Below are 144,179 nucleotides of genomic sequence, written 5' to 3' on the forward strand. Positions count from 1 at the left end.
TAGCTTTTGTCCTCACTTTCTTGATTTGCTAATGGACTTAAGTTTGGTAATCCCTCTACCCTTTTTCTTATTTGCCTCAGCGGAGTGATGAGGGGGACTCCCGTCCATGTTATCTAAAGAAGTCATCTCTATAAGAAAAAAGGTAAAGGTTAACATTAAATAATTACATTCAAGGATAAAGTAAAATAATAAAAACAAAATTTAATCAATTCAAATTTAATAATAGATGCACCTTTTTCTTTTTTTAGGAGCCTTACTAAGTTTCCTATGACCTTTTATTGAATGAAATGACGAATTTAACCAAATGCCCTCTTCATGATCATGTCTTGCATAAATATCCTCGTCATCTGTTAATGTATCTGCAATTGACATGTGTTCAACACTCCTCAAAGGATCGTCCTTAATATTAACTTCTTCTTCTGTTAATTCTTCATCGATGAAAGCATTTATTTTATTAGATATTAAGACAATTGACCATGACTTGTTAACAGGATCTACGACGTAGAACACCTGTCGAGCTTGTGATGCAAGGATAAATGAATTATCTTGGTAACCGACCTTTTTAAAATCGACCCTTATAAAGCCTATATCGTCAATTCAAACACCACTGTTGTTGTCTACCCACTTGCATCCAAAGATTGCTACATGAAAGTTAGTGTAATCCAACTCCCATATATGTTCAATGAATCCAAAGTATGACATATTTGCATATATTGGATTTTTATCCTTTGCACTGGAGATATGCAATGATTCAGCAATCAGAGTGACCCCACTATTATGCATTGTGCTTTGGTCGTCATGCTGTTTTGTGTAAAATATGAACCTATTGACTAAGTACGAAGTGTATGAAAAGACATCAATACAAGGACCCTTTGACAACCATCGAATCAATTCTGAAACCGAATTGTTATTCTATTTCAACTGTTCACCAACATGTTCTTGTAGCCATCCAATGAATTGCACATTATGTTCTTTTGTTATCCAATTCTCACCTTTGGTAGGATTTCTACGCTTCAGTGTCTCTTTGTGGAAGCTTATGTATAGTTCAATTTCAGGGGTGTTTTATAATACATACAAGTGTGTTTGTTCCCATTGCAGTCTAGGGACCTCTATTTGTTGACAACCACTGCTACCTTCCCCTAAAGTCCTTCTTGTGTGACGTGATTTTGGAATGCCACATGATTCAACATTTGACAGATATTCAGAACAAAATTCCACTACTTCTTCCACTAAATATCGTTCAGCAATACAATCCTCTAGTCTGCTTCTATTCTTAACATACCCTTTTAAAATCTTCATATATCTTTCAACGGGATACATCCATCGCATATATACAGGGCCACACAATTTTGTCTCTTCCACCAAGTGAATAGTCAAATTAACCATGATATCAAAGAATAACGGTAAAAAATACATTTTCAGCTCACATAAAGTTTCAGCTATTTGGTTTTGCAAACATGGTAATCTCTCAGGATCAATCACTTTGCTACATATTGCCTTGAAAAAGAAACATAACTTCGTGATTGCTATGCGAACCTTTTTGGGTAGAATAGACCGTATAGCAACATGAATTAAATTCTCTATTAATATATGGCAATCATGAGACTTCAATCCTTTTAACTTTAGGTCCTTAAGTGATACAAGACTTTAATGTTTGATGAATATCCTTCTGGAACCTTAACTGAATATAGAGTCTCACATAAAGCACTTTTCTTATTTCTAGACAGGGTACATGTTGTTGACGGTAAAAAAGTTCACTTTCCCTTCTTCACTGGAGCCAAATCGAATCGTATTCCCAACTTCACTAAGTCAAGTCTTGCATTGATGCCATCTTTCTTCTTTCCCACGATGTTTAATAATGTACCAATCACGCTTTCACAAACATTTTTTTTAACATGCATAACATCAACAAAGTGTCTTACATATAAAGATTTCCAGTATGGTAACTGAAAGAAAATTGACATCTTCTTCCAATTTGCGGTTGGTATTTTTTTGGCAAAAGATTTTCTAAATGTTGTTCTTATATGTTTAACCTCATCAAATATTTCTTCTCCACTCTTCAAATAAGGACATTGTCGTTCTTCACAACTTCCATTAAAAGTTTTTTTCATTTTTCTAAAAGGATGTTTTTTTGACAACCACCTACGATGCCCCATGAAAACATTTTTGTGACAATGGTCTAGTCTGATATAATCTATTTTTTCTTGACATATTGGACATGCACATTGACCTTTGATGCTATAACCAGAAAGATTTCCATATGCAGGATAGTCATTAATTGTTCCATACAACATTGCCTTTACCGTGAAATTTTCATCTCTAAATCCGTCATATACTTCTATGCCATTATCCACAACAACTTCAAATCTTCAATTAAAGGAGACAAGTACACATCAATGTCATTTCCAGGTTGTTTAGGACCAGAGATTAACAAAGAAAGCATCATATATTTTCACTTCATGTAAAGCCACGGAGGTAGGTTATACATTATTAAGATCACGGGCCATGTACTATGGGTGCTACTTTGTATGTCATGTGGATTCATTCTATCGGTTGCTAATGCAAAACGTATATTCCTTGTTTCATTTGCAAACTCTTCATGGTCATCGTCAAATTTTTTCCACTACAGAGAATCTGCTGGATGCCTAAGCTTTTCATCTCTAATTCGGCCTTCAGCATACCAAGTCATCTGCTTTGCATTATCTGCACTGCGAAAAAGATGTCTTAACCTCGGTATTAGTGGAAAATACCACACGACCTTCGTAGGTGTTGTGTGTTTCTTTAGGTATCGTGATACATTACATTTTGGACATTTCCTTAGTGATGCATACTCATTTCGGAACAAAATGCAATCATTAGGACAAGCATGTATCTTTTCATGGGTCAATCCAATGGAAGCAAGTACTTGTTTAGCCTCATATGTTCTCTTCGGTAGCACATTATCCTCCGGCAGCATCTCATGTAATAAACTTAGCAGCTCTGTGAAGCTCTTATCAGTCCATCCATTCGACGTTTTTAAGTTATAAAGCTTTAAAACAGAACTCAATCTTGTGAACTTTGTACATCCATTATACAATGGTGTTTCTGCATCATCTTTCAGCCTCTCAAACATCTTCAAACAATCTCTAAGATCTTCTTCAACAACATTTGAAATTTCTTCAGCATGATCACTCTCATTTGTTCTAAATGTCTCTGAGTAATTGACACTTGATTCTATGTTAGTTGATGTACTTCCACCTTGTATCTCATCGTGTTTTGTCCAACAAGCATATTTTTCATCTATCCCTTTGCACATTAGATGTTCTTCCAATTCTTCTGCATTTACTTGTAACATATTCAAACAACACCAACAAGGACAGGGAATAAGGTTGACATCAGTTGCATTCTTAATCGCAAGTCTAATAAACTCTTTGACTCTGTCTTCGTATTCTTCACTTAAACGATCAGCTACCATCCAACTTTGATCCATATTTGCTCCAACTACGGTTACGATCATTATAAATGTGAATGTCTTATTAACTCTCACATGGTAGGGTCCTATCCCATTTGAGAACAAACTTTTTCCAACCTTAATTAACAAATGCTACTTAAATGTTGTATTTTTTACTTGACAAAATTTAGGCAGCATTTCGCATTAGTCTCTTAGTACACAACTTGAAATATATGAGAGGATTTACCTCAATCAAGCATGCACCAATAGACAATGAGAAATGTTTCAAACTCAAATTTTGTTAAGCATTAAATACAACATTATGAGAAGCAAATGCCAACAAATTAATGAATAAGTTTGTTCACAAACTGTCCAACTTGGACAATTTGAGATTCAAAATAATGATTTATTAAAATATTATTTTCAATCTCAAACGGGAAACTATGGTTTCACTCAATTTTACATTTCAAATCATAACCTACAAAGTTTTATCACTAATAATAATCATGCATTCATCACATTCTACAATACAACATCAAATTCATTCATACACAAAGGAAATTTACATTTTGGGGGCAAAACAAACAACAATATCAAAATTTTAAATTGCCTAATATCATAGGTTAACAAACACAACAACATGCTCTTGCATTATAACTAACCAGCTGAGTCCTAATATCATGTTCAACAAATCTTAAAAAACCATTCCAAACAACATTTCAGAGATTAACAAACTAAGATTCAACCTGCCCATATCAACTCTTACAAAATCAAAAGTAAATTCATGCTCTTTGTTCACGCGGCAGCAAGGTCAACATTTTAACAATATTCAGTTTTTCAAGCTTGTAATTTATTATTGGATAATCTATAATATTTTATTCTTATTAGATCTTCATTGAAAGGATTATTTGGTATTGGAATAAATTTAGATGGAGTTTAAAATTATTTTTAAAAAAATGAATAGTAATACTGCCATGCTACAGTAACTGACATGCTACAGTAAAACCGCCTTGCTACAGTAACTTCAAAAATTTTCTATAAATAGGGGGTTCCATATGAAATTTTCAGTTCTTTACTCCCACACAAGATTCTCAAAAGTTCTAAGGCCATATTCTATCATAACAAACCTCTTAAACTTAGATTTCTCTTCAGATTTGAGGTTCTACGTCCGTTTTGAAGAATTTGAAGTAAGTTTCTTTAAGTTTGGAGTTAGATTCATCGTTCGTTTCTCTTCTTCTTCTCTTTCTCATAGAAGTTCATGATATTCTTAAGAGAAACTTCGTTCTAAAGTTAAATCTTCGGTGAATCTTGCTTTAGATCAAATAATATTTGGTAGATCTGCTGTGAAATATCATTCTAAGGTAAGAGGAGTTTACTTTAGCCTATGAACTATGTTTTGAACGGTTTAATATGTTATTATAATAAGTTTTGATATGATCTTGTTAGATCTTTTGAATAAAAGCTATTTTCTAAGCTATAACTGCTGTTAATTGATCTAAAATGCTGAGATTTTGGCTAATCTATAAAGTTTGTCTTAGCTGAGCTGTTATAAAATTTCTATTGCTGAACACTGCTGAATTAGCTGAGCTGTTGTTAAATTCTATCCATGTAATTGCTGAAATTGTTAATGTGCTGATTGGTGCATCATACTAGAGTTCAATATGGCTGTCATGATAGGCGTTGTGTCACATGCTAGGTGGGTAGTCATGTGGCTTTAGAAAGTTGAGCTGTAATATCTGGATCTAGATACCGGAACGAGTCGCTACTGGACCAGCACAGTTCCTCTGGACCTGATGAATGTGCTGATAAAGGCTAGACGAATATTGTTTCTCATTTGCTGCATGAGCATGAGCTGGGCTGGGCTGTATGGGGTGCATTTGTTGTGTCTTGCTGATTCGCTGAGATTATTTACTTTGATATGTTGTTTCTTTTTGTAAGCTTACCCTTGCATTTCTGTCTATGTTGTTGTGTTGTTTGTGTTGCGATGATCGTACCTTGATACGTCAGCAGATGTAACAGGTGTTGCATCTACTTCACAGGCTGAGGAGCCAGTGAAGAAGTGTTAGAAGGCTGGAGTCGAGTCAATTTGCATTGAAGTCCTTTCTTTATGGTCTGAGACCTCATATAGAGGGAGTTATGTAATATAATTTTATGCATTTTAAGCATTATAGACTAAATGTAATATTAAGCTGTACTGTTGCATAATTGTTATAAAAACTTTGTGGTTTAGAAATAATGTTCTCGGTTCCTTATAAAAAGGGGTCGTGACACACTTCGTACAAATTCTAAACACAACAGCATGCACTAACCTGGAATTAAGAAACGAGTGCAAATTTGTCGCAGTTCAGCACTAGAGCAGAAATGGAGGAGACGTTGTCACTGTTCAACGACAAAAACAGAGGTATGTCTCAGTGAACAGAGAGAATGAGAGAGTGGGAATGTCCAAAAATAGCCATAAAACAAAGAAAAGATTATGAATATACCTTCAATGTGCAATTACGATATCAGGTGTGCTTGTTCCTCTGTAAAAATTTCTCAAAGAACACTGAAACACAGAGAATTTTGAAGTACAGACTTGGCAGAGCGACAGGAATAACCCAGTTAGGGTTTTAAAAAAATAACTTCTGAGAGCGGTTATTTGTGAACCGCTCTCAGAAGTCTATTTTTGAGAGCGATTTCATATGAACCGCTCTCAGAGGTCCATATAAGAGAGCGGTTCCATTTTAACCGCTCTTTTATAGTTTTATACAAAGCGGTTATTATTAACCACTTTTTAATTAGGCACTCGAAAAGCCAATCTCTGACGTAGTGAAGAAATTTTTTTTGCATGTTATTCTATATCATATGATGCAATCATATGAACTAGCAAGATTTTTTTCATAAAGAGGTCACAAGTTGCAAGATTCTCTTAACGTCGGTGAGATAGCGCAAAACTAGGGGTATGGGTACTGTAAAGTAGGTACCGACTAGAATTTTACCTTTAAGAGGTCAGGGCTAATAAATTCAAATTTAACATATATATAAACTTGTGAGTGAGTGTGTGTGTGTTAAAATGTTAAGCAAACAAACAACTTTTCTTTAGTTGAAGAATCATGGCAGGACCGCCCCCTTCATGTAATTGAAGTTCTGCATTAGTACAATTTTGTTAAAATTATGGAAGTGCGATAGTTTTTGTCTAAATAAAATTATGAAAGTGCATCAGTACGAATTGAGACAAGGAACCAACATACTCTTTAACACGTACTATTTACTAATCATACAGTGAATGCGGAGACGCACTTGGTAGAGGTTACCACTGGTATTGGCTAATGAGGTGCATCAGCATCCCAAACACTCCTAATTTAGACTTAACTCATTGTTGTTCAGTGGCATCAAATCATCTATTAAAACAATGCTAATTGATGCCATATTTATCTATACACAAATTATATAATATTATGTATTTGTGTTTTCTGTCAATGATCTATATATCTTCATTTTTATTTTTATTTATTATTTGACAAATTATATAAAGACACATGATATTTTCATTTTTTATGTCATGATTTCTCGTATCATTCAGTATTACTGTGAAAAATAATAACTGTATTTTTTTGTGCCGAAGACTTATGGTTCCGTCCCTTTTCAAGTCCTCTACAACGAAAATGTTTAATTTTAATGGTCATCCATTGCAGTTTAAATGCCCGAAGAAAAAGAACAAAAAATATATTGAGCAATAAAACGTGACATGTAGAAAAATATTGACAAAAATGAAAAATTTCAAATAAATGACCACACTGTTAAACTATCTATAGATCATAATTGCTTTCACAATTCTTGCATTTGAGTTCGGGCTAGAAGTTTAACGATTTATTACAACTTTACAACAAAATTATAATTTTTTGTCTTCGAAGTATTAGTTAAGTTCTGGGTTTTTCCCTTGATTTAAATTTAATTTTTAATCTAGTCTTTTAATTTTTTTAATTTAATTATCTAAGCTAATTCTTATTTTATAACTTTGTGTCCTCTTCCAAAGTTAGAAATGAAATTTAGTTAACAATGATAACTTTATAATAATTGTTACGTGCTTAAAATAGAAAACATAAACAAATGGCTGAGTAGAAACGGTTTGAGAGTAATTAAGGTAGTATTTATGGTGGTTTGAGAGTTTAGATGGTAATTTAATAAGTAAGGGATAGAAAAAAAATGTGAAATAAGAAAAAAAATTAACTTGAAGCATTATTATTTAGAAAATTTCTTTAAAATTGAGAAATGTAGGGAAAAAGACCTAAAAATATATAAGAAATAAGAAAATTTTTAAAACCTAAACCAAAATTTAAATTAAATTTAGAGAAACATATATACTTTTGCCTAACTTTATATATGCAAATTATGTAATTCATCTGTTCTTCCTCAACGTTAAAATGCGAAATTCACATACTTCATATTTAGTTTCTTTAACCTTAATACTTTGTTTGATTTAAGAAAAAATTGTTAATAAAGTAATGAGAAATAGGGTAAAATTTTAGGCTGTTTATGATAAAAATATATATAAATTGTAAAAGAAAGAAAATATTATCTTTCTTAAATAGATAATTAAATTTAATATAAATTAATAACACATAACTATTTATTATAAATACTTTTTTTTATACTATTTTATGTTGTCTCCCTTTCTTAGCTTGAATGGAGAGAAACTAAAATATGTGGCCCTGTTTTTTCTTTTTTTTATTTCTTTCCTAATTTAAAATTATCTCTTAAACCTACTTCTAATGATTATTGGCCGAAAATTTTAAAGTTTTAAAGGTACCACGTAATTTACTTATAAAATATCCTCTTAGGTTTAACGACGCCGTAGGAATCACTTAGATTAACGTACCCCTCTGGTTTCGTTTTTTCACGTAATCCCACGTTTCTCACTACACTGCAACCTACTTCCCTAGTTCCTATAGTGACTCGGGACCGTGTTGCCCTGACGATAACGTTAGTCGTATTGTTCCCAACATGTGTAATCTTTCTATTGAGAAAGATCACACATGAAATTGCTTATGCTATCTGCATTATTTGCCTGTGGTTACTGATGCTTCTGTTAATTTATTTGATTTGGAGGTCTAGCCATATCTCACCTGAGGCGCCTGTGTTAGTGCTCCAATTCTTTATTGGATGGGTTACAGTTACTGCGGTTGGAGCTTCGATTTTCTTATATGAGAAAAGTCCTTATAACGTTGATTATGTTATATGCATTGTGTACTCTTGGTCCATATTTCTTGTGTTCTTGTTTCTTGCATTTGCAGAATTTGAAAGGGCTGAGAATGAGAGGCAGTCATCACATAATCAAGCAAGGGCTGAGCATGAGAGGCAGTCATCACATAATCAAGCAAGGGCTGAGAATGAGAAGGAGTCATCACAATATCAAGCAAGGACTGAACATGAGAGGGAGTCATCACATAATCAAGGGCTGAGAATGAGAAGAAGTCATCACAATATCAAGCAACAGAGTTGGCGTTGGCACAAGTGTTGTGCTATTCTCCAAAGTCCCATATATGTGATGAAGAGAGGAAGAGAAGATGTGTTGTTGTGCCTTTGGAGAGATACTTCCCAATATATGAGACTTTGGATGAAGGGAGGATATGTTGTGCTATTCCCCAAAGTCCCACATTGTGTAGTTTGGAGAAGTGAGAAGGAGGAGACCACTATAAATATGTGGAGGTGGTGTGAGAATTCCTCACCTCAACAAACAGAGACCCTTCATTGATGTAAGGGGCATGAGTAAGTTGTGAGTCATGAGAGGATTTGCAATTGCACGTGAGAGTTTGTAGTTTTCATGTACTTAAAATTTCATGGAGTGTATGAAAGGTAAAATGTATGAGGAGAGGGTTTTCAATTTTCTTGTGAGGTGTTGAATCACGTTAAACTTTACTGGTGTGTGCTTCTGCTATTGAAGTTTTTGTGCAGATTATTGTACTTTTACCCAACAACAAGTAAGGTTGGCGTTGACATATGTAGAGCCTGAGAATAAGAGGGAAATATTACATGATCGAACAAGACGGTTAGCAAGTGTAAGGGCCGAGTATGAAAGGGAAATGCTCTTGGGAAGTGTAAGGGCTTTCCCAAGACCTCAGAATGAGAGGGAATTATCACATGATGAAAGAGCAACACTGTTAGCAAGAATAAGGGCTCATTATGAAAGGGAAATGCTGGGAAGTGTATGGCCACAGAATGAGAGGGAAATATCACATAATCAACGAGCAACACAGTTAACAAGTGTAAGGGCTCGATATGAGAGGGAAATATCACGTAACCAAAGAGCAATACAGTTAGAAAGTGTAAGGGCAACACAGTTAACAAGTGTAAGGGCTCGATATGAAAGGGAAGTATCACGTTATCAAAGAGCAACGCAGTTAGCAAGTGTAAGGGCAACACAGTTAACAAGTTTAAGGGCTCGATATGAAAGGGAAATATCACGTATTCAAAGAGCAATACAGTTAGCAAGTGTAAGAGGGGCTGGGGAATTACCCCGCGGTGAAACAACGACGCTGCAGTTTCAAAGTGTAAGGGATGAGAGGGTAACATACAGACCAACCTTGCCACCACCTACAATCTTCACAGGTGATTGCACCATTTGCATGGAACAACTTCAGAATGAAGAGTCCATTCAACCTTCTAGAGTGTGTGTTCATCAATTCCACTCCTCTTGCATCCGCACTTGGTTGGAGATGGGATACACTACTTGTCCTCTCTGCCGCAAAAATTTTATCTATTAACGTCATGTCATGACATATCAATAACACCACAAATGCAATTAATTTCATCATGTGTGCACCTCATTTCATGGAACTTGATCACATGATATATAATTTGTGATCTTACAGCTCTGTTATTTTAATCTAGTATTTTTTTTTTTAACTCTATAATTTGCTCCGATCATCTTAATCACTTTAATTATAAAACTAAATAACAAAATTCAATAACTTGTTTATATAAAAAAATTCATTTTTTTTCATGAGAATCATGTTTCCAATTTCTTTCTTTTAGACGTGTATTTTTCTTTTGTTCTAGTGTGAACCGCTCTTATATTCATATTATCTGGTGTTTTATAATAAATTGCCGAAGTAATTCTTAGGAATCGCTATTAACTTGATAATTTCATTGGAAATTTTTCATGTTCTTAGTTTAATGGGTAGACATGGTGCAACTTTGATGATAATTAATACGGTCTCAATTATGATTAATTATAGTTACGCTAACATGTATAAGGTGCAGCGTCTTCTTATTATGAAAACTATAATTATGATTAATTATAGTTTTATAATAAAATCTTGATACATGTTAACCTGGTTTTTTATCAACTATATTTATCAAAAACTAGTGTTTGTGGCATCATACTAGTTTTGACAGGAACATAGGTGTGTGAGGTTTGAGGTAACAGGTAGGTGGATCCAGAAAAGAAAGTTAAACTTGCATGCAAAATTGTTTGCATGAGAGTTTAGATTGAGAAAACACGTGGCATCTTTGTGAGCTACAAAGTTTCAACCGGGCAGGACTATTGGCGTTTGTAATTGCTGCTTCTTGAATTTGGCACAATTCCTGAAGAGTTCATTATATCTATCACCAAGCTTCGCAAAAGGTTACACCAATATTTTGTATTTTTCATATTCTCTTTTAAAAATTTCTCGTTCACTATCTGCTCCTGTTTTAGTTTCGTTCTTTTTTTCGTGCATGTTTTGACACAAAGGCTTTGTGTCAATTGGGAAAAAAAGTAATGCTGTAACAGAGCGCCAATGACGTATAAATAAGCAAACACCATTTGTTTCGTTTCCATAAGTAAATATTTATATTAGATATCTTCTCATGACATTTGCTTATAACATGAATTGAAAATAATAAAACTTCACGTATGGATTTTCTTATATTGTAAATTTGTTTGCAAAGTGATGTTATAACATAACATTCATGCTTTCTGTTTCTCTGTCACTCTCTGTGTCATTATCTATATCAATAATGGTTTTAAACAGAGTTTTACGTGTCGCAGATGGAACCAGGAATCGCCAATTCACACACCGTCGAGTCCTTGAATGTTGAAGCAGTTGAGGTCAGTTATTCTTAGTAGACGATGGCAAACATAATGAAAGGGGCTCTCTGTGTTACTGTTAAGTAGAAAAACAATTTGACAGTTTAATATTTTATCACTGATTTTTTGTTGTCGTGTCGTGCCATAAGATCAATTGAGTCACTCATACAAATACAAGCATCTTATTTGTGTGAGCTTGCACTTAAGCTTGTTAAGATTTAGTCAAATTCTACACTTGTAGCACTCAGCAAACGTAGACAACATACAATCGAAACTTGTTATTTTCTTTATCTACGACTATGATCAATAATGTGCTTGATATACCAAAAATAATAATAAGCAGGTGAGAGAAGGAAATGATAGCGACAGAAAAGAGGCAGCCATAAATGAGAAGAGTGGAGGGAGAGTGGAACACTGCAATGATCTTGCCAGGTACTAAACGAATGATCAACCATTTCCTCAACAATTATTTTTGAAATAATAATAAGTTAAAGTGTGGATTGGAACATAGATGCATGGAACAGGGTGAGATTGAATATTGTTGTGAAAAATGGATGCAGGAAATCAAGCACTAGCTACACTAGCATTCTTTGGAGTTGGAGTGAACTTGGTTCTGTTTCTGACCCGATTGTTGGATCAAGACAGTGCTGAGGCTACTAATAATGTGAGCAAGTGGACGGGAACCGTTTACATATTCTCACTCATTGGAGCCTTTCTCGGTGATTATTACTGGGTCGATATTTAACATGCTCTATATTTCAGCTCATTTTTTTTCTGGTATTCTATTCATACTGTTCTATTATTTTCTATTAAATTTGATGGCATTACACGATGCGTGTTGAAAGACATTTCAATTTCATTGAACAGGGTTTGGGGCTGTTGTCGCTGACATCTTGACGGTTTTTGCTCAAAACACATGGTTGTGGCAATGAGAAAACAAAATGCATGGAACCAATCCTCAGTGGGTGTTGGGATTTTCTACTTGTCCATATATCTAGTGGCTTTTGGATATGGAGGACACCAACCCACCTTAGCAACCTTCGGTGCGGATCAATTTGACGAGAAGAACGAAAAATATAGGAATTCAAGAGAAGCCTTTTTCAGCTATTTTAACTTTACACTCAGTGTAGGATCTCTGTTCTCCGACACAATATTAGTGTACTACGAGGATTCGGGGATGTGGACGATGGGGTTCTTGGTTTCTTTGGGATAAGCTATTATTGCCATAGTTTCATTCTCTTCAGGATGTAAGAAATATAGATACGTAAAGCCATGTGGGAATCCGGTTGTGAGGGTAGCCCGTGTTTGTGGCCACTGCTAGGAAGTGGAAGGTTCATCCTGCCAAGGAAGGCCTTCTTTTTGAGGTTGATGGTCCTGAATCTGCCATCGAAGGAAGCAGAATGATTCGGCACACCCAAGATTTTCACTAACACAAACAAATCTTTATGTCATGTCATGATTTGGATTAGAACTGAGTAAAACAGCTATATGATTTTGATTAAAACAATATCTGATATTCCTATTGTGTGTTAATTTTTGTTGATGTTGAACAGATTCATGGACAAGGCAGCAACAAAAACAGAGAAAAATTCAAATGATCTTGAGGATCATTGGCGGCTTTGCACTGTAACTCAAGTTGAGGAAGCAAAATGTGTGTTGAGAATGCTACCAGTTTGGCTATGCACTATTATTTATTCTGTTGGGTTTAGACAAATGGCTTCTCTTTTTGTTGAGCAAGGGGATGTGATGAACAAGAAGATTGGAAATTTTCACTTGCCAGCAGCCAGCATGTCAGTGTTTGATATCTGTAGTGTCCTTTTATTCACAGGAATTTATCGTCCTTTTATGCACAGGAATTTATCGCCAAATCCTTGTTCCAGTTTAGTGGCAATCCAAGGGGACTAACTGAGCTTCAAAGAATGGGAGTTGGCCTAGTTATTGGAATGTTAGCTATGCTTGCAGCTGGTGCTACCAGAGTTTGAAAGACTAAACCGGGTTAAACCTGGAGAGTTTGAAAGACAAAAACGGGTTAAACCTGGGGAGAAGGCTAGTTCTTTGACTATATTTTGGCAAGTCCCACAATATGTTCTAGTTGGTGCTTCAGAAGTTTTCATGTATGTGGGTCAATTAGAGTTCTTTAATGGGCAAGCCTCAGATGGCATAAAAAGCTTTGAGAGCTCCCTCTGCCTGGCTTCAATTTCTATTGGAAACTGAGTAGTGTGCTGGTGTACATGGTGACGGGGAATCACTGCAAGGGGAGGGAGAGCATGGTAGATTCCCAATAACTTGAATATGGGGTATATGGATAGGTTTTTCTTCCTCTTTTCAGCGCTAACTACTTTGTGATCTACTTGCTCGGTGGTACAAGAGCATCAACCTTGAAGATGGTGAGAAGGGAAGCCAAGAGGAAGATGAAATGATTGATAAAGTTTGATTGAGAGCTTTTGTTGTTTTTGAATTTTTCTTTTCTTTCTTTCTAAGCATTTGGCCTTTGGGGTGATTGCATGACCAGCACGAGACAATTGAAAAATATTGATGGGTGATTGCTTTCTTGATAACATGGCAGTTTTGGTTTGGTGTTATGCTAGTCTTTGTATCACTGAAAATGCTTTGGTGAATTTAAATGAATTTAGTAGGCATTCTTTGTTTTTATTTATTGATTCTGAATTTTGAAGCATGCCTCCTTGTGAGAAAGGATCAAATCAACACGTTTACTCGTTAGGCTTTTTGACATCCAATGTTCATGACTTGCTCTGACATTGGGACAGGAATCGTGTTAAAGGACGAGAAATGATAAACAAGCGTTTAGTACACCTCTAAACGCTTGTTTATCCTTCCTAATATGACATGTGGGATGTGGCTGTAGTTGTCAACATCTGAATTGATCTATTATGGAAGTCGATGAATATGACCGTGACACTAACTTTATTCGTCTTAATTAATTAAACTCTTTGAAACAGTCAACCGAAGATTTTGTGATACAATATCGTCACCAGTGAGTGAAGGATTCTCCTACAAAACAAAAACGTCACTCTTTTTCTGCTAAATATTGAAACTTCCAAGTTTCACAAAAATACAATATTATCATAAACCTCTTATCATCTATCGTGCCACCGCCCATTAGAGTCTTCGTCATGTCACTTTTAAATTAATCAAAACACAATTAAGTTACACAATTTCATCATCCATCCATTCGTGTTTTATTATAAATGTTGATAGAACCAATTATGTGTCCGGTTTCATCAACCTTTTTTAGTCTGCTTATTCATTTATTTTCCTTTCATAACATTTAACTTGCGTTTAAATTTAAAAACAAATTTTGTCAACTAATAAAAAATTATTAATCAACAGTCGAGTGATACATAAATCTCACTTGAATTCTTCATATGCATGCCATGACGACTAATACAGTTTATTAGTTTTATCATTTAAAATAAAAATTTACGAAAAGTCAAGAATAGAGAATCACAAAAACAATAACAATGATGTAACGAGTTAGGTCTAAATACACAGAGAGAGAGAGAGAGTTTTTAAATTAGTTATATGAACAATTTATCTAAATAATAACATTTATACAAAAAGGAGTTTTAGATAATATTTTCTACATTGAAAATAAAACTAATTGATCTAAAAAATTAATACTACACTGATTCTATTATTAACTAATATAGTAAAGTGTGCATTAACATTTTTAAATTTTCATTGCTTTTCTTTTTACATCGCTTAATATTTAAATGGCCCAAAAAGGTAGTTGTAAAATTCCTACCAGTGAAGCGTTTTTAATCCAAAGATAGAAGAAACATCGATCACTGTAGGTAGGTCGTTCAGCCCTGGCTATGGAGAAAGGATGATTTGAATGCAAAAAGAGAATTTTCAAAATTTTAAGTAAAATGGAAATCGAACGACAGACCAAAAATTTCGGGGCATTATAAGCTTCTAGTTAATATATATAACATGCAAAAACATGCTTTTCTACATAAAAAATTAAAGATTTGAGGGCAGAGTTGATTTACTTAAGCAAAACTATAGGTTATTCAATTAATTGCTGCTGAAGCAGTAAAGCTTATTCCTAACGTCATGACTCATGCATGACCATCATGCTATCCAACAGCTGGTTGATGTATCCATCAAACAACATTTTCAATCTACTTAATTTCTAATTCTAAGCTCTAGTCCAGCTCATCGTATTATAATTCAATTAGTATTTAACTGCGTCCCAATTAATATATTATTGGTTGATTAATTAAAGCCTCCACGGTAGCCCGTGACCTCATAGGCCACCCGATTCTAAAATTATTATGAATTTCTTAATTACGATGTATTAGCTATAACCTATCCTTATACGTACGCATCAAACCATATATCAAACCATGTGTGGCTTCTACTAATACACACAGTTATTCATAATTTTTTTATAAGGTCGTGCAACTGGGCAATTAATTAATAAATATTTATATTTATTAAAGATATAATTTAATAATCTATGATTATAATTCGTGGCTGATTAACACTTTGGCTTTGCATAAAACAAAATCAAGATATACTGCACTTGGAAAATAATTGGAGAAGATGTAATCCAATCCCATATGCATAGCATAGTCAGCGAAATCCGATACGCCACTAATTATTATGGTTGTGATAAGAAACAGTATGCATAAACAGAATAATATATCTATGATACATAAATTTTATTTGCAGAAAGGAAAGTATAAAGGGGGTGATTACATTATTGAGGAATATGATACGTAAGAATGAAGGAAAGTTCAAAAGGGGTTAATGGAAAGCATGGGGGGAGGGGTAAGAAGATGATAAGAAGAGGAAGAACGTTTGAGAAAAGCGCAGCCCTGAGGAGTTTGTTGGCAGTCCATTTCCATCAATACTTTGTAGAAGATGTGAACGTCACAAGGAAGGGCTAAAGGGCCTTGGCTGTTATAACCATATTCAGATTCTGCTTCTTCAAGCAACATCTTGAACAAAGGATGGTTTGCGTACTCAGTTTTGATGACGAACCTCTGCATTTGAGGTCCCACGTAGACGGAGAAGCAACCTTGGGGGGCCACACTTGCACTATCCTTTGCATTTGGCCATGATTTGCTCCTTATTGTTGTTGTTCTCAGTGTGAGCGAATCAGCAATTGCCTTGCGCCCTCGCCCTATGGACATGGACTTGCATCGCTCCCATGTTCTTGTTATGAGCCCTCCTTTTTTATTATTCTTGCTCCTCCTAGCGTCCTCCATTTTTGTTATCTCGATCTCTCTGCAACTGCAAGTATCTAATCAGAAGCCCAAACCACACACACGTACGTACACGCAACACTTGTGACTGTCTTGGATGGGAGTGTCAACCCCTGTCGTATACCAAATGGAACATCACTTTACTCCTTGGCCTCATTGTGTTGCTCATTTCTACGTTTGTAAGACCTCAGCAACAAAGGCAGAAGCAGAACAACGGAGATGGAAGAAAGATGGGCATTAGAAGACTATGCTCACACACCTAATATTTATGAAAGATGGAAGAAAGAAACTCCATCAGATGAGGGCCTCACAGGTTGTTTCTACGCCACACGTATCTAACATCCACTTGCCATCTACACCCGCTCCCACCTGTTGCCCTTTATATAACACTTTCTTTCGTCTTTCTTATATTTATTCATTATTTCCAGTGGACTAATCACAGTTTGTCAACGCTGTATTTTCTTTCCCTCAATTATTATCTTTTTCCCTACAATGACTTCAAGGGTCCAGTTTCTATGAATGAGAAAATATTTGGGTGACTTTTTCCCTTCATTTTGTCTTTTATTCAAAAAAACACAATTTTTTTTTCTCTTTCCCATATATCATACTTTCAATAACCTTTAAAGAGATCTCTCACTTCAACTATATCAACCAAACACTACTCCAATCAATCCACATACAAGAAAAGACAACTTGCTGTTCCGTCTCATGTATTCCTCTCTACTACTATCATTTTTTTATCCACACTTTAATTTTATATCTATTTCCAATAGCAACATGTTCGTAATTTTTTTACTTAATAATTTAACCACTATTGATACCCTTTTCTCAATTATTAATGTTCATATTGAATACATATCTAATTGTCATCTAAATTTATTTTATTAAATATTTTATGAGCACAATTTTAAGTCAATGACAACTGCCAATTGATTTATTATTTTTTTACGATATTACCTCCTTATATAAAGAAGAAGAAGTTTAGCTTCCTCTGCAATTATTATTAAGCCAAACTCCAATAAATTTTGCGTACACATTTTTTTTAATAATATATAGTTGGACAATAATATAAAACAACTGTAAAACATTTTTTTTCTTACAGGAAACCTAAAATGTTATTTGAGGAAAAGCAATTGTCAAAAGATTGGCCACGTGACTACCCCATATATAGTAAGTTTTTTTTTTTTTTTTTTTTTTGTTGGATTCTCCATGGCTTCCCACTATCAAGGGTTCCAAAGAGTCAAATTGAAAATTCCCTTAACTTTTAATTACATTAACAATTATCTCAACTAAAAAGAGAAGAGAAAATATGAAAACAAAATTATAAAAGAAAAGCAAGAGGGAATGATAGGGATAAAAGGCAGTGGAAGCTAATATGATATATAACCACATGCTCATTCCTAGGGAATATATATTTACTTATTTTTCTAATTGCAGTATTTCCAGTTAAAGAGGAGTTATATAAAATAAATAAAGGTGATAATAAAAAAATTGAATGCTTCGATGAGAGATTGTGACTTCTCTACTGTGGATGGGTTGGTGAGGTGGAGCAGGTGTAGCGATTAGGCAAGCACAAAATTGTGTTGAAAAATAAATCTTGATGAACGAACAAGTGTACCTATAAAAACTTAGATTTATAAAGTTAGCAGAAGTGCAAAATAAATAGTACATTTCCACAAATTTATAAACTCGCAAGAAACAAGGTGTTTCGCTTCTATTTTGGTCACTTTCGTTAAAGTAATTTTTTATGAGCTTAATGCTAAAAAGCATAATTAATTAATTAAAATTTTTAGATAAATATTAGAATAATTTTAACAAATTATTATTATTTTAATATAATGTTAACTTTTAATTTATTGTATTTAAAATATTTCTTTTATTTTTACATTTTGTTTGATGCAGTGGTTGTGGCTGATTGGTAGGGGAAAATATGTTTTGTTACTAGAGTTTAGTGGGAAATCGCATTTGAACACACAGAATGCAAAACTACTATTGCTGCATATGCAAGTCATGTTTCCATTTAATTAGTTTAACATATGGAAGTTATTGCTGCAATAATTTTTTGTATTTTGAAATATAAAACTACTAATAATTATCAAGTTTGTAATTTTGTTAAGTCATTAATAATAATTTAAATATTAATATCTAAAAAATATAAATTAAAATGAAATTATATATTTTGACATGGATAATTATAAAATAATTACGCCATGAGAAATTACACATAAAGAAATAATGTGAATATTATTTTATTATAATTTTTAAAAATATATTATCTATATGCATTTAAATTTCTATTAGTGAATTTTTGGTGCATTACACATGTATTATTAAATTAAATTAAAAACTAAAAATATATTACATGATATTTTAAATTTTATAAATATTAAAATGAGTAAATATTTTTATTATTAATAATAAATATTTATTATATTGGAAAACATACAATGGTACGTAATAGAACATGAAAACCATACTCTCATTTTATAGAGTTCTTTCAATATTTCAATATATATATATATATATTAAAAAAGGTCCTTGCAATTGCATGCATCAGGTCTGGAATCGAGTTTAGCCAATCAATCACCACATGCGTTTGCTTCCTTTGCACATGCACTCGTTTCCCTGTGAAAAAGGAATTATTGTTAATTTAGATTACAAATATACATTAAAAAAACATTTTTTCTGTATATTTACAAATGAAATGTTAATGTTCTTGAGAGTAATGTTTGTTTTGACTTACAACAAAGCCAAGATTATTATTGTTATTATTATTATTATCATTTACTTACGTGTATTTTTAAAAATATTTAATTATATTATGATAACTATTTAAAGTGTTATTTAATTAGTTGATGATATAAAAACTTTACATTAATAATTTATCATGACTAAACTTTTAGTTATTAAGACATAACTTTTTCTTATGTAACTATGGTAGTGGTTGCAATTTGATTTAACTCTTCTTACACTATATTTGGTATAGAAGAAAAAAAAGAATGAAATGAAAAGAACTACGTAAGATTATAAAATCTTGTACGATTTGCTTCAACAAAGAAAGCAAAATGAGAACACTTTGCGCAGAGAGAGACAGTTTTTGTGTTATTCCCTATTGCCTTCATGTTTCTAGACACCAAAGCAGTATTTTTATGACTAAAGAACAAAAATTATCTTTGAATTGTCATATCGCCTTCGAGGGTGGAAGAAGCAGCGTGAGGTGGAGATGCTGTTGCTGTAAAACTGGTGTTTACAACCTTAAAACAAAAAGTTATATACTGAAATATTACAAACTCTTACTCGTACTTTTAACTATTCAACTGTTGCATTTTTTTTAAAATAAAGTGAATGATGCATATACTCAATTTGGTACATCTATGACTTATTTTAATATATAATAATAGAAATGAACTCTATAATTGAATTTTTAATTCTTAAAAGATGGGCAAAAAATCATAATTAGGAGAAAAAATAAAGAAAAATGTGAAAGGAAATTAAAAATAGAAAGAATTGTAAAAAAAAGTAGAAAGAAAAACTTGCAACAAATAATGTGTGTGGAGTGTAGATGGTGATGAGGATGAGGATGAGGATGATTGGGTGTCGCTCCCACTAGTGGTGTTTGGTGAACTTGATTCTCTTAGAAGAATCTGTTTGTCGATGGCTATGCTTTTCCCTTTCCCTTTCCCTCTGTTTGTAAATAGGAATTGTAATAGTGATATATAAGCTCTCACTCTAACGCGGTCGTTTTTCTTGCAGTTGCAGTTGCAGTTGCAGGTTATATTAACTGTGAATTTCATTCACAAAACTTTTGCTTTTTTTTTTTTATTGGGGATACATAGATGGGTTGCTTTTCGTGTTTCTCGAGTTCGAGGGAGGATCACAACCTCAATCCAAGGCACCGCCAACCCAATCCACCTATACCTTCTCAAATTTCCAGATTGCCCTCTGGTTAGTATTTTCTATTCAACTCAAAGCTTATTAATCATTTTCTATCTAACTACTTTTAACATGTCAATCTGATTATCTGAATATCAATTCAAATGGATTTCTGGCTACTTACTTACATATGCTCATGCTTTATTCAAGTTATCAATCAATTAGAATACCTGTTAGCGTTAGATGAACAAGGTTCATAGTTGAATCAGAATCCAGTGAGGTTTTGGAATAGAATAGAATAGCAACTTATGGATCAACAATTCTTTCCTGTATTGAAGGAGCAGAAAAGTTACGGTCTAGAAGCAATGGAGGTTCCAAAAGGGAACTGCCTGCTCCCAAGGATGGACCTGCTGTCCAAATTGCTGCTCAAACTTTTACTTTCCGTGAACTTGCAGCTGCAACCAAAAACTTCAGGCCAGACTCCTTTGTAGGGGAAGGTGGTTTTGGAAGGGTCTACAAAGGGAGGCTCGAAAGCACTGGTCAGGTACAATCTTCTTTCCTGCATTCATGTGCTTGTGTTCTGTTTTACTTTCGAGAGGAAAGGTTTCAATCCTTTAGAGTACTCCGGAGAACAGATCCGGGGAAGAACCAAGATGCAAGAACATCGTGCTTTGTTGGAATGGTTCTTTTGCACCCTCAATAAATAAATAAATAAAAACCTTATCTCATACATTATCTTTGATTTACTTCCACAAGCCATCACTCTCCTCTTCCTAGAATCATTTGCTTTTGCCATGTTCCATAATTTTGCAATATTGTCAATGAATACAGATCCATGGTGACTGATCCGTATTGTCGTATACCCCCACGTAGTGGGATAAGGCCTGATTAGTATTGTGTTTATCATTACTTGATATAGCTGTGAAATAGGGAAACAAAGCTATGGCTTTTATGATTATTTTGACGAACTTATAATTCCCTAACTATCCTAAAAATGATGAATTGTCTGTGTTTAAATATCATATATCTATTATTGTGTGTGGCAAAGTACTTTATATTCCCAAGTTAGTATTTCACTGTTGTGGATGCCTAGGAGGATGATAAGGAAATAAAAGCTAATGTTCATACATTTAAATTCATGTTACTTCTTGATCAAATATCTTAAGACATTGACCCATCCCTAATGCTTCTGCCTCTCTCTCTCTCTCTCTCTTTCTCTCTCTCACTGTTATTTTGGGAGTTTTTTATTTTTATTGTGGCCATATTGCCATGCATATGGTTTCCTGAATAAAAGGGGTACCAGAATAAAAACTTCATATTTCAATGAGAGAAGGCAATCCTTAATCTTAAATGCTCAGATTTTGTGTGGTTGAGACCTCTAGTGACTAGTGAGTCTTAACATTTCTTCATTTACCTTTGCAGATAGTTGCTGTTAAACAGTTAGACAAAAATGGTCTTCAGGGGAATAGAGAATTCCTTGTGGAGGTTCTCATGCTCAGTCTTCTACATCACCCTAACCTTGTGAATCTCATCGGATACTGTGCAGATGGGGATCAGCGCCTCCTTGTTTATGAATTTATGCCATTGGGATCATTGGAAGATCACCTTCACTGTATGGTTGTGTTGCTCTTTATATCTAATCCTTTGATTATAATTTCTTTTAGGTTAATGTTTCTCAGATATAAAGAAACTGGGAATTCCTATTCTCTTCTATTAATATCCTGAACACCAAAACCAATATGGAAAATAAGAACAAGATGCTTTATTACTGAACTCTATTCCTCTGGATGTTAGCTTCCCAGAAAAGATAGAGGAAGAATCAAAGATACGATGATCCATGTTGTTTGAGACTCTGGTCTCTACAACTCCATAACTGACTTTTCCTCATAAATTCTTTTTACTTATAGCAGCTGTAAATCTGTAACAACCTTTCACAGTTCCATTTTTCCAAACATGCGCTTAGATTGCAGGTTGCAATTTAAGTTTCTTAACATAATTTTGAGTGTGTTGCATAGATGCTATAAAATTTTGTGCATAGGATGGCATGAACATAACATTAGATTGCAACTTCCTCAATAAAATCATCACCAGCTATAATCAGGATGTTTTCTCGTAGATTTCTTTGTGAAATATGTTCTTCTTAGTCTTTGCATGGTAGCACCAATTGATTGATAGCTGCAAACTCTCTCTTATGTGTGGGCAGTCTTTCCACCATGTATAATGCAATGAACTAGAGGTAACCATTGGGTTGAGTTTCAGGTTATGGATACAATACATATGGCCTGCCTAGAACTAAAATGGGAATGCCTAGAGCTCTGCCCAAAATTCCATAAACAGGAATTCAAATAAACAAAAATGAAGACTTCTTTTACACAACAATATATTTTAAAACACTATTTTGCAGTTTAGGTTGCCAAAAAGCGCGGTATAACAGTGAGATAAGAGATTTTGTTATTAAAAAGATTATATATATTGGATCAACTGACCTTGGTGTCAAACTTGGCAAATTTACACCTTCAATAACATTTTAGAAATATTAAATTTTATGAATTCAACAGTGAAATCTTGTGATATTATCCTGATGAATATATATTCTGAATTAAAAATGATTTAGAGATTCTTACGTACTTAATTTAATAGTAGAAATTATGTATATTTTAAACAGCATATTACACGTCAAAACTAATGCCTTCTTGAACAAAATGCAATTGTCATGATAACAACTGATGCTTTAACATTATTTATTGACTACTGTGCAGATCTTCCCCCTGATAAGGAACCACTAGATTGGAACACTAGGATGAAAATAGCTGCGGGTGCTGCAAAAGGATTAGAATACCTGCATGATAAGGCAAATCCTCCTGTCATTTATAGAGACTTCAAGTCATCTAACATATTACTTGATGAAGGATACCACCCAAAGCTTTCTGACTTTGGTCTTGCAAAACTTGGTCCTGTTGGTGACAAATCACATGTTTCTACCCGTGTCATGGGAACTTATGGTTACTGTGCTCCTGAGTATGCAATGACTGGTCAACTAACTGTGAAGTCAGATGTATATAGTTTTGGGGTGGTCTTCTTAGAGCTGATCACTGGCCGTAAAGCAATTGACAGCAGCCAGCCCCAAGGAGAACAAAACCTTGTCACATGGGTTGCCCTCTATTTTTCTTTTCATCTTAGTTTGGCATGTGTAGGCTCTTGTACATAAAAATGGAGAGGTAATAGTGATTTTATAATGTTTGTGCAGGCACGTCCATTGTTTAATGACCGCAAGAAGTTTTCAAAGTTGGCTGATCCAAATATGCAGGGACGGTTTCCCATGCGGGGTCTTTACCAGGCTCTGGCTGTGGCTTCAATGTGCATTCAAGAATCAGCTGCCACTCGTCCTTTGATTGGAGATGTGGTGACAGCCCTCTCATATCTGGCCAACCAAGCATATGACCCCAGCAATGCTGGGCATGGTCATAGAGGGTCTAGTGATGATAAAAGGAACAGAGATGATAAAGGTGGAAGAATATTGAAAAATGATGAAGCAGGAGGATCTGGACGCAGATGGGACTTGGAAGGATCCGAGAAAGATGACTCCCCACGAGAAACTGCGAGGATATTAAACAGAGATCTAGATAGAGAACGTGCTGTTGCTGAAGCCAAGATGTGGGGAGAGAACTTGAGACAAAAAAGGAAACAACAAAGTGTGCAGCAGGCCAATTTGGATGATTCTAGCACTTATTAGTTTCTTTCCCAAGCACCATATTTTACATCTTGGCTTCCTCAGTTTTCTTTCTTCTGGCTACGTTTGGTGGAAACTATTGGGAGTTCATCTTCCATTGAGCAGATGTTGAGTAATTCGTATAGCCATTTTGGCCAAAGACTGGGTTCTAACTTGTTTAGAATCTGGTTAGCTGCCATTTCTTGCAATGTCTGCAACTGGAATGAACCTAATTACAAAATCTATTCTAACAGAACCTTTTTGGGCACTGTTTTCCCTTATTTCTTTACTGTACTTTCTGCCTGAATCTCTGTAAATCGCTACACGGATAAAATGCTGCTTCCATATGTTTATGCCAATCTAAGTAGTCAGCGATTATTGTAATCAACTAACGTGTAATAATCGTAATTATAATGTAGCCTTCTACTTCGGCTAATGATGGAAATTTTTTGCGTCTTCATTCTTTAATGAAAGTTGACCAAAAAAAAATTTCTTTAGTGAAAGAGTGGGAACGATTGTCGTTTTGCTTTTGTGAATTAAGCCACTTTGACAATGTGATAGCCATGGATGTCGCTTATAATCGATCAATCATGTACTATGGTCTAAGGTATCCCATCTGTTTTGAGGTTCAATGACAGTAGCTTCTTTGGATGATCTTGCTCCTTGCCACATTACTTCCGTTTCAGATTTTATGTTCTTTTTCTTTTTTTGATTGATACTTATATCGTATTTGTTTGCTCAATAACCTAGCAATTTCTGACCTTAATACTTTACGACACTCTGGATTATTGCATATTTAAGTATGCTTTTATCTGTTTTGATTATCATTAGTATCTCAGTCTGTAAATTAATTAAAAGATTGAACTTGGTGCTCTACCTGTTTAAGGGAGTACTTGGGTAAGTACTTATTAAGTTATTGTTACATAAAAGTTTTTGTTTTAAATTTGACTGTGAAACTAATTAGAATAAGTTAAAAAAGTCGTTAAATAGTTTCAATTAAATATTATAATTATATTTGATTTAATATTTTTTTGTATAAATATTTAAAATATTTTCTCCATTAACTGAACTTCTATATGAGAATAACATACGTTAAAATTTCTTCATTGATTTTTTAAAAGGATGAATAAAATGAATTTATTTAAAAAATTATAAATATTTTGAGACATGGATCTTTGAAAGGAATTTGCATCGTTATCATTTCCATTTATATAGTATATTATGGTATTCTAGGTTTGGTAATATGTAATACCAGCTAATTTCTGTAATATATGCATATACATCTACACCATATCTTTGACCCTCCTATCTCTTATTCTTCTTTTTATTTTTTATTTCATTTAAATTTAAGGTTTATTTCATTTAAATTTAAGAATACTTGTTAAAATTATAATATAGTTAATTATTTATAATTTTTTCTAACAATTTAAGGTTATAATATAAATTGGTCATTGATACATAGGGAGATTTAATTTGAAGTGGTGATGTATTAGTTGTTGATTAGCTTAGTATACACAAGAAGCTCTCAAGCTTTTGAGAGAGTTAGTCAATTTAGTTATTTTTTTTATGACTGCTTTGTCAAGAGAATTAAAAAGCGTATTATAACAACTTTTATTTAATTTTGTTAACTCTAATTTTAAGTATTAAAAAATATTACAATTTTGTTAAGAAAAAAAGGATATTTATTATATTTTTATATTTATAATATAATGAATACTTATTTTTCTGATAAAATATTACAAATATTAAATGCTTAAAGTTAATCTAAATGTCGGTGCTAATATTTTTCAAGTTTTTGTGAAGAAAAAGAAGCATTATTTGTAGAGGGGGAGATTTATAATGCGAAATTCAATTGGTTAAAATTAAAAGATACAATCACTGGCACATGCAGGTAGCTACAACTTAATGGAAGAAATTAAAAGAAGATAGTCGTGGGTCAATGGCCATCGTAGTGCCACGAAACAGTAACATACATGCATGCATTTAATTAGACTGCGCAATCGTTAGGTTCCTCACTTTTCTCCTTCTCCTTCTCCTCTCTCTTTTCTTTGATCTTCTTTCCTTGTTGGTTTTCCTCCACAGGAAAAACCTCACCAGTTCCCAAGGGGTTCTCTACAACAACGTTTCTCAGTGGTTCCAGCGGTAGCTTCGTTTCCTTCGTTACCTTCATATCGCCTTTCCTGTAAATGCCATAGAGCAGCATCTGAAGCAACCCCAGTGCAAAACCAAGTACATTTGGGAGCTACATAGAAACGAAAATTTTGTCAATGTCTGGTTCATTGAGTAAGTTTGTCAATATTAAATTATTAAATTAATTGAGTTGCATATTTGTGCAACAATATATACTTACAGCAATGCAAATGTCCTTGAGAAAGAGACCATAACCAAACCACATTACGGCACTCAATGTGAGTGTAAATGACAAATTGAAAGGCATAAACTCAACACTCTTTGTCCGAACAACTTGTGCCTGCAAAGTGCATAACGCGCGAAATTGAAAATAATAATTAGTTCAAAGAAATACGCATCAACTTAATAATAATTAAGCGCATTGAATAGGGACTACGTACCACAATGCTTAGTGGTGCTGCGAAGACACTAACCGCAATGGAAACACATATCCATCCAAGGACTTGGACGCGAAGGGGACCGTGCACAGCGAATTGCGTGACTAAGACGATCAGAGCAAAGGAGCTCACATTCATTGCCATAAATAGCTTAAAAGTTATGTTCTGCATGCAGTTGATAAGTGAACAACTTAAGTGTCATAAAAATTGGAACGAAATATATGGATATATATGCCCAATTATTAAATTAGCAAAGTTTATATATGTTATAAATTTCACGAGGTTATTGGTGGTTAATTAGGCTAAGGTTGCATAAAGATATACCCTTGCATCCCTGGAAGCATAGATGATGAACAAGATAATGTAGATGATCTCTATGACACATCCAAATGAGTTAATAGTGAGGAGGAGAAAGGCGTCTTTTTTGAGTAAAGCATAGTACAACCAAAGCACGGAACTGAACAATGCCACCAGGTAAGGCAGTGACTGAAAGCCCTCGGTCGATTTCTTCTTGTATATTCGGTAAAATGTTGATCTGCAATATTCATCGTTGTAAATATATTCATTAATTAAGTGAAACTGACACGGGTTGATTCATATATATAATTAATCATACAGATACTTACATTGGAGCCAAGAATACTAAGAATGAAATGACGTTACCTGTGCGTCAAAATAGAAAATTAAAATCATTAATTCCTTTGCTTAATAGACAGCATGCAAGGACTTAAGAAATATTATATTAAGAGTAAATACGTGACATATATACATGAAAAGCTTAGAGATGCGTTAGATTTATAATGCAATTACACTACACGACTAAAAAGAAAAAGAGTGAGCATTTGCTGATCAACATCCTTTATTTGATTTTAAATTAAAGCTTGTTGCACGTTACATGTATCCCCGGCCATACGCAGCATATGAGAAAAGAAAATATGGACAAAATTTAAGTGAAGATTTTCACGTATATTTTTTTATAATAAATAAATTTTTATCTTAATAATCTGCAATAATTTAAATTTTGGCTAAAAAAAAGGTATTACAAGTTTGTAGCTAAGTTTTGTCTTGAAAATATAAATATTGTACAATTTTGGGGGTAACTTTTGTAAAAAAAAATTATATATACTCTTAAAGTATATATATATATATATATATATATATATATATATATATATATATATAGACTCTTGCTTTTTTTTTATGAATTTTTTGTCTAAGAAATTCTTGGTCTCTTAACAATTTTTTGAAACAGACATATATATATATATATATGAATGAGATAGTATATATAAATTACATGCATAGGAAACTATAAATAGAGGGGGTCTGTAAACTAAATACTTTAAAATAAATATAATAGACAAGCAGAACCAATATTTCTTAGGAATGGGAAGAGATAAAGCGAAATAGCTGTTCAATTAAACATTGAATTCTAAACACATGCGCTAAAACAATGGAAGAAGAACATATATACAACGGTAGAAAACTTGACCAAAGAAAAGACCGGCAGAAATCGAACAAGGACACATCAATTGGCTCTGGTAGGATATAACTGTGTGTGACGAGCATTATCATCGTGTAGATTGTGCATTACGAAAGTGAATATATGTAGACAGATATATAGATAACCGAAAGGGGTGCTGACCTAGGAATTGACTTTGAAGTAAAACATGCATATTTGTTTCAAGAAGTTGTATTCGACAAGAAAAAGAAAAGTAGAAAGAGATAAGAAAAGACTTGTAGCAGCTGAAAGAACGATGGTGATTATATCATTGTATTGTATTGTTATCCTACGTACCTAGCATGCCAAAGGTAAATGCCAATGTGTTGTGGCTGATTGCCATGCTCTCTCTCTTTTACTTTGGGCAACTACAACAACACAAGAATTAGGGGCAATGGGAGAAACTATAACTTTCTTCCGAACTCAACCCCTAAATCTCATGCAGGAATTGACGCTGCTGAGGATTTCTTTACTTGCCCTCTCTATATATACTCACCCTCGACGAGTGAGCAATTTAAAATATAGCAAAAGTATCTGCATATTAAAATATAGATAGCAAACGTACGGGAGGTTGGGATCAGCGTTATTCCGCAATAAGAAAATATATTTGTACATAAATTTTGTACATAAAACAATTATAGCTAAAAAAATAAACAGAGAAGAAAATTTTGTTGCATGATATTCTACACCATATGATGCAATCATATGAACTAGCAAGGTTTTTTTTATAAGGGGAAGGTCACAAGTTGCAAGATTCTCTTAACGTTGGTGAGATAGCGCAAAACTAGGGGTATGGGTACTGTAAAGTAGGTACCGACTAGAATTTTACCTTTAAGAGGTCAGGGCTAATAAATTCAAATTTAACATATATATAAACTTGTGAGTGAGTGTGTGTGTTAAAATGTTAAGCAAACAAACAACTTTTCTTTAGTTGAAGAATCATGGCAGGACCGCCCCCTTCATGTAATTGGCCCAAGTTCTGCATTAGTACAATTTTGTTAAAATTATGGAAGTGCGATAGTTTTTGTCTAAATAAAATTATGAAAGTGCATCAGTACGAATTGAGACAAGGAACCAACATACTCTTTAACACATACTATTGACTAATCATATAGTGAATGCGGAGACACACTTGGTAGAGGTTACAATTGGTATTGGCTAATGAGGTGCCATCAGCATCCCAAACACTCCTAATTTAGACTTAACTCATTGTTCAGGGGCATCAAATCATCTATTAAAACAATGCTAATTGATGCCATATTTATCTATACACAAATTATATAATATTATGCATTTGTGTTTTCTGTCAAAGATCTATATATCTTTATTTTTATTTTTATTTATTATTTGACAAATTATATAATGACAGATGATATTTTCATTTTTTATGGCATGATTTCTCGTATCATTCAGTATTACTGTAAAAAATAATAACTGTATTTTTTTTGCCCCGAAGACTTATGGTTCCGTCCCTTTTCAAGTCCTCTACAATGAAAATGTTTAATGATCATCCATTGCAGTTTAAATGCCCGAAGTAAAAGAAGAAAAAATATATTGAGCAATATAACGTGACGTGTAGAAAAATATTGACCAAAAAAATGAAAATTTTCAAATAAATGACCACACTGTTAAACTATCTATAGATCATAATTGCTTTCACAATTCTTGCATTTGAGTTCGAGCTAGAAGTTTAACGATTTAGTACAACTTTACAACAAAATTATAATTTTTTGTCTTCGAAGTATTAGTTAAGTTTTGCGTTTTTCCCTTGATTTAAATTTAAGTTTTAATCTAGTCTTTTAATTTTTAATTTTATTATCTAAGCTAATTCTTATTTTATAACTTTGTACCCTCTTCCAAAGTTAGAAATGAAATTTAGTTAACAATGATAACTTTATAATAATTGTTACGTGCTTAAAATAGAAAACATAAACAAATGGCTGAGTAGAAATGGTTTATGAGAGTAATTAAGGTAGTATTTATGGTGGTTTGAGAGTTTATATGGTAATTTAATAAGTAAGGGATAGAAAAAATGTGAAATAAGAAAAAAAATTAACTTAAAGCATTATTATTTAGAAAATTTCTTTTAAATTAAGAGATGTAGGGAAAAACACCTAAAAATATATAAGAAATAAGAAAATTTTTAAAACCTAAACCAAAATTTAAATTAAATTTAGAGAAACATATATACTTTTGCCTAACTTTATATATGCAAATTATGTAATTCATCTGTTCTTCCTCAACGTGAAAATGCGAAATTCACATACTTCATATTTAGTTTCTTTAACCTTAATACTTTGTTTGATTTAAGAAAAAAATGTTAATGAAGTAATGAGAAATAGGGTAAAATTTTAGGCTGTTTATGATAAAAATATATATAAATTGAAAAAGAAAGAAAATATTATCTTTCTTAAATAGATAATTAAATTTAATATAAATTAATAATATAGAACTATTTATTATAAATAATTTATGTTTTTATACTATTTTATGTTGTCTCCCTTTCTTAGCTTGAATGGAGAGAAACTAAAATATGTGGCCCTGTATTTTTTTTTTTTTTATCTCTTTCCTAATTTAAAACTATTATATAAACAACAAAAGAGATTTGGAAAAATACAATTTTTATTTCCCTTTTTTATTTCTTTATGGATTATTGCTTATTAATAAAAGTCTAAAGATTATACCAATAATTTATAAAACTAATTTATGATTCATTTATTTTATATAGCTTGCCTAAATTAGTTATTTCCATCTTATTTTTATAAGTTTTACAACTAAAATTATTTAAAAATATTAAATAAATACTTAATTAAACTGTGTATTTAAATATAGTCAAAATATGAAAAAAAAATTTATTAATGTTCTTATCCACTAGTTAAAGAAATAAAAAAAATAAAAGTGTTGATTATATTAAGAATCAAAATAATAGAATATTATTGTTTTAAATTATTAAAAGTATTTAATAATTTATATTAAATGTTTCGTAATTTTAGAATTCTTGTTAGCAAGACACAAATTTGCCATCATTCTTTTTTATATCTCAGCCACTCAAAATACTAAACTAGATGATCATTAAAGGCATGACTTTCCACGAGCTCTTAAATATAAAGTTTTAAGATATATAAAGTTATTTTGAGAAACAAGTGCATTTTTAACATAATGCTAAAGTTGCCTACCGTTATTAATTTAAGAGTTATATTTATGATTTCTTTTAAATACTTGATGATATAAAATAATAATAATTTTGAGTAATAATTGATGATAAAAAAAAAAGTTGAGTTAGTATAACATTTGAGGTAATAGACAGAGATATGAAGTTGAGGGGCTTGAGAGGAGCGGCATGGGAGATAATGTTAAAGATGGGGAGATGGGTCCATTGTTTTGTTTTTCTAAAGGGTGGGAAGGAAACAAGAGAAGACAGAGAGTATTGGTTGGAGAAATATAGACGGTTCATATTTTTAATTTATTTTCCTCACAAAATTTTAAGGTCGCCTTTTCCACCATCAATGGAGAGAGACTTGCTTGTTTAAAGTTTCTTAATCAGCATCATGACCACCATTTTGACGCAGAAAAGCTGAATAACTCAGGTTCACTAATCATGCTTTACTTTCACAACTTAAAAGGAACTCAGGATTAAGGAACAATATTATAAATTAATGACGAACATATTGAATTTTGCGATGTTAGCAGTAACACGCAGCCTTTCATTTAGTGGTAGGCACAGGTTAGTTAAACTAGTTGCGTCCAACATAAATCTAGATACCAGAATAAAATCAGGGGTTTAGAGTTAAACAAGCATGAATCATAATACTTTTTTCGCTGTAAATGAAGCATGATTCTTCAAAGAATAAAATCTGTGGTTACTAATTAATACCTGTATTTGGGGACTAGCTAAGAAAAAGGTGACCATTAAAAGTTAGAAAAGCTCAGCGAATCCTGCATCCGACAGTAAACAACAACATGAATGTTTATTTACATATAGCAATGTATGTTTACTTTCCCATAGCCGACCACTACCATTGATTTCATGCTTTCACCAGTGCCTATCTCATTCGTAATTAGTAGATTCGTAGGTGCTATATCGTGAGCTAGACTGCACTATACTATATCTTGTACAAATTTAATCGCAACCAAAAGCAAAATGGTTCCCACATGTCGAGCCAGTCAAGCAGCACACTGGTTTTCTTTACTACCAATTGGGTGTACATATACCACCTAGCAACTTCCCAGTCATTACTTGAGAGGGCTGTTCTCAAGTTTTATACTTTTTAATAATCTGCGGATGATTTTTTCATTTAGTTTGGATTTTCTTTAACTCTCACTGCATATTTGCAAATTACATTTTTGACAATTCCATGGTTTGGCTCGTGACAATGCTTTTAAAGAGGCTTCATTGGTTATATAATTTGCATGCTTATAATCAATTTGGATGGCTAAAAATAACTTCTTGTTTTATAATACTATCTTTGACGAGGAAAAGGCTATAGCTTACATTAAATTTTGGTCTTGACTTTGCATTAAAGCCAATTATAGTGGGGTATTCTTTTCTCTTTTACGATTGGAATACTAATAATCCTATTATATGTTTGGCTTAATGTTGCAAATGGACACGATGTATTCGGGTTAGGATATTCCCTCTTATTCCCTTAATATATAAAATTTAATTTTGTATTACAAATATATATAAAATAATTCAGAGCATTATTTATAAAATGAGAATTCTTACAATTTTAAAATAGAAGTAATAAAATATTTTAAAAATATGAACGCATCTAATTAACCCAATGACTGGAATCAAATCAACCAAAATATATTTATATTGGTTTGGATTTTTTATTTTATTTTTCATATATAAACGCACCCGGCCTCTTTTTAAGCAAAAAATAATTTACTAAAAGAGTACAATTAGTGCTCCAAAGTTCTAAAAAAAAAAAACACGTAATTAAATTGGTAACCCTTCAGACAATGGTACAACTAGAAATTGTCCATTTACCCATAAACTGAACTAATATAAAACATTTGAAGAAAAGAAAAATGTTTATAATCCGTCTGTGATATATTTTATTATTATTGATATTTTTTGTTTATATAGATAGTTATTTATACCTGTTCTTGATTATCACAATTTATAAACATAATAAAGACTATAAATTGGGCATCTAAACAATAAAAAATAATTTATAAAATATAAAATTTAAATGTCATTATAAAAGAAGACAAAACATCCAAATAAATAATGTTAAAAATAAAATACAGGTCTTTATCATGAATAATTTGTATGATCATCATCTGAAAGAGTATCATCATTAATAGACGAGGAGTTGAAAAAGGAATGATGCATAGAGTTGAAAACCGGTGATGCTAGAGCTGGTGGAAAAGGAGGAAGAGGTGTGGAGCTGTTTGCTCTCATGAGCTCAAAATAAGCATACATCTGCATACAACCTTTTTAGCCTAGAAATCAAAGGCAAATAATGCATTCTAGTTTGCGGTACATCTTTATATTTACCACTTCTACCACCTCTTCTTGGTTTAAACTTAGGCTCTCCACAGAATTTGCAATTGGTCAAAACAGCATCATCTTTGTAATACAGCATGCAACCTTTAAAATAACAATCAATTTTTACTTTTTTTAATCCAAGTTTGGAAACTAATTTTTTTGCTTAATAAAAGTCTTTTGGGATAGAGTCAGGTTGGGGACTAAGCTCACTAATTAATGTAGTCCATTGATCAAATGAACTCTGATTTTGATTGTCTTCTTACTTTATGCTTAACATTCTTACAGCTAAAGATAAGTCTGAATATACACACACATCCCATAAAGGCTTGTTTGCTGCTTCTAAAACATTATAAAATTTTGCAGTCTCTACATTAGGCTCTTGTTCAGCTTCAAAATTACGAAAAATTTTAAATTGAGGACCAACAGCATCATAAACCATTTCTTGATAACGACTATTGCTTTCTTCCCAACTTATATTACCTATATCCTCACCTGATTGTAATATTTGAATTGCCTACTTGATTTTCCACATTAACTACTTTTCCATGCTCAATCCATATCCAATAATCATGTTTAAATCCCAAACTTATACAAATCATATATAATTAAATCAATATCCAAAAACTTTCTACACTTGCACTTAGAACATGGACACCTAACTTTTTAGTTGGTGATGAATTGCTGCGAATTATAACAGACACGTATGAATTTCTCTACACCCTCAAAGAATTTAGGTTTTATTCCCTCCCGACTTGGGTGCAACCTATCATACATCCACTGATGATTTCTCAGAAACATTTGGATCAAGAACTATATTAACCTAATACAAATACACAATGTGGTATCAACCTTCTATTATACATTACACAAATTTTTAATATAAATTTTACAGAATCTTCCCTAATACATGTCAATTTCCTTACATTTGTTTACCACTTTTTTACAAAAATCAAAATTTCACCACACATAACTAATATATTATATAACAATATATTAATCGATACATAAAACACAAATACATCACAATCCTAAACCATTCTAGAGCACATCCCCTTGTAACTCCACAACATGCATATTCTACAAATTCCACAAATACAAACAATCCCACAACACACAATAATCAGGTTCAGAGAAGGACCTCTACACCCTTCCCCCAGTCATACAATCTCTAATCCTACAACTCTATCTTAGAAATTTTAAGTTTCTAAAATACATCAAAAATAAAAAAATTAAACCGATTAAAAGTTAAAGTATTGTATCAGGAACACAATGATGCAAATTATTTGACAAACGGATGTTCCAATTACTCACAAAGGCCAAAAAAATAAGCTCATAGAGAGAGAGACAAAGAGAGGCGAGAGAGAAAGAGAGATTTATGAAAAATGAGGAAGGGGAAGGGGGAGGCGAGGTTTTATGGGTTTCAGATATTACAGACAAAAAAATCTATTTGTAAATGATTTAATGAAATGGTGCGTTTTAAAAGTCTATTTACAGACAGATTTTTTCGTCTGTAAATTTGTCAAAGGAATTCTAATAGTTGACTTCCCAAACACACTCTTCCTTAGCTTAAGCTTAGAGGCATTCTTCTATGTTTATAGAGATTGGCTTCTATTGATCTCTTCAACTACTAACTAGATCAGAGCAGAGGGGTATACAAGTAGCTTAACTCCTTCGGAACCTATGGTCTAGCATTACGATATACGATAGAATAAGAATTTCATAATATAGAAAGAATCTACCTTCCGCGCTTAAGCCAACTCCTGCTTTTGCAGTAACCATTCCACATGGGAATAGGGGCTATGTTGAAAGGGCTTGACTACTAGTACCTCAAAAAAAAAGCCTATGACACCAGTAAAAGAAAGGCGGACATTCATGGATGTCAGTAGCTTGGACAGAATCCACTTACGACTAGAGGAGACCGAAACGGAAGCTATCCAAACACATGAGAGCCCTTGCTCTAAACTAAAAGGTAGGGTTCAAAGGAAAGGAGGCAGGATGACGAAAGACAAAGACACGGGGCCTAGGGGGAAATAGCTATTGGATTAGTAAACTTCCATCTAGAATAGAAGGCAAGGAAGTAAGCAAATCAATATAAAACAAGGAAAAGAAAGCTAATCACTGACTGAACCAAAGGCAAAGGAAAGAAGCTAAAAGTCTTATAACCTTCGGGAATCGAGGGGAACAGAACTGACTCTTTTTATATATTTATGAGAATATATAGTGATATCTTTAACCCCAAAACTAAAGATGCGATCGCATTTAGAGGGATTTGTTCTGCTACTATTCAATTCTAGTTAAAAAAGACTTGGAACGAGGAGAAAGTCAATGATTTAACAATAGCTACACTTAAAGATGAAATCGTTTCCCAGATAGTTCTAGTTTTCGATCTTAGGAGTTATCTATTACATGAGTTTACCCCATGTTCCGTTCTTTCATGTATGTGCTTTCTGGAATTCAAATTTGCCTTATACCATCGCTCGAAGGGCAGATTCTGCGGAGCGATTTTAAGATATAATGAAGGAGAAAAAGAAGTAGAAAAAAGCCTATTTTATTCATGAATTGGATCTTAAACTTAGCTTAGTCCATTTACAAACAGAAAAATCTGTTTGTAAATAGCCACATGAAAAGTAGCTTAAAAAGGATAACATTTACAGACTAAAAAATCTGTCTATAACTCTCACTCCCAATTTCCCTCCAATTTTTAAATTACAGACGGAAAAATCTGTCTGTAATTTTTGTCTGTATAATTTCGCGCAAAATAGCGAACAAACTACACACGAATTTTTATACGTCTATATTACAGACAGATTTACAGATAGATTTTTCAAAAATTAAAAAAAAATCACAAATCTATCTATAATACAAACAGATAAAAATTTATCTATAATATTTGTCTATAAATAGTGCTTTTTTAGTAGTGAAAATAATCTAGCCTATTAAATTTTCTGATGCCATGAACGTAGTCCCATAGCTTCTTTTTTTTTTTTTTTTCCCGATGCCATATAAACAAAATCAGTCTTATAACCTCCCGACTCCAACTGTTCAATTTTGGCCATGAGGATGCATGTTGAAACCGTACGTCTACTACTTCGTAACCAAAGTATAAATTGTAAAAATTAAAGCAATTCTTCTTCTTACAAATTAGTTTTTGCGAAAGTTAGACCTAATTTCTTAAGAAATTATTTTCTTAATTCTTGAGCAAAACTTTAAAAGTGAAAAAATAATATATTTTTCTTTCTAAGATATTACTTCCTATTTTATCTTTCAACTATTATATCAATTAATATTTCAATTATTTATTGTCTATAAAATAAACATAAATTATTAAGAGAAAAATATAAAAAAGAATTATTTATTAATTTTATAAAAAAAATAATTAGTAAGAAGATATATAACTTATGATTAAGAAGGGAAACAATACTATTCTCACCCAACAATTACATAATTTACCAAAACAACAAGGGTATTGCTCTCCAATCCTTAAAAAGTAGGATATTATAGCATCCTTGCTACGTGACACAATGAATTTGGGTAACTTTGTTGCTTATGCAAAGTTAATTTTAAAATTTCTTAATCAAATAGACCCCTTGCATTTTAGTATTGTTCTTATTAAGTTTTGTAATATAATCCTTATGTACGAGCAACATCATCTTCCTCTATCCTCTGCGAACCAACCCAAATCGACAACCACAGTCTAGCCCCTATTACAAATTATTTCTGCGACCAAAATCAAAAGCCATTGTAAGCCTTGCAATGCTCAAAAATGTCACCATCGTCTAGATCCAACCACCACACTATGAATTGTCACCATCGGCCCCTAAATCATGCCTCCGCAGGACAGTGTCATTGTTTTCAATCAAGGCATGCAGAAGCGATCACACCTCCCTGTCTGCCTGAAACCAACTACCACACTGCTAGTCAAACCACAATCTCTCAATTGCGACTTAGGTCAGTACAAACTCAACTCATGCACCGCATGCACATCAAATCTCCAATACTGCTAAGCCATACAATTGCACCATCATTGCTCGCAATGTTGACGTTGTTCTCCAACAAGTTGAGTCCCATCTGAAATCAAGACTCCTCACCATTGCAAACATTTGCCATGCCTTTAACCACCACTGATTCCCATGAACATGTTTTTTACCCTTATAATTTTTTAGGGAAAAAAAAAACACTTAATCACTTTCCCTTTATGTGTTTTTATCTTTTATTTTTATTTTTGAATGAACTCGAACTATCAGAAATTATGTTGAAGCCATTTTTGCAAGTTTTGATCGATGGAGCTATTTTATTTATTAAAAAAAGTTAAATTGGGTTAAAAAATATTTTGTAAGAACAAAATAATATATAATTTGTAGCAACTAAATTAAAAATATAAAAAATTAAGAAGTAAATATTTAACATTATGACAGAGCATCTTTAAGAAACACATCACAATTCTATTGGATGCTAATTGGAGTTTCCTAATCTCCCAATTTATAAAGGCACTGGAGAAATTTCCAAACAATAACGCGCCCACACGCATAATTTTGGAATCGCTGACACGTGCAGGGAACTACAACTTAATGGAATAAAAGTAGATGCTAGATAGTCATGCATGACCATCGTAAAGTTCACGAAACAATAGCACACAACATCAAATTTAGACTATGCAGTCGTCGGGCTCCATGCCTTTCTATTTCTTGTCTATATCTTCTTCACTCTTTTTTGTTTGTTCATCTTCCTGCACAGGAAACACTTCTCCACTTCCCAACGGGGTCGATACAACAATATTTTTTAGTGGCTCTGGCGGACTCTTTTCCATTGCATTAGTCTTCTTATTTCCTTTTCTGTAAATTATGTAGAGCAGCATTTGAAGTAACCCCAGTACAAAACCAAGCACATTTGGAAGCTTCACAACCCAAGAAAAAGAAAAACGTCAACGTCTGAATATATTAAACTATAATTCAGTTGTGTATTTCTGCAACACTACTTACAGCAATGCATATGTCCTTGAGAAAGAGACCGTAACCAAACCACATTATGGCACTCAATGTGAGGGTAAATGACAAATTGAAGGGCATAAACTCTACACTCTTCGTACGTACAACTTGTGCCTGCGAAGTGCAATATAAAATAAGATCAAGTAGGTGTATATATAAGAAGTGAAACAACGTAATTGAATAATTTATAATCGTATCAGATAGTGTTTTGTTGCGTACCACAATGCTCAATGGTGCTGCAAAGACACTGACTGAAATAGAAACACAAATCCATCCAAGGACTTGCACACGAAGGGGACCATGCACAGCAAAGTGTGTGACGAAGAGGATCAAAGCAAAGGAGCCCACGTTCATTGCCAAACATAGCTTAATAGTTAAGTTCTGCAGTAAAGAAATGAATAAATCTTAGTATTGACATTTTAATTAACTTACAAATGTAGATATGCGTTATTAAATTGGTAAAGTTTATGTATGCGTGGATTCTAGGCTAACTATAAGGTTGTACATATAGGCATACCCTAGCATCCCTGGTTGCATAGGTGATGTACAAGACAATGTAGATCATCTCTACAACACATCCGAATGAGTTAATGGTAATGAGGAGAAAAGCATCTCTTTTGAGTAAAGCATAGTATAACCAAAGCATGGAACTGAACAATGCCACCAAGTAAGGCAGTGACTGAAAACCCTCCGTTGATTTCTTCTTGTATATCCGGTAAAAAGTTGGCCTTCAATAATCAAAGATAAAATACCTTCAGTTTTCGTTAAAATTGACGGTAACTAACTAATATGGCTTAATACCCTTTTTTCTTTTCATAATACCATTAATCAAATGTAAGTAGAAATGATGAGTTCGTTGATAGATATATATACTTACATTGGAGCCAAGAATACCAAGAACGAAATGACATTACCTGTATGTGCATAAAAAACAGAAAGAAATTAATCCCTTCTTTAATGCAAACAAGAGGTAATAATATTGTATTAACTATTGCATGGCATAATGAAAAGTGTAAAGATATTTTAAAATCAAGATTATTGAGTATACAATAAAAAAATGAACAGGAATATTAATGTGGACGCATTTAATAACAAGCCGCTAAATGCATAAATCATCATTCAGCAGAGACTATTTTAAATTAATAAAAGATTTCCAATTAAAACTCCTAAAAATATAATAGTGTGTAAATTTTAGAGCTATTTTACTTGACTCGATTTAAATGAAATCAAAATATAATAGCATTAGATATATGCTCAACGTAATACTTAAATACTGATAGTCTTGCACCAAAAAATTAAAATAAGAAATCATAATTTGTTTGCCTAAATTTGTTTCATACTCCCTTTTACAGTCATTAAAAATGATGCTTAATTTCTCTTTTCTCTTAGTCAAAAATATTTAACACTTACTATATATAAAGCGGCCTAAGAGATATAAGACCAAACATTTTCCCAACATAACTACAAGTAGAAAAGATCCGTCCACTCAGTCATTCTAAAGACACGAGTAATAAACAAACCCCATAAATAAATATTAATTAGGTAAGGAAGAAATAAAAAGACATTCAGCTAAGTAAATACAAACTGGCATAAAACAAAGAGACGTCGCAATTGGTATTTGGCAACAATTGATGGTGGTGTCTAATGTATATTGCGTAATATAATATTTTCAAAAGTGGTGGAAATGTAAATATTCAATCTTGTTTTTAATCCCTTTAAACATATAAGTTGTTTATTTTAAAAAAAAAAAATGCAATTCGTTTATTGCAAATTTTTCACTTTTTCATATTCGTTTTGATTTTTTACTTATTTTATCTTTTAATGTCTTTTTTTAATAATAAAAATAATTTTAAAAAAGTAATATTTTAAAAAAATAGATAAGAAAATTGATAATAAATAAATCAATAAAAATATAAAAATTAAAAAATAAATTATATTTTTTAAAAATAAAAGATAAAATGTAAAAACTGAAATATTTAGAAAAGATAAAAGCATATTCAAAACAATAAGAATGAAAGGAAGATAAACCATAAAGCTGGTGGCAGCTTGTTAAGATAATAAAAGAGTCCAATAAGGGATCACTGTTTATGAGTTGATACCCTACCTAGCATGCCGAAGGTAAATGCCAAAGTATTGTGACTGATAACCATGCTCTCCTTTTGACTTTGGGCAACCCCAGGAAATAGGAGAGGAAGAGAGACCTTAACTCTCTTCTAAACCCAACCCTTAATAAATCTCAATCAGGCGGAGAAGCTGCTGAGGATGGCCTCACAAGCCAACTCTATATATATACACACTTAAAGAGAAAAGCAATTAAAAATAAAAGCATAATATTGATATATTTATAACAGGTGTATATGGCTAAGGGAAGATACGAGAAGATGAGAAAAAAATATATGATAAATAATATAACGTGACAGAAAAATAAACAAATAAATTATGTAGAAAACATATAAATATCATAATCTTATAAAAGTTACAAAAAGAACTGCAAAAATAAAATATAGTATAGATACTATAATACTACTGATATAATATTATGCTACTGCATAGTGAACTGATTCACGAGGGGTTTAACGCTTCAACTTTTTAATTGGTAGGGTACGTTCCATGATGGAAGCTCATTTTCATTGGTGTCATTCTGTCATGAGCATTAGTCAAAGACGCGCCTATAGAAAACGTACTTGATCCCGGAATCAGCATTATTCCATATTCGATCTGCATTCGCCAACAATCAACATAGGACGCAAACTTTCGAGATTCATTTAACGTTACTAAAACTAAGGTAGTTCAAAGCTAGGACTGACTTATAAATTAAAGAAAAACTCAAAGCTAGGAAAGGGGTCATGTAAAGCAGGTACAAAGTCGAGAGTAATTTTGACATAATAACTAGGAGGTCAGGGCTATCAAATTCAAATTTTTCGGTAATTGAAAAATCATTGCATGACCAACCTTTTCTTCTAGTGGGCACAGGTGGTCTGTGCCCTATTATTGATCCAAGTCCTTCTTCATACCTAAGCTGTTTTTCATTTGCATCTACAGCCTGTGATATCACGAAGTTACATTGCTTCACTTCATGTGCAATTACCGTTTGCTTGTCACATACTCTTAATTTTAAATTCTTTCATCCAAGCTATGTATGATATTACACTGTTCTAAATAAGCAATGCAAGACTCAGCCTCCCACCCTCCAGCTAACGGAAATTAACGGGTTCACTTACTTCAACCACATTACCTCCATAAATTTATTTGTTTAGCCAGAATTTGTGATTGAAAAATATAAAAATGTTTATGAAAATTATTATCAATACACTTTTTATTTATTGATTTTAATTGTTGTCTTTAAAATACTTTTAGTAGGATCTCTATTTATATATATGATTTCTAACTATTATACACAAATTTATAATTTTTCAATTAATCCTGGAATTCATTTTAAAAAATATAAATTTATGGAAAAAAAAAACAATTTTATTGATAAAAGTTACAATTTCATGAATAGAAGTTGTAAATTTATTGAAGTCTAGTGGACCCGTAATTTTTAATAGTAGTTATTGTCTTTATTTTTAATATTATTTTTTCTACCCCAAATTATTTTGATCAGTGCTCGTTAAATATCCACCATTTAACGGGAAAGAGACTTGTCTGTCTCAAAGATTCTTAGCATCATGACCATCATTTTGGCGCAGAAAAGTTTAAGTTAGTTCGGTTCACTAATCATGCTTTACTTTTACAACTTTTGATTAACAAATGCAAAGAAAAGGAAACTATGATTAAAAAAAACAATATTACAAATGAGGAACGTATTTAACTTTGTAATTTGAACACTAACACGCTGGCTTTCAACACGTGGTCGACATAGATCCGTCAAACTAGTCTCGTCAACCATAAATCTTGATACTGGAATAAAATCTGTGTTTACAGTCAAACTAGTACTCTCAACCATAAATCATGATACTCTTTTGCTGTGATGAATCACGATTCTCTGAAAAATTAAATCTGGGGTTACTATTGCCTGTGTTTTGGGAATAGCCTAGAAAGTGTCCAGTGTCCACAAAATGTTAGAAAGGCGAAGAGAATCTCGCATCAAGCACAATAAATAATACTTGGGTTTATATCTATATATTAAAGTAGTCATGTTTTCATGCCTACTTACCCATAGCGGACCACATGTACCTGTAGCGAGGATCATTCGTATAAGCAGACACGTAGAAAGCTATATAATAAAGTTGAGTCTCTACTAGACTACCCTGTATATATTTTTAGTATTCTATCTTATTGGTAGATACATATGCATGATTCTGTTACGTACGTGATGTGTGATCAAGTGTACTGAGTTGCAATAAGTATGATAAAGATAAATGAGTCTCATTTTTATAAGAACTGGAACTCAATTTATAAGTTGAATTGAAAAGGAAAAAAAAAAACTAGACGAATATGAATGTATAAGTATTAACTAAGTGAAAAACCAAAATTATGAAAAAAAAAAAAAAACTACAGAAAAAAAATGCACAATCAAGGGAAGTTTAGAAAAATAAAGTAATTTTACTATTTAATGGGAATTAATATTCAATTCATCTCAATTTTTTTATGCAATCAATCCTACTTTGAATTTATATTTTAATATCCAATTAATTATCACTATTGGCCGCGTTCCAGCCCCTTGGTAATCTAACTCAATTCCTCGCTCCATCAAAAGTCTTGATTCTTAATATGAACTCAATTGAGACATATGCATTTAAGTTGTGAAATTCAAAGGCAATCAACTTCTATCCTTAAGTAATTAATTATTGTATTAATTTTCTTATTTTGGATAGCTCGCTATTTTTTTAAGAGTTTTATTAAGTAATTAATAATAGTAAAATTTTATTTAAAAAAAGTATTTCTTATATTTTTATAATTTTAATACAATAATTATGTATTTTTTTTCATTAAATTTAGTCTTAAAAGATAAAGTTAACAAAACTTTTTTTTTAACTGTGAAAAATAGTCCTAAAATATACAAAGACATTAAGAAATTAAGGAAGTAAGTATGAATCAAAAGCTATAAATTGAAATTGTAAGAATTATATTGCATGAGTTCAAATCGAAAATCTTCTTTTCCTAATTAAGAATTAAGGAAAACATAAAAAAAATTAAGAGAAATTATCCAAATCATCGTGAATTTGGAGATTAAATATCTCTTGTTTTCGTAGATATAGTCCTGATATTAGAAAAAATGAATTTCTCTCTTAATTAGCTCGCTCAAAAATATGACAAAATTCAATTGGAACATCTATTTATTAATTAATAGCAAGAGTATGCACCATGGTATTTTAATCATGTACACAATAATACAAAAGAAACTAAACTTAATAAAGTGAGATTGGCATGTACACATACATTATTACTTCAATAATTAATTTCATCCCTTCGGGTTTTTTTTTACTCTCTCTTTCTTAAATTCTTCTTACATCAATTAAAAGTACAAGATTTTGATGATCATTAAAATGACAAATATAGAAATTTATACTAAGTTAATGATGATGGTGGATTATTGAAACTAGTATTTTTCTATCAATCTTAACAAATGAAAAAAAAAATGTATGGGATTAAGCTTTATTTATCTTCTAAATGTACTTTTAAAATAATTTAAAGGTTGGCAAATTAGTATAAAACTCATTTCACAAATATTTATTTATTTCTAAGTTAGCAATTGAGCTCCAACTTTCAAATGTGTCACACCACCATTAAACCATGCAATTATATACACTGTTAATCAATGGTCAGAGCATGTGTAAGTATTTTCTTATTTCTTTTTTAGATGTACACTGATTTGGTCTAATTTTGATAATAATAAAAAATTCATCAATCAAAAATATTTCTGGTCCAAACTATAAATATTTTCTATAAGAACAATCTTATTGAGTTAGGTAAAATTATGATAGGAAGCAAACTTATTTTTTCAAGTATTGAGCGCATCTATATTCAATAAAACCAAAATTTGATATCAATAAAAATTAATTAATTAATTTAGTTTAAATTAAATTTTAAAAAATAAAAAATTCAAAGAAAATAAATTCAACTATGAATAAATTGATTGAATTTAATTGGATCATCGGATCGAAAAATTATACATACTTTTAACATTCTAATTAAAAAAAATATAATTATCATAAAAAACTAATAACAGTCCTAAACTCAAAATATCAATTACAGTATACTTATTAAGGTCATAACTGCCTATAAATGCACGTAGCTTCAGAAATTAAACTATGGTATTGATTTGATACCTTTTAAAATATAAATTCTGAAAACTATATACAAATTTTTTTTAGAATTAAAATTTTTTAAATGAATTTATATATTTTAAATATTAAATTTCAAAATTAATTTATAAATAAGCTTCAGAAGAATTTAAATATTAAAATGAATTAAACACATAACTGAAAATTATATTCTAAAAATGACAATGATGATGCAAACAGTAATCCCTCTATTCTAAGAGTGGGCCTGCTGGTTATTAATTTTCAGCTGTTTTGTTTATACACTTTAAAATAATTGAAAATCGTTAAAAATGTTAATAACAAATAAGGCTTTTAACAAAATAAAAATTTTAAAAACTAATAAAAGTAAAATTTTGGGAAAATAACTTTTAAAAAAAAAAAACATCAAAACCAACGGTTAACGCATTTTAAAAAGGTTAAGATAACTCGTAGTGAATTTATTTAAAAAGGATAGAATAACTCCTAATCGGTTTTAGACCCATTGGTGAAATGGATTGGCCCCTAACATGATAAGCTTTATTAAAGTGTTGGTTTTTTATATAACACTTGAACTTCAAGCCCAAATTACCTATGTCCATAGCACTGCCTGAGTCCAGACTAAAACCCATGGGCCCAAACCCCTTCAACAATATAATGCATTGTATCAACTCTGTTACATACTTGTACCCAAAAACAACACATCAACTCTGATACTTCTCACTCTCTCTCTCTCTCTCTCTCTCTCTCTCTCTCTCGGTCAAGGATTTATCTTTTTAGTTCCATTATTCGAATATAAAAAGAAATTGGCACCATATAATATTATATATAATTTTTAAGATATACGCATTTAAAAAATATACTCTAAAATCAAAGGGACACCAATTTGTCATCTCAAATTTGTTTTAAAAAAATATTTTTCTTATCATTTTCTAATAAAATCAAATAGGTTAAAACTATGAAATCGCGACAGAATTACTTTTATTAAAAAAAATAAAGAAACTAAAGTGAACCTAGAATTATAATTTACATACATATAATGTGTTTGGATTAATTGTGAGAAGTATATTATTTCAATAATTGATTATAGATGTAACTAATTATTTTTGTGATTAATTATATAATAAATTTTATGTTTAGATACGTAAAATGAAAAAAATACTTCATTTGAAGTCTATAAAGGAATAGTTTTTAGAATAAAATTATAGATGAGAATGTATAGATATTTGTGGAATTCAAAATTTGATTTACGTATTTAAGCGAAGATGTGATGATTAAAAGGCTGACCAAAAAAGAAATATAGTGAAGCAATGTTATATTGGCGATTGTCTGATGTAAGTGCGGCGGGGGTAATGTTAATGATGTTATATTTGATTAAAGAAAAAGAAATAGCACGATGGGTACTAGTGATTAGTGAACAGCACAACATATGCAGAGGCCTCTTTCTCTTTAAGCCTTGGTGATACGTTGGACATAAGCATAGGTTCATTGTATTTGAAAATTGAGCAGCGACAAGATTTGCATAATAACTCCAATGCCCTGGCGTTAAATGTTGATGGTATTCAATTAATCATGTGTGTTAATTGATTGGGATGCAGCAGAGGAGAAGGAGAAGGTGAAGGTGAAGGTGAAGGTTAGAGTAGAGCACTAAGAGCAGGGCATTGGAGGATTGAGGTGTCGTCACTTTTGTTGTCTTCACGGTTACGCTACCTATTTATTTTGTGAGAATGAGGAATAAAGTTGGAGCATGTAATTTGCTTAGATATTGCTTAGATAGAGAAAGTGGAATCTGTACCTTGTAAGTTTGTTTCGTAGGGTTAATTGTAAGAGAGAAAGAGAATGAGGGACCAGCTCACATGCCCAAAAAAGACACACCCCAATCTCTTTCCTTGTTTCAGGAAGTTTCTTCGTAGTTCCTGCTGCTGCTAACTGTGGTTGGGAAAAAAGAGAAACTATTTTGTAATTCCGGTATCTGCCAAAGGTACTTTTATTTCTTCTCCCCCGCCCCCAGCACTTGCCTCTTCCTTTCTAGTCTCGACAACCTATTTTGTAATCATAACTATAATTTTATTTTAATTTATTCAATTCAATCAATACAAAACAAGTGCCATTAATCATCCACAAAATCCAACCCAGTTTTGTAGTCAAATACACGTATGAGAACAATTTGTGAGGCATAATAGACGGCTGAAACACCCCAACATCATAAATTGGCAATTGCAAAGCCACTTGGGATTCGTTTACTTTTGTTTGCATGATGAGAGAGAAAGAGACAGAGAGGTTCCAATTGGGTTTTCAGGAGATGGTAAAGATGAATGCTATGCAACCTTGCGGTCACGGGTGGGATACCCATACATGTGATAAATAATTAATAAATCAAGCTTCCGTGACGAAACAAGTAAAATAACTTGAGACAAGGACGCCTTCCTTCTTAGAACGACACAGCTACAACTACATGACACCCACTCTGTATGATGTCCCATAAACAATTATTAGTTAGTCACTAATTTGATGTTTAAATCATATATAAAAATGAGATTATACGCATAATGTGTCACTTTTCTTTAATTTTGTTTTGGTGGGCAGTGAAGAATGGCTGCTATCTTATTCCATCGCCATTTTGAAAAGTTTGGCTTTCCGGGTTGACAAATATTTGGCTTCAAAATCAAGGAACTTGCTTATTTCAAGTGGCCAATCACAAAAGCAAAGGACCACACTCTCAAGGCATCTCTATGCGTCCAACATTAGAATTGAAAATAAATAAAGAATACCGAGGTCAACTTTGAAATCAATGTACGCTTTTGAATTTCTATTCATCCTTTTTGTTCTAGAAACTGCATTCATTGGACATGGGTTACTTGTAGTCTTACTTATTTCAAAGAAAATTACGCGTACATATAGATCCTATTTTGTACTTGGTTACTCCACATCAACGTAAATATCCACGGGCTTATAAAAATATTGCCACTATGAGTTTAATTTCACTAATTTATATTATATATAAGCGACTGCCTCCACTCTTCAAACACACTCAAACAAATTTCATAACACAATCAATATTTTTATTTAGTATTAACTTTCTTCCACGCTTATTTTCAAATAATAATAATAATAATGGCATCATACAAAAGCGTAATGCTCGTCCTTAAAATAAAAAGTAACAGTGAACCCTACAACACACGCACGCATGCACACTAATGAAGGAATCTAATAAACAAAAGGCTCGTCTAATCTTTATGGCTTCTTAATTACACATGGTGCAAATTCTGTAATCCTATCCTAAGAAAGTGAAGAACTATAACCCACCAGTTCAATGAATTCATAATAATCCATATGATTTGCGTACACAAGATGATGATGGGTATGATTACACGGGACTTGCAAACATAGCAAATGATGCCTAAAGAAAATTTTCCTCTGAATCGTAAAACGGGGCATCATGGGTCAATGATTGACGTATACGGTGAGGTGTCACGCACCGTTTCTTGCTCAACATCAGTTTCACATTTATTTTGTTTGCACCTCTTTTAAGTTAAATAAGATACCACCACTAATTACAGTTTGCAAACCCAAAATTTTATGTAAACTAAGTGTTGTTCATTAAATTATATGTTGGGCAAAACGATTGATTTGTTTTTAAAAATAATTTATAATTTGGATAGAAATAAAAAATAAATTCGTTAGATCAAATCACGATTTACCAACAATAATCCAAATACAGCATTATTTGTTTCCTTAAAGGCAAAATCTTAGCAATGTTAGTTCCACGTGTGAGCCAATGAGTTGATCTATAATCGACAATATTTTGCTATAATGACAAAAGTATATTATTAAAAGAAGAAAAATTGAAAGGGAGAGAGAAGATATATTAGATGTTTTCATGTTATTCGGAAACATGCTAACATTACATTTTCTGTTTTTACAAGCATGAGATATGGAGCCTGAGTTTAGAAAAATAAATAAATGAAATAAGTAATATGATAAAATAAAAGAGAGGAATGTAAAATTATTTATCAGAAATATAAGATAAATATTAATAATATAGTGTGAATAAATAAAAAATTGAATTGAGAAAGTCATCTAAGCAGAGATGAAGAAGCTTGTAAAGACGGCAACATGAAAGGAAAAGGGGATGGAAAGAGTGGAGGTTGAGCATTCACGAACACCGAAATCCGAAAAGGTTTTTGATTTTTGGCATAAACGATTTGCACTTAATTACATATTTTACTGAAAACACAATAATTGCAAGCTTTGACGTTTGTGTTGTAGTATTTTAAAGGGCGGAATGAGAATGCCCACACGCAAACACCTTTGACCCTATAACGAGAGAGAGAGAGAGAGAGAGAGAGAGAGAGAGAGTAGCGAACTAGAAATAGGAAAAAAAATCAGAGCCGCAATGTGGCATACGAAACCCTTTTTCCCTACTCATTTGCAATGCAAGTGGGCTCGCAATATCTTGCTTGTGGGAATCTCATCTCATCCAAATAAATATAATCACTGCTTTGCTTTGCTTTGCTTGCTATGTTCATTAATTTTCTAATTCCCATTTTATTTGCTTATTTATTTATTAAGGGGAACAAGTTTCCCTTCTCCCCACGGAACTGGGTTCTTCAAATGTCAATGTTTGAGGCTCAGTTTAACAACAATCTCAACCGTCCCACGTTTCCACCACTCACCATCCCCTCCCAGTCCCTCCCCTTTCCATATTCCTCAACCACCCCTTTTCCCATTCTCTTTTATTTCTACTTCTATTTTAATTTACATTTTATCATCTCCTTTTATGCCCTTTGTTCTCCTCTTACCACAATACCATATTATCTTTTTATAAATAAATAACTAATTTTATTCGTATAAAATGAGAGATACAATTTAAAGAATAAATGTTTAATAATAAAAAAGTTAGAATGAAATGATCTAATTTATTTGTTTTGACGGGAAGTGGGTGGAGGCATCAAACTTGCGTTGACTAGGAAGGAGAAGAGATATATTGAAAACTGTGAATCCCTCTGGTCCGTTGATAACCTTTTCATGGGGCAGATGATAGGGTTATAATTGTGATTGAGATGAGAGGAGAACATAATTTGCATAATGAGATGGAAACAGTGAGACAAGAAGATCGAGGAAATCTTGAAATGGGGCATTACTTGAAGGTACCATATTTGTCACTTACCCTTACTCTCTCCTCCCTGCCCCTCGTTTTTGAGCCAACTGGGCCCCTCTCCTTTATTCTCTCACCAACCCTTTCTCCTATTGTCATAATCTTCTTACTAAAATTATATAATCATAAAACCTCTTCTTCTTTTTATTTATCTTCTAAAGCAAATTACATTTAATTATACCCATGCTTCCTTATCACCTTCAACATAACCTTCTTACTCCCTCCCTTTGCCTTTTCCACCCTTTCCTCCTCATTTATCCAAAATCATTGTTCAGTTCGTTAAACGCCCTTCCCCATGCGTGCACAATAATCAACCATTAATTAATTAATTAATATTCTTCAAAGATTCCTACCTCTCTATGTAAATCAATTTTATATTACTATTTTGACCTATCAATACTTTTACTTAAAATACATACGTTAAGTTCAAATTATTATTTAATCATTCTATATTTAACACTCCCTCCTTGGTTAATCCTTAGAAAATTTCTATATATAAAATTAACCTTACTTTTTTTGTTTCTATTGTCTGACTTGTCCATTGCAACAGCGTTAAAAATGTTAATGCGTGCGATAGAAATCCAATTTCGCATGTACATTTTCGAATGAAGCCAACGTTTTTAATCCTTATTTAAACTTAAACTTATATTTTCAATCACTATGGACGGAAAAAAATTATAAATTATTTATTAAAATATCGCATAATATTATTATACTATTTTAGAATATAAAAAATTTAAATCAATTCTTTAAATATGAAAATGTTATTAGGTAGATACTTTAAAATTTTGGATTACTAAACTAATTTTGCATCTTTGGAGGACTGAATTTGAAACTTTTATCTTTAGCTAGGATTATTAATATAAATAGAGTGATCACTTTAGATATTATAATTAGAAAGTTTTACAAATGAAATTATAATCTCTGTTTTTTCACTATTTTTCTTCTAAAGTTACACCTTATTATTTTTTAGGATATAGTTTATTATTTTAATATATTTATAAGTATAAGTTTTAATTATAAATGGTATAAAAGAGAAAATAAATTAATTGATTATTGTCATCTAACAAAATTAAAATTAATTTATCTAATTCAAATCATTTTTAATTGCATCATATTAAAATTTTATTCACATCAAATTATAGTGTATTTTTTTCTAGATTTATAGTGTATTTTTATTATTAGATTAAATAACATTTTATATAAAAAAATTTATTTAATCTAATCCATCAACACCTTTATTGTCTACTAAATCTTATTGTAATATATCATATTACAAAACTAAATTGTATTTAAAGTCTCTTTATTGTTTATGATCTCCATTAATACATGTATTCTTATCATTTTGATACTATTTTGTATTTCTTTAAAGTGTAAAACTCTTTTAATTTTATATATATTTTATTTTTTATATTCATAATTTCAGTGTGTTACCTTTTTTTACTATTGATTTAAATTTACTTTTTGATTTTTCATCATTCTATTTTTATTTCAGTTTGAATTGAGCTCTTCTATATTTTTAGATCAATTTGGTATAATTTTTCTTTCTCTTTGTCGTCATTATATCCATAATGTAGTAATTTACATAATGTTACACGTGAGTTAAAAATAGAAATTACACTAAGAGATTCACTAAATCTTTTTCACTGGAGTAATACATATTATCTTTATTTTCATCCTTTATTGTTGATAAGTCATAAGTGTTCTACATTTATCATAAGCCTATTTATTTATACTACTGGTCTCTATTAAATATGTGTGAATGTATAACCTTCATTGTTGGATATCTAACCGTTATATGGACACATGATTAGTCAAATGTGTGAAACCTAGTCCACTCAATATCTTATACATGTTTGTTAGAACTATATAAAGGATTTATTTGTAGCAAACTTAAAAGTTTGTATTTTTTGTACTACAAGTATTCTCTTTGGAGGCAATTTTGTTCAAATTGAAAAAGATTATCATGGGAAACAAAACTCACTTCAAATAGTTAACATAATTACATTCATTAAGATTCAAACTTGATCCTACATGTTAAGATGGAACTATCTCCTACTAATTAATGTATGTAGTTGATATAAACTTAAGGCTTAGTTGGCTTAAGCATGAGGGAGAATATTGAAATATCTCATAATATTAATATTATATCTTAAAATATTTGAGAGCTTCTTAAAAATTATCCCTTTAACTTTTCTATTTTCTTAGTTCATGTTTTCTACCATTTTATGATTTGTTTCCTTATATAGTTAGAGTTATTAGTATAAGGGACTTGCTAATCAAAGATAAAGGAATCGGTAATTAATGTCTTATTTAAAATAATTAAGATCCATTGAAAATTATAGGTATGAGTTATATTTTTAAAAACATACTTTTGATTCTTTGATTTGTGTCCTGAAGGTAAGGTTAGTATTTTTCTTAATGTAAATAAGGATGGTGCTTTAGTTTTATTATCATATTACAAATAAATATTATTTTATGTCTATTTACTCTTAATTATCCCTCTGAATACTTAAAACTTCATAATTTAAAAAAGATTCATAAAATTTTTGTGCTACTTTGCATAATGCCAAATCTAGTTGTACTTATTTGTAAGGATGTTTGATTTGATCATAAATGATTTAATGTTATGATAAAGTGAAATGTATTCCCCCTTCAAGTATGACTAGTTACTATTGCATTCTTTTAATAGATATTGTTAAAGGAAGGATAATTGAAATTCCAAAATTTTTTATGAATAACAAAATATTAAAACTTAGATAAATTCTAATTATTGTCCAAAAGTCTCTTGAAAATGTGTATAATGGCGATCTAGAATTAACAAAGAAAATACATGGAATCAACAGTATTATGAAGTATTTGTTATTCAAAGTGTATATATTTATAAAATTTATTATTTCTTTAAAGCATAAGTGTTTGATAGTGAGAGTTAACCGGAAAGAGTTAGATCTGCCTTAAAAAAAAATGTTAGTTTTCTAAACTAAGTAAAGATAAACATACCCTTATTTGCCATTGTTTGAGATGGAAAGAGATCTACATTTTGATACCATGGTCCAACATAGGCTTAAAGTATATTTATATCAAGCAAAATGGTTATTTCATCTATGGTAAATATCCAATCTAGTGTGTGTTGTCATTCAAGGTCTTGTACTAAGTCCATTTGCAGTGGTGTAAGGTTCATCTCAAATCAACAATCATCAGCTTGACCTGTGTCTATTTTGAACTTATCAATAAATATTTATAAGAATAAAAAATCTAATAGTAAATTGAATCAAACATTATTTAATAGTTAAAATTAATTTATACTTTTTTATAGAACTTCTTTCATTTTTAACTTCTTTAAAATATGAAATGTAAAAATTATTTTTTACTTACAAAATAATTTTTATTTATTTTTATATTAATTTTTATAAATATTTATCCAAAAGTTTATTAAAATTATGCCATTATTTTTGCAAATCTTCTTGCTTCATACAATCACTTTAAGATACGTTGACTCCATATGTTTATGCTATTTTAGATTTTACTACAATTATTAGTCACCTAGTCAAAAATAAAATTGAAGCGAACTGAATTTTGTAACAAACGTCACTAAAAATTATGAAACAATTATGTATTAATTTAGGTAATAATATAATTATTTGATGATATAAACAACTGTATGATAGCAACTAACATAAAATTGAAAGAGTTTGAACTTAGTCAAGGAAATAGAAGATCAGACCTTGTTACATACAAAATAATAAAAAAATCAGAAAAACGTAGTAAAAAAAAAAAAACACATGTATTTATTTTTAGGACACAAAAAGAAAATATGGTAAGAGGTAGCGTGAACAATGTATTAAGGGATTTGTGTCCCTCCGCCGAATCATATATATCTGTGTCCGTAGCTTCTAATTAAAGCATGGAGATGTTATTGTCTGATATGGAACTTTGACCAGTCATTAATTCAGGCCTCGCCAGATGCCTATGTCCAACTCAGAATGAAGTTATTTAGACTAGTTTTTTTAATATTTATTTTATGAATTTCTTATAATAAGTATTTTATTATTAACTGATATGATATTAATATGATAATGATAATTATGTATATTAAATTTGAAAAATAAATATTTTTAAAATATATAATTTATAAATAATATTACTTCTAATCTATTTTATAAAAAATAAAAGACTAAATTACTGGGATTAAGAAAAATAATTAAGTCAGTTATATTTTTTATAAATATAAATTTTATTTTAAGAATACCTATAATATTAAATGATGTAATTAGTAATTTATATATTTAATTATACTAATAAAAGAAAATTATAAAAAAAAATTAACAATTAATACATTTTAAATTTATCATTTGTTTCTTATAATAAAGAAAAAAAATGTTTTATTTTATTTTTTATAAAAAAGATCAAAGATAATATTTAAATATTTAAATAATATATTATATATTAAAATAAAATTATTAGATGAAATATTTATTAACTTTTGAATTGTATAAGTTTTTATAATTTTATTTATTTACTTTAAAATTTCAATGCACTGTTGAATGTAAGTTTTTTCAAACATGTCTTCAAGGTTATCTTTCTTTTTTATAAAGAACTTTAGTAATAATTACTCTGAGTAATATTTAATACGACTATGTTTATTAGAACTCAAATGTTAAAATTAGAATAAACTATTATAAATTTATCTACTCGTTCGATAATTATAAATATATGAATATCGTTACCCTTCTTTAAAATTCACTTATGTAACATTCAACTTGACTCACATTTTAATTTTAAAAGTCTTAATTTTATAACTTCAAATTTTATTAAAAATAAAAATAAAAACATCCTTAATGACACATCTTGTTCATGTTATATCTTAATCAAATTATATGAGTTAATTCAAATATTATATATAAAAAAATAACAAAACAAGATAAAGAGATCATATGAAAATAAAAATTAATTCTTAAGAGACTATATTAAAAATAAAAAAAAGACTTAATAAAAAAATGCAATTTTTTTTTAAGATCGAAACCTTATTTTTAGCCTTATATATAAAATAGCATCGTACACTAAAATAAAGTGAAACAATAAAATATAAATTAAATTTAAATATAATTTAATTCTTATAAATACCACTAAATTTAGTTTTAAATTTCAAATAATTTATTAATTATTTTGATTTTTGTAAATTTTTAAAATAATTTACGATAATATAGCATACACTTAATCATGACATCTCAATGACACTTTAAAATAAAATAAACCTTGTCAATAAGTGATAGCAAAAACTATTTTCATAAGTTTATAGTTTATGAGAATTAAAACTGGTAACAAATTTTTTTGTTGGAGAACTTAAATTAAATTTAATCATATTCAATGAGACAACATATCATATCCTATTAATTAATTTTATTTATTAAATTTGACATTTTATATTATTTAATTATGTCTATATGCAAGTATAAGAGAGAAATTTAATTTTTTTAAAACTGATGATTTTGTAACAACATAATATTATATATTGTAATAAAAAAAATAAATGATAAAATGGGTGATGCAATGGAAAGAGATAGAGAAAAATTTATTGTAAAATTTGCTATAAGAAAATAATAAAAGGTTGTTCACATCAACTGCATAGTATGACTGGTCTACTATGTTTAGTAATTAGTATTGACTGGCTGTGACCTCGTTGGTTTTAAGTGAGGTTTGTATTAATCATCAGTCATGGGCTTGTATATATCTCCTATGTATACCACTGCATTGAACTTATCTCAATTCAATTCATTCTTCGATTAGTTAATAAAGAGTTCTTTTCATTCAAATTACTACCATGCAAATTCTATTACAAACAGGTATCCATCTTCCATTCAAGAAATAGGGTACCATTTTCCTTTTAACAACGTTGAGCTTTAACCAGTACCAATTACTACCCATTAGTGGACTATGCACACAAAAGTCGCCTCTGTTTAAGTAAATTCCATCACCCAATGAACCCATAAAGTATCATTTTTTTAATTAGCCACTGACCAAAATTAATTCCATATGGCAGCAATGTTCCAATCCTTGAAAGATTTGGAACCAAACTATTTTCCCTTTCTAGAGTGATAGATATATTACTCCAACTCGCAAGAACAATAATGCTTCTCCCCCTTGCTGTTGTTCCACGTAGGAACTCCCTGTACTCTCTTTCAATTGCCTAGGTAATTTTCTGTGGGTAAGATAAAAATAAAGCTCTTATCTATATGGAGTTGGTTATCAATAATGTATTAATCTCACCGATTAGTATTTTAGTCAATGTGTAATATTTATTTTTGCTATTTTAATATCTCACATTTAATTTTTATGATACTTTTAACTAATAAATGTAAGTCTTTTATGTCACATTCGTATAAATAATATTGGGAATATATTGAAATGGTGACATAACTTTGATTTATATATTAAAGGTGGTCCAAATATTTGGTATCGGAAGTTTCTAAAGAAAGTTCAGAATAATCTTCCATTCACAGTCTTACTGTTTATATTAAAAATTGTAGATAGTAAACAAAAAAATTTAAGATTAATATGAAGATTAATTTTTTTGTTTTTTTTTAAATTTTTTAAGTGTGTTGTTAAATGTAATGACTAAATTGATGTTATAAAATAAATAATTAACATTGTAAAGCATCGACGCAAGTAGAAATAGTGGAACAGTGTAATAGAAACAACACTAAATTGAACGTGAAAAGACTACTGAAATTATAAGAATAAAACAAAAAGCAAATTAGAAGTAACAAGCTAAAATTAAGATGTAGAGATATAAACGTACAACTTCAGCAACAATGAATAACAATAGTTGTGTGACTTCTGGTAGCTAGTGTCTGGTTTGGTGTAGAATTTTAACGAGTAGAGAGTTTCGAGTGTGGTGTTTGGGTACAAAAAGTCGTTCTCGAAAATGTAAAATTTCTTAATATTTATAGGCAATGCTCCTCAACTACTTTCTTTCTTTCGTGAACACTTTCCGATAATTGCCTTTTGTACGTGTTTTTTTAATGCATGTTGTCCACAACCGTTTCTTCGTACTGTATCTATAACCTTTGACCTTCAACTAGTGTTAATTATTGATAATCGCTCCTTTGATAATGGCTTCAAACTTGATGGTATTCGTCATGTTTCCTCCCCTCTTGGTCTCCCTTTTGTGTCTTAGCCTTAGGATAAATTTTTTATGTTTTGACGATTCTGAGGAAGCCTGTCAAAAAACTTTCATAGACTCAAAATAATTTTCTTTATCATTTTATGTTTTTGACTAGTTTTGAGGGAAATCTGTGAGTTCATCTTCATCTTGTAGACTTAGAATAATTTCTCTGTTCGTTCATATTTTTTGACCATTTTTTGCTACTTTCAATCTAGGGTCTTGAAAATCTTCAAGAAACTCCTTGAAAAGCCACCCTTTTCTTGACAAAAAATGAGCATATTCATATCCTATCAAAACTGCTCGAAATATGACCTTCTTTATGAGGCTTTCTTTATGATCCTTCAAATCTTCTTGAAATGAACCCTTCTATTTGACAAAGAATGAGACTCTTATAATCCTTCAAAACATATCGAAAGGTAGCCTTCAGAATAAGGCTCTTCTATTAGTCTTTATAGAAATGAGTCAAAAAAGTAATTCTTTTGATACGTTTTGAACTTAGATTTTTATAGTCTCTTAGTTTATCATGTTAGATTATTTTAATAATCTTATTATAGTGGTCTATGTAACTTATAGCATAATTCTAATTAATGATTTAATGTGATGGTAGTTAAATATAAAATATAAAGTCATTAAGGGTATAATTGTAAATACAATTATAAGAAAATATTTCCCTCTCCCTTCATATAAATTAAAGAGCGGTTAACAAATGAAGGTTAGGACATTCCTTATTTTTCACTTTCACTGAGTGAGTGAGCTTACGATAAACGCAAGAAAGAAATATTCTCTCAACCATCCGAAAGGAGCTGAAAGAGGAAGGAAGAATTGGAAAAAATATCAAGGAATCAACGACATCAAAGAGAGAGGTAACATCAAGGAACAATGGATTCAGTGCTCTTTAAACCCTTAATTATATGAGAACCATATATTGTGTTGTGAGAGTAACGTAATTCAAGATCTTAATACAGAAGAGGTAATTTCATAATAATCATTGCATAATGGAAATTACATAATAGATTAAAGAAAATTTTATAATAATCAGTTATATTTGTGTCACTGAACTTCAAGGCGTATTTCTACTTGAGAAAGCATAATTTATTTCCTCCAATTAAAAGTTTGGTAGGAAATTTTGTAACTTAAAAAATTTTACTTTTCTCAAACACTTACAAAGTGGTGCTTTTACAAAAATAAAAAAAATACTACCACAATCTAGTCAATAAAAATTTGGTTAGAATATAGGTATGGATTGTGAGATAACATACCAGTGACAAGAAACTATTTAGTATAAAAATGTGCTCATGTGTGATGGTTGGAACTTTAGGATTATAGTCGAATATGAGACAATATAAGATATATGATCGTGATGGGTGATAAGTCCTGTTAAGAGGAACATTCTCCCGAGTGAGAGTAATGTAAAGATTTGATGAGGTCAAGTATTTGAACTCAAATTCATATAGATTAACAAAGAAAAATATGTATAAAATATTTAAATTAAAAAATTATAAAATGTAATTAAAAAGTTTTCTTATTTTTTTTCGGAACCAAAAATGGAGTTTTTGACTTTTATTAATTTTTTATAAGTTCTTATTTTTATGGTCAAGAATATACTCCGATAACTTTTTGTCACGACTATTTTTAGTGTTCTTCTGAAAACGAAATGATTTACTCGAAGATTAGATCATCATGGCTCTCTAATTCGAGTAGGATGTAAATATTCGAACCTAAACTCTTCTCTGCAAGTTTTTGGTTCCAAAATGTGTTACACTTATATATCTATTAAGAAAAAACGTATAGAAGTTTTTCAATATATTTTAGATGTACATAATCGACAGCCAGAGAATACTAAATAATAATGAGCTTAGTTATGTGGTGTTTGACTAATACTAAATTTAACTTAAAAACTCTTGTTCTACTCTCCCAAGCAACTTCGACGTTGGCATTATTTTGAGAATAAATAAAGTGGGAAAATGAACAATTAATTAGGCCCACGTAGAAATATAATATGACAATTAAGACTTCAATTCATACGATCATGTCTGAGATAGAATAGATTTTCTCATTGGTTTTATTTGGCCATAATTTTTATGCACGTAGCTTTAATAAGAATATATGCCAATTTGTATGGTTAGTCGATTTCAGCATGATTTAGACCCTTAAGTTATTGAAAAGCTAGCAGAATATTTTAATTGATTTGAAAATGATTTGGCGAGGGTATGTTTACGTTCACGGCTCCTTAAATCAATATGGTATCAAAATTCCTAAATGACAATCCAATAACTTTTCAGAAGAGTCTCACAGACATAATTAATTACTTGTCACCTAAAAAAATATTGAGCAAGGCTAAACCTTAATCATAGTTAAAGTGTGTTTACATAAATGGCTTAATTAAATATATAAATTTAAATAAATAGTACATGTAGTAGGTCTTTCTAATAATTTATAGATTTATAAAATTCTGGTAAAATAGTATCATTTAGAAAATAAAGTTGAGGAGGAGAAAGTGTAAAACCAATACCGACAGAAAGTTACGAGTAGGAAACGGCAGGGAGCGTTGGGTTTCCGTACAAATGAACTGTTGCTTCTTTGAAGAAAACAAGTGTGCTGTGCTCTAAAATCAATTCATTTTATTTGTTCCCCGTTAAGGGATAGAACTGAGAGGGTTACTTGTGTACTTTCACCAAAACAAAAACTGGCACTGATAAAGTTCCTTTGCCTTGGGTCAGGTCACCTCCAGCTGTAGCCAATGACATAAGCTGACTTCACATCAGCTTACAATTTAACAAGAAATGCCATATCTTCTACCATAGCCCTCCTTCTAAAGTATTTTTACGTTTCAAAAAACCATCTCTTTTTGACAACTTTATTCTTTCTTTGGGATAAAATTCAACTCAAATAAAATCAACTTTAATAAAAATATATTTTTGATTAATATGGTCTTAGAAAATTCATTTATTTTTTCTTTCGTTTAATGGAAGGAAAGGACAGAGCAGTGTTTTGTTTGGATAAAGCGATTCCTCCAATCTAATTGTAACCACAGGAGAGAGGGAGAGAGAGGTGGAGCAGAACTAGGCTTGTTATTAGCAGCAGTTTTGTCCATGAACTCAACAGTTTTCGCACAAACCAAAATACTAAATGACTTAAACCATAGTTAATATAACGTCAAAGTAAAAGAAAGGTTGAGTCTGGTTTACGCCAAATGTGTCGTCTTATTCTTCCCCTTCCTGTCAGACCCATTACTATAAAAGAAGCCACACTGCACCCTTCTCCATGCCCTTTTGCTTTCTTTATCCAATAATAATAATAACCCCCTTTTCCATCTTTCTTTCTTTCTTGTTGCCCTCTAATTTTCTTTTCTTTTTCCTTTTCCTTTTCCTTCTTGTTGAGCTCCTTTGTTTATACTTTATTCTTCCCCTCCGCTTTAATGGACTTATAAGAAGTTCCCACGAGTGGTTCGAATTGTCACCCAACTGGATACACACATATATAAATTTAAATTTAAATATAGAGAGAAAAGAAGAAGAGGGTGTGTTGTGGTGGGTATGGAGAAGGTGAATTTGGTGAAGAATGGGGAGCTGAGATTGCCCCCTGGGTTCCGCTTCCATCCGACTGATGAGGAATTGGTTGTGCAATACTTGAAGAGAAAGGTCTTCTCTTTCCCTTTGCCGGCCTCTATAATTCCTGAGGTTGATGTTTGCAAGTCTGATCCTTGGGATTTGCCAGGTTTGTTTCTATTTTATTAGCTCTTCGTTATGACAAGTAAGGTAACTAAATAGTTAATAACATAAGCAAATGGCAATATGGTTTGGGTTCAGGTGACTTGGAGCAAGAGAGATACTTCTTCAGCACCAAAGAGGCCAAATATCCTAATGGGAACCGATCCAACAGAGCCACAAATTCAGGGTATTGGAAGGCAACTGGGTTGGACAAACAAATTATAACTTCAAAAGGGAACCACGTTGTGGGGATGAAGAAGACTCTTGTTTTCTACAGAGGCAAACCTCCTCATGGATCAAGAACTGATTGGATCATGCACGAATATCGCCTCCTTAGTTCCTCTCAGTCTCAGGTCAGTAATTCAACTTCAATCAACACAAACAACATTTATTTATCTTCACACACGCATTCATTGAATCTTTCTTTGTCTTTATTATTGTTGATTTTCCAGAGCTCCATGGAAAATTGGGTTCTGTGTCGCATATTTTTGAAGAGGAGAAGTGGTGCTAAGAATGGCGAGGACAGTCTCGATAACATGAGTAGCCGCAAGGTGAGGAACTCTCGAGTGGTTTTCTATGATTTTTTGGCACAGAACAAGACTGATTCCTCATCCTCGGCCACCAGTGGAATCACGCATGAATCAGATGAACATGAAGAGAGCAGTAGCTCCAACAGCTTCCCTTATTTTAGAAGAAAACCTTAGCAATTATGCTTTCCCCTTTTGTAGTTGTTATTTTACTAGCACCTGCACTTCCTTTTCCTATGGGAATGGTCATCCATCTCTAAACAAATCAAGCTTTGGGTCTTTCTCTTATGTTCTGTCCTTCGCTGTAATTATCGTCACTTGTTCAAAGCAAGTATCCCAAATGAGATCGGCATTAAGGGTAGTCAGAAGAGTATGCTACTAATACTACTGTCTAATGTCATGTAATGCAATTCTTATTTTTCCTTCAATTTCCCTCACAATTCCACCTTTTTCTAGATACTAGTATTGCCCATCATCACCATGCAATCGTTCTTTTGCCTAAAAGCTACTGTTTTTCGGTTTCAAGGAGATGCTTTGACAGAGCAAAAGTGGGGGGAAAAGAGAAAGGATACATGGAAAAAAGCATGACAAAAGAGGATCAAAATATGGTTCTGTACAATCTAATAATATATTCTCCAAAAATAAAACAACATTTTTTAGGAGAACATACAGAGAAAATAAGAACCTAATCTTTGGAAGATCAGCATCACACTAGTTACTTGCTCTTTCAAAAAAAAATAAAAAAATGAAGAACCCAGCTCTTCAACGTTGAATTTTAACGTATCAAAATCTCCAGAACTTTTTTGGGGAGGGGGGATATGCAAGAATTGTTATTTATATATCTTAATCAATTACAACTTGGTAAGAAAAACACCTATGAGAAAAGCCTACAACTCCGAAAACATAATTTTGTTTTTCTTTTAAAGGTATGCAGACACTAAGGGCATATTTTCCTAACATCTTTTGGAATTTTCATACTATTTTTGACTAATTATCAGTAGACAGCAGTAGGCGGAGAAATAGATGGGGGTATGTTGGTCGAGGGAAACATGGTTAATGAAATTGAGACTAACCTGTTTACAAGTGCAATGATATATATAAAATGTTTTATCTATAAAAAAGGTACATATAATTTTAACAATTAATTTTATTTTCAAATTTATACAGATTACCATATTAATTTTTACAAACCTAAATTCAATTGCCACATCTTTTTCACAGGGAACCATATTTTGCTAAGGAACCCTTCAGCTTGTTCTAGAAATTGATTAATGACCCCATCTCAGACTTTCATGAAGTACTATGATGTTTTTCCACCTTCTCAAGTATGCGTATCTTATCCATATCTCCTTTCTTCTTCTAATTCTTAATAAATCCGCTAGTTGATTTTTTCAATTTTCCGAAACACCAATATTGACTTTATTAAACGTATGATAGTTGCTTGTCTAACATATCACACTTACTTCTACTCAATCATTCACAATTGCTTTTCTTTGTCAGGTCAGGTAACAAGAACATATATACGGAATCGAAATTGAGTTAATCAAACATTGAGCAATATTAAAATTTCAAAACAAGTGATCAAGCACTTTCGACACAATGACTTTTATTTATTTATTTTTTAATTGTCGAGGTTTATCTATATCCTTCTGTACACGATGTATTAAGACTTTTCTTCTCCACAAGTATTTTAACACAATTCTGAAGGAGAGAAAACATGAAAGCAACATTTCCTTCTATGTAAAATTGTCTGCCATAAGCATACAACAAATGTCGTACACTATAACTGGCCAGCTTAGAGTTGACCAGGCCTTGCACAGTACAACTCAAACCAACTGATCCAATTTACACTTTTTCGGAAAAAAAATTATTTAAAGGAAAAATTAAGCGATTTGCAGATTCAAATAGTTTAAAGTTATCATCATCTCTGATTAAAAAATGTATAGACCTCATAAAATAATAACGTTTGTCTCTCCATTATATGCATCGATAATAATTTAATAAAATTTAAACAGTAAAAGACATCAGTTTATGGGCCATTTACAGTATGTAAGACCGAAAATAAACTACAGCGAAGAGTACATACAAACCCTGCCTAGCGGATTCAGAGAAAATAAGGGCTGACATATATAAATAAAAAACTTAATTTAAATAGCGTAAAGGTTTTTTTATACTATTATTAAACTATAAATTGTTATATTAGCAAGAATTATTGATTTTTGTAATAATTAATATAAAAATAATATTCCCAGTATATTTTAATTGATTAATAGTTACACTTAAAGTACATATATAAGGTGATTTTTTTTACTAGATATTCTTATAAGCATAATTGTAAAATTAACTTTATAATAATATTACTTTTCTTCTTATTTATCTATCTAAAGAAAAAAATTACACACTAAAAAATTTAATTATTTTATTAAAATTAATTACTAATTTTCTTAATATACTCTTTAATAATAATGTTCTATATGACTATTGAACTACTTAAATAATATAAATATTTTATATGCACAATATTAATAAACCAATAACATATTGCCTTAAACTTTTTCACTAGTGAATAAAGACGAATAAAATTATTCTCTAAACATGTAAATAAAAACAAAAGTGATGGTAAAAATAATGTTACTACAGTAACTATTCTAAAATTTAAACTTCTCACATTATATATGTAAATTTTGTACAAAGTCACGTTTTACTTTCACATTAATCAAGTGTGTTTAGAGACACACTAGAAGATTTACATAAATTATAACTAATGGTATTCAAATAAACATAAATCTATCAACATTTAAATGTAAATTCAAACTTGCTCTAAGTAAGAAAAAGATTATATATTTATTCCTTTATTTTAAAATTTATACCATTTTATCTCAGTTCTAATAGCTAAAATTGTTAGCTCTATTTGAACATTAAAAATTGTAAAAATCTTAAGGATTGTTTATATATTCATCAAACCCTTATTTTCTTAGAATAAAAAAATCTCCTCTCAATAGACTTTTGTTGAAAATTAGTTTTGCATCTCTAAAAATGTGTAAATTTAGTTCTTAAATATAAATAAAAATAATCACTTAATCTATCATTCATTCAATTTTTAAAAGTATAGATATTGTTATTATTTTTACCATCATTATCATAACTATCATTACTATTAATGCTACTACTATAAATGTGATCACTAACACTTTCATTATTGTATTATGCTTTATATTTATTGTAATTATCATTGTTACTATTATTATTATTACTGTAATCACATCTATGATAATTCAATAATTATCACTATTGTTTACATTATGACAACACTTGACACTATTATCTTTATCATTGATATAATTAACATCAATTATTTAATCACTACAGTTATATCGAGTTACATAATTATTATATATTTTATTATTATTATTAACATTATCATTACCACTCCTATTACTATTATTACCATAATCATTATCACTAAAATTACAATTAATATTGTTTTCACTATCATCGTTGTTATTGTCTTCACTACACCATTATTATTATCACTGTTATTTATGCTACTATTATCACCGTAAACTTTATTACATTATTGTGATCCATTCTACTATTATAACTTTTTTGAAGAATAATTTATATTTTTCATAATATTCTTATACATAAAATAATTTTTTATATCAAATATAAGAGTGGATAAGAATTTATCATACTCACATGTTTTCTTTTGTCTCAATGGCTTGTCTTGTCCATTTTGGACCACGAACCAAGCCCTATATTCTTTATATTCAAAATTCATTATTATATTAAAAAAAATATTGTCGAATGAAATCTTTGCATTGGATGGTTAACCATATTTTAAAAAAAAACTAAACCCTTTGCTTATTAACCGATGATTCTTTAATAAAAAAAATACTTAAAAACATTTAAAAACCTTTCTTACTAACTCTACTGAAGAAAAAGGGTAATATTATAAACATACTATAAAAAAACTTACCAAGTCACGGACTTAAACTTTTAACATCCATAAAATTGAGTAAGGCTCACTAAATTTTAATCAATATAAAAAATAATATACTATTAACATTCTTGATATAAAAGAATATGACACACTTTAGATTGTTTGAAATGAGATTTTTAGAGTGTAAAGAAAGGGGTAATTTTTTTAATTTTAAATTAAAAAATTACTTATTATTTATTATAACTACATAATTAATACATTAAATTTATGCTAATATATCATTTCATATCTTTTATTTTAAAATATATAATTTTTCTCCCTCTTTCTTTCCTTCCAAAATCTGTGTTCCAAACAACTCCTTACATATCTCAAAATCACTTTGTCAAATAAACTTAATTACAATTGAGAAAAAGTTAAGCATAAGAATTTAATTAGATCAATTATAATATAATGGAAATTAAAATTAGAGATCAAAAGATGAATTACAAAAACAAGGAGAGACAAAATTGCAATAAATCAAAATTTTTAAAAGATTAATTGCCGACCAGAGTTTCTTGTGACAGTGGCTTAGAATCATCTAATAAGGCTGTTAGAGTTCTTCACGTCACCTTTTCTATTAAGTTTCACACTTTCACGATGGAAATAAAGGATGAGAGAGAAAGTTGTATGAATTGCTGACTTCGAGCAACACTTTTGTCAATCACGTGGGCAGCCTATCATGGTAGACCACACATGACCAACTCACTTTGAGCTAAACTAGGTAGGCTCACCTGATTAGGTCAATCAGATAAAGAAGGTAACAGGCCTTGCTCTTCCATCTTTTTATTATTTTTTTCTTCCTAAAAATTGCCTTGCGAAAAAGGAGTGTGTAATCATCCATCAATTTTGACTAGTTCCAAAACCAACAACCTTTTAATGTTGTTTGCTTGAACGAAGTTTAGTTTATATGGGTTGCTTAGTATCGCTGCAACAAAGACTTGTCATTTTTTCCCTTTCTTTCTCATTCATATGATACAAAACTAATGAAATGAATCTAATTACGTGGGCCCCAAAAGAAATCGAAAGGCTCGAGCCTTTGGCAGTCTTCTTCCATGATGTATGAAAGACAATTTGAATTTCATCACCTCTTCTAGTTGAGGGGCCACAACTAACGAGTCCCACAAGTCCACAACACAAAGCCCAATACAGGGCTTCACTCCTTTAGATACAAATATTGGGTTTTGATCAAAAAGAAAACTAAGATTGGAGGGAGGCCCTCGCCGCTTCTCATGTTTTCTTTCACAATCTTAAAAAAAAAATATTAATCTACATCCTGAATGTACAATACAACAACTAAAACTACAAAGGTCTTAGCTAGGTCAGTTTCATGGATCATAAGATGTCATTGGTCATAAAACTTCAACCAGTTTTAGGACAAAAAAAGTAAACCAAACGTAAAATAAAACGACTAGACTAAACCAGACATCCCAAATTTCCAAAATCTTCAATTACAGTGATAATATTCAAATTTTAGGATATGTTTGGCTAAACAGCTTATGCACTTAATAATCATTTTCATTCATGTTTGATTCTGGTGCTTAAGGAAATAAGCCCAATGAAACTTATTGAAACAGGTTTAAATTATATTTTAGAAAGGTCATAAACCATGTTGATATGCCCAAATAAGCTCTTTCAAACATTCCCTAAAGCATACTTAAAACCAAAAGAAACCACAGCAATTAATTCGTATGGATGCCCCAGAAATCATATTAACCTCAACTTGGAACAAGTATGTACCTAGATTCATGAAGTAGGCAAGAGACATGTACAGCAAGCAAGATAATAGCTGTCACGGGATATCTTCAAACATCATTGATATTACTCATGCTTTTCATGTAGCTCAACCTCTAAAAGTTGTCATGGAGTAACATTTTTGGTGGTCATGCACCAAAAAAGGTTATAAATCTATTTTTTTTTTCTTAATGGAAAAGAAAGTGTAAAAACAGTGGCTAATTAAAGAATCCTGCTAAAATTTGACAACGACTAAATCAGATGGGGCTAATGTGGTTGAAGATGCCCTTCAACTTAACAACTCTAGGCAACATCGTGACAAGCATTGTTGGCAGTTGCAGAAGAAGTTACTGAAGGAGATGGTTCAGAACATGCCTTTAGGACAGCTTCATTCTTCCAAGAGACATGCCATAACATAACATTAGTCATTGGAAAGGGAAGAAAGTCCCAATTAATTATCTTTGTTTAGGAACAAAGAAGATATGAACATCATAGATGAAATGAAACAAAATAGGGATGCAGCTGGTGAAACAGATCACGTGATGAAGGAACAAATTAACATCTCTAGACATTTTCTCCAGTTATGATAAGCCGATTTAATCAATTAAACCCGACATGACACACACATACTAGAGAATATGAATCTGAATGAGAAGTAAAATATTATAGCACATCTTTGGCAGTGGAAAGTGGATTTGGAATGTACCTGCCAAACGCGGAGGAGACGCTTCTTAGCATTGGCTTTGCGAGTAGAGGTGAGCTTGATTCTCTTCCAAACGAGTCCTCCAGAATCATGCTTCTTCACAATCTGCATCACCCGCGTTCCCCAAAATGCACCCACACCACCCATCTAATCTGATTTTGATTACAATTTGCAAACACAATCAATCAATAAGATTCAATAAACAAAACAAACATCACTCACCAATTTTCTTACTTCTTACTGCTCCGCTTGCCCTTCCCTACTTGCAACCCTCCTCTCCTCCTCTCGCTGGGGTTTTGATTCCAGCCTTCGCTTTCTCCTTTTAAATTTTTCCGCTTTGGGCTCAACCTACCCATTTGGGCTTTCAATTCTGTTGAAAAAAAAAAATCTTTTCAATCCTTATAATTTTAAAGATTTTAAACTTTAATTTTTTAGTTTTTGAATTATCTAAATTTAATATTTTTTGCCTCTATTAATAATATGATTAAATAAAAATTAGTACATGTCAAATTTTATGTCATGTATTAAGTTTTTATAGAACCGTGTCAATGACAAAAACTAAAACTACTAAATAAAAAAATAGTGACTAAAATAAAATAAATATTTTACAAAAACATAAAAATAAAAATATATTTAATTAAAAATATTAATATAAAATGTCATAATGTGAATATTTTTAAATTTAATTTATTTAAAAATATTTATTATCTATAATAAAAAAATTAAATTATCATATATATATATATATATATATAATTCAAACATTTTAAATTTTAATATTTTAAAAAGAAATAATGACATGTTTTAATTTAAATTTAAAATAGGAGATTTTCCTTTTTGTTATTCTATTATTTTTTTAGTCAAAATTTCAAAATGACTTTTATTGGGGTAAGATTTTCTCAAGGTTGATTAATGATATTATACTGTTGTAGTGTTATATAAATTAGACTTTTTTTTTTCCTGTTATTTTTTAGTCTGAAAATTAGTAAAGATTATGGTTTAAAATGTAATTGACAAGTTAAATTTTGATATTTGTTTTAGACTTGATTCTATAAATTTTTCTAGAAGCATGTGGTATTTTAGAGTTAATTCTATAGTATCCTCTATTTATGTTGTCCGTTTAAGAATTTTAATAGTTTTAATAATCCTTGGGACCTTTTTGTGCTATATTTTAATTTAGGAGAAGGTCTAAATATTTTCTTGAGATGAGTTTAAAAATATTATTTATGATATTAATTCTTCTTAGGATTTAAAGGAATACCTTATTCTTGGTATAGAGGAAATTTGAAGGAAATAAAAGATAAAGCTATCATAAATGAATTGTGGATAAACTTTTTTTTTTTTAAACTCTTTCTTAATATATGTTGACTTTATTAAATCTAATAATGTTACTCTTTGATTGAAAATTAAATCTTAACTATCTACAATAAATAAATGATTCTTGCAAATTGATGACCTTTGGATTAGTTATTATGTTTTTTTTTATCAGGTTAAGTCTTTATAGAATTTAAAAAATAAATGGTAAAATAACATGAACAAATTTAGAAAAATATTTTTTATTTGGAAAAACTATTTTTTTTAGTTTTTTTAGAAAAGAAAAATCTTTAATAGAATTGCTAGAATTCATAGAAAGCTTAATGATAAAGAAAATCAAATTTTTTGTCTTAATTGGTAAAATCTTTTTAGGAGAAACATGAAAACATTATAGATCAAGAAGAATCATTTTGATTTCATCAATACAGGGTTAGATGGATTAGCTTAGGTGGTAGAAATGTTTTTTTTTTTTTATTTCACAAAGCTACTTTAATTCATAAGAAAAAAATAAAATAGAAATTCTTAAGGATGGTAATAATATTTGAATTTATGATATTGGTGTTTTGAAAATTATGGTAAATGATTAATATTTTAATCTATGTTACGAATTTGAGTTTGTTAGGGAGAAATTAGATAATATAATTTTTTTTCTAACTTAAATATTAGTGTGGGCGAGGATTATCAAGAGAGGTGGATATTAAGGAGGTTAAGACTGTAATACCTTATTTTGTAGTTTTTGTTGTTATTATTATTGTTGTTGTTGTTGTTATATTTTATGTTATTTATTTGTGCATGTTGATTGAAATTAGAAGATTTTAAGTGGTGTAAACTATAAGATATCTTATTGTAACGAGAAATATAATCCAGAATTAGGCTTTCTAGAGCGCTCTCATTGTAGCGAAAGAGTCTCACTGTAGCGAGAAAGATAAAGATGACCTAACAATCCTCTTATTGTAGTCAGGATTCTTGCTGCAACGAAGATTCTTGTTGTAGCCAGACTGATAGATAACAGGAAAAAAATGTTGTCTAATTTTTTGCTGTAGCAAGAGACAGCTTGATGTAGTGTGAATGTCGCGAGTTGAGGAGTATTTAAGGTTTTTAACCTATAAAACTTATATCACAATCCTAGCAAGTTACAAACTTCTCTCCATTCTCTTTGATCTCTCACTTTCTTCTCTCATAAAATCTCCATTAAATGAGAGGAAGTATATTATGAATAAAGGTGGTGAAATGAACTAGTGTGAATAGTTGCAGAGATACATTAGAGGTATAAAGTTCGTAGACAATTTTAGAAATATGGTATAAATGTAGGATGATAAACGACATTCACGTATGTGTACATGATAAATGCTTTCTATACTTGATTCTACATTGTAATTCATGAATGATAATTGAGAGTTTTAAGCTATTCATTGAGAAAATTTACTATTATTAATTTTATTTTATTCATATTTTAGGAAAAAAGATCAAGAAGTGAAAGCCTTAAAGATGTCAAGAATTAAAGAAAAAGAAACCAGAGATATACACGGGCAAGTACATGCCCGTGTATATGAGCGTGTATCTTACTGGTCGCGTCAATTGAAGTGTATCATCAAGACCAGAGATGTACACGGCCAGATACATGGCCGTGTACTTTTATGGAAAGCTTTGAAAGACGTCTATTAGAAAACAGAGATGTACACGGCCAAGTACATGGCCGTGTACTTGGGCGTGTACTTTTACGCGCGTCAGAAATTTAACTTTTGCGAGAAAATTAACCTTAGGATAATTTCTATAAAAGGAGAACTGAACTCAGAGACGGAAGAGGAAGAGGTTTTTGGAGACGAAAGACTCAAAGACGGCAAGAGGATGGGATTAAGCATTTTATTTCATCTCTTTTGTAATTTTAATTTGAAGATGTTTAGGTTCTAATTTTCCTTTGAGTATCTAGACGTAATGAATCCTAATTGACTAAATTTTCTGGAATTCTTCTAATGCTATTTCATGTTCTTTACTCTTGGGTTTAATTGAGTAGTATCAATTTTCTCTATCTTGTTTTCTTGTTTGAATTTGAGTAAAATTCCTGCATGAAATTAACATTGCTCAATTAAAAAGACTTGAATGTATTTCTAGAGATAGAAAGACGTGAGTTTTCTGTATTAGGATTAACCCTAATTATGGAATTCATAATGAACTTAATGCAACCTAGGGGTATTAATTAAGGAAGAGATTCCGATTAATCAACTGAGGGTTAGGAATCATTATCCTTGAGAAAGGTATTGATTTAATTTGGAATTTCCTATAGCGATAAGGGTTTGGAACTAAGTAGTTGAAGAAGAATTTCAGTTATTTGGACACTTAGGGGGATTTACAGTCTAGATACTTGCCTTTTTACATTGAATACCTATATTCATAATTTTCTATAATTTATTTTCACTAGAATATCTGTTCCTTTTAATTTATTATTCTTTTACTTTTAGCAATTTCATCAACAAGGTTTATTTTTCATATTTATTAACAATTACGCAATTAAGGAAAAGTTTCTTAATAACAGTCCCTGTGGATACGACACTTGATACTTTAATTTTAATTTTAATAATATTACTTCGACAACGGGTACACTTGCCCAGTGATCAGATTTTTACACATCAATACACACTTTATCTGAGAGCGAATGTGTCATATGACCTTACACTTAGACTTCTGACTATACCTTTGCTAAGAAGTTCGTTATTGTACATGTTTTATCCGTGTACATGTATTAATCAGCGACTATTTATCTATCTGTGTAAGACTTTAAAAAATATTGGAGACAATGAATATTTGTGATCATAGTACACGACAAAATGCGTATTTGAGAGAGAATTGTAATGATTTGTGTTAGAGTGTGTATGATTTGTGGGAATTGCTAATATAGTTGTTTCTGTAATTGTCATGGCAAGACTTTCTTTTAATTTGTGATTAAAGTTTATGTTGTAATATTTAATAATGAAATTATATTATATTTAATGGTGAAAAAAATATTCATACTTACTAAACATTTCAGAGAGTACGGATGACTGAATCTCAAGGAGTAATTAGATAAGTAAACTACCTTATAAATTATAGGTTAAACTATGTATTTAGGAAGTATCAACGTATATGTTATTTTAAATTTACTGTAGAATATAATAATGAAGTAAGAGACATTTGTATTTTAGAAATGACATTGGACTACAATGTTTCCTTTGATTACCACGTAAGTAATTGGATTTGCCACACTCTTAGTCTCTATATCTATTGAGAGATTGTTAGCACTTTAATGGTTGTAGAGTATTTTTCTTGATAATGACTTCCTTGTAAGACCAACTCAGTTTACCTTTGAGCGAGTAACAGACATTGAAATTGTGCTTAATTTTGAAAATCTTGGAGAGGATGAGGACCTGACTCCAGAGGAGCTGGCTAAGATAGAAAGTTGGCACAATGATGATGAATAGGACCGAGTTCTCATTGTTTTGGGTGTAGATAGGGACTACTCTTAGGACTTAGTTTATTTGTGATATTGTAATTATGTAATCTAAGTCCTAATGTATTTTGATAATAGTATATAAATATTAAACTTTCATATGTAAATCAAAATTAAGTACATGTATATTTCTCTAATGTTTTAGCATAATGTAATTATTAAGGTACAATTTATCTTTTATCTTTCTAATACCTCCATAAACTTTTGTGAATGGACTTATTTATAAAAAAGTTTTTAATTTATCGCATTTTCATACTACTTGTCTTATGAAAAATTCATTTTAATTACTCTATCATGTCATGAATTTTGATACAATCCCAAATAAGAAAATAAAGATGTTACAAAGACAAACTTTATTCAATATAGAAAATTATAAATCTCCAAATTTAGATGGTTTTCCTTAAATCAACATATGAGTTAATCAATAAAACTAATGACAACGTGGCTTGCTAGGAAGATATTTTCAAATTGATTTGAAATTAGCCAGATTGTAAAAAAAAAAAGAGAGATTTTTTTGTTTAAAAAATAGTTTTTAGCAAACTTTTGGCTAATGAAAAAAGAAATGTTAGATATTCAACTCAATTTAATCTTTTGAGGGATTGTATGGTAGCCTCAAAAGTATGAGATCATTTATAAGTAATAAAAATTGAAGTGCTTTGTTTAGCTTGGGTTTGAGTAAATGATTGAAATTCAACTTGCAACATTAAAGGTTATATGTATGGTTCCAATTGTTAAAATGTGTTATTTAGAGGTACCCGATAGATATTTTGAAATAATAAGAATTCTAGAATATTTGAAAATAAAGATGAAAATTCTTCTTTCTTGGTGAATAGTGTTATTTCAACTTTTGTTATTTCAAACAATTTCCTTCTTCATTTTCCTAAATAGGAATCTATTATTTTTTAGAGAATCTTTCTCCTAAAGATAAGTTAAAGCTATTTATGACCTAGCTCTTTACAATAAAAGCATTTGGCATTACTCACGTTGATTGTCCTTTAACAGTTTTATCACCTCGTTTAGTTGCATTGTGTCATGATCTTTTTTTATAAGGAACCGAGAATATTATTTTTACACTACTTACTTATTCAATATAGATAAATAATGGAGAATATAAATATAACATTCATTTTTCATTCAAAATAAATAAAGTTTCTTACAACAAATATCTAACAGAACAACATAATATTATATTTAGTTCATAATATTCAAAATACACAAAAATTATACTATATAACTCCCTCTATATGAGATCTCAAAACATAAAGAAAAAGACTTAAATGTCAAATTACTTGACTCCAACCTTCTAACATTTTTTCACTAGCCCCTCAGCCAGTGAAGTAAATGCAACACCTACTACATCTGCTCACATACCATCATATAATTATGGCATTACACACGCACACAACAATATAGATAAAAATGTAAGAGTGAACTTACAAAAGAAAAATCATATATATATAGGGCAAAATATTACTCACAACAATAGCCTTATACATTCTCAGGCAATTTAATGCATAACATGAAAACGATTTCCAACTGATTTCATAGCCTAAGTATTTCAAAAGGAATCAAGTCAGTCCGAGAGCGACCCATTTCAGTATATGAATCTAGACAGCACAGCACAGCTCAGCATGCTCTATTGTTACACGTCTACCCACCTAAACATTTAACTCGACTCTATAATTATGCAAGACATAAATCTTAATATGGTGTAGCTTAAACAAAATCATATTTTCAACAGCTCAACTTAGCTAAAACAATTCATAATATTTCAGCCAAATCTCAGCATTTTAAATTAATTAACAGTAGTTACAACATAGAAAATAGCTTTTATCCAAGAGATCTGACAAAATTAGCTCAAAACTTCTTGTCATAGCATACAAAATTGTTATAAACATTATTTAATAGTTAAAGTAAGCTCCTTTTATCTTAGAACAGCGATTCACACTAGATCTACAAAATATTACTTGTTTTACGGTAAGATCCACTGAAGATTTTGCTCTACAACGAAGTTTCTTCTAAGATATCATAAACTATTTATAAGAAGGAGAAGAAAAAGAGAAACGAATGGTAAATTTAACTTTAAACTTATTGAAACTTACTTCAGATCTTTCAGAACAGACGTAGACTCTCAGATCTGGTGAGAAATCTAACTTTAGAAAAGTTCAGTATGAGAGAAAATAGTGATATATGGCCTTGAGTCTCTCTAGAACCTTTGAAAAGTATAAAGAAATGAAAATTTTATGTAAGGCCTCTTATTTATAGGCAAAATTTGAAAAAAAAAAAATTGGCACTGTTCACATTGACTTTACTATTCATATTTTTAAAAATAATTTCAAACTCATCTAAATATATTCCAATACCAAATAATCTTTTAATTAACATTTAACAAGTATAAATTATTAGAAATTACTCAATAATAAATTATAGGCCTGACACATTGCACTTTTTCTAATAAGTGCTAATTGCAATGATAGTTTATAGGATTTAGACAATAAAGCCAACAAAAGTAGTGTCACTCTTCATCTTTTATGGTCTCTTGTACATTCATTAGTCTAGATACCAACTTATTAAACTTATTAATATGGTCAATAACTTTACCTTTTTCTTCAATTTTTAGTGAATACAAGTCCATTTTCATATCAATAGACTAGTTAATGAATTTGATGCAAACTTATTTTCTAATAGTTCTCACAATTTTGTTGATGAAGTTTCTTTAGACATAATTACTTTAATTTGTAGATCTTATGCCAATTAAATGGACTATATTCCATTCTAAATTCTTTATCTCACTTGGTTTTCATCTTTTAATTCATAAACAATATCCTATTGGACAAGATAATTTTAAATTGTGCAAAAATAATACAAAAAAGTTATATTCCTTGATATTCCAAAATAGTATGAAAAGTGTGATATGTTATTTAAGTGTAAACATTCTCCATCTTTAAGTGTATTGCTTAATACAATTTTTTTATTATTTTGTCATGATAAAAAATTACGTTCTTTCTTTCATCTTGTTTTCATTCTCTGTCAAAATTCTATAACTTCTACTGCATAATAAGTTTGTATTTTGACATATTTTTGTAACTTATGTATTTATGTGTAGCCGTTATTTTATTTAATTTTTACACTACTTTATACATTAATTTTCAATTTAGCATTAAAGGACATAATTGGATTTTTTTTGTCCAAATTGGATGAGAAATAGGGTTTCGCTACAGCCAGCACACCTTACACCAGCTAGTAGCACAGGGGTGCATCGATCCACATACACTTGTTGGGCAACGACAGAGACATATCTTTTTTACACCTCTCACCTTTCTAAAGCTTTAATCTTGGTGTTAGCCAATTATTGATGACTATTAGAGCTTTGAGAGTACATTTGAGATTAAGAACTTTTTTGTTTCTTCTCTATTGGAGACTCCTTTAATTTACATTTACTTTTCAAATAACTATAGATTTGTTTAATATTATTTTGATTCTCTTTTATATTATGTCTAACTAAATTCATAAATAGGGTTATGGTGGATTCTTTGTATGATTCTATGAAATTTTTATAATTTATAATAATTTTGTGTTTTCGTTCTTGATTGGTATTTATATTACGATATATTTGTATATCAAAATTAACAATTTTTAAATATATCATAATTAATTATATTGCAAGTCATCATACCACATATAGTTAATAAATTTATAGGGTAAAACGAGACAAAGAATTAAGTGGACCAAACTTAGTTCTTCTTTTTCAATCGTTATTAAATTAACAACTCATAAACTCTTTATGCTTTCTCTTTCTTTTACCTTACATAACTATTGATGGTGATAGTTTAGAGAAAAAAAATATTAACATTGCATAATTATTAGATGTTAGTAGATTTAGTATAAGTAGTTGATAATAATAAAGAAACCAGAATTGGAATTAATATAAAATTGTACATAAAAAAGTGTAAAGGTAAAATCATACACCTTAGGTTCTTCTCGATTAGTTTATTGTCATATGTTATACTATTTTAGTTTATTGTTAATTACTTTTATATTTAAATCCCTGTTTTATTTAATTTCACATCCTTTAAGTTCAAACAATTAAATTAAAAAAATTTTGATAATTAAAAATAATCTTTGTAGGACGATATTTTAAGAACTTATTTTAGAACTTTTTTACTTTTTAACAGGTATACTTACCCACGAACAATACCTACCACCCTTATAATAGCTACTTGTTGGTGATTTTGTCCTTCAAATACGGCAAGTGTACTGAGTCTGTTGCAAGTAATAACCAGTAGAAAACTGGAATATCGTCCTCAGAAAACAACTTAAAATGTATTAATTATTAAGATAAAAATTGATTGAATTTATATACACTAGAATTGATTGATGATTTTCATGAAATTTTGAGTAATAATTGTAATGTAAAATATAGTAAAATTCAAATTAAGAAAAATAGGATTGAATTTTATCTATCTCCCTCTTTGTACTATAGTAATTCAATGATAAACATAATCATTTCCAATGAATTCGATGCAAAATATAGAAATCATATATTTCAATTCTTTAAAAATATATTTCTAAAATAATTTCTTAAATATTGATTCCTCAAACAGTTAACAAACTATCTAGCATTAAAATTAGGATTTAAAAGCAATCAATAACTTGAAATCTATTCTTAAAGTAACCAGTTATTGAGTAATCTCAATCAGATCTAAATCTAAGTAATACCTTTTCAAATATAATTCAGATCTAAGCTCATGAAACTTTCAAATAGACAAATTCAAATATTAATATAGATTGAAATCACCAAATCAATAGAAATGAAGAAGAAACATGTTTATATAAATTACTAAGAATACATCAAGTTTAAATATTTACATTCAATCCTGTACAAATTTTAGTTGCTCATTGCAACAATAATAACAAGAAATGAGATACAAACAATGTAGAACATCAAAACTTCAGTATTTCTACCCTTTTTCTCTGCCCTTCACTACTCTCTCTTTTCTAAAATCATGAAATGGAATAGTAACCCCCTTTAGCAGCTCAAAAATCGCATTTTATACTGGTCTAGACGAAGTTTCTCTCGCTATGAGAGGTCATTATAGCGAGACATAGAGAAACAAATTAGATTATTATATCTGCCTCTCGCTGCAGCGACATACTTTTGGCTACAGCGAGACCAAAACTCTCGTTACAGCGATAATGTGTCGCTGTAACGAGAAAAGTACAAAATCACCCTAATTAAACTTAAGCATTCTCGTTGCAGCGAGGGTATCTCGCTATAGCGAGAAACTTTCAAAAGCTAACTTTTTCTGTAATTTCATGCTTTGTATAATCTTTTTCTTACTTTTTCAATTTTCTTCAATTTTGAGTGATGTTTCTCTTTTGATTCTAACTACAAAATAGTTCAGAAAGGAATCAAAACATTTAAAATTGTGCTCTTTTCTTGAAATATACAAGTAATTGTAAAAATTTCAAGTTTAGGAGAAATTTAACAAAATAATTCAAACTTCTAATATGAAAAGTGCTCAAGTCTTCATCTAAAATTACTCATTTTATACATTTAACACTATTAACCATCCCATCTCCTATCTCTTAAGTGCTTAACTCCTATTCACCTCACACATTCACATATAAACACATTATCTACTTCTCCTTGTCGTGCTTCATTCATCTACTCGCGACTTATGTGAATGAGTAGCCTTCCTCCATGTGTTATCCTTGTCTATCATTTGAGTTTAAAGTTATAAAGTCATAAGAATCTTGGATCAATAAAACATAGTAGATCATGTGATTTAAAACAAGGATATGATTAACAAAAAAAAAAAAAATAATGGTTAAACTTAGCATGTAAATTATTGGCTTAAATTTGTTTGAACTCATCTTAATCACCTTAAACCTCTCTAAACAAAGACTTACTTAAACTAACAACTCAAATGGACATGAATGGTTCTCATTTGCCTATATTCGATTCAAATTGGATGGGATTTTATAGGCTTAAACTTGCCTAAAGTCTAATCCCAACTTTTTCAAACAAGAATGCTTTTATGGGTTTTTTTTTATCATGCAATAATATTATCTTTTCATTATTTTTAATTTAAAAATTTATGTTTTCATTTTATTTAATATGATAATATATTTATTATTAATAATTATTTAAATTAGTGAAAGAAAAATTACTAGTTATTATATGAATGTCCATGTTGACTAATAAACTAATTTAATATAAAAATTAAAGCTAACTTATAAAAACTTATTTGTTGGTTGTGTTTTTAGTGTGAATAAAAGTGGGTAGAATAAAGAAGTTTATTCAAAATTGTGCAAATCAAACAACATCTAGCAATTATAGTCAAATCTATTCAAATGACTAGTAAAATTGTTTGAGGAAAATAGTTACATGCAATTAGAGTTGGAGTTTGATCACCAAAATGTTTTTGTTAGTCTCTAAACTCAACTGAAGTTGTGTAAATCACAAACCCACACATCGTTGATCACCAAAGTATCTTTGTTGTTGTAGTTTAGCTGAGAGTCAAAATTTTCAATATGTAAGGACATTAACTATGAAGGATGGGCAACCAACATTAACTACCTACTTGTCTAAAGTATCTAATTTGACCTACCTGTGTATGTGATGCATGATGCAAAGGGATCCAAATTCTCTCTCGCTGTTACTACAAGAACTAAATTTACTTATTTGAATTTTAAGAAAATGAAAAAAAAAATATTAAGCAAAAGTCTCTTAAGTAATTACTAACTTTCATGTACATAGAAAGGAAAGGAGCGAGTGAGAGGCTAGAGGCAACGAAAAAGAAAGGGAAAAAGGGCCTAAGGAGGGAAGGGGGGTTAAGCTAGGGTTAGTGGGAGAGTTAGGGGTTGAGGAAGAAGGGAATTGAGTATGAGAGAAAAACAATGGTTAGGAGGAAGAGAGAGTCGGAGAGGGAGAGCAGACGGTAAAAATTCATTTAAGGATATTTTGTGTTCTTTTTATTATTTTTTATAATTAGACAAATTTATTTTTGTTTTTTAAAAAAATTAAGCATTCAATTTTCACTATAACTAGAAAAGATTCATATATGATGCAGAAATGACATTTTTTTCAGTTTATATTTGTTTTCTTTTTTTTGTCTTTAAGATCAAGTGCAGTAAATTATGTTTTCAAAAAAGTTAAACAAACTATTTATAAAACAATACCTTTATTTGATAAATATAAAAAATATAAAACTTTGAAAAAGAATTTATTATCCAAGATTGAAAAGTTGGATGGATCATTTTAATGGTTATGTATAAAAATATATTTTTCTATATTAAATTTAGAGTATTGTAAAAATTATTTTAAAGCAACAACTATATTATCCAAAATATAATGAACATGAAGTTTTGTTTATAATAAATTATAGTTTATTGTGCATAACTTTGAGCTAAGAATACTAATAAATGTCTTTATTTTGTTAAGTGGAGTTATGTTATCAAGTTCAAACTTTTTGATATACTAAGACCGTGTCATTATAGGTTAATGAATACTCAAATGTTGGATAAATTTGTTTGGTTGATGATTAATAATTTGAACAAATTTTAAGTCTAAATTATTATAGATATATATGAGGTAAGTCAAAATAATTTTATTGCTTCCAGTAAAAGTACTTTAACTTGCTAGAATTCCATCAAACGGTTATGACTTTTAAAAGATGTGTGTAATTATAGAACTAACAATAGAAAAACTTCTTTGGATGCATTCCAATTGGATTAATAATGGTCTAGTTTGTTAGAAAGTTTATTTGTTCATGTCAAAGACTTAGAATTATGTATAAAGAGACAAAAGTAATAAGAATTTCAAGATAATCTACACTATTCTTTCTTTTGATAAAAAAAATGATAAATTCTTTTAATTTCTTTCTCAAGAAAGTTACTTCAAATTGCCTAATTTGAAGTCTTAATATTAAATAGTTTTGTTCAATCAATGTTGGATATATATAGATAACAAATTATTTTTTTTCTTCTTGAGCTTAGCTTTAGAAACTCTATATACATGAAAAAAAATCAAATTTTTTTTTCTATTTATTGGTACTAGATTCAATTCCTTGTAATTTTACCATACTCTAAATTTTTTTAACTTTTTATTATGTTAGATATTATGGGGATCACAAGAATGCTTTTCATTAAGAGGTTCTTATTTACTCAAATAAGTCCCTTTTTATTTCTTAAATAGACTTCTAGTTTTAGTTGCTTGAGTTTCTCATTGATTATGATTTTTTATTTATTACCTTTTTGTAGGTCATTTGGAAAGATTGTAATGATCTTTACCATTATAGTACAAATAATTCTTTGCATAAAATTTTAATTGATATTTGTCATATTTATTTAAAATTTAAATATTTTTATTCTCATACTTTTTTCTTTGGCTTTTTCAATAAGTTTCTTATATTTTTTCTCCAAATAGAATAATAATTCTAAATGGATAAACTTTTCAAAGATCTAATAAAGTAGGTTTTAGAGATAATTTTTGTAACTCTATAGGTTAATAAACTAATGATTTCTTTTTGTTTTCATATATATAATTAATTTCTTTATCTTGCTACTACTTTAAAGATTCACATTTCTTGTCATTTATTAATCAAATTATCTTATCATTCAACTTATTCATGATAGGAAGATTTATTGACTTAATATTAAGATACTTATCTCATTCATACTTAGAGAAACTTATTTTTACACTAATAATCTTATTTTTACTTTTTGAACATGTGTATTGTTAAGAGTAAATCTTTTTTTAAAATAATTTATCTATTAATATTTATTTAAGACTTAAGCATTTATTTACTTTTATTTTTATTTTTATACAAATAAAAAAATATTGTCACATTATTCAAATATTTTTTTTTATATTTTTCAAAATCTATCATTTTTAAATATAATATTGTGAATGTTTAATATTATTAGAATTTGAAAAACATAGTTCAAAGAGATTAATTAAGTGATATTGATAAATTATAAATTTAGTTATTAGTTATTTTACTTAAATAACTTTATGTTTTTTAAATATTATTTTGTTTTTTACTTTAAAATGAGATATTACTTTTTATTTTAAAAGTTTTTATATAAAATGAATTTGACAAACGTTTGAAATAATAAAAAAATAAGATAATTTTCTAAAGATATCAGTGTGGACATTTAATATAGTTAAAAATTGAAGAACATAATTTAAGTGATTAATTAAGTGGCTTGTGGTTAATAAATTAGAAGTTTAAGTTATTAATTTTTTTAGATAAATTTAAGCTGTTTTAAATATTATTTTGAGTTTATTTATTTTGTTTACTTTGGAGTGAGAAATTACTTTTTCATTCTAAAATTTTATATAAAAAATTTGAAAATCTTACTAAAACATTACAAAAAATAATGATGAGTATTAATAACTTCTATAACTTAAATATTAAAAATTTGATATATGATAGTAAAGCTGTTTTACAAAATTTTTTACACGTTATTCTTTTGAAATTCTTTAAATTTAATTATTTCGTTTTTTTAATATATTTGTGTCTTGATTCGAATTTAAGATAGAGATATTAAAAAAAAATACTTTTGGTTAATAAAAAATATATTTTCTGTAAAAATTATTTGAATAAATACATGTCATAAAATGTCTTTAAATAATAATTAAAGTGGAGTTATGTAAAATAAAAATAAAAAAATTGAAGGGAGAGAATAGGAGCTAGAGCATGATTATAAATAAGATATAAACCAGAGGGTGGGTTGTTGGTTAGGATCATCGTGTATTGTTAAGTGAGGGGCGATCGGATCCAGCTATAGCTACAGGTGCGGATTCTTCTTCTTCTTCTTCTTCTTTCAGATATTTCTTTCAATCCACCTGCCTCTTAGTCTTAGGGTTTCTTTTATGCACCGTAGATTTTGTTATATGATTCTTATGAGCGTTGTCAATGATTTTTTTTAAAATTTTTAAAATTTTTAATTTTTTATGGATTACGGCTTTAGTGACTGACTTGTTTCGCTTTGTTTGATTCAAGTTGAAGGAAGCAAGATGTGGGGTGTGATAAGGCACAAGGTACGGCATTTGTCCGCGTCTGGTTCCGTTCTGTGCTTCAAATTCATTCCATTTCAAATGATGAACAATTTTATTTGCTGCAGAGTATTCGTCCTACCTTCTCCGCATTCAGACATTTCTCTTCTGCCGCTAAAGAGGTATTGCTTTCTTCTCTTTTCATTTTCCCAATTAAATATCTGATTCTGAAACGAAATATGCAGATAACAGTGAGAGAGGCTCTCAACTCCGCACTCGATGAGGAAATGTCAGCTGATCCAAAAGTCTTCTTGATGGGTGAAGAGGTCATCCTCTCTCTTTCGATTTTCAGAATGAACTGTTTTGAGGGTTGGCCTCTACCTACCCCCTCTCTTTTTTCTGATGTTCATTTTGGTTGTATTTAAGTGCAGGTGGGGGAATATCAGGGTGCATACAAGGTTAGTTGTATTGGCAAGTTTGCGGATTTAAGTACTTGCTTAACTAGTACCTGTTAACCTTCTTTCTTCTTTCATTTTAGATATCCAAGGGACTCCTGGAGAAGTATGGTCCCGACAGGGTTCTCGACACCCCAATCACCGAGGTCATTTTTCTTACACACACTCCTTTGATACTTCATACCTTTGCAGCCACTGATTGCGACTTGTAAATCATGTCCGACTACCGCTTCTTTTCATTCTTTACATTTTATAAGGGGATGTTTGGATCATCAACATTAATATTGACTAACACTTGTCTATCTTATCACTACTAAGAGTGGCGTCTCTCTGATGGATGCGTGAATGATGGTTCTGATTGCAAATTCAAACATGCTTTAAATTTTCTCGCCACTAGGTTTAGTTTTATGTAACAACGCTTGCAAATTGATACAAATTTGGTAGTTTGGATGCCTCCTGCACCCTCCCAGTTTCAGTCTTTTAGACCTAGTAATTATCTTAGAACAAGAAACACAATTTTTTGCATTGAGAAATTCATTGGTATTCTATTTTCAGTTAAAGACCTATATGCTTAAAAAATTTGCTGAATCCAAACTATCGCTTAAGCAGTCCCTTTCTTAGGAAGGTGTTGGCATGACTTTGTAACTGGCATAAGTAACCGAAGCACAGTGTGATAAAGATTTTGGTATCTAAGCACTTTTAATTTTCTCTCTGAACTTGCCAAGGGCCAAATTTTAAAATGTTCAACAAGTCTTTAGGGGAAACATCCAATAAAATAAACAAACTAATGTTTTAATAATGTGACTGCTTATCCTGTCATCCTGTGATGGCATGGGGATATGCATCCTTGGAAATAGGCATGGCATATTATGTTGGGCTGTGTTCTTCATTCTGAGCTCCTTCTAACTTTTTGTAATGGATTACTTTTCAAACATAGAAAATTGATATTTTCAGTTTCTCATCATAAAATTGATACTCTAATGTCCCATGCTTGATTATATTTTCAATTCCATATATAGTAGTGTACTTTCCATCTTACAAATTACATTAGCAGATATTTTCTTTTATGAATTAAATTTAACTGATTATTTCTAGTGAAAATTGAAAAGGATTTATTCATAGTTGGTGGCAGATGTTGGGTTGACATTTTTTTTATCTGTTAAATATAATACAGGCTGGGTTTGCCGGGATTGGAGTTGGTGCTGCATATTATGGTCTAAGACCTGTTGTGGAGTTTATGACATTTAACTTCTCCATGCAGGTTAGAGTTTATCTTGATTGCATCATTTCTTTCTTTTACTGGGTGTTTAGTTTTGGTGTGTTATTTTTCTTACGACAATACTTAATTTATGTATTATGTTATATCTTGTAAATTTAACTGCCCATGAAGATTATTAGATGGCATCTTATGAGTTCTGTCTTGTGTGTGATAAGAACCAGGAGTGTGAAGTTCTGAACAAATGATGATTGGTTCCACAAGGGACATTAATCCCTTTTGATTCTGTGTTGGTGTTGATGATTACAGTTGACAATCAAGGATAGAGGTGTGAAGCAGCCAACCCCAAAATAGCTTTAGTGGGATAGTAAAATGACTGCTGCTGAAGATTATGTATATAAGATAAATAGTTTACTGTAGTCACATAAGTGCTAAAACTGTAATAAATCGAATTTAAAAAATATTCATCATTGATAATCAGAAGTCATAGTGATATAGTGTAGACATACAATCATCGTACATCTTAGGCATAACTAAAAAGTTAATCACAACAAATGATCATAACGGAAAAAAAAAAAGTACAGTGCCATACTTCAACAATAAGTTTGAGTCACTAAGGTGTCAAAGTCAGGTGGATAATGCCATGGGCTACGAACTATGATGTGCAAACTACACAAAGCCATAGGAGAAAACAACCAAAAAAAAAAAAAAAAAAAAGCAGAGGAGGACTGCTAGAATACACTGCTGACCTTTGAAAATCATGAGAACTGAGAACTGTGAAACAGTATGAAAGTTCCTATAAAGAGCACAAAATGACCATGGGTTGCTGGAAAAACAACAGCAAACAATAAAAATTGGTGAAGCTCAAACTAAAGTGGGAGGTACAGTGAAAACCACAAAATTAATCGGAGGGGCACATATGGAATTCAAGAAATCACCAATAATGGTTGTGATTTGATGGGTTTTGAGGTTCTGATGGCTGCTTAGTCAAAGCCCGAAGCAATACTCTGCATTGCAGGGAGGACATACAAAATTCTGTGATTGACTACCCTGTTAACAATATAAAACTATGGAATTGTGATTTGGGTCAAGCTTTTGTTCTGTATATTGGAAGGATAAATTTGGTTTATTGTTAACAGCATCAAATTGCCAATCATAGTTGACTTAAAAAATAAGCAATTCTGTGATGTTTTACTGATTGTTAGAATGTCATATCAATGCCATACGAATCAATCAAGTTGTTTAGGTGACAGGCCTTCTGCTGGAATTTTTTTACTTGTTGACTCTTATTACTTCTATGTTCAAGTATTATTCGTAGGTATGAATTATGTTGGAAGGAGAATTCTCTTTGGCCCATATGTTTGCAATCTTAATGTTGAGCATTACCTTGAATATTGTAATACTTATAAATTATGAATAATATTTTGTTAGGATGATTAGTAACATTTAGTTATGAATTTGTTAGATAAACAGCTGCATCATCTGGCTCATGAGCTTGCCAATTAATTATTCATGTTTATCCCTCTCAGTTATATTTTAATTCATGTTTCAGGCAATAGATCACATTATTAATTCTGCTGCAAAATCAAATTACATGTCTGCTGGCCAAATATCTGTGCCTATTGTCTTTAGAGGACCCAACGGTGCTGCTGCTGGGGTTGGTGCTCAGCACTCTCAAGTATGGTTCTCCAGGCTTTTATTTTATATACAAACTTTCTTTAACAATTTGTTTGAATTCTACATCAAATTATATTCTGGTTATAAGCTATTGAGCACTGATAATTTAGGCTTTGTCTCTCTTTGTATGCTCTGCAACTTTGCTTTTATGCAGTGTTATGCATCTTGGTATGGTTCATGCCCTGGGTTAAAAGTCTTATCACCATATTCATCTGAAGATGCTCGTGGTTTGCTTAAAGCTGCTATACGGGACCCTGATCCTGTTGTTTTCCTTGAAAATGAGTTGTTGTAAGTTATGCTGCTTGATTAGTATATGAAACTGAGTAATTGAAGATTCTTTACATCACTTCTTGTTTTAAAAAATAGTTAATTTGATGAATTATGTCCTCTAGATATGGTGAGTCATTCCCTGTTTCAGCCGAAGCTCTTGATTCCAGCTTTTGCCTATCCATAGGAAAAGCAAAGGTAGTTAATTATTTGTAGTATTTGAAATACACCTTATGATTGTTAGAGCCACATTCGCTATACAATAAAGCATTCTTATTGACTCCTTGTTTACTTCATGCATTGTACCAATTACAGATTGAGAGAGAAGGAAAAGATGTGACTATCACAGCCTTTTCAAAAATGGTTGGCTATGCTCTCAAGGTTTGTTTACTATGAGATCCTTTTTTATTATTTGCTTGATCCAATTGATCATTTGCTGAGAAGTATGTGAAAGAGATATACATTTTTTTTGCATTTAACTATTAAATAATAAAAGAAGGATTGAGGATAATAAATTTTTTGGTTGGGTTGGCTTGTGGCATCTTATAATTTTTTTTAATATATATATATATAGGTTGGAGATATATATATATATATACATCTCCAACCTCTTTCTGTACTCCCAAAGTAGAGAACATTCATAAAATCTCTTCTGCTTGGTGTTTAGGCTGCTGAGACACTGGCAAAGGAAGGAATCAGTGCTGAGGTACAACTTGCAATAGTTTCCCCCTATTTTCAAAACTTCACTTTGGTTATGATAATGTTGAGTGATGTTTTTACCTACAATAGGTTATTAATTTGCGGTCAATCCGGCCGCTTGATCGATCCACAATCAATACTTCTGTCAGGAAAACCAACAGGCTGGTGACAGTTGAAGAAGGGTTTCCTCAGCATGGTGTTGGCGCAGAAATCTGGTTTATCTCTTTACATTGACTTTCTTGTATCTTTTTGGTTTACCCAGGGAAATCATGCTATTTTATACTTCTCTTGAGCAGCGCATCTGTCATTGAGGAGAGTTTTGGTTATCTTGATGCTCCAGTTGAGAGAATTGCTGGGGCTGATGTTCCCATGCCCTATGCAGCAAATCTGGAAAGAATGGCTGTCCCACAGGTATCAATTCTTCAATGTTAACTTTGTTTTTCGTGAATTTCTCAACCTGGTTTGGATGATCTGTTTTCTTAATTTGCAAATTGATCCAGAAATGCATTTCTATTTTGAATGGGTAAAATGCTACCCCTGGTGTCGTGACTTGGTATGACCTGAGTTGGTATCAGATACGAAGCCAGATGCTAATATGTTGAAGGTTTTGATACATGTCTATAGATCAATAAAATCTGGTTTCTTACTGGTTGGTATTTGTGGATGTACAGGTTGAAGATATTGTTCGTGCTGCAAAGAGAGCTTGCTACAGATCTGTGCCTTTGGCTGCAGCTGCTTGAACATAAATCTAGTCCTGAAAATTTTCATGGCCTGGTTAGTTCTTTGGAAATCTTTGATGTTACAAAAAACAAAATTTCCCAAACTTCGTCCGTAAAACAGCAGGAAGAAATTGCAATTTGCAACCCATGAAAGCTGGTTTTACTCATGGATTATGTTAGTGTTTGATTTAAAAGATTCTGATAGTTGCATAATACTGCTGTCCAAATTTTCAGGAGTCACAGATGCTACACATTTTTTATCCTTCTCAGCATAGCTGGGAGGAAGTTCATGTTTAATAATAACTTGGATAACAATGGCACAAGGCGGGAACTTTTATGTGCTTTTTTGGTTTGTGCTAGGCAATAAGTAGTCGACTTTTGTAATACATTATCGCGTTTACAAGATCTAACTTGCTGTTTGAGTTCATTCTTGTTTAGTTTTCATTGGCAAACTTGAGATATTTTATCCGATGTGGGTTCCGTACCCTTCAGAAGAACGATGCCGTGTGTCCTTGATTCCTTGTGGATGGTGTCTGGATTAAAATAAAAGACTACGCTCTATTTGTTTTAACGTTGTAACCTCCGTTGACTGAAATCGATTTTGAAATTTTTTTTTTTTATTAAAACTCCAATCTACGTACCTCGTAAGTTGGGATTTATCTCTAGACTTGGTTTCGTGGGATATCCATACAGGCTCGTCAACGTTCCAACCTTAGTTTATAATAATAAATTCTACCTTGGCTTTGTTTCAGTTTAGTACCCCGTAATTATTTTGGTTGCGGTAAGTGTGGAGCAAGAGATGAATGAGGATAGATAGAAATAAGGAGAGAGGTGGTGGTGGAGGGAGAGGAGGGTAGATAATTGGGTATAGAATAAAGAAGGGAATATAGGTATAAGGTGAGGTGAGAATGAGAAGAAGAAGAGAGGGGTTGAATATGGAGTGGGGGGAAGAGGAAGTTCGGAGAGGAACATAAGAGTTAGGAATGAGAGAAGGAAGAAAGTTGAATATAGAGGTTAAAGAAAATTGAATATGAAGGTTAAAGAGAGTTGAATATGAAGGTTGAGGAGAAAGTGTTAGGTATGAGGAGAAGAGAAGGTTGAGAGAAAAAACGTAAAATTTGCTTCAGCCAATTACAAAAAAATTCGCTTCAACTATCTCATAATTGCACAAAGTTAAGCACGTTTAACTTTGGTCTGAATCCTCTCATTTTGGTATAAGTTTGATTCATTAATGTGTCCCTTATCGTTCGGAAGAGTCACTTCTTGTTCGTGCGACACATTATACTGACGATCACTCCTCGCTCTCGCCTAGTGTCTGGGTGTCACATGCCCACAGCTTCTGCTTGATTTCAATGTGCTTTGTTTTTACTCACACACTTTCTGGGAACTTCCCATAAGGTCACTCATCTCCCACCGAAAAGTAAATGCATTTTGTTGGTATAAGTAGTTCTAATCAATTCCTTTAAACTATCCTTAACTGTATATACAGTCTCTGAATTTCTTTCATTTCGGTGTAAGTTCGATTCATTCATGTGTCCCTTACTGCTCGAAAGCATGCTAGGAGCTGCTCCTTGTCTGTACCACACATTGCACCTGCGATCATTCTCTGCCCTCGCTTGGAAGCCTGTCAGGAGTCGCTCATTGTCCATGCCACAATACACCGGCGATCACTCTCTACCCTCGCCTAGCACCTGAGTGTTACGATTTTCGCTTTAGTGAAAATGAAACTAGACGTCTAATTTTTGTGTTAATTAGATTCGAATCCTAAACTTGGACTGCAATTTTACATTTGTTTTTACACTAATATGATGTTTTACATTTAATAGTTTCTCCATCTAGTACCTAAGTTTAAGTTTAAAATTAGCTGTTAAAGGTCCATGTTAATAAAATTGTCTTAAAATGTATTAGTCTTTCAAAATTATTTTTAAGGGTCTCCATTTCGCATATTGTTTGTTAAAAATGACATCATAATGGTCTCTAAGGAGAGAGGAAGTTGTTGAAAAAAAAAAAAGATAGAGAGAAGGGGAGAAGTTATTATATGTAACTTAAGGGTTATATAACAAAAGAAAAAAAATAGAAAAATTGTGTGCTAGTATGCACATGTGTGTGGGATCTAAATTAAATGTTTAAATTCATTTTTTATTTAGACAAATTTTAGAAACAATTCAAAATTTGCATAAAATTTGCTTAACTTGTCTATATTTGCTTAAGTGAATATTCTTTCAATTTCTTAATCTCATAAACTTCTGATTGTGTCATTAAGGGTAGTCAAGTTTAAGCCTATTATCAGAAGGTGGGTCTAAACTCACCAAACCAAACCATTGTCACTTTGCCATATCTTATGTTACTTGTATAGCTCCAAATTAACATCTTTAGCATGTTTTAGAATAAGTATTTTTGCTTGAAAACCATTTTTTTCTTATAGAAAACATGCCTATTTTTTGGTTAAATGATAAGTGCTAACCATACTATTCTTGGCTAGAAGGGTGGTTGTCCTCTGGTTGAACAATGTACTTCTTATCGTGTTTCTCTTATCTAAAAGGAGTAAACCTAAACCGTAACTTATAGTTATATATTTTAGAATTGAAAATATTAAGTTTTCCTACTAGAACTATAAAATCTTTAGGTTTCTTATAATCTTAGTGTTAAGAATGAAGATTTTAAATATGAAAAATTCATGATTATTTTAGAATTATCTAAATATATTTTTAAAGTAAAGGCTCCGAATGAAATTATTTTAAGTAGTATGATTTTATTATGGAAAATTATTCATAAATAGTTAAAAAGTTCTATTTGATACTTTGGATAATAGACACGATGTAAATATTGATTGATGTCAAACTTTAGAATAAGTTATCTATTTAAGACCAAGATAGTGTAATCTGCGGCAATATATTTTTGAATGGTATGGTTGGTCTGAGTCCAAAGGTGTTCAACCTTCGACAAATTGTATTGAATTGTATGATGAGGTGCTTCATGATTTCACCAATATGTGCTTGAATGAAATCTTTGACTGTTATGTAGAGTGAATGATGTATGCTTGATTGATCTAGAATGATTAAAATAATTTCCTTCAATATACGTATGATGTGAACTGAATCAATGTGTACTTTAACTTAGACATTATTCATTGAATTGAAATGGGAGAAAAAGATGAAAGAAGAATGTATTAATAGTAAGTAGATGAATGAAATAGAAGGATGATGTAAATGATATGCATTAGAAAGAAAATGTAATGTGAAATGTTGATAAAGTAAGTGTCATGAAAAATGTTGAAACATTGTATAGATAGTTACAAAGATACACTAGGAATATAGAATTTAAAAAAATTTAAAAAATCTTAGAGAAATGAGGGTGGTGAATGCTAACAGTAAATGAGTGTATAATAATTTGCTGAAAATAAAAGCATTTACAGGTCACATACACTTATTTTCTGACGAGACTCCAGACTACACCTTTGTTAAAAGGAGTCGGGTCAGCACATGTTGTATCCATGTTGATGTAACTATCTATACCTATAGAAGACCTCAAGGAATCCCAAGAGCAATAATTATTCTGTATGCTTGAAAATAACTCTTAAGAGTTTCTATTAAAATTGAATGTGTATTATTTTGAGAAATATATTAGGAAAAAATATTTAGAAAAAAAGTAATTTAAAAAATTTAAAATAGATGAAAATGAATAAACATAGGAAGATTAAAGGTAGTGATCATTAATCATTTACATGTAATTAAATGCCTTAATTATAAGTATACATAGGTAGATTAATTGTGAGTATATTTTTTTGGTTTAAACATATTTTTTATTACTGTATTTGAACTAATTTTAGAATTGTTTCTTACATTAAAAATGTTTATAAAATAGTCTTTATACAAAAACAAAATTATTTTTATAATGCTTTGAGACATTACTCAACATTATAACGAATTCATATTTTTTTTATGTTATAGCACGAATTAAATGTTTAATTTTATTTTTATTTAAATAAATTTGGAATTATTTAAGTGAATATTTAACAAATTCTGCTAATTTTAACAAAATTTACTTAAACAAATTTTATTAAAATTAGAAATGATGGCACGTGGAGTGATAATGTTTTGGAGCATAAAGGAAGAAATTTTTTTGAAGAAGGGTTGCTATGAGCTCTTCCCCCTAAATCCTTTCTATTGTGAGTTTTGAGCTACTTATTACTATAGTAACAAAAGTCCCATTGATGTAGCATAGACTGGTGAGTTAGAAGCGCTAGAAGATCTTTTCCATTCTTGTTGGAATGAATACTTGAATAGTCCTTTTCTTTAGCCAAGCTAGTCAATTACCTCATTCTAGTATTTTTTTACTTGAATTTTTTTAATTATTGTAATTTTGACTAGACTATTTTGTTTATATAATCACCTTATTTTGTTGATTTCATCAATTCAAATAAGCTCTATTAAAGGTTTAGCATTTAAGGTTTAAGTTTATAAAAAAAAATATACTTTTAAACAATATTACAAGAATGAATTGATGATAACTTTTAATTTTAAACTCGTTTGGGTAAATTTAAACTCTTTTAAGAAAATTTTACTAAAATTAATAGAACAAATTGAAAATTCATTTAAATAAATTCAAATTCATTTTTAAAAAATTAAGATAAAATATCTAATTTGCATTATAACATAAAAAAAGTAGATCCGAGTGAGTTAAAATTATTATTATTATTACGTACATAATTAAATTAGGCTATAAGGACCCAAGTGCTACATTTTTATGCTTATTTTTAAGCTTGACGCAAGTTATGAAACTCCTCTCCCACCAATGGGCGCGAAAGGTGCTAGCTTCTCAAAAGTTAAGAGCCCATTATATTGAAAAAATAATTTTTATTTCAAATAAAATATTTTAAAAAATATTTCATATTCTTGTTTATGCATATATAATTTCTTAAAAATTAGAATTTGACAAAAAATTATTTTGAGTAGCTTCTAAAAGAAAATAATAATTATAGCTGTATTTTAAATGACTATTTATTTAAGTTTTTTTTAATAATTATAAGAATGTATTAAAAAATAAAGAAGTAAAGATGGTATGTCCTTATTTAATATTTTGATTATAAATTATCGTTTTTATTTTGTGATATTTAATATGCTAAAATATTTATTATTTTATTTATAAATTGTATTTAAATCTACAATATTCATTGAAAAATTTAATCGATCTGTAAAACTGAATCGCTACTATAAAAGCTTTTGAATCTAGTAATATAGTATAATTCTTTTGATTTTATTAAAACATTGCTTAAGAAGTTAAAATGATTTTTTATTAAAAAAAGAGAATGATGCACTTATAATATTTTTAATACAAATATTTGATTCTTAACTTTTAACTAGTACTACAAGAACATTTGTTAGTATTTCCCTAATTCTTGTTTATTCTTTCTAGTTTTGAGAAAGAGTTAAAAGTTTCAATTTACTGAAGGTAATGTCTTGACCAAGGCCAACGAATAGAAAGGTACTCGTGGGAATAATAAAAATAATAATAATAATAATAATGGTTGAGTAATGAAAATGGAGAGAATTGAAAGGAATAAAGAAGGGGGAAGAAGAAGTCAAGAAAGAAGAAAGTTAGGGAAAAAATCTGATTTGAATTTGTAGAATAATAATAATAATAATAATAATAATAAGAATGTGAGGGGTGGTGTTTGTGTGAGTTGGTGGCGTAAGCAGGGGAAGCGGTTGAAGAAAGAAATGGGGATTTTGACCTGGTTGTTGTTGGCCATTGTTCACTCACTCTAATTGTAATATGCAATAATATTATCGAGAAGAGAAGAGAAGAGAAGAGAACGCATATCTTGATGAAGAGCTCTCTGAAAAAGTTGCGAGGTCTGGCGCTTCACAATCACAATCACAAGCATGCCTCCTCCAAGTCTATTCAGCCTCTGGACCAGCTTGACGAGCTGGCTCAGGCCACAGAGGCACGCATTCGCATTCCTATTTCTTCAACATCTCATACAACCCAGGTATTAGGGTTTGATTTTTATTTTGATTTTGATTTGGATTTCGATTTGGATTTGGATTTTGCAGGACATGCAAGACATGAGGGACTGCTACGACACCTTGCTTTCCGCCGCCGCAGCAACCGCCAGCAGTGCTTATGGTATATAATAATTATATTCATTTAAATATTAATTAATGCCTTTTAGTTTATGATCTATTATTATGCTCTGCTTACAGAATTCTCCGAGTCCTTGCGAGACATGGGCTCATGTCTTCTTGAGAAGACCGCCTTGAATGATCAAGGAGAAGAAACCGGTATGCTACTGCTACTCCTACCACGCCTTATTCATCGTCTCCTCATCTTTTATCTCTTTCTATTTTATTCTTGCAGGAAAAGTTCTCCTCATGCTTGGCAAAATCCAGTTCAAACTTCAGAAACTCATCGATAACTATGTCACTCCTAGTTCCATTTCTCTTTTTCATTTTATCCTTCCATTTTTTTTCTACGTTTTTCATCACTTTCTCTTTCCCATTTCAGCGTTCTCATATATTCCAGACTATTACCATTCCCTCAGAGTCTCTCTTGAATGAACTTCGAATTGTCGAGGTTTCTAGCTTCTATACTAATTTCATCCTATCTATCAGTTTTTTTTTTTCCAGTTTACTTATACATCACCCCCTTTCAATTTTGAAATTCAAATATTTGTTATTGCTATAATCTTAGAATATCTTTATTTTATTTCATAAATTTAGGTAGTCTACTCATTCAGTAAATTATATCTTTTGCATCATTGTATTTGGAGGACCTTTTGTAATTTTGACTTTTTTTTTTTGTCTTAATACCGGAGTAGGAGATGAAGCGACAATGTGATGAAAAGAGGTTTGGAATGTTTTGTTGGATCTAATTTTGTCTTTGAGTACGACATATGTCTTACCATTGTGTTATACAATCTGCAGAAATGTATACGAGTATATGGCAACAAGATATAGAGAAAGAGGTAGGTCTAAAGGTGGAAAAGGGGAAACATTTTCGTTGCAGCAATTGCAAACTGCTCGTGATGAATATGATGAGGAGGCTACATTGTTTGTTTTCCGATTGAAATCTCTGAAGCAAGGACAATCGCGTAGTCTTTTAACACAGGCAGCACGTCACCATGCTGCTCAGGTTTTTTTCATTCCCCTGTTTCTTTGTGAGAACTAGAAGTTCCTACTTTTTTTATTTTTGTGTTGATTACCATTGCTTTACGTTATGCCTGAAAGCAGTTATGTTTCTTCAAGAAAGCAGTCAAGTCTCTTGAGACAGTTGAACCACATGTAAAATCAGTAAGTGAACAGCAACACATTGATTACCACTTCAGTGGTCTTGAAGAGGAGGATGGTGATGAAGGTGACTATGGAGATGATGATGATGTTGGTTATGATGAGAATGATGATGGGGAGCTGAGTTTTGACTACGGAGAAATGGAGCAAGACCAAGATGCTTCTACATCACGGAACTCAATGGAGGTGATTACCTTGAGTAACTAGGAATTTGTAATCTTTTTCTTTCATATTTCTCAAACTTCTTGAGAAATGTATGTCTAATGAAAAGATTGGGCAACTACATCTATAAACAGGCATAATTTAACAGGCAAATGATTGTGCACTTGTGGTGGTGGTTGAGGGGCTTGAGTCCTTCTGCATGCTAAAAAGGAGTGGAATCAAAATTATTTAATGAATGAATTCTTGGTGGAAAAATATTATGTTGTGTAGGCCTTTAGTTTGGGTCCTAAGTCCACGGGCATCATAATGTGGCTAATTTCTCTATGCACATGATGAACATAGTTTAATTAGAATGCTAGGCAGATGGATTGAGCTAGAACCTCTAGAAGAAAACTATGGAGTTTTAACTTCTCTGGTCTATGTATACAAGTTTCATTATTGAACTTCTGTTTGTGAAGATTTCTGATCAGAACCATGCATATATTTTTAATTTTCAAGTTTAAAAAACACTTCAGTTAGTTTATATTACTTCATTTTGATGAAATACTGCTCGACCATATTTGCTTCTTTACAGCTGGACCAGGTGGAACTTACCCTTCCTAGAGGTTCTACAGCTGAAGCTGCTAAGGTGAAAAAGACGTTTCAGTTTTCTTTAGTTTCCTTTTTAATATAAATTTTGAAATATGTAAGAGCAGACACAATGAATACCTTTTGCTTTATTTGCAGGAAAACTTAGATAAGCTTCAAAGAAATTTGTTTTCCTTTAGGGTTAGGACAGTAAGCCAATCTGCCCCACTTTTTGCTGATAATAAACCTGATTCAAGCGAAAAACTGAGACAGATGCGCCCATCTTTATCACGGAAGTTCAGTTCTTATGTGCTACCTACGCCAGTTGATGCAAAGAGTTCAACCTCTTCAGGGTCTAATAATCCAAAGCTTTCCAAAATGCAGACAAATTTAAATGAACCTACGAAGAATTTGAGACATTCATCCCCTTTGGAACAAAAGAAACATGAAAAAGACATTGGAGATGAGTTTTCTGGTCCAACTGTCAGAAGTGCACAGTCTGTTCTCAAGGAAAGTAACAAAACTACTACCTCCACGAGATTGCCACCTCCTTTGGTAGATAGTCTTTTATCCGCAAATCGTGATTATGTATCTGCTTACTCTAAAAAGATTAAAAGACATGCCTTTTCTGGTCCATTGACAAGTAATCCTTGGCCTAGCAAGCCTGTTTCGGCAGAAAGTGTTCAACTGTTCTCTGGACCTCTTTTGCCAACTCCAATCCCTCAGCCTCCATCATCATCTCCGAAAGTATCTCCTAGTGCATCTCCTACTCTCATGTCTTCACCTAAAATAAGTGAGCTACATGAACTTCCGAGGCCTCCAACCAGTTTCCCATCCAATTCAAGGCTTTTAGGTTTGGTGGGTCATTCAGGTCCATTGGTGTCTAGAGGTCCCAAGGTTTCTGCTGCAAATAATTTGGTTGCACCAAGTGCAGCATCTCCACTACCAATTCCACCTCAAGGGATGGCTCGCAGTTTCTCCATACCTTCTAGTGGTGCTAGAGTTGCAGCATTACATGGGTCAAGAACATTAGAATCATCTCATAGATCATCTATATCTGAAGATATCACTTCGCCTCCTCTGACACCAATTGCATTATCTAGTAGTCGGCCATCATCAGATGGCTGAGACTGTTCTTGATGTTTAGACCAGGTTATTTTTTTAAAACTTTTTCTCATTTACTATTATTTTGTTTTCCTGGATTTATTTAAGCATTTATGTTAATTGTGAAATTTAGATAATGTAGAAAGAGTTGAAGTTTCATATATAAATGGCAAAACCTTTGTCTCAATTTGCCTGGTCTGAAATGGGATAAAATGGAGATTAGGGTTAGGACCTAATTCTATAATATCAAGATCCTGAAGTGTCATTGGTGTATGACTACTATTGTTGAGCAAGTACAATCTTTAAAATTGTTAGAATATCTGAAAACTATCCAACTCTCACCTAGTGGAAAAAAGTTTAGTGGTTGTAATTATATGAACAATATCTAATAATATCTTGGAGTAGTTTAGAGTATCTTAGATTCTCTCTTAGAAATTTTTTTCTTATTAATTAGGATTATGATATAGTATTGGGAGAAATAATGGCACTCTGTTTTGTAAGATGACATTTCACATCATATTAAGACAGTATTAATTTTTTAATTTCATTATGTTTTCACTCTCTTAGAGCCTCTATGACCCAGTGATCTAGAGTTTACTCCTTGCCACTCCCATTCTTCTAATGAAGAGTTGAATTTGATTATAAGGCAGGTGGGCCTATGCATAACCCACACTCCAAGTCCACAGGGCACTTGCATGAGGGGACATATTAGATATGTAATATAAAATTATTCATGTGTCTTCAGCTAACAGTTTAAGCTTTTGGAATTGCTGGTTTATGACAAAATAAGCTATGTGATCTTCATACAAATACTTCCTAGAAATTCACATTAGGATTGAAAATATTTACGGCGCATGCATCTGATCTTTAATGGATTTGACATTTAACAATGTCCAATTTAGTTTCCAATTTCAGGTAATACATGTAGAAACTCACTTCATATCTATTTTGTGTTGTTTGCTTGGTGACATTTTTTGAAATCCAACTAAAATTTTATTAATGATGAATTTCTTCAGCAGCTAGATTACATAAAATGTTCTCCGGTGGCGAGTCCCACCATATGAACTGATCAACATGAATAACTTCAGAGGCTAGAATATGAGCTATACCATTGGCATTTCTCCTAGTGATGGAAAAACACGGAAGAAAACTGGGTAGCTATCTGTATACAATCCTGAATGATAGGTTAGGGAACAACACTTCATTTACCCCCCTTGCACAGCTGTAAAAGTGACAGAAGAATCAGCTTATGTTTCAATGTTTTCCATAGGCTTGGTAACATAACATGTCCAACAGGTGGGGCTTCTGTTTTTAATTGGCGGGTTACATAATCTAGGACATGATAGGTTAGTTTTAACATAGCCAAGAAATATTTTAATTCAAAATTGTTGGTTATAAGATTCGTTGTTTCAAATGGTTAAATACTATATTGTTACCATTGTAAGATTAATTTAGAAAATGCCTTATTATTGCATTTTGTTCCTACTACTAATCCTTTGAGAAATTTTATTTGAACTTAAAAAGATTTTATCTTCTCTTTCTGTTTTCAGGAATGTACATGTTTTTACCAATATTAAGCAATGAACCCGGATATGGTCAATGGACTTGTGCAGATTAATTCCACTTACGTCTGAAGTTAGCCTGTTTACGACCTGGCAAATTAAGCTTAGATCAAGCAATCTTAGATCAAGTTTTGCTTGCTTAGTTGCAAATCTGTAAATATTCGTTTTACTTTATCGTAGGCTTGTCTTATTGAAATAAATGTCCATCGGTTCTATTGTTGAAATATTTATTCAAGCAATTGACATTAATACCAATCAATCACGCCTCCCCTTTCCAACAGATCCAATTGTCTAATTAAGTTGTCCTTTCAGTAAGTGAATTTTGCTTTCGTATGATTTTACTTCAATTATTTCTAAGAACACGTCCGGACAATCCTCGCAGAATTTAATTCATTTCTGGATTTGAGTTCCAATCATGCTTTTGATTTATTTGCACTTTAGTCGAGTTGGTTGAAAAGAGAGTAGTATTCATGTAAATGTAAATAGAATTTCCGTGCCTTGCTAATGTCATGCGGTTATGCAATAATGAGTGCATAACCCAGTGACCTGTTGTGCAATTATGAGTTGAGAGTAGAAATCGAGTGAACTGTTGTGCAATTATGACTTGAGAGTGCATGGAACTGCTAAAATTAGTTTGGATCATGTACCATAGCATTTTCATCACTGGACTAGCAAAATTGGTTTCGATCATCCAAATAGGCACTCTTATGGTTTTGTGGATGGTCTATTTACCCAAACTTGATCGGCCTCAATTAGTATCATTATCATTAATATTAACCTATGTCTATATCTATCTATCTATCTATCTATCTATCTATATTACAAATAGACATCCCAAACCATCCGTACTAACTGTACAGATCTGGAAACCAAGAAAAGGATTACCAAGGTCCTAATTCGAACGCATACTCGCATAATGTTGGTAATTTGGTACAAGCAAGTAATTTTGAAACGGATATAAGAAAAACAAACATAGCCTATGACCCGCCATTGGCACGAGGATGGGCTTCCTCCTGGTCGTTATTTGATAGATATAATCGTTCATTTACAGCTTCCTCCAATATCATATCTGACGAATCCCATTAATTCTGGGCCTTTCAGTCTTGGATTGTTCTTGAAACTGTTGGAAAATTTAACAATCAGCTAATGTTCTCACACTTCTAATCAGCAATGGATCATGGAGAGTTAAGAGAAGCATTATATCATAACAGAGGAAAATAGCTAAATTCTGCAAACGAACAGCAATGAAAAGGTATAAGAAAGACACTTTCCTATTATGTTGCATTTGAATTCAAGTGATCCCGCTTTATTGTTGTTGTTATTATTATTATTATTATATTTAGATGTAGCTCATTTGACAAATAGTACTAAAGTCAAGGTACTATTATTGAGATTCCTCACGGACATCAAGAGAACTTATATTGTTTCCACCTTTTTCTTTTCTTCTTTTTATGGTTTTGGCTAATACTGGGATGACTCACCTTTCTTCAGAGAACTTGGAGAAGGAGCCAGATGTGGGGAACGTACCACACAGATCATTGCTTGAAAGGTCTCTGCGCAAAACAAGAAAACCAAATTTAAACGGGTGAAATTAGAATAGGTGAAGAATAAGAGAATTGTGACAGTGAAACTGCAAGAGAGACTCACAGGATCTTGAGGTTTCCCAATTTAGTAAGTTCCCTCGGAATTCTTCCAGTGAGCTTGTTGCTGTTGAGTCGTCTGCATTATAAAGGGTTAGGTTAGGCTTGGTGAACGGCTCACTCACTATTTAGTTCATTGATCACTGTAACTTACAAGAATTTGATGTTTGAGAGGTTGGAGAGGGTGGCAGGGATGGAGCCAGTGAGGTTGTTCTGGTAGAGACCCAAGCTAACAAGGTTCTTAAGGTCCCCAAGTTCCTTTGGTATAGGACCCGTCAAATCATTCTTGTACAATTCTCTGCACAATGTCAATCCAACTATTTGCATAAAAAAGAAGAAGAGAAAGGAGCACCCAAAATCAGCTTCATCCAAAAAATAGAAACTTTGCTACGGTGCTTACAGAAACTGAAGGCGCTGGAGCCTCCCTAGCTCTGGAACCAAATGGCCTGCTAGTTCTGCGTGTCCGAGGTCTCTGTGAAATAAAGGAACTACGGTAACTGTAATTGTATCCAATGTACAAGAATGGTCAAAAGCCATTCCCAGGAAATAACACTAATCAAAAGTCTGTTATTATGGTCGACATGGAAAGCCATTCCGAAGATTTCAACATAATTTTCCTCTTATTATATATGGCTATGTGGAAAGTGGAAACAAAACAACATTAAAATAATAATACACCTGAGTTGAGTTAATATTAAAAATAAATAACTGAAAAATTAAAAGGATAAAATGGTGTGCATTACAGTCGGGTAACTCGCTTATCATCATCACAGGTAACATGAAACCATGTACATGGATCCACCAAAGTTGGATCCCAACTCTGTAGAACTTTATTTGGGTCTTTCACAGCTCTTCTGAACGCGTACAGCGCATCACCTGTTCGTTTTCAAGTTCAACAAAGCAGAAAATCGTGACAATATTCTTCAAAAATACTTGAAAGAATATATATTAAAAGGGATTTACCTTCAGAGTTTGCATTTGCCACAGCAAAAGGATGTGATAGGAGAAGAAAAACGGCAAGAACATGCAAAAGCGCCATCATGCAAAAGCGTTATTTGGGACTATGTATACTTCTTGCAGTCAAAGTGTGCCTAACTATCAAAAACATGAAACAGAGATGAGAACTTAGTCTTTCTTCAATGCGATTAAGCTTTTGGAATGGAATCCCAATTTTGTATGCCGAGCGGAATTTTATAGAGCCCGCAAATGGACTGCTGCCTCTTTAGTTTATGACTTTTGACACACAAATAGCAATTAACAGTGCAATCCTACGTGTAAATATCATCACTTTTTTCTAAAGTTTTTATTTTTTAATTTAATTTTAATTTTCTATTTTTTAATTTAAAATTTTATATATTTAAGTTTGTTTTATTTAACATAATAAAAATATTATTATTGAATTATTTTTAATTAATAAAACTTATCAAATTTGAAACTAGTAATATAATATATTTTATTTTTTATTTAAAAATTATTTTAAATTAATAATATCTGTGCAGCCCATACAAAAATCTTCAGTTATTTTGTATGAATCAAGTTTTACTGTTAAACAAAAATAAAATATACGAAGTGAAAATATATTTTATTTTAAGATTGTAAATATTATAATTTAGAACCATATAACTACATATAAATATTTAAGATTAAAAATTAATTAATAGCCACATAATTATGTAAAAAACTTATATTAATTTTATTTTAACATTGACCACCAAAATAAGATCTAATAGTTTATATTTATTATTATTATTCTAACATTAATAAAATATTTTTATTTTATTCTTTATTTAATTTATTCAAAATTTGACATACATATAATTATCAAAATGATATCATATAATTTAATATAAATAATTTTATATTTTAAAAATATTAAATATGTATATATGCGTGTGGGAGAGTATCAATAGCAAATTGTTATTTTTATTATCATAAAACTTATACATTCTAATCATACAATTATACAAAAACATACGATATTTTTGATAATAATAAAAAATTAGTTGATTTTATTTAATATAAGAAGTATCTATTATAAATAATAAAAATATATTTAAATTATAAAATTTAAAAATAAAAATATAATATACTTTTAATAATTTGTATTAAAAATTGTAATAATTTAATAACACACCCGTACAACAAACGATTCTGAAACATATGTTAGTTATATCTTAAAATATTTTAGATTTTATTTTAGGATTAACTTTTTTAGGTTTTTTTTTTAAATTATTGAAATTATTCTTGTATATCACAAATGTACGAGCAGGACAAGTGAAGAAGAGTGAAATATGAGTATCATTCTCACACAAATTGGTTTTCTATTAAGATTCTAATTAGTTAGCTATTGACTAATTGAGTCTATCCAAGCAATTGTAATTAAGCGAGGAGCTGATAAAATAATACAAAAGAAAAAACACACACCATGTAGACTTTGAGAACATTAATCAAATATTGAAGATTAAGAGTTTATATTTACCTCCTATTTTAATTTGATATGCATATAATTTCTTAGACATATTTTTTTTTAATAAAGTTCTGTTAGCAAGAGTGTTAATGTATTTAAAAATCCATGTCCAAGTCAATTAACCTCATTTTATTTACCTAAAATACAAGGTGAGTAGATATATTTTTTTTCGGTTTAAGTAATTAATATATTCACAAATTTTTAAAATCCAAACTCACGTTACTTACAAATATAATCTAAAATATATTTCTCCATGTCTAGTGATTTCTTCCAATATTTAATTAAATATTGGCCGAACAATTAAAAAGTATTAAAAACAACACAAGTAATTGATTAAACTCAAATGCATTAACAAATTATAACATCGTCAATCACAGTCCTACGCGTCAAACAAAATTTCAATACGCTCTACATGATCCTTATTCTATAAAGCTGCTCAATATTCCAAAAGCCACGATGTTGGCGTTCAAGAAGAATTCATCTCCATATCATGTTTTTCCAACAAACTCAAATGACTGACTATGTCAACATGTTGATATTCATTTACTTTTTCTTTTATGACATCTTTCATATTTCTATAATTGAATGGCCTTTAGTGCCTGAATCACAATTTCTCAAGCAACGAAACCTTAATTCTAAAGAACATCTACCGATCAAACCTCAACACCATTCTCATCTCCCTAACTTTCGAAGCCACAACTACATAGATATACACAAAACAATGGGTGGTGGAGATGCCAAGGAAACCTTTAATGTCTTCTTCATGTGTTTGAGGAGGAATTGTGGTATGGTTCTATATTTGAATTGCAGTTTGATGTTTGGAATAGATCAATTTTACAAGGACATTACTTATGTTCTACCCAGCCATCCCCACTTAAGGGATGGTAGAAGATTTGCTATATAGGTTATGGATGTTGAATAAAAAAAGAAGAGAGTGATTTAACAAGGTTCAAGATATAGATCGATGAAAGGAGGTAGGAGGATCTAAACGATATTTGATATGGGGCTGAGGACGGAGAGAGGTGAAGTGTAACATTGTGCAGTGGACCTACTCATATAAATATGTCCTTTTTGAAATTTTGCTTGACAGGTAAGACTGGGATTAACGATGTTATAATGTCTCTTTAGCGTAGGGACAAAAAAATTTGTTTGTATAAGGTTGAATTTACAAACTTTTTTCACACAAGAACAAAATTGAAAACCGGTATGATGTATATTAACAAAAAAAAAAAAGGATTTAAATCTTTTAAAAATTATTGTATTTTGTAAATATATCCTTACTAAATTTTGATACCATACTTATGAACTATAAGGATCTTATTAACCATTATGTACTTATGCCATTAATTATAAAGGATTAATCGTTGGTGTATACGCTAGAAGTTTTTATATTTTATATTATATATATATATATATATTTTTTTTTTTATTTTGATATGATTATTTATTTTAATAAATCGAGATATTTTAGATATATTTTTTTCTAAAATATATGATGTCTTTATAATATTATAACCATGTATAATATCAATGATTTGATAATGAGATTTTATTTTATATTATTCTTAAAATATCCTTATCAAATATTAATATAAAAAAAATATAATATATTGAAATTAATATGTGAGAAACTTTATGATTAAATTTTAGGAATTATACATATGAGATATCAAGTTTCACACACATATATATATATAGTAATGCTGCACTAAATTGATCTACCATTAGAAAGTTTTATGAATTGTTACATGAGTATTATAAATGATTTTCAATGTGATAATGATATATGTGATCCTTGATCCTTTAAACTAAAGTTACAACAATTTTTACATGAGAAAATTTATATTTTGATCTTATAAAACATCATCACTTGTAACAAGATAATCATTAATTGTTCTATTTGTTGAATTAATAATTAGTCATTCTAGAAACCAACATGTCTTATATTTGAATATGTTGGAGACTAATAGAACTATTGTTTTTAGATTAGAAAATTTTCTAGTGACTAGTTGGCAGACAAATATAGTAGTTTTATATTTAATAAAATCATCACATACAATAGTTGATAAAAAGTCTTTTTACATCAATTAAAAATGACTTTTGACAAAATCAATGTAGATATAGGTGATATAATAAGTGAGGAGATTTTACATTGATTAACCAACTGATGTTAAAGAATGTACATATTTTACGTTAGTTTTTAAACCAATCAACATAGAAAATATTCTTTCTAATAATGTTTGTCAATGACGTCAATGTTCTCCTTACAATTTAGCAAACACTTTTTTTAATAATGTTAATGTTCGTTAATGTCAATAGCGTTAATATTTACTTGGAATTTAATCTTATGTAAAAATATACAATGTTCATCGCCAATGTTTGTTAATATTTACTTGATATTTTATCTTTATTGAATGTGTAAATGAAAAATATGTGTGTGTCAATATCGTGTACCAATAAGTTATTAGAAAAGAAAATACATGATGAAGCAAACTAAAAGTATTGATGTACCTAACGAGGGTTCATGTTCGTCAGTGATGTAGGCAACAACACTAACAAAAATTTGAGAATGTGAGAGCTTGTATTTATCAATGATGTAGCCAAAATCCTAACAAAAGCTTGAGAATGTAAGAATCCATATTTGTTGTCTCGAATTTATGTTATTTCAGTGGCGCATGCCTTTGGAATGATTCATTTTGAATTAATTTTATATCGATTTCAATAATTACTCATGTAAAAAGTACATTTTACATTGGTTTTGAAAAACAATGATATGTAAATCACTTTTATTAATATAAAAATTTCTGCAATTTCTTGCCTTTATAGTTATACTTTTTACATCGATTCCTTCATCAGTTATTTAGTAACCGACATAAAAAGTTTGACAACTTTTTGTTTTTGGAGTCTAAACTTTAAAGATGCATTATTTTTGTACAAAATTATGATTTATTTAAATTATATATCTATTTCATATAACTTTGAAAAGACATAACTTTTGGATAATTTCTTTTTTTAAAATTATAACATTTTCTTTACTTTTCTTATTTTTTTGTATTTCTTACTAATTTTTATCTTTTACATTGGTTCAGCTTAATAATTGATGTTAAAAAGTTTTTGATATTTTCAAATATGTCGCAACACTTTTTATTAGATAAATTATTTATTAACTAATGTAAAAATCTATTATAAAAAGTATTTTTTTTCTACTCATAATAAATAAATTATATAAATTTAATGAATTATTTAATATTTAAATAATAATAATATATTATAAGATTTTGCTCACTGATATTTTATTTTTAATATCATAATCAAATATTAAAAAAAATTAGAATGGATACAAAGAATAAATTTATTAAAAAACTCAAATTATAATTAGACTAAAATAAACTCAATATTAGAGTTATTTTTCAAAAAGCATCGAATGTGAAATCTTAAATATGTGTGATTATATTCTCTCCTTTATTGCTACTAGCGTGATAACAAAAAAATTTCTAATAAAAGTATTTATATAAAGAATCTAGAAAAATGTAATTATCATAATCATATTCATTATAACAAAGTAACCTTAAAGTTAATAAATGTTTGACATTTTGAAATATAAATCTCGTATAAAAATTTAAAAATTATTGACATTGCACTTCATTTTTATACATATATTTTCTAACATTAATAATAAATAAACTTCCATTAAAATTAATCACATTAATTATAAAGATGAATGTATTTTTAATACTGTTAATAAAATATTTTTATTTTTAATCCTGTAATGAGACTTGAACAACATTTTCTAGCATTTTTCTACATATAACTATTAATAACCTTATTAATGTTCAATAAATTGTTTAGTCATCTACGATAAGTTAGTTAAGCGAAAACATTATCCTAATCTTTGTGATTGGACAAGAAAAAGTAGCCCATTAGAAATTCAGAAAGTAAATGGAAAGATTGTTTGTAACTAGTGACTACTATCTACTTTGCCATTGCATGTGAAATGTAATTGAAATACTCGTCTTTTAATGCATGTTAACGGGACCAAGTCCAGCACTGGTTTTGACTTGGGACGGCTCAGTTGAATTGCTTGACAGCACGAGGCATGCTGGCTTGTTCTCTTTCAAGTTACTGTACATTGTGCTCTTCTATCTTCTTTTTTGATAGTGGAGGGACACCAACAGCATGAAAAACTCCTTTTGTAGTCTTGGACAGATAATGCTATGATCTCCTCATTAAAAGAAGTGACTTAGAGATTTCAGAACTAGACCACACCACTGTCTCTGTCTCTTCTTATCCACGTTAACTCCTTTTCATTCTTACCATATGATGGGGAAAAAGTCACAACATCACTGTGCAAACCGAAAAGCCGTCTCTATGATCTTCCTTTCCTCAGCTTCTTCCACTTGTTCAAAGGTTAATAATCAACACCTCACGTGTAAAAGAAATTATATTGGTTGTTTGACCGTTGACCACCAATATATATTCAAATTTAAAAAGATGACAATAGAACTTTAATATTGCCCCGCCACTCATTCTACGGTTGTCTTTAGAAGTTGAAGGAAAAGGGAATGGTGCAAAGAAAACTTTGTAATTCCAAAAAAGTATAGAATGAGTTGGAAAAAAGTAATTAACAGAAGACAAAACGTAGAATAAATTGTAATTTAATTTATATCTCACATAAAAAAAACATATTTATATTTATACTTTAAAAATATTATGCTTTATTATTAAAATAAAATTAATTTCTTCTAATTAACTCATTTAAATATCCTTTGCAAGCTCAATTCCATTTTAATACTAATTTTTTAAAATGAAAATTATTTTAGATTAATTCAAAAAAAAATTTAAAGTAAACGAATCTTTAATCTTTATTATGTACCACTCAAAATCTCCATTATGGGTGAAAAAGAAAATTCAAGATAATATCATAAACAACAAAATTGAACGAGACTGGAGTGGTTTTGGGGTGGACAGCACCGTTTTTATTTATTAATTTTGACAGGCCTGGACAGCACCATCATAAGTTCGGACAAAGAAATAATAGTATAAGAATAATTCTTAGATTCAATAAACGTTTACATTGTTGACATTCAAGGACCCAAATTCCCGCCATGCTTTCCTTCAAATTCAATGCAACGCTTTATCGAAAGCGACGACTTTTTGTTAGTTATCAAAAAGGGCTACGCAATTTAGGCATTTTAATATCATCATCGTGTCTCATCTGACATTGGATTTTGACAAATGAAAGAGAGAACAATTTGGAAGATGCTGGCGCTGCGCTTCAAAGTATAATCCATTGTTTTTCATATATTGATGATATACAGAATATCTACTTTTCTAAAAGCAATATACGCAAGATTTGGATAAATTCTTCGTACGAATAAAATTCGGGAACGAATAACTTAAAGCCATTTAAATTAAATAGATTTACCTCAAAACTAAAGGGAACAAAAATTAGAATAATATGTTGTGATCACGTTGAACGAACACAAGCGATAGTTCACTTGACTTCTTTATATTATTCTCTTTAACATATTAGTTGACATTAGCTGGTGAAATCAATTCTTGCCATGTTGAAGATCCTCAACTCCGATAAAGCTTTTGCCCAATTGCTCAAACTTGAATGCGATAATTCTAGTGTTAAATATCGACGACTACAACGTCTTAAATTAATATTATTAATCAATTTAGTTTTTAATATTATAAAAAAATATTTTAATCTTTAAAATTAACACTACTTCTTAGTTTACTCTTTAATATTGTAAAAAATTAATTTTAATTCTTGATTTCAGTAACTATAAATTATTTTGATCTTGACATTTGTGTGTATCAGTTAATTTCAGTCATAAAATTAGCGTGTGTCAATAATTAAATTGACTAATAATCATCAAAATTTGGAAGTTTATTCTCGTAAGTTTAATAATTAAATTGACTAACAATGTTTATGTCAACTTTAGAGGCAATATATTAACAATTTTAAAACTAAGATAATGTATATGGCAGAATGGTTTTACAGCTTAAGAGTAGCGTTAAAATTGACGTTGAAAATTTTAAAATAAAATAAATAAAGTTGTTTAATAATTTTCACTTTTTTAAGTTAAAAAAGATTACAGAAAAAATTATTGAACATAAGTTTAACTGAATACTTCCTAGATGATGATGATGATTATTATTATTATTATTACTCTTTTATGATTTAGTTTTAAATTTTAAAAATTTTATCTTTTGGGCTTTCTGCCCCATTCAGTATAATTTTTTTTAATCTTTTTAATTTAGTCTTTTTTATTATAATAAAAATATGTATTATGATGATTATAATATTTTAAAAAAGTTATTAAAATTTTAAAACAATTATATAATGTATTTTTAATTTTAATTTTAATTAAATAATATTTGGGAAATTCACCATACTAGTTAAGTAGTATTTTAGCAAGGTAAACATAAATGGCAATGTTTATCTAGAGGCTCTTTAAAGGTTGTAGATAAAAATTTAAAACAATTGGTAATTAATTGATTAAAATGGTTAAAAAAAAAAAACAGTATATGAACTGCAAAATTCATCTTGAATAAAGGAAACGTATGATAGAATGAGATATGTAAAATAAAAAATTAAGAATTATATTTTTAATAAGTAAGATCAAATTAAGTTATTTAAGAAATAATAATAAATTCATTTTTAACCATTATTTACAAATGGTACATGATGTTAATATATTTTCAAATTTTTTACCACTTTAATATAGATTATGTTTGGTAAAATAGCTTGTAGCTTATTTAGAAATTTCTAACTTATTTATTTTGTCAATCAATTAGTAAAATTGTTTGATAAATATAAAATAAGAAATTTTTTTATAACTTTTAGAAGTTAGCTTTTCAAAAGCCATTTAAAATGGCATTTAACTTTTAAAACTTATCTACAATATTTTTATTTTTTTTATTTTTTTTAAAGACAGTTTACAAGTTGTAAAATAAAAACTTAAGTGGGTTAATCTTATTGTTTAATGTTCTTTTCACATTTTAACATACTTGTTTATTATTATTATTTTATTTGATTTCTCTCTATTCAATGTAAATGTATTTTATATTAAAAAATAATGATTTAGAATATTTTGCGTTTAAATATTTATGAATTTTTTTATTTTAATATATAATTAATTAATTAATCACAAATAATAAAATAAATGAGAATTAATTATAATAGTGCATTAATATAATATTATATATTATTTTTAAGTTATTTAACACAAGTCAATTAGTTGGCTTAATGATTAAAATAATATTTTTTTAAAAACTTATTACCAAAATAAATTAAAAATTAAACTAATTTTCTGTCGGACAAATTTTTGCCAACTTAGTCTATATTTCGTATAAAAGTCAGACAAAAATAATTTTTTTTATTTTTTATTTAACTATTTCATTTAAAAGTGAGACAAAACACCCCATAATTTGACATGTGTTAATAATTTTGTATGAAAGTTGGACGAAATTTTAAGAGGTCGACACTTGTTTAAATTTCGTTAAATTCGTCTCAATTTTAGAGAAAACGAGATGTTAATACGTGGCACAATCTTATTATATTTGTCTTGATTGTAGACAAAATCATATCTAAATTAAATTCTTTTGAATTGTCGGTTCCTTCCCTGTATTTCCTTACAATGGTTCTCATTTATCCAATAATGACACAATTAGAAAGCCAGAGCAAAAAATTGCTCTTAAATCTAACAAGTACACCTCACCTCTCGTGCTTCCTTTTTCTTTTACAAAATTTAGATACAACTTTTTTTTTTTTTTTACTTTTTAAAAAAATTAACTTTTAATTTTAAAATTATATTAATTCTTTTAGTATTTCACTCTTGTAAAATAAAAAATGTTATATATCAATTTTTTTAAAATTATAAAAATATGAGAACTAAAAAATCACCAATAATAAATTAATTAAATTAAAAATTTGTCTTTTTTATATAAAATTAGTTAATTTTATTCAAAACACATTTTGAGTTTAACTAATTTTATTCATTGGTGATTTTTTATTTTCATATTTTCATAATTCTTTTCAAAATTTTATATTACACTTTTGTTTACTATAGATGAAAGAAATTTATTTTTTCAATGCATGACTAATAACATATAGTAAAAAATTAATAAATAATAATTTTATAATTATAACGTTTTATCTGATAAGGACAATAATAACATAAATTAAAAAAATTAAAAAATTAATAAATAACATATACCTGTACACCTATGGCTAAAGTAGTTGTTCTCCTTTTTCTTTTCCTTACCGTCTTATCTGTCTCTTCAGGTTTGTGTCAGATTTTTATATATTTTTGCTCCAATGCAATAATCATAAGTCATCAACATTCGTCTCAGTTTTGGTTTTTGAACTTTGGTTTGTATTGTACATTTACTGCGCAGGGAAGTAACCGACAATTCAAAAGAATTTAATTTAGATATGATTTTGTCAAGATGAATTTAACAAGATTTAAACACGTGTTTACGTCTTATAATTTTGTTTTAGTTTCATACGAAATTATTAATATGTGTCAAATTATGGAGTGTTTTATCTTACTTTTAGATGAAATAGTTAAATAAAAAAAAAAAATTAATTTTATCTAATTTTTATACGAAATATAAGTTGAGTTGACAAAAATTTGTCCCAAATAAAGAATTAATTTGATTTTTAATTTATTTTAATAATAAATTTTTAAAAAAACATTATTTTAATCATTAAGCCCAATTAGTTGTACATTTAATTTGCTAAATAATTTTAAATATGTAAACTACTTATACAGATAAAAGTTTTTGGCTATAAATCATTTCAGCTGGCTTTACATTTAGAAAATAAAAATTCACTACTTTCAACTCGTTTTACTAAATATAACCACTTTAGAATGGTTGTGATTAGAAATATTAATGATGCAATATATGTTATTAATATTTGAACTCAATCAACTCATCACTATACAACACTATTAAATGAATAGCACGTGACTATTTATGAACATTTATAAATATTTATTAATTTTTTACTAATTATGAATATTCATTGATATTTATTAATTTTTTTTTACTAGACTATATATAAAGATATTTTATATACATAAATGCTTGTATGTTGTCAATTCTAATAAAAAGAAGAAGGGTTTTGTTTAAGATTATTTTTAAAAATATTTTTTTTAACAATTAAAATTCACAAATTGTATATAAAGCATATAAAATTTATAATTTTTTTTAAAATAATAAATATTCTATTCTATTAAATAATATTAAATTAAAGAGATAAATGTTTTAATGTTATAAATAATGAAAATTTAAATATAAAATTTAAATTGAGATTAAATTAAAAAAATAATATTTAAAAAATTCTCTTCTGCAATAATTTTTAAATATAATTTTATTTAAAAATTAGAATTCAAAAAAGAAAATTAAGTAAAAATTCTTTTTTAATTTAGTATCATCACAATATTCACATTGTTATTTAATTTCAAATAGAGTTTTGTTAATTTTAGTGTAAAGGTTTAGAATAAGTAGCTAATAATAGTAAAAAAATATGAAGTTATAAAAGTATAATAAATACTTCTTTTTCTAATAAAATTTTATTATTATTAACTGTTTATCTTTACCCTAAAGACTGAGGTTAATAAAATCCTTTCAAATATTACTCAAAATCTGCATTTTAATTTCTTTGTTTGATTCCATAGGCGACATGCAAGAAATTTAAATGTTGTAAATGTTGTCCTCATTGTAATTTAACAAAAATGGTAATAAATTTTAGATAGAAGCATGTACATATGTATCTTATTTTGATAAGTTAGTCCTAGAGTGAAGAATTATTTTAATTTCTAACTTTATAAAATCTTTTTCCTTCAGTTTTTAACTTATTAACATTTCATTTTACTCTTAGACATAGTTAAAAATATGTCACTTAAATCCATCCATGCATAGTTTAGCATAAACAACTTTTGTATATCTAAAATAAAATTCAGTTTATCAAATTCATCAACATTTAGATAATTCAGTTTTAATTCTCTTTATTTTTTACATCTAGAATGCCATAATGTAACCATAATTTATAGCATTTTATAAAAAAATGAGAATAATTAATTAAAAATTGTCTCATTCAACTTTGAAGTCTTTTAACCTTTTTTCCTAAATTAAATTTAGGATATGCTAATAAATATTCTTTATAAATTAATGTCTAATCTTTTTACAATAATTTAATATATTAAACTCTTTTATCAGTAATATTATACTCTATATGAATAATTAGTATATATAACAAGTAAATTTTAAATTATGAACAACTATTTTATATAAGTCAATTTCAAACTTTTAAATAATAATTAATCACATTACATACATTAAATATACAATAATATATTTTAACTAAGAAACAATTCACTATTAGACACGCTTTATCTAAAGATAATGTAACGTATATTTTAAATAAATTGAAAGCTTTTTCATATTATAATTTTAAAAATTGAGTTTTATCTCACACGTTTCTATATTTAAAATAAATTTTTTATTTCTTTATTTTTTTCTATCCAAAAATGCAATAACATGTACAATTGCATGTATAATATATATATATATATATAAAAGAACGTGTAAAAAAAAATAGTGAACCTTAAAATTTAAAGAAAGTGAAAAAAAATCTATTATTTCCAAGAAATAAACATGAAGAAATTCTAAGATAGATATAAAACAGAAACGACAAGTTGTAATTTTTAATTTGAATTGCAAAAATATTTTAGGAAGAACAAAGTATTTAGCAAATTGTTTTTATATAATAAAAGGGGCTAAAAAGCCCACCAACCACAAAAGAAGCTTACGAAACTTTAATGGGACTCCAAATACTTAAAGCATTTAAATTTAAGAATGGATTAAGAGGAAGATGAGCCTTATCAAATGAACACAACTCAACCCTTTTTTAATATCAATTTTGGTTAGCTTATTAGCATTTTGATTAGTTTTCCTATAAGAATATCCAAGTCTAATGAAATTGATACTCTTTAATAAATTTCTAATAAAAAAGAACATAGAATGAAAAATAATCAAAACAGATAAAACTAACGGTAATTCATTTTAAAATTACTCTCAACTCAAATAAACTAAATATCTTTATGAATAATCAACTATATTCCAAAAAATAACCTCAAAAGTAATGTTCTAAATTTTTATAAATACCAACAACTAGATTGTCACGATAATCACAAATTAATATTTAGCAAAACTTTTCTTTCCTTATGCAACATTAGAATTTTATTTTATACATGCATATACTTTATTATGAAAATAAAATATGCTAAAATATATTTAATCATATCATAAATTAAAATAAAATATTGACATACTAGATAAAGTTTTAAATAGACAATTTTGATAGTAGTTACTTAACAAGACTAACATAAAAGACGTTTGAAAAAGCAGACACTAAAATAAAATTTTAATTAAACTAAGAACTACAATGAAACTACATTAGAAAAAAATTGAAGACCATTGAGTCTATTTGCTTTGCCATTTTGTTACACCTCTATAAATCTAATTGATTGACAAGTGCACTCGAGAACTGCATACATTCGAAAACGATTGAAACTTGAGGTCACTCCAATTGCATTTGTTTCATTGTACTACTGTCATGCAACAACATAACAATGATAAAATAACAAGTATGTGTATCGAAAAAGAATATTTGCTACACGATTTGAATCGACGTGAAATAAAAGTGTCTATAATAGCTGACATATTTTTTAAGAGAATTTCGTTTATTTTTTTGATAATTATTTTAAGGTTACCAAAACTTCTATATAAGTTTTCGTTATTTAATGGCTAAAAAGGCTGTAGTAAACCAACACATGGGATATTCCATAGTAGCAATTAATTTGGATGTTTTATTTCAGGATGGAAGTTATTGATATAAAAATTACTTCTCAGTGTACAAACATTCACAGATTATATATTCATTAAATTTAATAGAAGTATGAGAGGTTGAATATCTCCTCATCACCAAACAACTGAGTTCAACTGTTCTCTTACCAAGGCCAAAACAAAGCATGCAGATTGTGGATGCCTGCGGTTCTCTTTAAATTATAATATTGACAAAACATGAGTGTATACAGTATTATCCCTATGCAAACAGATGTACAAGTAGATAACTCAAATTTAGATCAAACGCAGGAGCAGCAAGTAACCAGAATTTTTCATTGTCCCATGCACACATAACAGCTACTTCTTTAGATATGCAGAAAAAGCAAGTCCAAATGCCAGAAACAGAATTATCATCTTATCCAGACAATGCAAAGCTCTCCTGTGTCCAGTGTGGCGGATCCATCACAGCACAGGGATCTGATTTCTCAAAATCAGCAACCTATACATGAACATAACAATACTGACATTAAGTTGCAATTGGACATTTAGAGCAGTGATATCCATTAAAGGAGCTACTACGATAATACCTTTTCATGACATTTAGGGCAGTAGTGATATTTATGCCAGAGGCAGTCCATTGAAGGACAAAGAAAGCAAACTCCAAGCATCATTGGCATCAAGCATCCAACAACTGCTGCCAGACTGGGCTTTGATCTGTTTTCAGTTAAAACATAAGAAAACAAAACCCAATCAAGTTTCAGAAATCATAAAAAAAAAAGGTCAAAATGGATGTGCTCTTGAGCGAATTATATTACATATTATGCTTAAATCTTACTCTAGGGAATGAATAAATCAATAAAACAAGAAACGATTGTCTTAAAATTGACAAATTTGCAGAATGTAGCTGTGCTTATCAATCCCAATTTAACATTCGTCATGTAAGTGCCTCGGGGTGTGTAAGTAATTGCAAGTCAACCTAAATTCGACCTAGCCTTAAATCTCAATACTGAACTGATTGTAGCAAGTCAATTGAAACCTCAGACGCAAAGTAAATCTTTGACACCATAAATCTTCCCCTTACCCAGGCTAAAGATGGAAACCATGAGTTACATCATCTTTGGCAGATGCTTTCTGGTTACACATACATCTCAAACAAGATGTTCTTCTCCAAAGGCTAAATGACACTTCAATCCAGACATACAGCTAGCGAACACAAGTTTAATAGACAAACAGAATCAAAAGATGAACTAGGTAGCAAAAGCAGAACAAATGGTCAATTGCTGTGCTAGTGTGATGTAATTTTGAAAAGAAGATTCCTGATAATAACAATAACAGCCATCTTGATTGCAAATTCAATAATGAAAAAGTGAAACTCGTATTTTGTTTGTTAAGTTGGAGACGAGCTACCCAGAGCAGAGGTCGTATTTGTTATCTAACAGACTAGCCTAACAAGATCTCATGTTGTTGTTGAATAGAATTGTATATGTACACATGGATCCGTAACACTAGTGGAAGTGCAAGGGTGAAATAGAGTTGTGTTGACGTATCATCATTATAGTTGTTGAATAAAAAATGAAGAAGGATATGACAGGGAATTGAAGAGAATACCTGACGGTAGTGAGACCGGTGTTACCGCATAAAGGGCAGTTGAATGGAGCAGGAGTGTCCCTGTAAATGGTCTGCTGGATTGGGATGCCCTTCGGATCTCCCACCACCGCGTTAGGAGGGACCACTCCCCTTTGGTATTCGTTTTCGCCGCCGTAATACACTGGCACTCCCACAACCACTTCTTCTTTTTTCTCCATCTTTATTCAAAACTTTATTTTCCATTACTTGCATAAATAGGAAAATTATTCCTAACACGCTTCTTTTCGATAGACCCAAATACCCCTGCACGCCAAACTGGAATTTTTACGCTAATACCGTTCCACTGCAACCTACTTATTCTCGGTCAAATGAAAATTCTAGAGAAAACATATTCTTATAATATAATATTAAGACTTGTTTTAATGGCAAAACATATAAAATGATGATAGTTATCCTCTTATTATTTCTTTTTTAAAAAATTATAATAAAAATCATCAGTTTCTTACGTTTTACAAATAATTATCTACCAAAGTTCAAAGAACCATTTATGACTAACACAGGATGATCTAGAATATTATTTTTCCAACGTTCAAGTCTGAAATTCGGAATTAACGCCTCCGCAAGTGTTTGTGTTTTTAGAAAACCATTTCCCACTTTGTTTAGTGTCTCCTTTTATTACTCATACCTTTAACGTCATCAATATTTTATGTTCTTATTTCTCATTGAGTTATGTTAGAAAGTAATTCATCGATGTCATTTATCTTGTCACTTGTTACAAAATTATTTTGTTCTTCAATTATACGATTGGAAATTAAAATTTAGGAGTTGTATATAGTTTTTTATTTTTAATTTTAAAATGAACACCTCAATATCTTTACTTTTTTTTTTTCTTAGAAGTTCATTAGTCTAATGGGTAGTGATTAGAATACTCTGGTTCTCACAAACAAAAATTCTTGTAAATGGTGGCAAAAATGTGATAAAGACAAAAATATAAAATATAAATAAATGTAAGGACTACAGTATAAAGTTTTATTTATTTTGTAACGTCTATTAAGAAAAGGATTAAATTAAAAAAATAGAAAAAAATTAAGAATACAAAACACATCACTTTTTTTTTTATTGAAACTAAAATAAAAAAACACTGATAGATGTACGACTACTTTTATATTGTAGCCAAAAATTATTATTTTTTGGACAAAAGTGGTTAGTCATGATTTGTTAATTTAATCTTGTTATCTTGTAATATTAAATACATATTCATTTTTTTGTTAAATTAATAAAAGTAAATACTATTTATGACAATAATCACTTTTTATCATTTTATATAATCTATTTTAAAAATTATTAAATTGAAATTTATTTATTTATACTAAAAGTTGTTTTCCTATTTTTTATTTTTTCAAAATTTTCCTTTCCAAACTATTCATTAAGAATCTTTAGATTTATTTAATTTTATTTTTGTAAGGAAAATAGGTTAACACCCAAAAAAGAAAAATAACTATAGAAGAGATTTCCAAAATCATAGAGTGCAGATGTCCCATGGATGTTTACTAGTGATTTTGATGATGTGTTCTGTAAGCAAAATAAAAAATAAAAAATAAAAAAGTGGTGCTGCAATCAGCCAAAGAAAATGCAAGGTGTTCTCTAATCTTCTAATAAGTATTGTTTAATTAATGGACTGAGATTTTATGAAATCTTTCTTTACTTGAAAGGGCCTAATCTTTTATAGGTATTAACACATCTTTGAAAAACTTAATAGAGCCTTTGGATTGATGATGAAAGGATAAGATTCTTTGAAACTTTTGTTGACGTTATCTTAGGTTAGATTAAATGATTATTGTCTTATTTTAGTTACAATTCATGGCCAACGTGATATCCTTTGTAATAATCCTTTTCATATGAAGAATATGTGGCCCACCCATTCCAACATTTTAGATTATATTCATACAAAATGGTATATTTAGGGCTCACTTCGTGATAATTTGGTTAAATTTAAAAACTCTTATAGCAAACAACCTAAACTTGATCACAATCAGCTTATGCAAAAAGTATCAAGACATGTCAAATTAGGAAAAAAACTATCTTTACATAGCTTAATGATATTTAAAAGAAATAAAGTGGTAACTCTAGAAACTTCATCAAGATTTAGATAAATTATTGTAAAATACTAGTTTTTTTTCTATAAAATTAGAGACTTAAGTGAATATCCTATAAATGAGAGTGAATGAAATACATGAGCAATATCCACTCTCCAAGCCACCAAAATGCTAGCAAAAAATCTTTTCCCTTGATAATTCAAAAACATCTAAAAACTAAGAAGTTGACACTAAGTTACATTTTATAACAATCATAAAAGGATGAGATTTACCAACATGTTATTTACAATATCTAAAAATATTGGGTTAGTCACACTACAAACATTCTTTTTACCAACATATTGTTTACAATATCTAAAAAAGATTGGGTTAGGCACAACACAAACATTCCACAAAAAAATATTATCATTTTTGCTACCCTCAATCAACATTGTATAGTGTCTACATAGATTCATTATTTCTTGGGTGCAGTTTGAACTCTGAAGCACAAAATTCATATCTTCATTTTATAAATTTGAACCTACTTTTTCATGATTGAATTGTCTTTGTCCATGTCATCTATAAAAAATCAAAGGTGAATTTAAGGGCCCAATAAAGTGAGGATTTATCCATGGATCTTGGTCAGTCCTTGGGTCAATTGTGTCCTCACCAAAAGACTTTAGTTGGAGCTCTTCAAAAATAGGCTCAATAGGAACAACCTTTTATGAAAATTAATCATTTTATCATTAATGACTATATTTGAGTTTATTATTTTGATAAAGATCTCACTTGAAAATGAAACCTTTGCACATTCTTACATATGTGTGCCAACATCTCTTGTGATTAATAAATCTAGATTTTGTTAGATTTTTAGTTAGTTTTCTAATAGCTTTTGAATAGAAAATTGTAGTTTAGAATAATAAAATCTCATAAGAAAATGATAATTGTTCAAATAGTTCAATTTTGTTTTTAATAACTTAATTTGTTTAGATTAAATAAAGTTCTTATCTAAATTTAGTAAGAAAATGATAATTGTTCAAATAGTTCAATTTTGTTTTTAATAACTCAATTTGTTTAGATTTAATAGAGTTCTTATGTAAATTTTGTTGTTCAATTAGTTTTGTAGAAAATTATACAAAACACATGAATTAGAAGCCTTAAGAGGTCAAATAGGTTGAGTGTAATCACTTTCAGGGCAAAAAGTAAGCATTCTAGAGATTTAGAAAAGTGAAGTATGTGAGCATAAGCACTTTGAAGGCTTTGAAGAGAGCATAACTTGTGCGTATTCACTTTACATGTGAAAAGTGTTCACTTTGAAAGATTTTAAGAGGGTATTTGGTATGCGTGATCACTCTTAGTGCTAAGAGTGAGCCTTCCAATGAACAATATATGTGAAGAGGACTGCATGTAAGTAGTTTTTGTGTTAAAAATGAGTGTTGTAAAGCTTGAAAAGGAGAATTGTCCTCACGTAAACACGTTTAGTATCAAAAGTGGTTATGCTAGAAGCGGAAAAAAGTTATAAATAACCTAAAACTCATATTTTAAAGGAGCTTTTCTCAATTTTTTTTCCACACTCTTAAAGAGTTAGAGGGAGAAAGAGAGAGAGGATTGAAGACATATTTTAAGGCTCAATTCTAGAAGAATCAAACTTGGGATTTGGATTCATGAAAATTTTCTATACATTCTATTCTACTATTTCTTTATCTCATTTTTCTACAATCATGTTTTGATTTCTTTTGTTAGAGATTGATGGATCCTATTTTGAAATTGTAAATTAATTGTGGATTTGAGTTTTAGTTTCTTGATTATATTAAACATTTAATTCTTTCCTTAATGCAATTCTTAGATTAGCTATTCAATTGAATTAAACTTAGAGATTTTACATCAATAGAAGTTGAGTGAACATCTAAATTTGGATTGAATGTTAAGATTAATAATATCTTAAGAATAAGCCTTCATTATCTTTTGATCTCTTATTTTCTCATACTTAATGCAATATTTGATTGATTCACACATAAGGAATTAGGGTAATTGATTAGATATTAGGATAATTGAGTCAATGAATTGAACTTTGATTAACCTAGTGAAATTGATCATCAATCAATTAATAAACGTAGGAATTCAGATCGTAATTAGTTTTACAATTGACAAATAGGTGAAATTAAAAACCCTAAACCCTAATTTCAATTGATTAAGTAATCTCCTTGTGAAACATTTTACTACATTCTTTCTAATTTTCTATACTTTTATGCTTTAGGTATCAATAATTCAAATCTTCTCATATTTTGATTATGCTTGAATAGGTTTTAATCTTGTGAATTGGTAGTTGAATATGTCAATCCTTGTGAATGATACTTGGAACTCACAATTTTAAAATTTATTATTTACTACAATTACCTATTACACTTGCTAGATAGACTCCAAAGTGAATAGTGATCTTCACAACTTGTAGAATGAAATTCATGCACCCTTCTAGGAAATTTTTCCGTCTTCATACTCTGATTGTTTATTTGTGTCTTACTCGTATATTTTTTTCGTTTATCTTTTCTTTTGACAATAATACTTAGTGTGTTAGTGTTAATAAGTCCCTCATAATGAGTGGGAGCATCATCTTAAGTGGTACCTTCCAAATCAACCTAATTGTTTTGCTTATGTAGGATCACAAACCTCAATCCCTTACCTTGAGCACATTAAGCCACATCATCCCCTATTATACCTTAAACCTGACCCTAATTATTGCAACATTGTTTCATTGGGCTTTCTTTGATGGCATTATTGCCGTATTACCATCTATGAATCTAGCTTAGGACAATAATCTAGTTCTTTGACCACTCATTTCATGGCTTTCTTTCCTTTATCATTTCATTGATTTCTACTAATTGTGGCAGCTTCATCCATACAAGATTTTATGGATACCAAAATCTACCACATATTAGACGAAGCATATGTAGCCCTTTATGTTCCACTTTATGAATTTACTCATGTAATTCAAAAATGGCAAGTAAATGTTTAGTTAAATCTACCTATATGCATGACATGCATATTACCTTCTGTTATTACATAATATTCTTATAAATTTGAATAATCTTGCCAATTCTGTTACCTATAAACTCCAATACTTTAAATTTTAGTATCCAATGGACAAACCTTCAAATCGCACCCAATTAGTAGTGGTATGAAATTACGAGTTTATTTCCTTACCACTAAATAATGGTCATAGATAAGTCAAGGCCCCTCAATTAGAGTAGTCATTGGATCATCTTTACTACAAAACTTGACCAAATAATAATCATGGCCAAGTTCAATTGATGATATTATGCCTTTTTGTACCCACAACAACTTCAAACGTGTTTGATAATTACTCCACCATTTGAAGGTTTGCATATGTTCTTCTCTCACTTTATCAAAAAAGAAGGAAAGACAAATCCTAACATCTCACTACCTTTTCCACAATACTGATTTTAGAAATCTTTAACACTTTAAATTTAACCTTCTTTGTATCACCAACACCGTCTAAATCATCATACTTTGAAAGGCTCTCCTTAGAATCCTTAAGGTAATCATCAACACTATCTTTTGTTTGTATATGAATGCCTTATCACCATCACCTTATAGGAGTATCTAGGAGCCTTATCCTTTTTGTGATCCTCTTTTTGAATATTCTCATGAGAAATAGGAAGAGGTGAATCTAGTGAGAAGGGCATATCACCCACCTTGACCTTCGTACTCTAGCAAACTGGTCTTTTTCTTGCATAGATAAATCATTTTTAGACATATAAGGATGGAAACTTGTCAAATTTGTAACGCCCCGAATATTGTAATATTAATTATTGTTATTTATATAAATCTAAATGCATATGTATGTGTGTATAAGTGTAAATGAATGTTGTAAATTTGTATTGAATGCGTAATAATAGTGTTCTTCTGTGTAATGAGTATATATATATATATATATACATATATATATATATATATATATATATATATATGTATATGTGGATGTATGATTGATTGGATGAGACTGGTTGGGTTGAAAATGGGCTAAGCGCCTAAGTGCAAGATATAATACTGGGCTGTCCTTGCTGTAGCAACAGAGCGACAGTTTGGGATGTATTTCTGGGTGCAGTCTCGCTGTAGCGAGATTTTGTAGAAATCATGGTGCAATTTTATCTGAGATTTTCGCTGTGGTGACAGAGAGCGTCGCTGTAACGAGAGTGTCGCGATCTGAGAGGTTTTAAAAGGGAGTTTAGGGTTTGAGAAGTTATTTCTCAAAATCCCTTCGAATCCCTCGACCCATAACCTTTTTCTACCGATTACATTGCCTCCAAAGTCGTTCCGGAGCTTGATTAAAGGTTGGATCCTCGTGGAGAACGCTTGGAGGTGAATTTTAATGATTAGGGTTTTTGTTTTCATTCCCTTTCTCTATTTTTGCGGTTTCCCTGAGTTCTCATGGAGTTTTTCTATGTGTTTAGGATGAAATTCGTGAAGTGAAACATTTTTTAGTGGATTTAGTGTGTGGGTCTTCAATCCAAGGTAAAGAGGGACTTTACCCTACTCTTTTTATGTGTAATTGATTGAATATGGAGTTGTGGTTGTGTTAGAAGGTAGAAAACATGTAGAGAATGAAAGTTGATTGAGGAATGTGATGAGAGCCATATGTCGTGGGATGTGAATATTGTGTGTGTTTACCCAAAATGGATGAATGTGAATTGTATGCTAGATGTTGCATGATAGGATGAATATTGTGAACAAATGTGGGCTCGAGAACCGTGTAATATAAATGAATATTGGCGATGTGCCGTGTAATGTGAAATGGATGTGGGCATAGTGCCATGTATTTAAATGCAATGAGGGTTGTGAGTTGTGTGTAAGCATGCTCATTACATGCGTGAATGGAATATGTGTGAATGAGCGTATTAGCACCATTGTAATGTGTTGTGAATGGTTTAGCGATACATTGGAGGTGTGGAAGATAAAGATGGTAGAAATACCTTGGGGAAGAGGGAGTGATGGTGACACCGACTGTGGAACGGGTGCACCACAGACCACACACTCTCTTCTTAAATATTGAAGTTGTCTAATTTTTTTTAATAATCTTTAAAATATTAATTTTCTCTATTAAAATAACAATTCTTATTTCATATTAGCTTAGGATTTTAGAGGTACTTTATTACTAATAATGTGCAATAAAAATAAAATTAACTAGATATATATTGATAGTTAACTATACTAATTTTTAAATAAAATATACATCAATTTATATCTCAATTAATAATTTACAAATGGTAATATATAAATTTATTATTTCTTTTACATCAGTTAATTATAAAAAATTAAAATCCACAAATATGGCCTAACAACATTTTAATTAGCTAAATAAACATCATTAAGTGAACTTAATGTTCTAAAATATTTTGCTTATACACGCAAGTATAATATTGTAAAGTCACTTTTATTTTTTGATCTATCATCACTCTTTTTTATATATATATATTGCTTATTTTGCACTCCTTTATATCACATTTTAATATGTATAATAAGACAATTTAGAATTACATAAAATAAATTAATAGCACAAAAATTGTAAGTAAAATTGTTAATAAACAAAATGTGTGACACACTTTACATAAATTTTATTGTAAGAACATGAAAGAAATAAAAGAAATGAAAGATAGAATAGTTTAATCAATCTAAAAACCATTTTTGTTATTAAAAAAATGACTTTTTTTTTTACACAACACCCTTGGAAACCTTATTAAGTCAAGCACATATGATTGAAAGTTTTAGTAGTGATTAAATATATTTTAACTTACAATTAACCATACGTGAAAAATTAGACATACTTATATCATAGCAGTTAAAATGAATAAGCAAAGATTATCCATAAAATATTCCAAAGTAGTTTATGTAGCAAATATATGTGAAGATGAAAATCATTAAAAAAAATATATTTCTTTTAAAAATCAAAACACTAATACAAGAATACTCTTAATAAAAAAAAAACCAATGATTTTTGCAAAGAGCAAAGTCCATCATTCAAATTCAAATGATGAAACTAATTGCAAACTCTATTGATAAAATGAGAACAAAAAATAGAAATACTCTTTTATTCTTCTAGAACATCCAATAGTTTCTTTAATAAAATAAAGTGGAAATAAGTAATTTGTATGTACTTAACACTTAAGAAGTGTTTATAATTAATGTAATAAGCAATGCTATGATGTAAAGAAGAATTAACAAAGCAACTATACTCATAATTTTTAAAATTCTCGTATATCATGTATGACAATATAAGCAAGATTTAAATAAAAGCAAAAGAAAAATTACGAGAAAATTAATAATTACCAAAATGTAGAGTTAAAGATCAACAAATTCAAACAACTGCACAGCAAGAATCCCTCCTTAACTAAGGCTTACACTCTTGGAAAGTTACTAATTTTATATATTAGAAAACTAAAGATAATTTTTTTTTATTTCCTTAAAAACCTACAATAAAACCTCATAAAACTATAATAAAAGAAATCACTGCCAACAACATACTTAACATTCCTAAAGACAGAGTCTATGTATCTCTATGATCATGAGAGCTGTGTTTGTCTCACCTATCTTGTGCTCATGAGTGGAAAAGGCATCTCTATTTTGCAAAACTATCACAATCAATATATGTATCAATATTCTTCAGTAATGCAAATGGGCATAAAATAATCCACACCTCAAGTTCTTCAACAACCCGCAAAGCAAGGAAGAACAATATTGAACTAAAAATAGACATAAGTGAGATAACAAGAGGAACAGAGCAAAGGGAATGGAGGAAAGCAAATAATAAGGGAGAAAAGAAAGGATGGAGATCGATCGTTAGTCTCGTTTAGGAAGAGATTAAAAATTCTCCCCTAAATCTATTCTTTATTTTCTTTAGGAACACGAGTACCCATTAATATATTCAAATCAGTTTCTTATCTCTCTTCTCATTTTCAGGCATCACTGTAAATAATAAAAATGTAACAAAAATTACACTATTAATGTATTTTAATTAAATTCTAATATTGAATCATTGATGAATTTAAGGGTTATTGTTATGTTCAATCATACATATTTATGTTAAAAAGAGAATGAATTATATATTTTTCATTAAATATAATTATTGAGTCTTATAATAAATCATGGTAAGTCTTTAATTAATAAAATTATATTTTTTCCTTACCATAATTTATTTTATTTCGTTACTCGACTATCGGAAAACATTCCTATTCAATAATAATGTTCCTCAAATTTATGGTATTTTAAATAAAGTGTTACCGAGTGATGCTCAGAGCTTTACATTATGCAAAAAAGGAGGTAGTGTTGTATTTTATTGCGCTAGGGAGGAAATTTTGAATGTAACATTTGAGTACGAGACAAATACAGTAAATAATTTGTGAAGTAAGAAAGATCTTAAAGAAGTTGTTTTGCAATTGTTAAAAAAAGAATATCAATTAGTGCCTGAGCAAGACAAATTTGTTAATAAAATTTTAAGAATATTAATTAAGAAATAATAAAAATATAACATGATGATTATATTTGTTGTTTTATATTTAAAATATTTATAGCTAATAGTTTTTAATAATGAGAGTCGAAAACATATAAAAGAGTAAAAAGTAAAAAGAGAAGGGAATGGATGATCGAGGATTGGGGTGAGAGAGAAATAAGAGTGGGGGCATTACAGAGGCATTGCTGTCAGATGACCCGCAATAGTTCAGAACAGATTCCACAAACAGAATAAGTGCAGACGGATGTGCATTGGGCCTCCCCGCTACGCATTAGCATTTTGTGACTCATCGGACGGCCCCAACCCTCCCAAATTTCAATCCTCAACCTTTCCTTTCTCTTCTTTTCCTTTTAACAATAGTTTTCTTAAATCTATTGCTGAGCCCGGGTTGAGTCATGAGTGCTGTCACTGCTGTGCCATCTCGTGAGTGATGTTTCAATTCAAATTACTTTATCAATTAAGATGCGCCTTTACACAAATATTCTTTTTTATTTTTTCCCTCCTATCTAATTGTCCCATGTATTTTCTCTCTCAGTCACTCTCCATTTCTCGTGTTGTGAGTTTCTCAAGTTTACCTATTAGTTGCCACCAGCCACAGCAGCAGCAGCCCCGATACATTCGGCCATGCTGGTGTCCGTTTCTGTGCGTCCCACTCTTCTACTTTCTTATTCTCACACCCCCAAAATTCTCTCTCTAACACATCTCTGCACCTCATTTCCATTCTACATATTATTAGATATGATTGATTTTCAGTATTAAATTTTATTATTTTTCCAATAAATACCATATACAACAGTATTTTACCATTATGTAGTCGAACCCTAATATTAGAGAAAATACATTCACACTTTTTCTTAACTTCTTATAACTAAGAGAAAATAAAATACTAAATAATTTGATAAAGAAAAATAAAAAATATCAATCTGTAAATAGGGGATACAAAATCATGATTAAAAACACCCTGTTATTATTACCCATACAATCAACCTTAGGAATCTTCAAAATTACACGGACTTTTATCGTAATGATTTTATCATTATTTAGTATTTATTTTAATTTTTAAAAATCTTGAATTAATATTTATTTGCAAAACTTTTTTTTTCAGTTTTTAAAATATTACCTTCAATTGATTTAATTTGTAGTAATTTTTAATCTTAAATATTAACTACTTATATCTGAAATTAATTTTTTAAATGTATTCTTATTTTCTAAATATATGTCGCATATTATTTTTTCTTTCTTATTTAATTTGAAAAACACCTTTACATTATTAAGGATACTTGAATTTGCGGGATGATTATCAGTTTACGTTAGGAAGTTAAATCTAATGTTAGAACTGGTTTGATTTAGTTTTGATTTTTAATTTTTAAAAATTATATTTTAAAAAAATTCTATAAAACTGTTTTTAAGAAAAAAAATGAAAAAAACTGTTTGTTAGTTTAATTTTCAAAATTGTTTTTAATTATTAAAAAATGAAAAAATAAAATCCAAAACATCTTGAGAGCTGTTTTGTTTTCTAATTTAAAAAACTGAAAATAAAAATTATTTTTTAAAAATTGAAGTTGACAAAAAAAAAGTTCTATTTTCTTCCTTGTTTTAATATAAGTTTAATTATACTTTGATGTACAAAAAAGTAATTTTTTGAGAGTTATTTTTTATCTAGATTAATTCATTTTAATCTTCAAATGTTATAAAAATTACGTGTTTTTCCTAGAGGTATAGAAATTTTAAAAAAAATTATGTATAAAAAATAAATAAAAATTTTAAAAATGTCAAAATCACAAATATTACTAGGTGTAAGTATTTTTCTGTTCAAGGAATAAAGAACAACAATAAAGACGAGAAACGGTTTAAAGAAAGTGCTGGCATTCTTTTCGGTAATTGCGATTCTACCTCTACCTTTTTATTTTTTATTCTTGGATATCTCAATGTTTCTCAATCCCCTAAACTCTCACAAACAAATGTTTTTTTCTTTTCTTTTCTTTTCCCAATCAGATCTAGTTTAGTTATATACAAAAATATTAATACAATATAACACTCTTATTTTTATAATAGAAATATAATGTCGTCAATTTTAATTACATCAAATTTCAGTCTTTAAATAATTTTTTATTTTAAAATATAACATTTTAAAAATGCTACAGTGCATCAACTAATAAGATAAATAACTTAAAATAAATAAGTTATTACTATTATAAAAAATATTAACATTATTTTATAAGATTGAAATTAAATATATAAAACGATAAATTTTTATTTAAAATGTAAGTGTTTATTAAATTGTAATGTAATAAATATTTAAAAAAAAACTTTTAAATATTTAAAATCGATGTGAACAAAATCGTTATAAAAATGAGATATTTTTTTAAAAAAAAATTAAAAGTTTATTTATTTTTGTTTTTATTTTTAATTTTTAAAAATTATATTTTAAAAAACTGTTTTAAGAAGAAAATGAAAATAAAATTTATATTAACAAAATGAATTTGACTTTTTTTACTTTTAAAAAGAAAAAACTGCTTTTAAAAACAGAAAACAAAAATCTCTAAATATTCATTTAAATGTACATGTTTTTATTTTCTTTCCAGATAAAAAGTGAGCATTCTTTATTAAAAAAAGAGAGTTAATAAATTGCATAAAATAAGTATATACAATTAAAAGTAATATTTTAATAATTTTTATTATGCAAATTGGAATTTGTTGCTGTAATAAGCAAATTAGTGGTGCAAGTTACAACAATGTTTTCATTATTTCGATATCTGTTGAAAAATTATGAACTTCTTTGTTTTAAAATTGAGAATTTAAAATGTTAAACATAATGAAAAAATATATATTTAAATTAATTTTAATAAATAAATTTATATTAAAATATGTATTTCTATTAAATCGTATTGAAAGACGGTAGAATTAATTTTGTTAACTCCAAAACATATGGAGTGAAGATTATGGAGTAAAATTGTTAGTTCAATAAGTAAACATTTATAATGTTATTGTAGGTTATTTAATTTGTGAAGTAAATGTGTGGAACGCAAAGGCTCCTGGAAAAGCGCGTGAAGTTTGCAGCCAAAGCAGAGAAGCGAGACAAAATGCAACCCACAGTGGTTCCCTGGAGCTGACAGCTGCTACCCCACCCCGTTAACATGAGCTTTCCACACGCGCAAATGGGGGGCGTGTCCATCTATCAATATCTACCCTTAAATCAACAACAATGCCAATATTCCCCTCCCTCCCTAGCCTGCTAGTTTCGTTCTCATATCTATTGCTTGCAAAATCTCTCTCTGGGTTAGGTGTTTATTGTTAGTACAACTACTTTAGTGAAGCTGTTCATTCGATTTTGCTCTCGGTCGCAGGTAATAACGGCGTATCTTGTTATCCTATCAGATATAACAAATTTACATGCCTTGTGGTTTTCATTAATTGCTGTTGGCAACAATGACAGCTCCGAATATGGAGGCGATCACTGCTTCCTTAGAGAGGTCTCTTCAAAACTGTTCCTTAAACAACAACAACGACCATCAGAGCAGGCGGGAAGACGGCTCAGCCACAGATGCAGGCATAGGAATCTCATCCACCTCAGATGATGTCCCGGATAATAATCATATCTCCAACTCCGACACCACTTTAGAGCTCAACTCCCACATCTCACTCCCTTATCATTGGGAACAATGCTTAGATTTAAAGGTTCATTCTTCTTCTCCTTTTCTCTTCCCCCCTCCCCTTTTATTATTCAAATGTACAACTTTTCCTTATTGTTTGCTCTTCTCTTCTAAAATAAAATAAAAAATTATACACACCGTGCATGAAACTGGATCTTGGGTCTCCCTCTTTTCTTGCCTGTGTTGTTGTGTAGCCAATGCCTTTCTTTCCAAGAATGACAACAATGCACATGCTAAGACGACAACCCTAGAAAAAGGATTTTGCTTTTCATTTTCCCTTTCCTCTATTATGGAAGGGGCAACTTTTTTTTTGGCTTAGAACATCCTGAAGATCATGGATAGCATGGTTTCCGTTCAGTTATTTGGGAAGAGGGGAAAAAGTGGAAATTTAATTTGTAAATAAAAGATACATTCTACTCGTACCGAAAGAGAAGGGGAGGAAGAAGTACGGTTTTCCTTTAATTTATCTGTTTGTTCATATTCTGTAATTCTGATCCAGGCAAGACGGGTGTGTTAATTTTTCGTTTTCAATGTCCTTGAATTTGTTATTCGGTGAAAAAGATAATGTTTTGAAGTGAGTGTGAATGAATTATTGATTACTTAACATAACAGACGGGGGAAATTTATTACATAAACTGGAGGAACGGGATGAAAGCAAAAGAGGATCCCAGAAGGGCAACAGAATATAGTGTAAGTAGGGATTATGAATCTGAAGAAGAGAGCTGGTACGACAGCGAAGAGTCCTCATCGGAGTCATGCCCTTCATCTAAAGAGCACTATCAGGGTCAGATAGAGAAACAAAATGTTCTGGTGGTGGCTGGGTGCAAGGGCTGTCTCATGTATTTCATGGTGCCCAAACAGGTTGAAGACTGCCCAAAATGTAATGGTCAACTCCTCCACTTTGATCGATCCGAAAATGGCTCTCCATGATTCCCATTTCTCTTTTCTCCATTCCACCCTTCCTTCACCTTGTTTTTCTTTTTCTTTTTACTCTTTTTGTTCCGTTTTTCTGCGAGTGTGAACTTATACTTCTCTCTTTTTGTTTATTATTATTACCACGAAAATTTTCATCTTTTCAACTAAGAGACCCTTCTTCGTGTTTGGATTTTCAGAATAGGTTTTTATTTATTCTTTATTAAGTTACTGTTATTAATTTAACATTTAGTGGTTTTTTCTCGGTCCTAAATAAATAAAATGACATATATTCGGTCAAGTTCTACAGTGCTGGCAGTAAGGTCAGTTTTAGAAGAACGAAAGAATAATATTTGTAATGATTGCGACGTGTAGCGTTCGTGCCTTTTCATATATTATTTTAAAATAAAATTAAATCAATGTATTGTCTCTTCTTGTTTTTGTGTTTTACCGTTTAGGTCTAATTAAAATCATGCTTAGATTATTTTATTTTTTAAACATATGGATGGCTTTGTCTTTTTCTTCTTTCTCTCTTTCACCTTTAGTCAAACTCATATATATATATATAAAATATTATAAATATTAATTATAAAATTATATATTTATAAATATTTAATTAATTTAAAATTTGATATACATACTTAACATATGATATTATTCAATGGTCAAATTAATAAAATTTAATATTTATAAATAGTTATTGAAAAATAGTTACTCTTAGATCCTAATAATAATAAGTTTTTGTTAAAACATAAATTATTTATTACATTAGAGATATAAAATATGATAAATATTAATTTTTAATAAAATATTATTAATAATTATTATTTAAATTCAACCCTACAATGAAAGTTAACAAAATAAAAAACAAATTAGAAATCTTTTTTCTTTTCGATCTAAAAGGTATTATATCGGAAAACCAAGATTATTCGGCTGAAAAACAAGCTGACGTGTAAATCTGATTGTTCTTTAGGCATTTTAATCCTAATGCTTCTCTTGCAACAAAAGATGAAAATTGTCTTGGAATACCTGTTGCCAGTAACACACAAGAGAAGGAATTCATGTGATGATTCGAGCATGCGTGGGTTCATCATGAAAGTAATATCAGCATGTTTTCCCCGGAGACACACACATTACAATTATCTATTGAACTATTGTCTATTTAATAAAATATATGTACTTATATTATATGTTCATAGGTATGCATAATTTTTTATTTGTATGATTTTTTATATGTTTAATTTATTTAAAAAGAATTTTCAATTTAATAGTTGAATTATAAAATTTAATATTTATAAAAGGTTCTAGAGTAATTTTAAAAAAGTTGGCTGGGAAGTAACTTGATATTATTTATTATTATTAATCTTGAAAATTGAGTTTAATAAAATGGGTAAAAGAGAAATTATTTTAAGATAATAAAGGTGGAGTCTGAACCAAGGCAAAGTTGATGTAATCTGACCGAAGAAAACTATTTTTTATATTTATCATATTTCTTAATTTGAATGTTAAAAATATTCTGATTTTATATTGAAGAACTTAATTTAATGGCTTATAATTTATAACTAGATGATGAATTTCTTATTCTATTTTAGTTTATTTATTGATGTAGAAAATAGAACAAGACTAAAGATTATTTTTCTTATTAATACTTTTCATAGGAGATCTTTAACTTCTTTTTAACAAATTTGAAGCAATTCTTTATTCATTTGAATTGGCCTAATTTTGGTAAAAATTTATTTTTTCTTACAATTCTTTTTATAAGAGAAATTAACTATATATATTTTTTTTGTTGTCTATAGCCACATGGGAAATTTAAAAAAATAAATGATTGAATATGATTTAGTAAAATTTTTATGTTAATTTGGGTTGTTGGTTCTTTCAATTGAGTTTGAAAAATCTTCTTTAAGATAATCAATTTGGTAAGTTTATTTTGAAGAAGATTAAGGTGTTTGGTAATTGATTTTTATAAATTTAAAGATAATTTCTTTACTTTATTTATTATGTGATTATCCCATCATCATAAATTTTTAAGGAGAATTGTTGTTTGATAAAAGGTGTTTTTAAAATAACATCATTTTATATGTTTTACCAATAAAAATTGAATGTTTCGTTTTGAACTCTAAGACTTAGTCATGATGTTTAATTTTAATGAAAAGCTCGAAGTTAAAAGATATAGCTTCATGGGAAAGCTCTTTTCTAGGACTTTAGTAGTGTGATGTCAGATCTTGATGAAAATGTAGCCTAGAACTGAGAGATATTACCTTTGCAATTTGTGTCTACAACGACTACACCCATCTAGATTTTTGGCGTCTGTAACCTATGTGCACTGTTTTTATGATATCTTGAGTCACAAGTTGAGTTTTGAAGTGATTGCTACTTCATTAAAAAGCTCTTTTCCAAGGGTTTAGTCTAATGTCTGATCTTGCAAAAAGCAGATCTTTGAGCCATAATAAATTGCCTTCATAATTTTTCTGTAGTGACTGCATTCGTATAGACTCTTGCTTTATTTTGAAGCTCTTTTTTGGGTCTTCAGTATGATGTTTAATGTTGCAAAAAATAGAGTTGGAGTTGAAAGATATTACATTTGCAATTTGATATAAATTTATAATTTATATTCACATGCATGGCCCTTGTTTAAGAGATATTTTGTATTGATTTATATATTAATTATGTATTTTAGCACGAGAAGATCACAATTGGATTCTAAAAGTATTTTGGGCCCAAAATAGATGGAAAGTAGAGCCATGCTGTAACAAGCACGTCCTTGTTTCTAGCACATGAGTACTTTGTAGCCATATGCATGACCATGTTTATGAGCTTATATGACCGTAATTTTTAGCGGGTGATCTAAGTCTAAAGTATTTTTAGGGTTTTGGAATCCTATTTATAGAAGAATGAAGGTTGCAACTTAGGAATCTTGGTTGAGTTGACCTTTGACGACTTTGGGAGCTTAGAAGCCCATCTTAGGAACAATAACTCTTCTCATCTCTTCTTTAATGAGATCTCCTTTAGTTTGCGTTTACTTTTCAAATGATTATAGATTTGTTTGCTATTATTTCTATATCCTATTTCATTGTGTCTATCTAAATCCATAGATAGGGTTGTGATGGATCCTTTACATGATTTAATGTTATCTTTATGCTTAAGAACAAGTTCAGTTCCTTTTATTGATTAGTTTTTATCTGATTATGGTATATTTTTATGTTTGGAATTGATAACTCTCAACATGCCATAATTAATTATATTATAGGCAACCGTACCACATATAGTTAATGAATCTATATGGTAATGTGATAAAGAATTAAGTAGACTAAACTTAGTTCTTCTTTTTCAATCATTATTAAATTAACAAACTCAAACTCTTTATATTTTCTCTTTGATAAATCTACATTTTACTACATTTTTATCTTAGTTTTTAGTAGTAAATAAGTAGTTAAATAATCAATAAATCAGAAAATACCATAAAAATTGCATTTATATTCAAAGTTATATAAATAGTTTAGAGTTTTAGATTTTATCTCAATTCTGGAATAATTATGCTAAAAAGGTTAATTTTGTGCAGAAGTTTGAGTTGGAGATTTTGAAGTTAAGACCCAAATAAAGAAAGTGGAAGAATTGGGCTTAAAAAGTGAAGAATTAATTCATATATGCTGGGCATTAAAACTTTGAGTGCGTAAAGTGATAACTCTTAAGGTTTTCAGAAGTGTGGAAGTTCAAAGTGAACACTTTAAGTGTTCAAAGTAAACACTTTGGAGAAGAAAATCCATGAGGAGCCTGCACGTTACAACTTCTGGTGCTTAAAGTGAACACTCCAGCAGCGAAAATCCATGAAGAGTTTGCGCGTTACAACTCTAGGTGTTTGAAGTTATAACACACAAGGCAAAATCTCAGAAAAGGCTTGCGTGTTAACATTTTATGCACTCAAAGTGTTAACGCGCAGACACAATCCAGATAAAAGGTTTACGCGTTAATGCTCTATGCGCTTAAAGTGTTAACGCGCAACATCAGACATGGAAAAAATTACTCTCAAGTGACAACTTTGAGCGTTTAAAGTTCTCACTTCAGCCTTAAAAGCTTCTAGAAAACCTTATATGTTACAACTTTAAGTGAATAAAGTGTCAATATAGAGAGTGGCGAAAAAATTATAAAAAAGTGGTTGACAGTTCAGATTAGGAATCTTGTCATTTTTTTTATTTCCATTCATTTTAACTTCTTAGGAGAGTTAGAGAGAGAGAGAGAGAGAGATTAGAAGACTTTTAGGCTTCAATCCTTGAGGAATCAAGTTGATGATTGGATTTTTGAAGATATTCTTCTTCTACTGGTCTTTTTCTTCTTTTTGTCTTTTCCTTCTCTATTTGTAATGTTGTTTTAAACCTTTTTTGTTAGGGATTTATGGATCTAGATTTGATATTGTAATTTAATTGTAGATCTAACCTTGAGATTTTAATTGATTTAAGCAATTGATTCCATTTTTAATGCAATTGTTGGATTAATCATTCAATTGAATTGAACTTAGAGAAATTTTTATCAATAAAAATTGAGTTAATTTCTCAGATCTGAATCATATGCCAAGGTTAATGATATCTTAGGGATAAGTATTTATAACCTTGTAATCCTATAATTTCTAAGGATTAATGCAATATTTAATTGAATTACACCTAAGGAATTATGGTAATTTAGTTATATATTAGGATTAATGAGGCAATGAATTGTTGTTTGATTAAATAAGTGAAATTGATTATCAATCAATTAAAATTCTTAAGAGTCCAGAACATGATTAGATTGCAATTGAAAATATGGTGAAGTAATTCCTAACTATTCTCCACATAACATTTTAACAAAAATTCATAACTCTGTTTTACAACACTTTAATAACTTTCTATTGTTGTTGTTTCTTACCTTTACATGTTACAAACCTTCCAAATCAATTGTATGGCTTAACTAATTGTCAAATTATGAAGTGATAGTTGATAATTAAGATCCTTGAGGACGTTACTTGGGACTCAAAACTAAATTCCAAATTTTATTACTTGCTACAACTACCAGTACACTTGCTAGTTAATTTACTTTAATGCACTCATTGCGAAGGTACAAGTTTTTGGCGCCACTGCTAGGAATTTTTATATTTTCAATATCTTTACTAGTAAGGAGACAAATAGATTGAGCTTTTATTTTCTGTTTTTCTTATAATTCTGTTTTTATCGACTTGAAATTCATATTGCTTTGTGATAGTTTTCTGTACACCTTAATTTTTAAGTTTTGCAAAATCTTTGTAATATTGCATTGTGTGTTTAGTATATATGTTTACATACTAGTTTACTTTTTTAATTTCTTTTAGAATATTTTGTTATTAAAATTTTTCATTCAACTGTCTAATATTTTGATCATTTTCAAGTTGCTTTTGTACTTGTTTAGTTTTCTTTGTGTTTTATGTGAGGGAAAAATAAAAATAAATCTACTCTTGGGTTTGATTCAAATATTGACAGAACCTTGAGAAGGTTGAGAAATGAATTAAGATCAGAGAATTCAACAAGTAAAGAGCAAGAATTTGAATCTATACATTCTCCACCTAAATTCGAAGAATTTTAAATTCCTTCTCCTATACCACCAACACCTCAAGAATTCATGATGACTGAACAAAATAGGATAAGAATTCATGATTAATTGATGAAAATTGTGATATTTTGTGTAGACCATGTTCTCATAACACAACATTGAAGCAAATGAATTTTGACACTTGCACAAGCTGCCATGAAAATGGATGAATTTTGTAGCTCTTATTTTATGAGTTTAGCTTCACTATCACTGAAAATTTCCAGAAACACAAAATTTAGTAGATTAGATCATGAACTGATTTCTGTGAGTAGATTGCATTTGATTGCATTCTAATTTTCTTTAATTTCATAAGTTATTTTTCCCATTCTCAGAGAATCGTTACACTTGTAACTAAGTAACTAAGTCCATAGCTAGGACTATGGTAACTACTGTTTATGAATTTGTGGGGTTTTAATTTTTAAATTTAAATTTGATTTCCATTTATGATTAGATTTTACGCTATTGCGCTTTCCTCTTAATCCTAATTAATTATATCATTGGACGACAGTACATCGGTTAATTAATAGATCTATAGGGTAAAATGAGACAAAAGATTAGGTGGACCAAACCAATCTTTCTGTTCTAATCGTTATTAAATTAATAAGTTTATAGGTTTCTTAAGCTTTCTCAAATTGACGTCTTGTATGACCATTAGGAATGTTAATTTAGAGAAAAGAATATTAATATTGTATGATCATTGGGTATTAATAGTATTTGTATGAATGATTAGTAATCGCAAGGAAATCAGATTTAGAGTTAAACCAAAAAACAACATAAAGGATTGAATGAGAAAACTTATATGTCCTAGGTTCCTTTCCAATAAGTTTAAACAAGATGTGCATTATATCCCTTGCTCTTAGTTTTATAATTAATTTTATAAATTCTTGTTTTAATTAATCTCGTATCTTTGAAGCTCAAACAATTAAGTTAGGAAATTCTTAGTAATTGGAAATCAATCTTTGTGGGATGATATTTTGGGAACTTAATTTAAGAGCTATTTATTACTTCTCGATGGGTATACTTGCCCTCCGAACAAGTCTCTAGAACTTACTTTTTTTCTTGAATGAATATGTAATTTACAGATCTCACATATATGATGTAGGCCTTCTTTGATTTTGCTTAGTTAGCTTAAATGAACCTCTCTTTATGTTTGAGAATCCTAGTTCACCCCTTTGAGCCATTAAGCCTTTCTTTGAAAAACCTCAACATAAGCCTTGCTGAAAAACCATGAAACCTATCCAAAATAGAAAGAGGCAGTTTGAGTTTAATCAAAGATAAATTTTAAAACTAAGTTTTGGGTGGCATCTTGTTTTGTATTGCTTGAGGACAAACAAAATTCTATGTTTGGGGTGGGCAGCATAGGAAAGCCATCTGAGTTGTTTGAAAAGAAAAAAGTAAAGCAATGTGTTGAAAAGGAGGAAAAAAAAATGTGAAAAACAGAAAAGAATTGAGAGATAATTTTCTGCATAATTGATGCGGTAATAGTTTCTTAAATGCTGTAAAAATTCTATAAATTTCGTGCAGATTTGAATTAATGAAAAAGATAACGCAATCTCAATTTAAGTTTTGACATTCATCTACTTGTATTGCATCTTTTTTGTTTGGAATTAACCACATTGTTTCCCTAATTGATTTGTTACTTACGTGTCCTTCAACCTCATTTTCACCTGTAAAAGCCCTCGTGATATGTGATTTGTTGTATATTTGCAGAGGAGATTGAGAATATAGGCAAGCCTATGCTAGAGTGTGGTAAAAAATGATTTCAAGAGCAAACACTGAGCCTAAACACTATTGAGTAATGAGGGAAACATTGCCTGTGAGCTTTGATCATGTTTTTCAATATTGCTCACATGAAACTTTGCCGAATTACTTGAACTCATATGACAAGTTTTGATAGTAATGTGATTAATTTAGTGTGATTGTCATGATGATTGAATAAATAAAGAGCTTGACTGAATTAAAAGATCAGAAAACATAGAATTAAAAAATAGAAAACTTTGAAATATTCAGTTTTGTTGCTTGATTTTAATTAGTGGATACATCTTTCCTCTTTTATGTGTTTTGGTTTGCTTGAGGACAAGCAAAATTTTAAGTTGAGGGTGGTGATAAATCCACATTTTACTACATTTTTAGTTAGTTTTTAGTAGTAAGTAAGTAGTTAAATAATCAATAAATCTGAAAATACCATAAAAATTACATTTATATTCATAGTTATATAAATAGTTTAGAGTTTTAGATTTTATCTCAATTCTGGAATAATTCTGTTAAAAAGATTAATTTTGTGCAAAACTTTGAGTTAGAGATTTTGAAGTTGAGACCCAAATGAAGAAAATGGAAGAATTGGAATTAAAAAGTGAAGAATTAATTGATATATGATATTGAACAAGTGAATTGAAATTAAAGGTTGAGACAATATAAGAAGAGTAAAGTAAACATTTCTTTGATTTGAAAAGCATTTTTACAATATTAAATAATATAAAGTGCATAGAAAAAGTACATAGATATCTAATTGCACAATTATAAGAAACCACTACAAAGAGTGAATGCAGCTCTACCTTTGCTTCATTGGTAGTCTTGCATTATGAACTGAAATCCATTGTGTAGCAGAAACCTCAAAACGAACCTTCTTTTTGGGCTGTGAATCATCCTTTTCCTCAATGTTCAATCTACCCCTCTTTTGCCCCAACCTGGTAAATTTTGTTCACAGGAATAAAGGATTATGAGAAATACAATGACCAAAACATGATGATAAGAATAGAGCCAAAAAATAAGACACCTCTATGTTAGCAGGACAGGCAACAACTGTTATCAGGGTTGCTCCATGTCCTACTAACAACTGTGCAACACAGTTTCAGTATATATATCTTACTGTGTAACAAACGTAAAGCTTAGTAAGCTTTAACTAGAGGGTCAATACCAAAATATAAAAAATATCCAAAATATTGACTGTATCTTTGAGTAATTTAGAGTATCATAGGTTATCTTTAACAGTTAGTTTCGATATTGAATCATTGATTATTATCGCTTGGTCCGCTTGGATTGGTTTGCACATTTCCTTATATTTCATGATTTATTTCCTTATTTAATTTAATTAATACTATGATCTGGCATGTATAATATGGGTCTTTATACTTTGCATCACATAGTAACACATCAAATCAAATAAATAATAACAGAGTATTCATCTTCTTTGATCTCCTTTTCCTCTCTATATATCTGGAACAAGAACTACTGCAACTTCAGCCCAGGCCCATTAAGCCTTGAGGCAGTTTCTTAATTGTGTGCGCGCAATAAAGTGAAGCCATTAGTAGGATATTTAACCCTAATTAAGGTTACAGCAACTTTTGCCCATGTCCATTATGCCTCGTGGCAGTTTTCTAGTAGTATTTGTGTCGGCGCAGTGCAGCAAGTCAGCAACTTCATTTTCCTTATATAACATAATCAACGTTGTAATAATATTTTGAACATGCGGACCCTTGCTAATATAACATAATGGACATGGGGTTAATGGACATGAGCTAATAATAACAACTTCATTATGCCTCGTGGCAGTTTACTGATGCTTGATTATGTGGCAATAACACAAGACATGCGGACCAGAGTACAAAATGCATATAACATAATCAATTGTGAGGACTTTCCTTATGTAAAAACAAGCGAAGCTCCAAGAGCAGTAATTGTAACCCATCCGATAAAGAATTGGAGAAACAACACAGGTGGCCACAGGTGAGATATGGCTAGACCTCCAAATCTAAATTAATAGAAGCATCAGTGAATTTTATTCCATTTCTTTTTAGGAGGTTTGAACAGGGAAATGTGGAAGAAAAGTCACACGTGGTGTTACACTCTCCAAATTTTATTCAAGCGGAATCTGGTTGCATGTATCAGATAGCAATAAGTGTTAGACAGAATACGTCTTCTTGAGCTTCTTCACAGCAAGGAGGTTAACCCAGCAACATATGCAATACTATTCCTTACTGAACTTTTATCAATGAAGAGGTGAATGGTATAATATTTTGGTAGTCAATTTCACTAGTTTGATTTATAGCCTATTACAACATATAGGTCAAATTGTTTTGAAAAAGCATCCTTTGTTCTTCAGCTTTTAAGTTTATTCCTTACTCGTCATAGGCATGCTATCCAAGATTATCAGTAACAGAGAAAAATTAAGATATATAACTCAAGCTCTTAGGAGGGTTGGCCTTTCCCATGATATCACAGCCCTTAGTTTGCTATACTGCTCAGAAGTTCAGCACAGCACACAGAGAGTAGGTTGTATGAGTTTATACCAAAGCTTGTTTGCCTACCAAATCAACTTTATCTCCAACAATGATACACGCCACATAGACACCAATCAAATCATACTCTAGATTTCTTAACAACGGTTTTCGGTACATAGAAAGTACACATGTAATTGTCATAATTAACTATTCTAAAGCAACGAATAAATTTTCATTGATGAAACACAGTATTAGAACCGTCTTCACCAGGTCTAAGGCCATGCTCGTACTTTGTTATGTTTTCCAACAAATCGTTGTTTCCTCTTGCAATACTTTTATATTTATCAATGTTACCATTCTCTAGGTTAGCTTTTGCATGTAACAAGTATGTTCTCACAAGTTCATCTTTACTCAGGAGAGCTCCCCAAAGTGGTAAGTTACCTCGAGCATCTGTTTGTGCAATAACAATGTGAGGTAATAAAGATATAAGAAATAATTAAAATAGTTTTACTAAAATTCAACTAAATTACCTTTGATGTTAGGATCAACTCCGTATTCCAACAAAATCTTGACACATGCTAAACTTCCCTTCGATGCTGCAACGTTCTGATTTTCCAAAATAGTTTTGTTGATCAATCAGATTAACAACAAAATTAGAAAATTCAGCAAGAAGGTATTTTACTCACCAAAGCTGTGGCTCCTCTCTCGTCGGATTTATTTTTGTCCCAGCCCCATTCTAACAAATATTTTAACAACAATGTATGTTCTTTTGATACAGCCCAGCAGAGACTCAGTGGTAGGTCTATGGTACCACAAATTAAGTTTCCATGTCTATCATATATAGTTTTATATATGCTTCGTTTACGAATTCGCAAGCGCTGTTCCATATAAACCAAACAAGAATGAATTATCAATGTGTCATCCATCCTTCTAGAATTAGCTTGTATTCTTACCCGGAGAAAATTGTTCATAATTGTATTTGCTTCTGCATCGTCCATGTATCGAATAAATCTTAAGAAAAATTTTACTTTTCAACCTCAGCAGTTTACTTGTTACTCCTGTTCTAACAGTAAAAGGTTGCAACCTGTTTAGCATCACTCCAATCTCGCCACAAAGATAACCAGTAAGTGGCCTTTCATTGACAACAACCTCATGTCCATCATCACCGGTGAACACAAGATCCTGAACAACAATTTAAAAATTTAAAACTAGTCCTTAAAATGAATGAAAAACCAAATTTAAGAGTTGCATCAACTAGAGAAATTTTATAATTACCACGCGACCCCTGACTAATACAAGAATGGCTTCGGGCATTTCATTTTTTGATATTACATCTTGCCCTGGTTGAAAATGCTCAACTTTGAGCTTTGAGGAGGCCTTGTGGAATTAATGCAAACAGTAATCACTACAATTGAGATAAAAAATCTAAAGTATAAATGATAAGATAAGATAGAATTTTATAATTACCAATAATGGATAAATTAAGTCTTCTGACATTTCTTGAAATAAGTAAACCTTCTTCACCACGTTTTGGAAACAGCGTTTTAAGGCAAATTTTGTAACTTTTTCTGCCGCAGGTCTCTGAAAGTTAAAAAAAAAACCGACAAGATTAAAATTTACTTGATATAAAAACAGTCATTATTAAGTAATTCAAAACTATAAACTTTATTATAACATATTAATATCTTACTTACCAATTTTTGTGTTCGACTGTAGTGAAATAATATGCTGATACCACCCATTATGTATGCAGTAAATGTAATATTTAAAAGCATAAATAAGATTAAAAAAATCATTTCTTCCATGTTTGTTGCATTTACGTCTCCATATCCTTGTGTAGTTAAAGTAGACATTGCCCAGTAGAGTGCAGCTATGTATCTTAATCCCAAACTTTCATGAGTCGAGACTCCCATCCATATTTTAATTGGATCATGGAATTTACTCACAATGCGGTAAAACAAACAAGGATTGCAGTGTACAATAAAAAAGGTACTATGCAGAAAACATAACACAAAAATTAATTGATTAATACTGAGTCTCTCACACGTGTATCTAACAAATTTAAATTAAAAAACTTACGTAAGAAAGTTTAATAAGGTGAAGCCAAATATAGTCAACAGCAACGACATTCTTTTGAAGCCTGCATGTAAATTGAATATTTTTAGTTATCATCTTAAATCGATTTAATAATATATAATTACAAATAAAATTTTATGTATAGAATTGAACTAAATAAATTAAATATTACCTTGAAATATATATTATAACTCTCCTAAGTTGAGTGACGGAGGAGAACATGTAAAACATGTAAATTCTGAGATATTTGACAGCCGCGGAAGCAGAGATGCAGTCAAAGACAAACCACAATTTCATATAATTAGAAATGATGATGCTTCGAATGAAAACTAATGAATCATTGTCTTCGTCAACATATGCGGTGTTAAGATTGACCATTATGTCGAGAAAGAGGAAACCTACTGCAAAACCACTCGTCCACCTCAACCAAAGAATCCCTAATCTATGTCATCGATGTAGCAATCTGTCACGCAACAATACAAGTAATATTTAAAAAATAAAATTAAATGTTTATAATATTAAATAATTTTTTAATTTCTTATATAAATAATAATATTTTTTATAAATATATAATAATTTGAATAACATAAATTAATTTTTTATTTTTGTTTTTACAGAGAAGAAAAGGACAAGAAAAGTTCTTACCTGCAGGACCCGTTACAGGACAGAGCGCAACGAACTTTGCAACGTAGCACGCAGCACTACTTGTATCAGAAACAAATGCAGAATACCAGAAAAAAAAATTGTGTTCTGTGATTTCCTCTGCACTGAGTCCTTCTTCTTTCTTCTGCATCTCGTTTTTTTTGTGTTTTGAACACTGATATGGACTCTTGGTTGAATTTATTTCAACCATTCGATCCATCTAAGCGGTGGTACAGGTATTTCACTTCAAAATTTTGTTAAATGACTTGATATATCATTATATTATATGCTAACATGCTTGCAAACTGTACGTGTAGGTTTGGATGGGAGATTTTGATAAACATTGTAGGAATATATCTTGGGTGGATAATACCTGTAGTGATTACGTTCCATGAAGAGCATCCTCTTTGGTTGAGGTGGACGAGTGGTTTTACAGCAGGTTTCCTCTTTCTCGACATAATGGTCAATCTTAATGTTAAGACCAGAGTACCAGTATAATAACAGACAACTAAAATAAAGATGGGAAAAAATAAGAGCTAAAAGAGAGATAATACTGATGATAAAAAAAAATATTTTTTGGAAGAAAAAATATTACACCACTGCTCACTCTAAAATTTACTCCTCAAAATAGAAGACTACTACTACCAAGTACAAGCTCAGTGTAATACAAAATTAGTGGGAGAGAAGATTTTTGGGATAATTGTTAAGGGACCCTTATGCCTCCTTTTATAAGCCAAAGAGGGTCCCCTCCATTTTAACCCACACGATGTGGGACTAATGTGAGACTAACAATTCTCCCACTTGAAGATTATGATTAAGTTAATCATATCTTCACACATTCCTAATATATTACAATTATATGTTGTTTATATTCCTAATAGACCATAGAAGGATCGACACCATGTAAATTTGTCATTGTTCACTAGCTTTGTCATTATGTCTGCTATGTTGTCTTTGGTGTGAATCTTTTGCATATCCACTCTACCTTCCTCTACTACTTCACGAACAAAGTGGTATTGTATACCTATGTGCTTTGTTCTGGAATGAAAGGCTGGATTCTTTGCAATATGCAAAGCACTTTGACTGTCACAATACACAGTAGTAGTCTGCTGTTTGTGCCCAAGTTCCTCCAATAGCCTTTGAATCCAGATTGCTTCCTTGCATGCCTCAGTAGCTGCCATGTATTCAGCTTCTGTAGTAGACAAAGCCACAACAGTCTGCAACTTAGATAACCAGCTTACTGCCCCTCCAGCAAGTGTAAACACATAACCAATAGTAGATTTCCTTTTATCCAGATCTCCTGCAAAATCTGAATCAACATAGCCTTTCACAATAAA

At 30.1% G+C, this 144,179-nt stretch overlaps 11 protein-coding genes and 1 pseudogene across 29 annotated transcripts; 6 read left to right on the top strand and 6 right to left on the bottom strand.

Moving 5' to 3' along the window:
- Positions 1-12,030: 12,030 nt before the first annotated feature.
- On the top strand, positions 12,031-13,694 carry LOC113862616 (annotated as a pseudogene).
- A 2,466-nt stretch (positions 13,695-16,160) lies between these two features.
- LOC113861397 lies at positions 16,161-16,978 on the bottom strand. Its single transcript, XM_027494198.1, has one exon. It carries the CDS (start codon positions 16,715-16,717, stop codon positions 16,244-16,246), a length of 474 nt encoding a protein of 157 aa, XP_027349999.1. The 5' UTR covers positions 16,718-16,978; the 3' UTR covers positions 16,161-16,243.
- Positions 16,979-20,243: 3,265 nt separating this feature from the next.
- Positions 20,244-24,945, top strand: LOC113863817 (serine/threonine-protein kinase PBS1). Of its 2 annotated transcripts, none has more exons than XM_027497540.1 (5): positions 20,244-20,663; positions 20,932-21,131; positions 22,010-22,199; positions 23,347-23,738; positions 23,835-24,945. In XM_027497540.1, the coding sequence occupies exons 3-5, from the start codon at positions 22,079-22,081 to the stop codon at positions 24,318-24,320; spliced, it is 999 nt and encodes a 332-aa protein (XP_027353341.1). In that variant the 5' UTR covers positions 20,244-20,663; positions 20,932-21,131; positions 22,010-22,078; the 3' UTR covers positions 24,321-24,945. The 2 variants fall into 2 exon arrangements, with proteins under 2 accessions (XP_027353341.1, XP_027353340.1); XM_027497539.1 differs by having other exon boundaries at positions 20,249-20,659; positions 20,926-21,131; positions 23,835-24,879.
- A 1,338-nt stretch (positions 24,946-26,283) lies between these two features.
- On the bottom strand, positions 26,284-28,707 carry LOC113860743 (bidirectional sugar transporter N3-like). Its single transcript, XM_027493246.1, has 6 exons — positions 28,662-28,707; positions 27,490-27,526; positions 27,188-27,398; positions 26,867-27,028; positions 26,647-26,766; positions 26,284-26,538 (listed from the first exon to the last, which is right to left on the bottom strand). Exons 1-6 carry the CDS (start codon positions 28,705-28,707, stop codon positions 26,284-26,286), a joined length of 831 nt encoding a protein of 276 aa, XP_027349047.1.
- Positions 28,708-33,170: 4,463 nt separating this feature from the next.
- LOC113860741 (NAC domain-containing protein 83) lies at positions 33,171-63,388 on the top strand. Of its 5 annotated transcripts, XM_027493245.1 has the most exons (5): positions 60,457-61,128; positions 61,221-61,474; positions 61,574-61,672; positions 62,870-62,973; positions 63,149-63,388. In XM_027493245.1, the coding sequence occupies exons 1-4, from the start codon at positions 60,948-60,950 to the stop codon at positions 62,885-62,887; spliced, it is 552 nt and encodes a 183-aa protein (XP_027349046.1). In that variant the 5' UTR covers positions 60,457-60,947; the 3' UTR covers positions 62,888-62,973; positions 63,149-63,388. The 5 variants fall into 5 exon arrangements, with proteins under 5 accessions (XP_027349042.1, XP_027349043.1, XP_027349046.1 ...); XM_027493241.1 differs by lacking the exons at positions 62,870-62,973; positions 63,149-63,388 and adding exons at positions 33,171-33,186; positions 49,420-49,446 and having other exon boundaries at positions 60,926-61,128; positions 61,221-62,369; XM_027493242.1 differs by lacking the exons at positions 62,870-62,973; positions 63,149-63,388 and adding exons at positions 33,177-33,186; positions 49,424-49,446 and having other exon boundaries at positions 60,926-61,128; positions 61,221-62,369.
- Positions 38,540-40,996, bottom strand: LOC113860744 (bidirectional sugar transporter N3-like). The gene is made up of 6 exons (XM_027493247.1): positions 40,951-40,996; positions 39,724-39,760; positions 39,364-39,574; positions 39,066-39,227; positions 38,841-38,960; positions 38,540-38,755 (listed from the first exon to the last, which is right to left on the bottom strand). The coding sequence occupies exons 1-6, from the start codon at positions 40,994-40,996 to the stop codon at positions 38,540-38,542; spliced, it is 792 nt and encodes a 263-aa protein (XP_027349048.1).
- Positions 63,389-67,374: 3,986 nt separating the features above from the next.
- LOC113863409 lies at positions 67,375-68,388 on the bottom strand. Of its 2 annotated transcripts, none has more exons than XM_027496978.1 (3): positions 68,299-68,388; positions 68,068-68,211; positions 67,375-67,754 (listed from the first exon to the last, which is right to left on the bottom strand). In XM_027496978.1, the coding sequence occupies exons 2-3, from the start codon at positions 68,209-68,211 to the stop codon at positions 67,665-67,667; spliced, it is 234 nt and encodes a 77-aa protein (XP_027352779.1). In that variant the 5' UTR covers positions 68,299-68,388; the 3' UTR covers positions 67,375-67,664. The 2 variants fall into 2 exon arrangements, with proteins under 2 accessions (XP_027352779.1, XP_027352780.1); XM_027496979.1 differs by having other exon boundaries at positions 68,328-68,334.
- Positions 68,389-82,520: 14,132 nt separating this feature from the next.
- On the top strand, positions 82,521-88,385 carry LOC113861447 (pyruvate dehydrogenase E1 component subunit beta, mitochondrial). Of its 3 annotated transcripts, XM_027494260.1 has the most exons (16): positions 82,521-82,666; positions 82,876-82,913; positions 82,997-83,050; positions 83,114-83,194; positions 83,300-83,326; positions 83,407-83,469; positions 84,498-84,584; positions 86,092-86,217; positions 86,371-86,504; positions 86,609-86,681; positions 86,799-86,864; positions 87,151-87,189; positions 87,273-87,397; positions 87,479-87,593; positions 87,854-87,956; positions 88,136-88,385. In XM_027494260.1, exons 2-15 carry the CDS (start codon positions 82,890-82,892, stop codon positions 87,920-87,922), a joined length of 1,083 nt encoding a protein of 360 aa, XP_027350061.1. In that variant the 5' UTR covers positions 82,521-82,666; positions 82,876-82,889; the 3' UTR covers positions 87,923-87,956; positions 88,136-88,385. The 3 variants fall into 3 exon arrangements, with proteins under 3 accessions (XP_027350061.1, XP_027350062.1, XP_027350060.1); XM_027494261.1 differs by having other exon boundaries at positions 82,882-82,913; positions 87,854-88,332; XM_027494259.1 differs by having other exon boundaries at positions 87,854-88,321.
- A 5,100-nt stretch (positions 88,386-93,485) lies between these two features.
- LOC113860677 (uncharacterized protein At2g33490-like) lies at positions 93,486-98,895 on the top strand. Of its 10 annotated transcripts, none has more exons than XR_003504009.1 (12): positions 93,487-93,848; positions 93,958-94,030; positions 94,108-94,185; positions 94,262-94,323; positions 94,409-94,477; positions 94,722-94,750; positions 94,828-95,035; positions 95,134-95,376; positions 95,927-95,980; positions 96,079-97,071; positions 98,040-98,208; positions 98,574-98,895. XR_003504009.1 is itself a non-coding variant. In XM_027493155.1 (12 exons), the coding sequence occupies exons 1-10, from the start codon at positions 93,729-93,731 to the stop codon at positions 97,045-97,047; spliced, it is 1,983 nt and encodes a 660-aa protein (XP_027348956.1). In that variant the 5' UTR covers positions 93,488-93,728; the 3' UTR covers positions 97,048-97,071; positions 97,591-97,594; positions 98,571-98,742. The 10 variants fall into 10 exon arrangements, 5 of the variants coding, with proteins under 5 accessions (XP_027348957.1, XP_027348960.1, XP_027348959.1 ...); XR_003504010.1 differs by having other exon boundaries at positions 98,043-98,208; positions 98,574-98,864; XR_003504008.1 differs by having other exon boundaries at positions 98,040-98,319; positions 98,574-98,859.
- A 306-nt stretch (positions 98,896-99,201) lies between these two features.
- LOC113860679 (leucine-rich repeat protein 1-like) lies at positions 99,202-101,373 on the bottom strand. Its single transcript, XM_027493160.1, has 7 exons — positions 101,189-101,373; positions 100,969-101,101; positions 100,626-100,697; positions 100,380-100,523; positions 100,233-100,304; positions 100,067-100,138; positions 99,202-99,705 (listed from the first exon to the last, which is right to left on the bottom strand). The coding sequence occupies exons 1-7, from the start codon at positions 101,265-101,267 to the stop codon at positions 99,627-99,629; spliced, it is 651 nt and encodes a 216-aa protein (XP_027348961.1). The 5' UTR covers positions 101,268-101,373; the 3' UTR covers positions 99,202-99,626.
- Positions 101,374-114,694: 13,321 nt separating this feature from the next.
- Positions 114,695-116,362, bottom strand: LOC113863471 (GSH-induced LITAF domain protein). Its single transcript, XM_027497065.1, has 3 exons — positions 116,166-116,362; positions 115,145-115,271; positions 114,695-115,056 (listed from the first exon to the last, which is right to left on the bottom strand). The coding sequence occupies exons 1-3, from the start codon at positions 116,360-116,362 to the stop codon at positions 114,973-114,975; spliced, it is 408 nt and encodes a 135-aa protein (XP_027352866.1). The 3' UTR covers positions 114,695-114,972.
- A 12,614-nt stretch (positions 116,363-128,976) lies between these two features.
- On the top strand, positions 128,977-130,327 carry LOC113863724. 2 transcript variants are annotated; one of them, XM_027497402.1, is made up of 3 exons: positions 128,977-129,091; positions 129,181-129,422; positions 130,010-130,327. In XM_027497402.1, the coding sequence occupies exons 2-3, from the start codon at positions 129,189-129,191 to the stop codon at positions 130,325-130,327; spliced, it is 552 nt and encodes a 183-aa protein (XP_027353203.1). In that variant the 5' UTR covers positions 128,977-129,091; positions 129,181-129,188. The 2 variants fall into 2 exon arrangements, with proteins under 2 accessions (XP_027353203.1, XP_027353202.1); XM_027497401.1 differs by lacking the exon at positions 128,977-129,091 and having other exon boundaries at positions 129,174-129,422.
- Positions 130,328-144,179: the final 13,852 nt, after the last annotated feature.

Source organism: Abrus precatorius, unplaced genomic scaffold (genome assembly GCF_003935025.1).
Source record: "Abrus precatorius isolate BTA unplaced genomic scaffold, Abrus_2018 Scaffold3, whole genome shotgun sequence".
Lineage (NCBI taxonomy): Eukaryota > Viridiplantae > Streptophyta > Magnoliopsida > Fabales > Fabaceae > Abrus > Abrus precatorius.

Bases quoted from the DNA above. Each gene is read 5' to 3' on its own strand.
- LOC113861397 (XM_027494198.1), bottom strand. From the start codon at position 16,717: ATGGAGGACGCTAGGAGGAGCAAGAATAATAAAAAAGGAGGGCTCATA.
- LOC113863817 (XM_027497539.1), top strand. From the start codon at position 20,551: ATGGGTTGCTTTTCGTGTTTCTCGAGTTCGAGGGAGGATCACAACCTC. The intron at 20,660-20,925 runs GTTAGTATTTTC...CCTGTATTGAAG, and splicing joins AATTTCCAGATTGCCCTCTG to GAGCAGAAAAGTTACGGTCT. The intron at 22,200-23,346 runs GTATGGTTGTGT...ACTACTGTGCAG, and splicing joins ATTGGAAGATCACCTTCACT to ATCTTCCCCCTGATAAGGAA.
- LOC113860743 (XM_027493246.1), bottom strand. From the start codon at position 28,707: ATGGCAATCAGCCACAACACATTGGCATTTACCTTTGGCATGCTAG. The intron at 27,399-27,489 runs GTAAGTATCTGT...TGAATATTGCAG, and splicing joins TTAGTATTCTTGGCTCCAAT to ATCAACATTTTACCGAATAT. The intron at 26,767-26,866 runs GTACGTAGTCCC...TGCACTTTGCAG, and splicing joins CAGCACCACTAAGCATTGTG to GCACAAGTTGTTCGGACAAA.
- LOC113860744 (XM_027493247.1), bottom strand. From the start codon at position 40,996: ATGGTTATCAGTCACAATACTTTGGCATTTACCTTCGGCATGCTAG. The intron at 39,761-40,950 runs GTAGGGTATCAA...ATGCACATACAG, and splicing joins ATTTACCTTCGGCATGCTAG to GTAATGTCATTTCGTTCTTG. The intron at 38,756-38,840 runs GTAAGTAGTGTT...TGGGTTGTGAAG, and splicing joins TCAAGGACATATGCATTGCT to CTTCCAAATGTGCTTGGTTT.
- LOC113860741 (XM_027493241.1), top strand. From the start codon at position 60,948: ATGGAGAAGGTGAATTTGGTGAAGAATGGGGAGCTGAGATTGCCCCCT. The intron at 61,129-61,220 runs GTTTGTTTCTAT...GTTTGGGTTCAG, and splicing joins TGATCCTTGGGATTTGCCAG to GTGACTTGGAGCAAGAGAGA.
- LOC113863409 (XM_027496978.1), bottom strand. From the start codon at position 68,211: ATGGGTGGTGTGGGTGCATTTTGGGGAACGCGGGTGATGCAGATTGTG. The intron at 67,755-68,067 runs GTACATTCCAAA...GTCTCTTGGAAG, and splicing joins GTCTCCTCCGCGTTTGGCAG to AATGAAGCTGTCCTAAAGGC.
- LOC113861447 (XM_027494260.1), top strand. From the start codon at position 82,890: ATGTGGGGTGTGATAAGGCACAAG. The intron at 86,682-86,798 runs GTAGTTAATTAT...TACCAATTACAG, and splicing joins TATCCATAGGAAAAGCAAAG to ATTGAGAGAGAAGGAAAAGA. The intron at 87,190-87,272 runs GTACAACTTGCA...TACCTACAATAG, and splicing joins AGGAAGGAATCAGTGCTGAG to GTTATTAATTTGCGGTCAAT.
- LOC113860677 (XM_027493155.1), top strand. From the start codon at position 93,729: ATGAAGAGCTCTCTGAAAAAGTTGCGAGGTCTGGCGCTTCACAATCAC. The intron at 94,186-94,261 runs GTATGCTACTGC...TTATTCTTGCAG, and splicing joins TGATCAAGGAGAAGAAACCG to GAAAAGTTCTCCTCATGCTT. The intron at 94,478-94,721 runs GTTTCTAGCTTC...ATACCGGAGTAG, and splicing joins ATGAACTTCGAATTGTCGAG to GAGATGAAGCGACAATGTGA.
- LOC113860679 (XM_027493160.1), bottom strand. From the start codon at position 101,267: ATGATGGCGCTTTTGCATGTTCTTGCCGTTTTTCTTCTCCTATCACAT. The intron at 100,698-100,968 runs GTAATGCACACC...TTTATTTCACAG, and splicing joins GATAAGCGAGTTACCCGACT to AGACCTCGGACACGCAGAAC. The intron at 99,706-100,066 runs GTGAGTCATCCC...ATTTTCCAACAG, and splicing joins TCCAAGTTCTCTGAAGAAAG to TTTCAAGAACAATCCAAGAC.
- LOC113863471 (XM_027497065.1), bottom strand. From the start codon at position 116,362: ATGGAGAAAAAAGAAGAAGTGGTTGTGGGAGTGCCAGTGTATTACGGC. The intron at 115,272-116,165 runs GTATTCTCTTCA...AACTGAAAACAG, and splicing joins ACCGGTCTCACTACCGTCAG to ATCAAAGCCCAGTCTGGCAG. The intron at 115,057-115,144 runs GTATTATCGTAG...GTTCATGTATAG, and splicing joins GCCCTAAATGTCATGAAAAG to GTTGCTGATTTTGAGAAATC.
- LOC113863724 (XM_027497401.1), top strand. From the start codon at position 129,174: ATGACAGCTCCGAATATGGAGGCGATCACTGCTTCCTTAGAGAGGTCT. The intron at 129,423-130,009 runs GTTCATTCTTCT...TTAACATAACAG, and splicing joins AACAATGCTTAGATTTAAAG to ACGGGGGAAATTTATTACAT.